General features: G+C 41.0%; 6 protein-coding genes across 20 annotated transcripts in view; 4 read left to right on the top strand and 2 right to left on the bottom strand.

The window, feature by feature from the left end:
• Positions 1-44,835: 44,835 nt before the first annotated feature.
• On the bottom strand, positions 44,836-71,393 carry sec23a (Sec23 homolog A, coat complex II component). The gene is made up of 20 exons (XM_060934386.1): positions 71,283-71,393; positions 68,612-68,854; positions 66,961-67,018; positions 66,777-66,863; positions 65,731-65,967; positions 63,752-63,831; positions 63,380-63,524; positions 61,358-61,516; positions 61,082-61,197; positions 59,190-59,313; positions 59,020-59,100; positions 58,817-58,906; positions 51,966-52,072; positions 51,455-51,608; positions 51,260-51,337; positions 51,004-51,165; positions 50,112-50,198; positions 49,704-49,859; positions 49,251-49,316; positions 44,836-45,543 (listed from the first exon to the last, which is right to left on the bottom strand). The coding sequence occupies exons 2-20, from the start codon at positions 68,830-68,832 to the stop codon at positions 45,454-45,456; spliced, it is 2,298 nt and encodes a 765-aa protein (XP_060790369.1). The 5' UTR covers positions 68,833-68,854; positions 71,283-71,393; the 3' UTR covers positions 44,836-45,453.
• LOC132893924 (adenosine receptor A3) lies at positions 53,360-54,698 on the top strand. Its single transcript, XM_060933097.1, has 2 exons — positions 53,360-54,053; positions 54,541-54,698. Exons 1-2 carry the CDS (start codon positions 53,360-53,362, stop codon positions 54,696-54,698), a joined length of 852 nt encoding a protein of 283 aa, XP_060789080.1.
• Positions 71,394-72,508: 1,115 nt separating the features above from the next.
• Positions 72,509-94,392, bottom strand: srp54 (signal recognition particle 54). 2 transcript variants are annotated; one of them, XM_060934383.1, is made up of 17 exons: positions 94,312-94,392; positions 93,683-93,808; positions 93,464-93,566; positions 89,599-89,690; positions 89,438-89,522; positions 86,511-86,615; positions 85,360-85,426; positions 85,206-85,263; positions 84,964-85,114; positions 84,693-84,841; positions 82,088-82,188; positions 81,912-81,998; positions 77,324-77,397; positions 77,118-77,226; positions 73,773-73,943; positions 73,550-73,645; positions 72,509-73,332 (listed from the first exon to the last, which is right to left on the bottom strand). In XM_060934383.1, the coding sequence occupies exons 3-17, from the start codon at positions 93,539-93,541 to the stop codon at positions 73,241-73,243; spliced, it is 1,515 nt and encodes a 504-aa protein (XP_060790366.1). In that variant the 5' UTR covers positions 93,542-93,566; positions 93,683-93,808; positions 94,312-94,392; the 3' UTR covers positions 72,509-73,240. The 2 variants fall into 2 exon arrangements, with proteins under 2 accessions (XP_060790366.1, XP_060790367.1); XM_060934384.1 differs by having other exon boundaries at positions 93,683-93,813; positions 94,312-94,366.
• Positions 94,393-94,837: 445 nt separating this feature from the next.
• On the top strand, positions 94,838-106,116 carry zgc:109986 (uncharacterized protein LOC553566 homolog). The gene is made up of 8 exons (XM_060933096.1): positions 94,838-95,103; positions 97,732-97,853; positions 97,938-98,076; positions 98,171-98,292; positions 102,537-102,647; positions 102,723-102,829; positions 103,099-103,198; positions 105,297-106,116. The coding sequence occupies exons 1-8, from the start codon at positions 95,007-95,009 to the stop codon at positions 105,411-105,413; spliced, it is 915 nt and encodes a 304-aa protein (XP_060789079.1). The 5' UTR covers positions 94,838-95,006; the 3' UTR covers positions 105,414-106,116.
• A 2,630-nt stretch (positions 106,117-108,746) lies between these two features.
• Positions 108,747-134,962, top strand: baz1a (bromodomain adjacent to zinc finger domain, 1A). Of its 14 annotated transcripts, none has more exons than XM_060934371.1 (28): positions 108,747-108,887; positions 109,202-109,364; positions 112,021-112,299; positions 114,330-114,488; positions 114,593-114,694; positions 118,136-118,223; positions 118,345-118,479; positions 118,690-118,762; positions 118,892-119,058; positions 119,200-119,295; positions 119,392-119,530; positions 119,647-119,793; positions 120,039-120,134; positions 121,907-122,131; positions 123,112-123,277; positions 123,366-123,473; positions 123,560-123,618; positions 124,384-124,920; positions 125,049-125,215; positions 127,099-127,241; positions 127,378-127,526; positions 127,697-127,777; positions 129,728-129,975; positions 130,057-130,259; positions 130,387-130,724; positions 131,347-131,522; positions 133,661-133,748; positions 134,126-134,962. In XM_060934371.1, exons 2-28 carry the CDS (start codon positions 109,252-109,254, stop codon positions 134,296-134,298), a joined length of 4,455 nt encoding a protein of 1,484 aa, XP_060790354.1. In that variant the 5' UTR covers positions 108,747-108,887; positions 109,202-109,251; the 3' UTR covers positions 134,299-134,962. The 14 variants fall into 14 exon arrangements, with proteins under 14 accessions (XP_060790354.1, XP_060790355.1, XP_060790352.1 ...); XM_060934372.1 differs by having other exon boundaries at positions 109,197-109,364; XM_060934369.1 differs by having other exon boundaries at positions 108,747-108,899.
• Positions 134,963-144,155: 9,193 nt separating this feature from the next.
• Positions 144,156-144,179, top strand: part of cfl2 (cofilin 2 (muscle)) — a 4,755-nt gene continuing 4,731 nt past the window's right edge. The window contains exon 1 of the mRNA XM_060933095.1: positions 144,156-144,179. This exon is cut by the window's right edge and continues 176 nt beyond it. The gene's annotated coding sequence lies outside the window, so the exon portion shown is untranslated.

The raw sequence follows: 144,179 nt of genomic DNA, 5'->3' as shown, positions 1-144,179 counted from the left end.
AACCATACATCAAAAGTGAATGTCATGTTCAATTATTTGTTTATTTTTAGTAATCATTTTATCATGGTCAGGGTCCAGATCTGAAGTCTGTCCCAGAAACACAGGACAGGAGGAGGGAAAACACTCTGGATGGGACACATATATTCACATCTAGGGGCAATTTATTATTGCCAGTCAAGTTATCAGCATGTTTTGAGAGGTGGGAGGAAAACAGATAACCTGGAGGGACCTCACACAAACAGTCCCTGTGTTCTTCATACATGCACAACATAAAATCATTGATCTTGAGCAATGAGACAGCAACACTACCTGCTGTGCATCCATGCCAACCAACAATTGATATACATTGCACGGCCAAAGGTTTGTAGACACCTGATCAACACACTCATATGTGGGCCTTCTCTAAACTGTTGCCACAAAGTTGGAAGCACGCAACTGTTTAGAATGTCTTTGTATGCTGTGCACAAAGTGAGGTCCATGCAGACATGGTTTCCCACGGTTGGAGTGGAAGAACTCGAGAGACCGGACCTCAAACCCACTGATCACTTTTGGGATGAACCGTAATGTCTCCTCACCAGACATCAGTGCCTTACCTCAGTAATGCTCTTGTGGCAGAATGGTCAAATGCCTACAAACACATTCCAAAATCTAGTGGATTCCTAGAAGCATGGAGGTTATTATAACAACAAAGAGGGATGACATATGGAATGGGATGTTTAAAAAGCACATGCGGTGTGATGGTCAGATTTGGACATACAGTGGTGCTTGAAAGTTTATGAACCCTTTAGAATTTTCTATATTTCTGCATAAATATGACCTAAAACATCATCAGATTTTCACACAAGTCCTAAAAGGAGATAAAGAAAACCCAGTTAAACAAATGAGACAAAAATATTATACTTGGTCATTTATTTATTGAGGAAAATGATCCAATATTACATATCTGTGAGTGGCAAAAGTATGTGAACCTTTGCTTTCAGTATCTGGTGTGACCCCCTTGTGCAGCAATAACTGCAACTAAACGTTTCCGGTAACTGTTGATCAGTCCTGCACACCAGCTTGGAGGAATTTTAGCCCATTCCTCCATAAAGAACAGCTTCAACTCTGGGATGTTGCTGGGTTTCCTCACATGAACTGCTTGCATGCCATGATACACTTCCACAAACATGTGTTGTGAAGATCAGACTTTGATCGATCCCTGTTCTTTAAATAAAACAGGGTGCCCACTCACACCTGATTGTCATCCCAACTGATTGAAAACACCTGAGTCTAATTTCACCTTCAAATTAACTGCTAATCCTGGAGGTTCACATACTTTTGCCACTCACAGATATGTAATATTGGATCATTTTCCTCAATAAATAAATGACCGAGTATAATATTTTTGTCTCATTTGTTTAACTGGGTTCTCTTTATCTACTTTTAGGACTTGTGTGAAAATCTGATGCTGTTTTAGGTCATATTTATGCAGAAATATAGAAAATTATAAAGGGTTCACAAACTTTCAAGCACCACTGTATACTGTAAATAACACATTTCTTCACTCTTAAATAATGAAAGATATTGATAGTGTCCAAAACTCATTTTGTGTCATGTTACGAATCATTTAGAAGCCAAGAAGCCTTTATTCCTCACATGTATACTCAAGCACAGACTTAAGCACACAGTGAAATTTAACCTCTGCATTTAACCCATCTGAAGCAGTGAACACACACAAGCGAGCAATGAGCACACACACATATCCAGAGCAATGGGCAGCTATGCTACAGTGCCCGGGAGCAGTTGTGGGTTAGGTGCCCTTGCTCAAGGACACTTCAGCCCAACCTCAGGTCATGGCTGCCCCATGTAAACCTCACTGCATGTCTTTGAACTGTGGGGGAAACCGGAGCACCCGGAGGAAACCCATGCAGATACAGGAAAAACATACAAACTCCACACAGAAAGGCCCCCGTCGGCTGCTGGGCTCAAATCCAGAACCTTCTTGCTGTGAGGCGACAGTGCTAACCACAACACCACCATGCCGCCCTATGGATAAAACTGCCTTGGAGAGAAATAATTATTGTTCCTAAAATCCTTTCTTGATAATCTCAAGTTTGCACAAGATAAAGGTTAAGTTTTAATTGTACTCAACCTGACACTTATTGTTAGAATTATAGCTAAATTTGTTGGCCTTCAGGCAATCAGACACTAATTTTAGCCAGTGTAGTCAACAAGAGCAATGATTCACTATCATTTCAGGACTAATGAAGTCCAACAGATTCTTAAATGCCATGTCTTGTTCACTTAACGTTTCAGAGTTTAATGCACATGTAAAACCCAATACAAATTCTAGTAAATTAAATTAATGCAGAAATCTGTCTAAATAAGTGAGGGACATGTGGAGGCTAGTGATTTAGAAATGCATTTGAATTCACTATGCAGCACTATCCTACCAATGACTGATGTTTCTGTCTGCGAGAAAGAGTGAGGAGATTAAACAGAATGACACTACAGGAATCTGTGAACATCCCCATCTGTGAAACCTAGCAGCTTGCTTCTTATTTCATTTCCTTGAGAGCCAGGACTTTCAGTTTGTGATAGCAGAAAACAAAATGTGATTTACAAATTGATGCAAAACTTTACATGATTTGCCATGCTGAAGAACATTCCATGGAGGTTCATGAAATATTTTAGTCAGATAAGTTGATGTTCATAAAACCTGAGAGGCCGAACATTTTGCAATACTATGACAGTAAAGCGCATAATTTGAACCAAACACTTTGTACAGATCCATGTAAATTTTCAATTATGTTTTCTTATATTTAGCCATTTTTAATACATTAAATACAAAACTGTTAAAAAGGGCATAAAAGGTTTTTGTACTAGTTTTCATTTCATTTAAGACTGTCACCAAGTTATGGAACTGCAAGTTGCAAATTGACCTATTACTGTGTTCAAAAACAGGACAACATTTGATTGCATTGATCATTGATGTATTGATGTCAGTATTTGTCAGTATGATGTCACATTTTATATATATATATATATATATATATATATATATATATATATATATATATATATATATATATATATAAAATGTGTGTGTGTGTGTACGCAATCGGTTGGTACAGTGGAGCAGTGACCAACCAGGGCCTCCAGCGCCTTTCTGTGGGGAGTTTACATGTTCTCCCCGTGCCTGCCTGGGTTTCCACCCAGAATCCAAAGACATGCAGATTAGGTCAACTACCTATTCTAAATTGCCATAGGTGTGAATGTGAGTGTGAATGGTTGTTTGGCTCTCTGTGTTAGCCTTATGACAGATTGGTGACCTGTCCAAGGTGTACTCCACCTCTCACCTAAAGTCAGTTGGGATTGGCTCCAGTTTCCCCCATGACCCTGCCGGATAAGTGCTATTGTTGGATTTCAGTCACGTGACTTTTCTTAGCGGTTTTACCGGAAGTGAAATAGCTGGTGGTCTAAATGGCTGCCGTAGTGCAAACAACTAGCGATAACTTATCAGAGTATGCTCGTAATCTAGAAGCCACTGCTGGCTTTAGATTATTCAGAAGATTGCTATGTGCAATGGAATCGATCCCTACAGTCTGGGAAAGAAGGATTTGTCATACAATCTCGAAAGCTACCCTTCAGTCAAGTTCCCTGACATCTCGAACTATCTGGTGTTGCAGACATCCTTCTACACTGCAAAACAGGTGGAAGAGTATGGAGGCTTACAATGTTTTTGTATGTCGATGGGTAAAGGACCTCGGTATCAAGTCGCTGCCGAATGAATCCTGTATTGTTTTTGCCCATGTAAGTATGTTTTTTTAAAGCTTTTCGTTTGCATCTTTACAACAAAGCACTGCAAGTTGAAGTGTAAACAAACAACAGTTCGCTTGATTCTCACTTGTGCTCGCTCTTATCTCTCAGGTAAAATCATTCACAAAGATCATCAGAAACCCCTTTAAAGACCTGGATTTTAGTTCAACAAGACGGAAAAGTGATCACGGCACATTGTAACTGTATGGCTGGGTAAGAATTTTGTTGCGACCTTCATGTATATGGACTTTGTGAGGAGTAAACAAAGAAACAGCTGGAGATTTCAGCTCTTCGTAACTAAAAAAAGTACCATAAAATAATGACACATAGCAAGAAAAGTACTTGGAAAACACTAAGGACATAGCTGAGAGGGATATACAAACCTTTCACAAAGTGATCACTACAAACTCGAGCATGCTTCGACTCGGCTCCCTTCAATTTCAGTGAGAGGTTCAAAAGCCACCTTTCTCGACGTCTTTTTGTGAAATCCTGTTCATTCACCCTTTTTTATTAGTTCACAGGGAACCTTGAAGAAACTTTTCAATTTCACGGTTTGATTGATTCGAACAACCTAAAACAACGCAAGCATAAGGCATTTTTCATGCGAGCAATGCACCTTCTCCATACAAACGCTTTGTCAGCTGAGCTTTGGTTGACCACCAGCTAAAGTTTTGAATAACTAATGAGGTAGATGTGACATCACATGAAACCCAGCAATAGATAATGGATGGATGGATGGATGGATGGATATATATCGGCCACTGGATACAATTAATCAAGGATAAAAATGCAAACAATTGATGCCAATTTCACAAGACTAAGACTAAGAAGATCAAAGACTGGATGTTGGATAATTATTTCCTATTTATGACACAAGGCTTTTACTTAATACAAAGGCTGCTAGTAGCAAGTTAATTATATAATAAATCTCAACTGCCTTTCAGTTTCTATTAAAGTGTACCTTTTGAAACATTGGTGTGACTATTGACTATTCTTTCATTAGACTCTCAGGTAGCTAACAGTAATAAGGCAAGCTTTTTTTCCATCAAAAAACATAGCTAAACTAGTATGTACGTATATATCATTGTTACATGACAGAAAAACTCAAAACATATAAATTAGGTTGTTCCTGGCTCAACTCTTCATCCATTATGTGCTTTCATTAAAAGGCCCAGGATCTTTATCAGTACCTAAAATGATAAAGATTACAGCAGGGACAAAGATTATTGTCAGTGATTGGGATCCTCAAGTCTATGATGAATACCTACTTGTTTAATCAAGCATTTTGTTCAAACTGAATAGTCAGAGAGAATTGTGGTAAATTGGGATGTTGTTGCTGTTGACCTGGCTCTGTAATGCAGTAACAGTGCTCTGCAGGATAGCTGATGTCTCAAGGAGCCATTGAATGTGTGCCACCATCTGGAAATCTGTTATTTCCCTCTGTCAAGCTGCAAGCGATTTTCTATTGCCTGATATGATGCTAGTGCAAGATTCTGATGTAATGCTGCTACTGTTTTCCCTCTTGCTTTATAGACCTGCCTGTTATAACACTAGTGTCTGATCCTGATACTCTGTCCCAGCTTTGATTTCATTTCGCTACCTCTTACACATCTACTTTAGCTCACACCTCCAACAAATTCTTAAGTTAAACCCTTGTTGAAATCCTTATTCAGAATGTTTTCATACCTAACATCTTATACATGTTCAGCACCATATCTTTGTCAAAAATTGGGCCTCTTCACCTTGAAAGAAATAAATCAGCCCGAAATTCATTATGAACAGAATATTTCAGTCTGGCTCTTCTACATGAAGCTTCTTCCTCATGCACCCTCAGGAGTTTTTTTTCCTTACCATCCTTTGCTTCCACAGTATGGGTATAGATTCCAATTTCTATGACTCTATTTTGTGAAAATGTCTGTAAAATTTAATATAGAATTTGAAATTGGGATTTTTTTGTTTTACATTTTCTGAATGCATCAATGTAATAATAGTCAAAGCTACAGGAGAGATAACCCTATACATTTTACAGTTTACCACTGACAGTGCTGCAGGCAACTGGATTATTAGCATTGTGATCATTAGTGCCTCGAGGAAAATCCAATCCAAAATACAGTGGTGCTTGAAAGTTTGTGAACCCTTTAGAATTTTCTATATTTCTCCATAAATATGACCTAAAACGTCATCAGATTTTCACACAAGTCCTAAAAGTAGATAAAGAGAACCCAGTTAAACAAATGAGACAAAAATATTATACTTGGTCATTTATTTATTGAGGAAAATGATCCAATATTACATATCTGTGAGTGGCAAAAGTATGTGAACCTTTGATTTCAGTATCTGGTGTGACCCCCTTGTGCAGCAATAACTGCAACTAAACGTTTCCAGTAACTGTTGATCAGTCCTGCACACTGGCCTGGAGGAATTTTAGCCCATTCCTCCGTACAGAACAGCTTCAACTCTGGGATGTTGGTGGGTTTCCTCACATGAACTGCTCGCTTCAGGTCCTTCCACAACATTTCCATTGGATTAAGGTCAGGACTTTGACTTGGCCATTCCAAAACATTAACTTTATTCTTCTTTAACCATTCTTTGTTAGAACGACTTGTGTGCTTAGGGTCGTTGTCTTGCTGCATGACCCACCTTCTCTTGAGATTCAGTTCATGAACAGATGGCCTGACATTTTCCTTTAGAATTCGCTGGTATAATTCAGAATTCATTGTTCCATCAATGATGGCAAGTCGTCCTGGTCCAGATGCAGCAAAACAGGCCCAAACCATGATACTACCACCACCATGTTTCACAGACGGGATAAGGTTCTTATGCTGGAATGCAGTGTTTTCCTTTCTCCAAACATAACGCTTCTCATTTAAACCAAAAAGGTCTATTTTGGTCTCATCCATCCCAAAATATTTTTCCAATAGCCTTCTGGCTTGTCCACATGATCTTTAGCAAACTGCAGACGAGCAGCAATGTTCTTTTTGGAGAGCAGTGGCTTTCTCCTTGCAACCCTGCCATGCACACCATTGTTGTTCAGTGTTCTCCTGATGGTGGACTCAGGAACATTAGCATTAGCCAATGTGAGAGAGGCCTTCAGTTGCTTAGAAGTTACCCTGGGGTCCTTTGTGACCTCGCCAACTATTACATGCCTTGCTCTTGGGATGATCTTTGTTGGTCAACCAATCCTGAGGAGGGTAACAATGGTCTTGAATTTCCTCCATTTGTATACAATCTGTCTGACTGTGGATTGGTGGAGTCCAAACTCTTTAGAGATGGTTTTGTAACCTTTTCCAGCCTGATGAGCATCAACAACACTTTTTCTGAGGTCCTCAGAAATCTCCTTTGTTCGTGCCATGATACACTTCTACAAACATGTGTTGTGAAGATCAGACTTTGATAGATCTCTGTTCTTTAAATAAAACAGGGTGCCCACTCACACCTGATTGTCATCCCATTGATTGAAAACACCTGACTCTAATTTCACCTTCAAATTAACTGCTAATCCTAGAGGTTCACATACTTTTGCCACTCACAGATATGTAATATTGGATCATTTTCCTCAATAAACAAATGACCAAGTATAATATTTTTGTCTCATTTGTTTAACTGGGTTCTCTTTATCTACTGTTAGGACTTGTGTGAAAATCTGATGATGTTTTAGGTCATATTTATGCAGAAATATAGAAAATTCTAAAGGGTTCACAAACTTTCAAGCACTACTGTATATGCTTTTGTGGTTTTCACCAGTTCCCTGTTCTACTGCCTTGGAAAAAAAACACACACACACACACACACACACCAAATGCTCACTATTACTATTCAGATGTTTATTTATTAATACATTTTTCATTTGATCCAATATGTCCTATTTGTGCCTTTTTAAACTAACAACAAGAATCAGATGTCAGGAATCACATATCCTGTGTGATTAACAAACATAACCATTTTGTTTGCAGTCATATCCACCCACAAGGATCAGGAATCATCATCTTTCACTGCTGTTTCTTGTTAATGCGTTGCATTTGTTTATACCTAAAGCGTAATATTTTGATTAATTATCAAATTTTTAAGCCTTTACTCCTCAGGACATTTCTCATTGTTCTAACTACATATGTTTTGCCATCATCTTTCTGAATACAAATCTTCTTTAGGCATGGGAAATTCAGCCATGCTATCTGGGAATAACTGTACACACATGGGGCACTTTATTAGGAACACCCATACACCCATTCATGCAGTTATCTAATCAGCGAATTGTGTGGCAGCAGTGCAATGCATAAACCCATACAGATGTGGGCCAGCAACTTCGGGTAATGTTCACCTTAAATATCAGAATGAAGAAAAATTGTGATCTCTGTGACTTTAACCATGGCATTCTTGTTGGTTTAAGTATTTCAGAAACTGCTGATCTCCTGGGAATTTCACACACAACAGCCTGTGGTGCGAAAAACAAGAACCTACTGTGTATGGAGGGTTTCCAGGCTGAATGACCAGATGGTCCTGAGCTAACAGGAAATCAACTCAAGTAACTCAAATAAGTACTCTTTACACCTGTGGTGAGCAGTTGTGGTGGTACAGGTAGTTTGAGTATTTCAAAAACTGCTGATCTCCTTGGATTTTCATACAGAACAGTCTCTAGAATTACTCAGAATGATCCAATGAATAAAAAATATTCAGTGATTGCAGTTCTGCAGATGGAACCGCCTTGTTGATGAGAGAGGTCAATAGAGAGCGGACTGTTTTGAGCTGACAGAAAGGCTACAGTAACTCAGATAACTACTCTGTACAATTGTGGTGAGCAGAAAAGCATCTCAGAATACACAACGCACTGAACCTTTAGGTGGATGGGCTACAACAGCAGAAGACCATGTGGGGTTCCACTCCTGTCAGCCAAGAACAGAAAGCTGAGGCTGGTGTTAGCATGCATGATCTTCCATCTTAAACTTGAAAATAATAAATACACATTATATTTGCTACATTTTTATATAAGGATGGTAATGTATTGAAATTGAATGAAGGACAGTCATTCAGACAGAGATGATTAAAAATTCTTAACCTAAATCAAGGGCAATGTAAAATATTCTAGAGAGAAACACTAGATTAGATTAGATTAGATTAGATTAGATTAGATTAGATTAGATTAGATTAGATTAGATTAGATTAGATTAGATTAGATTAGATAAAACTTTATTGATCCCTTTGGGAGGGTTCCCTCAGGAAAATTAAGATTCCAGCAGCATCATTACAGATAAAAAAGAAAATAAATAGAGAAAACTTCTAGATAAATTAAAATAAATTAAGTATTTACATATACAAATATAAAAAGAATAAGATATGGGGAAGAGAGGGGGGAAGGGGGCAGCAGGAGAGATATTGCACTTTATATTGCACATTGTCTGGTATTGCTTATTGTTAGGCTAGGCTACTGCTCCTTCCCGTCTACTGCTCCTATACTAATATACCACTATATCAAACATAGATAAGGAAATGTATGTTTCATGCAGCTAAATATATCACTAAATATATCTTCAGTACTGCGTGCCAATGCTAATTTTGTTTTTTGAAATGGAGTAAAATTAGGATCAGGGCTGGGGTTAAAAATTGCTGGTATTAAAAATGTTTATTACAACTTCATTTGAATGAAATCCAAATAATAATTCTAAAAATAATATTGCTAGGGCGGCATAGTGGTTAGCACTGTTGCCTCACAGCAAGAAGGTTCTGGGTTCGAGCCCAGTGGCTGATGGGGGCCTTTCTGTGTGGAGTGTGCATGTTGTCTGTGGGGGGTTCCTTTGGGTGCTCTGGTTTCCCCCAAAGACATGCAGGTTAGGTTAATTGGTGGCTCTAAAGTGAGTGTGAATGGTTGTTTGTTTCTATGTGATAACCCTATGATGACTTGTCCAGGGTGTACCCTGCCTCTTGCCCATAGTCAGCTGGGATAGGCTCCAGCTTGCCTGTGACCCTGCACAGGATAAGTGGTTATGGACAATATACTGTGTGTGTATGAAAAAATAAATGTCATGTGTTCATTTTCAGCATCTTGTGACACTGATTTTAATGGCCAAGGTTGTTTAAAAATTCAAGATTTTTGGTTTGTTTCTTTAGCTGCAAGAAAGACAATCTGGACATTGGCCTTAATAATGATCCTGTGGTGAAACAGTTTGGAAAGCAGGTCTGGTAATTAAGAGGACCTAGTGCTAGGAGAACAATGTCACAGGGTCCAAGACACAAGCAGGAGAGTTTTATACATCATTAACTCTTAATCTGAGGATAGCATATAGAGATGAGGCTTCATTGTTTGTGGTACAGTAAATCTTAAGTATAGAGCAAGCAATGACATTTTCTGATTTAAAAGAATTTACTAATTGAAACATTGGAGCTAATGTTGTAATAATAAGAGATTTTGACTGACATTTCAATAACTGTTTTGCATCTAACTGAGTAAGAATGCACACAATTGCAAATATTCGTCAGTAAGCCTTGCACAGTTAATTATGTATTTGTGAACAAAAAGTAATGCACATAAATGTAAACATATGTGACACATCAATAATTGAAACACTGCATTCTTGGCTGATTCTGATTTCTTGTGTGGGTATTAATTTCCATTCCTTTAAATGCTTAAAGCTAGACGGCCTTTCGATTTCATAAAATCAGTGAAATTGAGTTCCCTCTGAAATTTGGTCATTGTGATATATGTTTATTTCTGTAATATCTCCGCAAAAAAAACCCAGGCCATTCTGTGGCTGGGAAGTTATTTAATTTGAGGGGATTGCATAGCAAATAATGTCCATGAAATTGCTCATTTCATACAATCAAGCAGACAGAGGAAGTCCGGTGTGCGCATGCGCAGGTTTATCTGCCTCTTCTTCTTTTCCTTCTTCTTTTGGGTTTTACGGCAGCTGGCATCCAGTGTTGCATTACTGCCATCTACAGGTTTACCTTGACTGACAGTTACATCATTCTGTCGCTAAACGAACAGCTGATCACACTGAGGTGCTCGCTGACTGCCAATATTTATTAGTTTGGTCCTGCGTTTCCTTTCTTTCTCAACATAACGTCTTTTCTTCTCACTTTCCATTACTGTAGTCAGTCTTTCACGTTTCATTCGCATCCTCCATTTTCCTCTCCTATTTCAAATTTGTATCCCACAATGCCTTGCGCGAATGGGGAAAGCCCACCACGTGATGCATGACATAGTATCTTGAATTGGGTCATGGTGAAGCAGGAAAAAATAGCAGAGAATTTAGGGCCACATGGCCCTAAATTCATTAACCGTTCTATGAAAAAAAACTAATAAAATTGGAAGTCTGTGATTCAAATTCAGTAGTTTTCAGTCCACTAAACAAAAATAACTAGGTGTCAGGGAAAATTCTTTTTATGACCTAAACTTGAAAAATCTGAAAGGCAGTCTACCATTTAGGGGAATGAACACAATTCCTGATTAATCCTTTTTCTTTGCTTAGAGACAGCTCTGTGCCTGATGTGCAGGATTCACTGTGACAGGCAATCCCAACACAGTTGTGTACCCACACACATCTCTCTCTCTCTCTCTCTCTCTCTCTCTCTCTGTGTTGATGGTGGTGATGGTGGTGTTGTTGTTTTATCAGTTTGGATGCTGGTATAAAGTCAGAATAAGATAAGATAAGATAAGATAAGATAAGATAAGATAAGATAAAACTTTATTAATCCCGAGGGAAATTCTTGTGCCAGAAGTCGCCCTATAATAAAACAGTGTAAGTTAAAATACAACACTAAAAGCTGGAGGGGGGGGAGAATGTCCCCTTCCTTCAATTAATTCCCCCTCCTGGAGTGCTTATGTTTCGCCCAGTCTAAGCAATCAGAGACAGTGACTGAAACATGGATAAACAGTGCAAAGCAGCATAAATCAATTCATAATTAACACACACACACACACACACACACACACACACACACACACACACACACACAGCAGAACACATGAGTGATGGTGGTATTGACCAGCAACAATGCTTAATGCAAACTGATCATAAATATAGAGGAACTCAAGCATTATATGCTCAAGCAATACTAGAGGACATTGCAATTACTTATAAAATTTGCTAGTTAGCTCATATTCTCTCAGCTCCCAACACACTCCTGTGAGACACATAGAAAAGTGCTTTATTTCTATACTAATACAATACCAAAACTACTCTCTCTCTCAGCTTATGTTTTTAAAAAAGTATTATTAGATTATTTTTCCCTAAAGCACACACAACATCTTGCAAGCTATATAGTAATAAACTATTTGCAGTGAAAATGCTAAACCTATAACCATACATTAATATATTGAAAAACAACCAGTTTGCTATATAATGGCTAGCTCGCTAACTAAAGAAATACATCAACAATCTATGAACACAATAAAAAAGTTTGTTCATATACATTGGTAAACATAACCTTCCAGAGGAACAAGAGTAGTTTTGTCCAAACTTTCACAGAACGGTGTCTAGTATGGTAAACGGAATCATGGCATTTCCTACTTGTAGAAGGTTACATTTTCTTTTACGCTTGGCCAAAATAAATTTCAAATGATTAGTAACTGTTCTGCTGTATAATCAAAACAATTTATGCTACTATGTGAACAAATATTTTATTAATAGCCTGTGGCCACATTTTGTGCCTGCACAGACTAGCAAAGAGCAGTAATGAAACACAAATGTTATTCTGTTTCTTCAAAAAAGTAGTTTAAACAGAGTCTGAGCCTGAAGGATCATAGCCCATGCATAAATCTCTGTAAAGCCCACAGCCTCAGCCTGACTCTGTACAAGTGTTTGCTCTTTTGTCTGTCATAATTAAGAGTTGGAGGCAAAAGGTATTTCAACAGCAATTGGTAGGGCTGCCAATGTGATAGGTGGCACAGCAAGGTGCTTGGGGAATGTGTCTCTTGGGAAAGGAAGTCGTTTTTGCCAGTTTGATATTTTCAGTTAGGGGTGTGCTAACAATGTACTTGAAATGGAGGAAACACTAAAACAGGAAATGTCCAGTGAGGGAAGAGGATAGATGTTGCTCCAGCCTGTCCTGGTCCTCATCTATCTCTACAGTTGTACATTCTACAAAATTTGTTGTACTAAATTCTGAGTCCCCAGAGAGATGCCATCCATGGTGTTGTGGTGCACTGTGATAGCTGGGGGGGAAAATTGATATAAAAAATATATAGTATTTTGGGAATCCAGATGATCACAGTCATGCTCAGTCACAGTCCTCATTTGATGATTCATTCTCAAGGCAGAAACACACAGACAACTCCATATGGTGTACATGTTGTCCAAAATGTGTGCTCGATGAGATGAAGAAATGGAAGATGGTTGTGTGATACAATTATTTATTGCAGATACTGCATCATGTATCATTTCATTACCTATGCGTAAGAAGTTACTCAACTGATGCTCACCACCTCTGGTGGATAGAAGAGGTGAAATACTGTAGAAGAGCCTTTCCCCAGATGCAACTGTCTCTGAAGAGCTGCAGTAGTAGTGAAAGAGGCCCTGTGTTCCATGAATTTGATGATGTTTGTAAAGAAGTTTGGAATTTTTCTTCAGAAAAACCAGGCTGTCACTCTCCTCAGATAAGCATAGAAAATGTTTGTACACTCCAGTCTAAGGTGTCACAAGATTAACCTCAACCAGGCAGTCTAGAAGTCCTGATATTTCCTCCTGAAGATTTCTCAGGAGATGTCAAAGACTGTTTGTTTATTTATAAGAATGTAGGAAGAAAGCTTCAAACACATACACATTGCAAGTCCCAAATAGGTAACAGTTAGAGAAAGCTGATTACAATAAATACATCCATCCATTATCTATAGCTGCTTATCCTGTTCTACAGGGTCGCAGGCAAGCTGGAGTCTATCCCAGCTGACTATGGCTACGTTTACATTAGACCGTATCTGTCTCGTTTTCTTCGCGGATGCACTGTCCGTTTACATTAAACCACCTGGAAAAGCCGGGAAACAGGAATCCGCCAGCGTCCACGTATTCAATCTAGATCGTATCTGGTCCGGTGGTGTGTAAACATTGAGATACGCGAATACGCTGTGCTGAGCTCTAGCTGGCGTCGTCATTGGACAACGTCACTGTGACATCCACCTTCCTGATTCGCTGGCGTTGGTCATGTGACGCGACTGCTGAAAAACGGTGCGGACTTCCGCCTTGTATCACCTTTCATTAAAGAGTATAAAAGTATGAAAATACTGCAAATACTGATGCAAATACTGCCCATTGTGTAGTTATGATTGTCTTTAGGCTTGCCATCCTTCCACTTGCAAGTAGTAAGTGATATGCGCTGGGATCACACACACAGCGGCTCAGTCCCGAATCGTGGCTTGTGCACTTCACTCGCGCGCTGTGTGAGCTGCGCAGGGCCGGAGTGCGCACCCTCCAGAGGGCACTCACTGTTCAGGGCGGAGTGATTTGGAGTGCAGGATGCCTGCGGAGCCGAGCGTATCCGTGTATTGGTGTTGCTGTGTGCACGGCTAACGGTTTTAGTGTAAACGCAAATCGTTTTAAGAACGTTAATCTGATGATCCGCTGATTCGACGTAATGTAAACGTAGCCTATGGGCAAGAGGCGGGGTACACCCTGGACAAGTCGCCAGGTTATCGCAGGGCTGACACACAAACACAACCATTCACGCTCACATTCACATCTACGGTCAATTTAGAGCTACCAATTAGCCTAACCTGCATGTCTTTGGACTGTGGGGGAAACCGGAGCACCCAGAGGAAACCCACACAGACATGAGGAGAACATGCAAACTCCACACAGAAAGGCCCTCACCGGCCGCTGGGCTCGAACCCAGGACCTTCTTGCTGTGGGGCGACAGTGCTAATCACTACACCACTGTGCCTCCCACAATAAATACAGTACTGTATATTAGAAAATTAAAGCTTATTTACTGGCTTTGGATCAGTTATATCTGTATATAGCATTGTTTAATACAATCTTCTTTCCTTCTGCAGTCGATGAGATGTGAGTACCACCTACCTGTCTGCATGCAAACATTCTAATTAGCTTTATGGAGGCTGTTTACAATGACATAGTTGCTCCCAAGCTGCAAATGAAGCCATTAACAGATATGTTTTCAGATGGTTTAACCAGATACAGCCTGAGCAAGAGTTTGGAAAAACATTTGCTGTCACTTAGGGCTCTGGCATTACTGTTCAGCTCATAACCTAATGATTACAGCAGTGATGAATAAAAGGGGCATTTTACAGCTTATTTGTATTGTCGACCTTTAGAAAGTAGTTGTTGTTTTTTTGCCTGATTTTTCCCCAGTGCTGTGATGGTTATACTTTTGCTTAATAAATCATAATTTTTGACAATTTGGTTTTATTGACTTGAATTTGAGCCACTTTTGAACCATCTGTGCAACATTTGGGCCAGATACCATTTGGACCTGCACCAGGGACAGATGTAACAATATTTGCTGTTAATCTAAGCCACATGAATTCTGTTCTGGTGCAGATCCATAAAACTGATCAGTTCTAGTATTATGCACAAAGACACCGGTTCTGCTCTGATAAGCGGCTTTGGAGTGGATGCAGCACTACATGTGGCCTTATTCTTGTGTAATGAACATTTTTTGTTTGGGTAACAACCCTTTGGATTCCTTGCACCTGTAATCATACAATATATAGAGGATATTACATGATGGCGTGAAGATAAGAAGTTTAGCTTCGAGTGGTGAATATATTTCATGAGTGAATGAAGCAACCGAGTAATATATTTTTCAACATGAGAAGATAAACTTCATATCTTCGCACCAACATGTAATGTTCTTTATATTATATGGACACATTCCCCCCCCCCCCCCCCCCCCCCCCAAAAAAAAAAAAAAAACACAAGTTAATCAAAAGAATTTTAATTTTAAACCAGTTCACCATTTTGACAACGCATGTCTAGTCAGCGGGAAAACACTGGGAGTGACGTCTTCAGCGTGAAATATTGGGAAATATGTCACTCAAATCCGTGAAAAAAATACGAGTTTTTCAACACGAGAAGATAAACTTCATATTGTCAAGCCAATGTGTGATTTTCTTTTTATTATATAGACACATTCACAAACAAAAAGTACTCAAATTTATCCAAAAAATAATTTCTCCAATATCCTCATGAGTGACATATTGAAAAATATGTCAGTCAATGTTCCGGATGTAGTTTGTATGAAAAATGAGTGATGTACTTCCCAGTAAAACACTTGTGCCCATAAAATACAAATCAATCTCAGACATCTCTGTTCACTAATGGCCCTTTTCCACTACCCTTTTTCAGCTCACTTCAGCCCGACACGGCTCGCATTTCGACTATCTAAGAACAGCATGACTCAGCTCGCTTCAGCCCTGCTCAGCCCCCAAAACTCGCACGGTTTTGGAGTGGGGCTGAAGCGAGCCAAACCGAGCTGAGTGAGGCTGGGGGCGTGAGCAGACACTCCCCTGTGCACTGATTGGTGAGGAGGAGTGTCCTCGCATGCCCACACACGCCCCGCGAGCACGCTGGGATCTGTAAACACCGTAAACCCGGAAGAAGGAGAATTACGAATTACGAGAGTTATGAAGACTTATACGCCTCGCCTCATCTATACGCTCTTGCCAGTACCTGTTGGCGTTGTCGGTGACAACAAGCCACAGAACCAAGACCAGCAACACTAACGACTCCATGTCCTCCATGTTTATTGTTTACTCTCCGGGTTGTGAAACTACCGCTTAAAAGGTCACTGATGTCACTGTTTGCGCCGCATAACGACATCACCTGACGTCCACCCACTTTCGCTAACTCCACCCAATGTGTCCACCCACTTCCAGCCAGCACGGTTCAGCGCGGTTGTAGTCGAAATGCAACTCCAACAGCCCCGCTCAGCTCGACTCAGCACGGCACGGCTCAGCCCAACTCAGCCGCGTTGGTAGTGGAAAAGCGGCATAAGACATACTCACTACAACCCTGAAGATGAAAAAACATCCATCCATCCATTATCTGTAGCCACTTATCCTGTGCAGGGTCACAGGCAAGCTGGAGCCTATCCCAGCTGACTATGGGTGAGAGGCGGGGTACACCCTGGACAAGTCACCAGATCATCACAGGGCTGACACACAGATACAAACAACCATTCACACTCACATTCACACCTACGGTCAATTTAGAGCCACCAATTAGCCTAACCTGCATGTCTTTGGATTGTGGGGGAAACCAGAGCACCCGGAGGAAACCCACGCAGACACGGGGAGAACATGCAAACTCCTCACAGAAAGGCCCAGAGGTGGACAAAGTACCCAACTTCATTATTTAAGTCAAAGTACAGATCCCACTGGTCAAACGTTACTCCGATACAAGTGAGAGTTGTCCAGTCAAATTTTACTTAAGTTAAAGTACTGAAGTACTTGCTTTTAGAAATACTTAAGTCTTCAAAGTACATTTTCTGTCAGTGCATCGTTGTATTATTGCCACAACACTTACAATACCGAATACATCTGAAGCAACCTACTGGATTTACAAAATGAATGCATGCTGTGCATCATGGTGGTTTAATGTTAAGCTAGCTAGTCAGTGAAGCTCCACCTGACATGCTAGCAAATGCTTTTCAAACTCAAAATCATATTAGGTAGCTAACGTTACTAGAAAAGAAAGATTTCTACATTCTGTTTATTTGGCAAGATTATGCGAAAACATTTCTGAAAGGACTTCAGATAAGTTAACGTTATTCATGTTGGCGTAACTCCATTTTTACATGATAACTAATAGTGTCCAAGTTAACTAGCTATGTGTTAACGTTAGCCATGGACAAGACAATGGCAACTTAGTGGGTAAATCCATAGAAAGTCATTTTACTAACCACACTGCATAGTTATTGCAACATTATCCCCATGGACGTCATTAGGTCCATTTTAGGGGGGCTTAAGCCCCCCTAAAATGTTCCCCAGCCCCCTATAATTTTCAGTGTTTTGTGTATGTATCATGGGCGTCGGCAGCACGGTGGTGTAGTGGTTAGCGCTGTCGCCTAACAACAAGAAGGTCCGGGTTCGAGCCCTGTGGCCGGCGAGGGCCTTTCTGTGTGGAGTTTGCATGTTCTCCCCGTGTCCGCGTGGGTTTCCTCCAGGTGCTCCGGTTTCCCCCACAGTCCAAAGACATGCAGGTTAGGTTAACTGGTGACTCTAAATTGAGCGTAGGTGTGAATGTGAGTGTGAATGGTTGTCTGTGTCTATGTGTCAGCCCTGTGATGACCTGGCGACTTGTCCAGGGTGTACCCCGCCTTTTGCCCATAGTCAGCTGGGATAGGCTCCAGCTTGCCTGCGACCCTGTAGAACAGGATAAAGCGGCTAGAGATAATGAGATGAGATGTGATGGGTGTCGCCACCATTGAATGTGGCGGGGGGGGTGTCCCCTTCACATTTCATAATTCTTCGTTTGGACCCCCCCACATTTAACATAAAATATTAGTTCACCCAGCGCCGTTTCTATTGCTTCGTGAAAGAATCCATTCCACTTGATTGATAAGAGAATACACATACCACTGAAAATCCACTCTGGGTTTTCCGGGCGTTACCTACAACAACTCACTGTGCGTGAGTGAATCTCAGCACGCACAGAGACATTCTGGTGCAGCTGCTCGAAAGTGGAGGAGGTGACGTCAGCCCCATTGCCACCTCACAATGACTAGCTTTTGCTAAAACCTTATTCTTTTGTTATCTGCCCTCAAAATTAACCCTAGGCCATGTTAAATTAATGTTCAACTAAACAATGAAATAAGCTTAGCCTAATGGGGTATTCTTGGTTGATGATGAATTGTTTGCAGTATTTGCTCCCTCCCCAGACACAATGGACATAAGGACATTCTTTACAAAGAAGTGGAAAGTCAGTCTGAATTTCCCCACAGAACAGGGGGTTTTTTTTTGTCCCAATGGAAATGTTAGTACAGTTAGCTGGCTAGTCAATGTTAGGAGATGTATCAGCTAGCTTAATGTTAGCTATCATTTAATTCAAACCCAGTAGGCTGACCTTACTGTAATGCCAAGAATGAGGTCAAGTCTGCTCTGATGATATTTATTGATTCCTTGTTTTTGTCTGGTCTTTGCCAGTTTTCTGGAAAGTAACATGGGAAATCAGTGTATGGGGAAGGAATAGTAGAAAGGAAAGCAATGGAGAGAGATGGATGTTATTCCAGGTGGATTGTGAAGGAAAGGGGGATAAAAGTTATGAAGTGGTAGAAATTGTGGTGGCACCAATATAAGAAGGAGTTATATCTATAAATCTACTTGTTATACTGATCTGTAAATGTTACTGTAGTACACCATTGCATGTAGGTTGACAAAACTGCACTTGTTCATTGTGTGAAGTTCTCTTTTATGTGTCATTGCTTGACACAGTGTAATTTTGTGTTATGAAGACTGCATGATGCCATGTCATTTTTGTTATGAGTATCACTAAATCGGAAAAAAAGTAAAATGCACCCACTAAAGTCACTGTTGGTGCTGAACAAAATTGCACCTGTTCATTCCCATATGAAAAGGATATAGTAAAATCCTAAACAACTTTTACATGTTTTATATGGACAGAACGTATATGAATTTACCACTGTCTTAAAAGAAAATCCTTGTATGCCATGTATGATTTACTCCTGAAAGTGGCCCCTTTTGGTGTTTCCTCATACATAGTTATTTGCTGAAACGAGTGTAAATTAAGTAAAAATTTTGTATTGCATTAACAGATAACGTGTATGGCAAATTACTTTCTTTTCATATAATGTTTATAGGTCTTTTAGTGTCAAATGTATGTCTTTTATATTAGAAGTCATAGAAATATACAGGTTGTTGTCTGAATTGTGAATGCATCATAAAGGTATAATATGTTGGCTTTCTATGTTTTTTATATGTTAACCTACTATTATTAGGTAAAACTAGTATAATTAAAGCACAAATTGTGCATGGCATTAACAGAAAATGTGTATGACAAAATATTTTCTTTGTATGCTTCATATAATGTTTATAGTTCTTAATTCTATTTTTAGATTCAAATATATATGTCTTTTATATTAAAATTAATACAAATAAAATATGTTTTGGTTTGAATTGTAGATGTATCATAAAGGTGTTATATATTGGCTTTCTAACTTTTTTATATGTCAACTTTCTATTAATATAAAGAAAAACTGATTATTTATAAAACTTTTATAGGTTAGTCTAGGTTTTTTATATGAAAATCAATTTCCCTCAATGTAAGTAAAACACACCTTTTTGCAATGAATTGTTGAAGGTTTATCTATGTTTTTTATATTTCAACCAAATATTGTTAATGTAAGAAAAACACAGAATTTTTCCATGAAATAACCAGTTTATTCAACAGAACAATATATAAAAAAGAAAAGGAGCAGACTTGGGTTGGATTACGGTAATAATGAACAAAATAAAAAATAAATGCTTAGAAAAACCCTTTAAACATAAAAAACATACATAAACATAAAAAATATCCAAAATTCTGCCATACTAAGTAACATAAACCATGCCCTCCCTCCACATTTAAAGTGTAAGTTCACTATTTTTTTACATAAAGCCCTGTTTTTAGGTAGTCTGGGATGAAATAAGGTGGTTCTGAACAAAATTTGAACATTTGCTGCTGAGCCGAGCCCTTACATCAGTTCCAATGGGCACTCGAACAATCACTCCTAAAATGGCATTAAACTTTCGTTCACAAAGACATGAAACTTACCTTTGTGGTCAGTGGTGGACAGCCATAAAATGACTCAAAAATCACTGCAAAATATAATTTCTAATAGTGTTTGTCAGACATATTCTTCTGTTTAATAGTAGACATCCGGCCAGTACACAGAAACCTAAACAGAAGAATATGTCTGGCAAATACTGATATAAATCATATTAATAAAAACTCATTGCTGTAAATGATGAAATTAATGACTTGTTAATTGTGTAATTGAGTTGTAATTGAGATGATACAGTAGTACATGCATTAAGGGAAAATGTGCATAAAGATTCACATCACTTCAATAAAGTGACATCACCTCACTTGTTTTTTTTTTTTTTTGGAAAACCAAAAATGTGTATGGCGGCTTTCTTTAAGTTGGTGGTATATATCCACCTATGCAAGCTCTCTCCTCTTAACTTACTCCTATGGCCCTTTTCCACTACCCTTTTTCAGCTCACTTCAGCTCGCTTCAGCTCACTTCAGCCCGACACGGCTCGCGTTTCGACTACCAAAAACCAGCACGACTCAGCTCGTTTCAGCCCTGCTTAGCCCCTAAAACTCGCACCGTTTTGGAGTGGGGCTGAAGCGAGCCAAACCGTGCCGAGTGAGGATGGGGGCGTGAGCAGACACTCCCCTGTGCACTGATTGGTGAGGAGGCGTGTCCTCACATGCCCACACACGCCCCGCGAGCGCGCTGGGATCTGTAAACACCGCAAACCCGGAAGAAGAAGAATTACGAATTACGAGAATTTCTGAAGCCTTATGCGCCTCGCCTCATCTATACGCTCTTGCCAGTATCTGTTGGCATTGTCGGTGACAACAAGCCACAGCACCAAGACCAGCAACACTAACGACTCCATGTCCTCCATGTTTATTGTTTACTATCCGGGTCGTGAGACTACTGCTTAAAAGATCACTGAATCAGTGACATACAGAGCATCGTGCACGAGTTCGCGGAGCGCAAGGCTCGTCGTATGCCCTTCAAATAATGCGCGCAGTAGGCTATTGATGTTTTATTATGAGCCATGTACAGTATGTCGCCTAATGTTTTTTTGTTTCTGAGTTACATGTTCGTTTGAAGGACTTAATGTACAAAATAACATAGTTGCACCCCGTAGTGTTGAAATTGGTAAACACAGTGCATTCAGTGAGGTTTGCACCGCCCTCCTTTTATTTCTGACTCTTCCTGTCAGCGTTGCAACCTCTGAGCGCTCATTCGTATGCCCTTCAAATAATGTGCGCAGTATAGGCTATTGATGTTTTATTATGAGCCATGTACAGTATCCTAATGTTTTTTGTTTCTGAGTTACATGTTCGTTTGAAGGACTTGATGTACTAAATAACATAGTTGCACCCGGTAGTGTTGAAATTGGTAAACACCGCAGTTGCGGACATTTTGTAGCCTAAAATGATGTTATGATAAGCTTTAATAAAGGGCCCGGTCATTTGCCCCGCCCCCGGCCCGGCTCTGACTTGTTCCGCCACTGTCACTGATGTCACTGTTTGCGCTGCTTAACGACATCACGTGACGTCCACCCACTTTCGCTAACTCCACCCAATGTGTCCACCCACTTCCAGCCAGCACGGTTCAGCACGGTTGTAGTCGAAATGCAACTCCAACAGCCCCGCTCAGCTCGACTCAGCTCAACTCAGCACGGCACGGCTCAGCCGCGTTTGTAGTGGAAAAGCGGCACTAGTTACACACACACACACACAGACAGTGATAGGCCAATTCATAGAAATCAGTTTAAGTAGAACTGCGTCATTTCATTTGTTCCCCTATGTTTATTTGGTAAGGATGAACTTTATCTGACATTTGTGAGGATATCCTATGAGGGACTGGTGTCATATACAGATTTAGCAGTTTGCAAAGTTTTATATGTTTCATGTTACCAAAAAAAATGTATATGTTTTCACTGTCATGTAAAATCTTTTAGAATTCAAAGTTTTATATGTTTCATGTTACACATATTTACCAAAAAATGTATATCTGTTTTCACTGCCATGTAAAATCTTTTAGAATTCAAAGTTTTATATGTTTCATGTTACACATATTTACCAAAAAATGTATATCTGTTTTCACTGCCATGTAAAATCTTTTAGAATTCATGTAAAATGTGTAAAAGTTATGTATGATTTTACTACATCCTTTCCATATGGGTTGTGTGAAGTTATTTTTTATGTCACTGTTGCTTGACACAGTGTGATTTTGTGTTATGAAGTTTGCACGATGCCATGTCATGCCTGTTCATTGTATGAAATTATGAATATTCTTATTTTTAAACATACAGTTGAGTGTCACTATTGCTTGGCACAGTGGCATGTTGTGTTACATCTAAAACTAAATAAAAAAGGAAACACAAAATAAAAAGTAAAATGCACCCATAAAATCATTCTTGGTGATAAACTGTGTCACATTCATCTCATTATCTTAGGCAGAGCAGTGGGTTTAAAAACAGGCTGATGAACATATGGACTAGTTGTTGAATGAGGACTTATTGTTGAGTCTCTAAAATAGTCATTAATTAAGTGACTTTTGTAGGTAAAATTAGGTGTTTAACAACCTGTTAAAAATATACCAGAATGCAGGAAATGGCATCTAATTAATTAAAAAATTTCTGGGGGAGGACCCCCAGACCCCCTGCCAATGTGTCCCCCCCACACATTAAACATGCTTCTGACACCCCTGGTCAGAAGTCACCATATCAGCACTGATGTGCAGGCTATCAAAAAACCACCGAATTAAAAAGAAAAAAAGACAACATGCACAGTAGGCTATCCACCTCCAGCTGAATGATATAAGAGTGAAAATAAAGTAATCCCCATATTTATATGCCTTAATCAAGCTTGGATAAAAGCAAATGGCAAGTGATGGCCCACTCAGCTGCTCCTGTCTGATCAACGCCTTTAGTGCACCTCTGTTTCTGTTGAATTAACCGTCTTGCATGGCATAAACTAGCCCCTTATTTCATATTCAGTTCTGGCCAACTTGACTTGTATTCCCTGTCTAGGCTTAGCCTATAGTCTAAACTAGTCTCATTGGATGTTAAAGATAGGCCAGCTTACATACAGTAGGCCTACACAACAAAATATTTAATGAATTAATGATTATTTTATAATAATTTAATTTAATGAGAACAGTCATAGGCTACTGTAGGCCTCCTGTACATTGCCATGTCAGATAATCGGCCAGTGCATTTATTTTGGTGGTAGGCTAACCCCATTCCCAACGTCATCTAGCAATCTTGGAAGATATGATATTAATTTAACTTCAGGGTTTCATCATGTTAATTTTGTTTTTGAACTCCTTGAAGGGTGAGGCAGGAGAGGCTGAGGAGGAAAATGAGCATCAGGCAAGTTCAAGTCAGAGAGAGGAAGTGAATCCAGATTCAGAGGAGGTCGAGCAAATAGATCTAGAGAGAGAAGAAACTGAAACAGAGACAGAAGGTGAGCAAGGAGGCCAAGAGGAAGAAAAGGATCAAGAAGCTGCAGCATCTTCTCTTTAGTGATTTAGGTGATAAAGACACAGGGCCCAGACAGGTAAAGCTGAATAGCTATCCACAAGACATCTTTGGTAAACAGAAGAGGGCATTTCACCACAGCTGGTTTGCTAAGTACACATGGTTAGAGTATTCAGTCAACCTGAATGCTGCTTTCTGCTTCCCATGCAGAGTGTTTGGCAAAAACATCAAGCATGATGCTTTGGTCAGTTGTGGTTGCAGAAATTGGAAAAAAGCTTTGTCTGTCTTTAATAAGCATGACATGACACAGTCCCATAAGGACAGCGTTGTTGCATGGAAAGGATATCAGGCAACTAGCCAACAGGGAGATGATGTACAGATGATGGTGTCTGCAAATGCACATGAGATAGCAGAGAGAAGGGACTATCTGAAGCGAATTGTTGCAGTTACCTCAATGTTAGGGGCTCAGGGACTACTCTTCCAAGTAAGACCTTAGGTTTTTTTTTTTTTCGTGTTTTAGCCCATCTTGTAAAGTAGCTCTAGCTAGCACTTAAATAATGAAAGCTGTTTTTGAGATAGGACAGAAATGGTGAGCAAATTTTCTTTCTAAACTTCACTATCAGTTTAAGCTTATTTATTTGTTTGATATCTGCTCTGAAAACTAAGTGTCCCCCAAAGGGTTAAGGTATACTGTATTCTCATTTGGCAGAATAAATGTTTGAGAAACATTCATATTTGTCTGTATTGTCAGATTTCACTAGGATTTTGAACTAAGCTAGTTGTAACTAAACTAATTAAATAAAGCACCACACCATTATGTTGTCTCCTGTTCAGTGCATCAGACTGAAATAAATAGCTTTATTTGGAATATAACCTAATTAATTTTTACCAAATGCATTGATGGAGATATTTGCAAACATCTTTCTTCATAAACATAGCCCCAGCCTCTAATGAACTGATTTAGACTTATTTTGTTAATATAAAGAAGATATCCTGAAGACTTAGGAGAGAAATAGCAGGGTAGAAAAAGAAAGTAATCCAGATAACAGATTCTGATAAATGTTCTTCAAATAATGAATAATTGACGAAGCCTACGTAGGAGCAATAAAAAAAAATTTCGGCGCACGCATTACTGAACACACTCCTGGGGCTAAGCCCCCCTATCTCTCAATCCTAGAGATGTCCATGATTATCCCTAGCTTTAAAAGCACAGACAACTGCATTGCAAGCTTTCTCTTGGAATAAAACATTTACATCCCTCAATATGCTTCTGCAGGTTGGACGGCGGGTTTTTATAGGCCGTGATGTGGTTCATTTTAGGCAAACAAACATTTAAAATGAAACAAATCTTTAATCCTTTCAGAAAACTGAAACATGGGTTCTAGGTATGGCCATGGGTGCATGAATTCCCCAGAAGAACCGCCTCCTTCCATTCTGCCATCAACTGATCTTGTTCAAATAATGCTACTGGGAAATCATTGAACTTGATTTTATATAGTCTATGGACGTGATGTGACCCTAGTGATTACTGATAGTCTGTCTCAGCGTCGCCTGCAAAAAAAACCAATCACATTTTAGAAAAGAAAAGAAAAAACCTCCACTTTCAAGGCTGCTTCATAGTAACAAGTAATGAAGACCTTGATAGAAATGTAGTGGAGTAAAAAGTACAATATTTGTCTTTCAAATATAGTGAAGTTAAAGTCATAAGTTTCCAGAAAAAATAATACTCAAGTAAAGTACAGATACTCAAAAAGTGTACTTAAGTACAGTACTCAAGTAAATGCACTTCATTACTGTCCACCTCTGGAAAGGCCCCTGTTAGCCACTAGAGTCAAACTCAGAACCTTCTTGCTGTGAGGTTACAGTGCTAACCACTACACCACCATGCCACCTCAGATGAGAAAACAAAGAGGATGAAAGTAAATGAATCACTCCTGCACTTCAAGCACATTTACAGTGCCTTGCAGAAGTATTCATACCCCTTGAACTTTTTCACATTTTTCCACCTTACAACCACGAACTTAAAAGTTTTTTATTGAGATTTTATGTGATAGACCAACACAGAGTAGCACATAATTGTGAAGTGAAATGAAAATGATAAATGGTCTTCAAAATTTTAAACAAATAAAAATCTGAAGTGCATTAGTATTCAGCCCCCCCGCGTCAATACTTTGTAGATCCACCTTTTGCTGCAATTACAGCTGCAAGTCTTTTGTGGCATGTCTCTACCAGCTTTGCACATCTAGACACTGAAATTTTTGCCCATTCTTCTTTGCAAAATAGCTCAAGCTCAGCCAGATTGGATGGAAAGCGTCTGTGAACAGCAATTTTCAAGTCTTGCCACAGATGTTCAATGGGATTTAGGTCTGGACTTTGACTGGGCCATTCTAACACATGAATATTCTTTCATCTAAACCATTCCATTGTAGCTCTGGCTGTATGTTTAGGGTCATTGTCTTGCTGGAAGGTGAATCTCCTTCCCAGTCTCAAGTCTTTTGCAGCCTCCAACAGGTTTTCTTCCAGGATTGCCCTGTATTTAGCTCCATCCATCTTCCCATCAACTCTGACCAGCTTCCCTGTCCCTGCTGAAGAAAAGCATCCCCATAGCATGATGCTGCCACCACCATGTTTCACAGTGGGGATGGTGTGTGCAGGGTGATGAGCAGTGTTAGTTTTCCGCCACACATAGCGCTTTGCATTTAGGCCAAAAAGTTCAACTTTGGTCTCATCTGACCAAAGCACCTTCTTCCACATGTTTGCTGTGTCCCCTACATGGCTTCTTATGCCTGTCTTTCAACAATGGCTTTCTTCTTGCCACTCTTCCAAAAAGGCCAGATTTGTGGAGTGTACGACTTATAGTTGTCCTGTGCACAGATTCTCCCACCTGAGCTGTGGATTTCTGCAGCTCCTCCAGAGTGATCATGGGCCTCTTGGCTGCTTCTCTGACCAGTGCTGTCCTTGCTCGCTCTGTCAGTTTAGGTGGCCGGCCATGTCTTGGTAGGTTTGCAGTTGTGCCATACTTTTTCCATTTTTGAATGGTGAATTGAACAGTGCTTTTTGAGATGTTCAAAGCTTGGGATATTTTTTTATAACCTAACCCTGCTTTAAACTTCTCCAGAACTTTATCCCTGACCTGTCTGGTGAGTTCTTTGGTCTTCATGATGCTGTTTGTTCTTCAGTGTTCTCTAACAAACCACTGAGGCCTTCACAGAACAAGTGTATTTATGCTGAGAGTAAATTACAAACAGTAGGACTCTATTAACTAATTAGATGACTTCTAAAGACAATTGATTGCACTGGATTGTATTTAGAGGTATCCGAGTACAGGGGGCTGAATACTAATGCACACCACATTTTTCAGATTTTTATTTGTTTAAAATTTTGAAGACCATTTATCATTTTCATTTTACTTCATAATTATGTGCTACTCTGTGTTGGTCTATCACATAAAATCTCAATAAAAAAACTTTTAAGTTTGTGGTTGTAAGGTGGAAAAATGTGAAAAAGTTCAAGGGGTATGAATACTTTTGCAAGGCACTGTATCATTTTTACACTTCTGTCCTATGAAGTTCCTGTATTAAACCACCTAGAAGGCCATATTTAGAAACAAGACAAACAGCTTTATCACATTTACACGTGCATTCAGTGTAGTGAAATTATTTTCTTAGCATACCACAGCTTGTTAAGAAGCTGGGGTGAGAGTGCAGTGTCAGCTGTGGTATGGTGTCTCTGAAGCAGAGATACTTAAGAGCCTTGCTCAAGAGCCCAACAGTGTCAGCTTGGCTTACAACCTTACCTAATCAGTAAACCACTGAGCCACTATTGCCCTCTGTGTAAGACAATATAAGAAATTTTTATTGTCATGATGCAGTACTTGCACACAACAAAATTTGGTGTAACTCTCTGATGAGCAGTAACATATCAAAATGAAAAATTTACATTGCATACACAGGCATGAGTAGTACAATAATAAATTACAATAAATATATAAAATGGCCATGCGTGAATTGGGATAGTGATGGTCTGTGGAGGAGAGGGGGGTTTGGTCAGTCCTGTTACTTATTCAGGTGACATTGGGCATACCTAACAACCTGTGTTTTCTCTCTCTCTCTCTCTCTCTCCCCCCAAATCTGTCCATCTGAGTTACATGTCGGTCCTGGGATCAAGATGCTGACCTCTTCTGCTCCTCGGACCTGCCTGATCCATCCTGGTGCCCTGTGTCTGGTTGGAGTCTCATCGCATTGCTCCTGTGGAGAGTGGCCCCATGTGGACAGTTGGGGGTCGTGCCTGGGGAACGCTCAGACTCTTGCAGTGGTGCTTTTGCGGCTGGGGACTGTAGTTGACTTGCTGACTTTAGGGCTGCAGTTGACTTGCTGACTTTGGCACTGTGGTTGTCGTGAACGGTTTTGCGCTCGGGTTTCCGTCGGTGGGGGATTTATAGCATCAACGAAGCTGACTTTATGTTAAGACCATTAATGTTATAGTCACGTTGTCTGTTGTTGCCCAAATGAGGATGGGTTCCCTTTTGAGTCTGGTTCCTCTTGAGGTTTCTTCCTCATGTCGTCTGAGGGAGTTTTTCCTTGCCACCATCGCCACAGGCTTGCTCATTGGGGATAGAGTAGGGATAAAATTAGCTCATGTTTTAAGTCATTCAAATTCTGTAAAGCTGCTTTGCGACAATGTTTATTGTTAAAAGCGCTATACAAATAAACTTGACTTGACTTAACACGTGTACCATAATGGGATTAATGGAGGCCATGGAGGCCACACCCTGTACCATTTGCCAGATGGTAGAGGGTTAAACAGGCAGTATCCAGGGTGTACTGTGTCTCTGCAGATGCTCCTAAACTACTTCTTCTTCACTCAGCTAGCATAGATAATGTTCAGGTTTGGGAGATCGGTCTTGATTTCCAATCCTGATGCACTGTGTCTGCTGGTGAGGAAGTCCATGACCCACAAGCAGACGGATGTACCCAGACCTAAATTGCTCAGTTTGTTCATATGGTGTTCAATGTGAAGTTGAAGTCCACAAATACCATCCTTACATAAGTGTTTTGCTGTTATAGGTGTGTCAGAGCCACGTGGAGTGCAAATCAGACTGCATCAACCCATAATTCAACTTGCCTTCTGGGCAAACTGGTGCTGGTCTACCAGCAGTAACATATTAAAATGAATAATTTACATTTTGTACACAGGCGTGAGTAGTGCAATAATAAATGACAATAAATATGTAAATTGGCTATGCATGAATGTGCATAGTGATAGTCTGTGAAGGAGTGAGGGTTTTGTCAGCCCTTTAACAAAGGGGATGGAGGCTATGGAGTCTTCACCCTCAACATGATACCTCGAGATGTCATAACCTTGAGGTGTAAAACTGCCAGGCTAAGCAAGAGCTTCTTCCCACAGGCCATCAGACTCCTCAATTTCCTTTAAAAATAGAATATATATATTTACACACATGCGTGCACACACCTTATCTCAAGCCATTTTAATGAACATTCAACTGTTTACATTTCTTGAGCACTTTATTAATACACATCAGTGTCAATATTTACATTATTTATTATCACATTGTACAGTAATTCCAGTACTGGAATAACAGGTGCAATATTTATTTATTGTCTCAGTTTGTCTATTTATGTCTTATGTGCAATATTTGATAGGGCTTAGTTTGTCTATTTATGTCTGTTATATCTTTCACTGCATGGTGGAGCTGGGAGAGATGCAATTTCGTTCTGCTGTGCACTACTTGCTGTATGGTCTGAATGACAATAAAGTTCACTTTGACTTTGACCCTGTACCTGGGCAGATCTTGAGAAATGATGATTGTGATGATTTGTGACAGCACCAATCTTTTGAAGCACTTCATGACTATGGGTGTTAAAGCAACTGGGTGCTAGACATTAAGGCACTTCACTGGTGACTTTTTGGGGACTGGGATGATGGTGGATGATTTTTAAAGCATGTTGGGGCAGCACCTTGTTATCGTGAGAGGGTACCTCTGTAGCAGGTTACCTCTGCATGCTGCTTGGCACAAATTTCAATGCCTGCCCAGGCACTCCATCTTTCAGTAGGGTGGATCTCACCTGGTGGTGCTGTAGAACCAGTGTCTGCTACATGGTGGTGCATGTTGAGTGTCAAATCAGACAAAGAACTGGTTCAGGGCATCAGGTAGGTAGGTGTCTTCACTGGGCTGCAGTGTAGCTCTTGTAGTTCATCAGTGCCTTCAATCAATTCTACATGATGTGCGGGTTGTTGTTCTTAAACTGTTCTTCAATGTGCTGCTTGTACTTGTGCTTTGCATCCATGATACCAATCCTGAGGTTGCTTCAAGATTTTCTGTAGGCCTGTTTGCCTCCTGACCTAAAAGCTGCATCTTGTTTCTTGAGCAGTGCCACCACATTGTTGTTTATCCATGGCTTCTAGTTGGAAAATACTTTTATTGTCTCTTTTATAGCATAAGTTTATGTATTCCAGGGCTGATGTGGCATAGTCCCAGAGTTCAGCTCCCTGTGCAAACACATCCCAGTCAGTGCAATCAAAACAGTCTTGCAGCATTGAGGTGGCATTCTCAGTCAAAACCTGTACTGATTTGACAGCTGGCCTTGTCCTGAAGATCAGTGGTTTGTATGCTGGGTTTAGTTTTAATGACAAATGGTCTGGCAGACCCAGGTGTGCAGATGGTGTGGCTTGAAATGCCCCTGGGATATTTGTGTAGACTCTGTAAAGAGAATTACTCTCTCATTGGAAAGTACATGTTTTATATGAAATTTAGGCATGACTGATTTAAGGTCTGTATGGTTAAAATTCTCCAACACACAAGCAACACTGTCAGCTGATTGGTAATGATGTCATGTAGCTTGTCTAGCACCAGCCTAGCATTAGCTTGTGGGTACATACTATACTCCCATAATTATTCTATCTATTGTCAACACCCTGGAGGCCAATTAGCCTGTCAACTGTCAATCTCTTATGAGGCTGTCTGTGTCTTATCTTGAGCACACACTTCTACCACCGGTTTGCGAGGCCTGTTGCAGCTTCCCCAGACAAACAAGCGTTCACACCTATGGACAATTTAGAGGAGCCAGTTAACCTAACTGCATGTCTTTGGACTGTGGGGGAAACCGGAGCACCCGGAGGAAACCCACACAGACACGGGAAGAACATGCACACTCCACACAGAAAGGCCCCAGTTGGCCACTGGGCTCAAACCCAGAACCTTCTTTCTGTGAGGTGACAGTGCTAACCACTGCACCACCGTGCCACCCACCATAATTATTACTGTCGTGAATTCCCTCTGAAGAAATTAGGAAAACAGTCTGGACCTGGGGAGTCCACGGAGCATTGTTTGTCTACAATGTCTGTAGATGTTCACCAACTGTTTTAGACATGTAGACACACATCCATCCTCCTTTGCTCTTCCCAGAATCCCCAGACCTGTCCACTCTGTAGACAGAACAACTGGCTAACTCAATAGCAGTTTCAAAGCCATATCAGCTGTAACTTACCTGAAAATCTCCAATCAAGTTAAAATTGGTTAAAAACAGATCTCAGGTCTTTGCATGCATTATTGTTATGGAGATTGAAGAATCATATTTAGTAGCATATGGAAACATGAGTTTGTTTGTGTAGATGTGCTTGCTAGTATAGATTACACACTCATCTCATTATCTCTAACTGCTTTATCCTGTTCTACAGGGTCGCAGGCAAGCTGGAGCCTATCCCAGCTGACTACGGGCGAAAGGCGGGGTACACCCTGGACAAGTCACCAGGTCATCACAGGGCTGACACATAGACATAGACAACCATTCACACTCACATTCACACCTACGGTCAATTTAGAGTCACCAGTTAACCTAACCTGCATGTCTTTGGACTGTGGGGGAAACCGGAGCACCCGGAGGAAACCCACGCGGACACGGGGAAAACATGCAAACTCCACACAGAAAGGCCCTCGTCGGCCACGGGGCTCGAACCCGGACCTTCTTGCTGTGAGGCGACAGCGCTAACCACTACACCACCGTGCCGTCCAGACTACACGCTCATATGTACATAATGGACTAAATGCTGCCATGCACAATATAAAACGCAAATGTTAGCCTTGTACAATAACTGTAATATCAGGCATAGTATTCAAAGGCTTTAAAAATGCAGTCTCTTCTGTGGTCTGATCACATTGTTTGAACAGATCTCTTTAGTTAGAAAGCTGATACTCCCACATCTCAGCATAATATATTTTCAAAACAATAATTTCAATTATGAAGGACACATTTCTGTGTGTCATCACAAAGGAATACTGCAAAACAATGTGCTTGAATATGACTAGAAAGTTTTGCAGCTACTGTAAGTGATTTTTGGTGGCTTAGAATTGTGGTCCAGCAGAGAAAATAAAGAACTGCTGCTGAATATTCAGCACTGCAGGGAAATGCAGCTTTGACACTGTCAGTGCACTGTCCATCACAGTCTCATTAATAATGCTCTTGGAAACAGAAGCAATATGCTTTGCTTTTTATAACAAAGTCCACATTGTGGAACAGAAGGGTGTCCCTTGTATTTTCAAGCTGATGTCGGATTCTATCCTTAAACCCTCTGCATAGTGATCAAGGAATTTATGATCTAACCCTTCTTACTTCTTGCCTTTATTTTAAGGCAGTGGGAATTGATCTGACTTAACTATTGCATAGGTGTTCATGCACAAAAACACAACACACGGTTTTTCAGGGCTTTCTCAGACAAGTGCATTTGTTTATACACCAGCTTTTTTGTTCGTTATAAGATAAGATATATATGTTATTTACCAGCTGAGAGGTCCGTATCATGAAATACCGTGACCGAGGTCTTGAAAGTACTAACCGAGACCCTCTGGGCCGAGGTCAGTATTCAAGGCCGAGGTCACGGTATTTCACCATACGGACCGACCTTAAGCTAGTAAATAATATATTTATTTTTTTCTTTACCAAATTCTAACAGAAAACGAGAGTGCCCGAAAGGGAAAACCGAGGCGAGCCGCCATTTTGAATCCTCATTCACGGCTGTAATGCAAATTGCTTCCTCCTCAGTATACAAGTGCACTTCCATGGCAGGAAAAAAAACTACATTTTGCCACCTATGTAGTCCCTTATTTATACAAAATTAAGTCATTCAGGATTCAGCCATGTTTTTGCTCGGCGTTAGCAAGTTAGAGGTTTTTAGCTTTCTCCTGAAATGTTTTCTTTTATTTTGTCTTCCTCAGGGTAGTAAAACTCGCTTTTGCTGTGAACACTGTCGTTATCACTATCCATGCTGGAAAATTAATGCTATTTTGAATCCTCACTCACGGCTGTAATGCAAATGGCTTCCTCCTCAGTATACAAGTGCACTTCCATGGCAGGAAAAAAACTACATTTTGCCGCCTATGTAGTCCCCTATTTATACCAAATTGAGTCATTCAGGATTCAGCCATGTTTTTGCTCGGCATTAGCAGCAGTTACAGTTTCGTTTATTTCTTCTTCCTCAGGGTAGTAAAACTCACTTTCACTGTGAAGACTGTTGTTATCACAATCCATGATGTAAAATTAATGCTATTCTCCTGAGAAATGCGAAAATAAATGTTGACAAAAATTGCTACTATGTTTGATGTTGTGAACGAGCGAGTTGCCAGAGGTCCGTATCCGGGGTCCGTAACTGGGGTCTGTACCGTAGGATACGGACCCGCTCGCCAGCCAATGAGAGCACAGGATTTGATGGAAACCGGACCACGGAAAAAATAAATATTTGTTATTTACCAGCTGGGAGGTCCGTATCGTGAAATACCGTAACCGAGGTCTTGAAAGTACTGACCGAGGCCCTCTGGGCTGAGGTCAGTATTCAAGGCCGAGGTCACAGTATTTCACCATACGGACCGACCTTAAGCTGGTAAATAATATATTTATTTTTTTCTTTACCAAATTCTAACAGAAAATGAGAGCACCTGAAAAGGAAAACCGAGCTGAGGTTAAAGTGAGTTTTACTACCCTGAGAAAGAAGAAATAAAAGAAAACATTTCAGGAGAAAGCTAAAAACCTCTAACTTGCTAACGCCAAGCAAAAACATGGCTGAATCCTGAATGACTCAATTTGGTATAAATAGTGGACTACATAGGCAGCAAAATGTAGGTTTTTTCCTGCCATGGAAGTGCACTTGTATACCGAGGAGGAAGCAATTTGCATTACAGCCGTGAGTGAGGATTCAAAATGGTGGCTCGCCTCAGTTTTCTCTTTCGGGCGCTCTCGTTTTCTGTTAGAATTTGGTAAAGAAAAAAATAAATATATTATTTACCAGCTTAAGGTCGGTCTGTATGGTGAAATACCGTGACCTCGGCCTTGAATACTGACCTCGGCCCAGAGGGCCTCGCTCAGTACTTTCAAGACCTCGGTCACGGTATTTCATGATGCGGACCTCCCAGCTGGTAAATAACATATATTTATTGTTCCTCATAAGGGGAAATTCAGGTGCTGCAGCAGCTCAAATACAGAGTAAAACATAGATAAATGTAGACTAAGTTAAAAAAAAATAAAATAGAATAGAATAAAGATATAACTAAATAAGGACAATTAATTGCTCACAAAAGACAGCAACAAACAACAAAAATTGGTATTAGCATTACATCCATTAGTGGTGTGCATAAAGTAGTGGTGTAGAGCCATGTATCTGGATGTTATACCCATAAAGCACAGTGCCTTAGAAACATAACCATGAGGCTGATATGTACCATGTAGCAGGTATTATCTCAAATATTTTGAAGCATTCTCATTTTGCTGGAAGTAAGGAATGAACCCTCTCAAAGCATGACAGTAGAAAAGAACCTGAAATATGTGGTTGCCATGGGAACCATAACTGCGCCTATTCATCACAGCAGCTGATTGAAATTGGATCTGTATAAATACTCATAATTCAGTAGAGGACACAATTTAAAGGAATACTTTAGAAAAAATAAAATAAAAAAGCTAATATGACTGAAAATCTATAAGCGCTATAATGACAGATATTTGGCCCTCCGAACATGACACCAGGCTAACACCTAACTGGTCTATTTAAAGTAGAATGATGTTAATATATTCCTTTCATTGTGCAATTACAATCGTACTGGTGACCGTAAGTGACTACCAGGATGGAATGCATAGTTAATACATTCATAACAAGCATTAAAAAAAATGCATTATAATGCTGCTGATTTTAAAACACAGCTCATATTTGCCATATCTTGTGTTGTGATGTATTCCAGTAAACCTCTCTTTCAAAGAAATCTGCACTCTTTGGTCATCCGAATTAAATTATAACCTCATTTCATTATCTCTAGCCGCTTTATCCTGTTCTACAGGGTCGCAGGCAAGCTGGAGCCTATCCCAGCTGACTACGGGCGAAAGGCGGGGTACACCCTGGACAAGTCGCCAGGTCATCACAGGGCTGACACATAGACACAGACAACCATTCACACTCACACCTACGGTCAATTTAGAGTCACCAGTTAACCTAACCTGCATGTCTTTGGACTGTGGGGGAAACCGGAGCATACCCACGTGGACACGGGGAAAACATGCAAACTCCGCACAGAAAGGCCCTCGCCGGCCACGGGGCTCGAACCTGGACCTTCTTGCTGTGAGGCGACAGCGCTAACCACTACACCACCGTGCCGCCCTAAATTATAACCTGAAAAATAAAACATGTATTATACCTGGTGATTAATTGCTAAGTTTAATACAATATCTTTAATAAGGGAAATAGTCACATTTTGTGGCTTGGGCAGGATATTGTTTGTGCCAAAACCCACCTTCACTGGGAATAAACATATTTATCATATCAACATGTTGACAATAACATATTTAGTGTTTCTAGTCATTCAAGCTTTGAGTAAGCACATTTATAAGTATCTGGTGATGATTTCTTGATGATCTTTCTTTCCTCATCCATAATTTACATTTATTTGTCATTAAACCTAGGTAACCCTACTATGTACAATAAGGGGAAATAAGTATGCAGACAATTGTTTTTGCTATTTAATAGACTTCCAGTGGATATATCCACTTCAAATACACAAACACCGTGGGTGGCACGGTCGCCTCACAGCAAGAAGGTTCTGGGTTTGAACCCAGCGGCTGGCAAGGGCCTTTCTGTATGGAGTTTGCATGTTCTCCCCGTGTCTGCGTGGGTTTCCTCCGGGTGCTCCAGTTTCCCCCCACAGTCCAAAGACATGCAGGTTAGGTTAATATGGGACGGCCTTGGGCTGAGGTGCCCTTGAGCGAGGCACCTAACTCCCAACTGCTCCCCAGGCGCTGTTAGCATGGCTGCCCACTGCTCTGGGTATGTGTGTGCTCATTGTGCATGTGTGTGTTCACTGCTTCAGATGGGTTAAATGCAGAGAGGAAATTTCACAAGTGTGTGATGAATAAAGTTGTGCTTTCTTTCTTCTTTCACACACACAAAATCTATTTTATAACTATGAACAAGAAGTGTAAATACACACACACACACACACACACACACATTTTATATATATATATATATATATATATATATATATATATATATATATATATAATATAGGCATTTCAAAAAATTTGAATAATGTGAAAAAATTATTTTTTACGTAATTTAATTCAAAAGGTAAACTTTCATATACTCTGTATTCATTACATGTAATGTGAAATATTTCTTTGTGAAATATTGCCTTTTTCTGTTTTAATTTTGATGTTTATTGCTTATAGCTCATGAAAATCAGAAATCCAATATCTCAAATTATTTTAATATTTTATTCTGAGTTTGAGTAAGACAGTATAAATACCCTATATGTCTCGGTCTAGTTCAATACATGCAACCACAATCATGGGGAAGACTGCTGACTTGACAGTTGTCCAGAAAATCATCGACACCTGCCACAAGGAGGGTAAGCCACAGAAGGTCATTGCTGAAAAGGCTGGCTGGAAAAGGTACACAAGCAACAGGGATGACCACAGCCTTGAGAGGATTATCAAGAAAAGTTGATTCAAGAACTTGTGAGAGCTACACAAGGAGCAGACTGAGACTGGTGTCATCAAGAGCCGCCACCCACAGACGCCTTCAGAAAAGGGTCTACAACTATCGCATTCCTAATATCAAGCCACTCCTGAACCAGAGACAACGTCAGAAGCGTCTTACCTGAGCTAAGGAGAGAAAGAACTGGACTGTTGCTCAGTGGTCCAAAGTCCTCTTTTCAGATGAAAGTAAATTTTGCATTTCATTTGGAAATCAAGGTCCTAGAGTCTGGAGAAAGAGTGGAGAGGCACAGAATCCAAAGTGTTTGAAGTCCAGTGTGAAGTTTCTGCAGTCTGTGATGATTTGGGGTGACATGTCATCTGTTGGTGTTGGTCCACTGTGTTTTATCAAGACCAAAGTCAATGCAGCCATCTACCAGGAGAGTTTAGAGCACTTCATGCTTCCATCTGCTGACAAGCTTTATGTAGACGCTGATTTCCTTTTCCAGCAGGACTTAGCACCTGCCCACAGTGCCAAAACTACTACCAAATGGTTTGCTGACCGTGATATTACTGTGCTTGATTGGCCAGCCAACTTGCCCAACCTGAATCCCATAGAGAATCTATGATGTATTGTCAAGAGGAAGATGAGAAACACCCGACCCAGAAATACAGACAAGCTGAAGGGCGCTTTTAAAAGCAACATCAGTTTCAAGCTGATCGCCTCCATGCCACACCATGTTGATGCAGTAATTCGTGGTAAAGGAGCCCCAACCAAGTACTGAGTACATAAATGAACATACTTTTCAGAAGTCAGACATTTCTGTATTGTAAATACTTTTTTGATTGATCTTAGGAAAATTCTAATAATTTGAGATACTGGATTTCTGATTTTCATTAGCTATAAGCCATAATCATCAAAATGAAAACAAAAAAAGGCTTGAAATATTTCACTTTACATGTACTGAATATAGACTACAACCCCGATTCCAAAAAAGTTGGGACAAAGTACAAATTGTAAATAAAAACAGAATGCAATAATTTACAAATCTCAAAAACTGATATTGTATTCACAATAGAACATAGACAACATACCAAATGTCGAAAGTGAGACATTTTGAAATTTCATGCCAAATATTGGCTCATTTGAAATTTCATGACAGCAACACATCTCAAAAAAGTTGAGACAGAGGCAATAAGAGGCTGGAAAAGTTAAAGGTACAAAAAAGGAACAGCTGGAGGACCAAATTGCAACTCATTAGGTCAATTGGCAATAGGTCATTAACATGACTGGGTATAAAAAGAGCATCTTGGAGTGGCAGCGGCTCTCAGAAGTAAAGATGGGAAGAGGCTCACCAATCCCCCTAATTCTGCGCCGACAAATAGTGGAGCAATATCAGAAAGGAGTTCGACAGTGTAAAATTGCAAACAGTTTGAACATATTATCATCTACAGTGCATAATATCATCAAAAGATTCAGAGAATCTGGAAGAATCTCTGTGCGTAAGGGTCGAGGCCGGAAAACCATACTGGGTGCCCGTGATCTTTGGGCCCTTAGACGTCACTGCATCACATACAGGCATGCTTCTGTATTGGAAATCACAAAATGGGCTCAGGAATATTTCCAGAGAACGTTATCTGTGAACACAATTCACCGTGCCATACGCCGTTGCCAGCTAAAACTCTATAGTTCAAAGAAGAAGCCGTATCTAAACGTGATCCAGAAGCGCAGACGTCTTCTCTGGGCCAAGGCTTGTTTAAAATGGACTGTGGCAAAGTGGAAAACTGTTCTGTGGTCAGACAAATAAAAATTTGACGTTCTTTATGGAAATCAGGGACGCCGTGTCATTCGGACTAAAGAGGAGAAGGACGACCCGAGTTGTTATCAGCGCTCAGTTCAGAAGCCTGCATCTCTGATGGTATGGGGTTGCATTAGTGTGTGTGGCATGGGTTAACATTCCTATCCCTAAACTTGAACAACTTGTCTCCTCAGTCCCCAGACGTTTACAGACTGTTGTAAAGAGAAAAGGGGATGTCTCACAGTGGTAAACATGGCCTTGTCCCAACTTTTTTGAGATGTGTTGTTGTCATGAAATTTAAAATCACCTAATTTTTCTCTTTAAATGACACATTTTCTCAGTTTAAACATTTGATATGTCATCTATGTTCTATTCTGAATAAAATATGGAATTTTGAAGCTTCCACATCATTGCATTCCATTTTTATTTACAATTTGTACTTTTTCCCAACTTTTTTGGAATCGGGGTTGTATATGAAACTTTACCTTTTTAAATTAAACTATGACAAAACCCTTTTTCACAATATTCTAATTTTTGAGATACAATAGTGTGTGTGATATATACACACACAGTGGTGCTTGAAAGTTTGTGAACCATTTAGAATTTTCTATATTTCTGTATAAATATGACCTAAACTATTATCAGATTTTCACACAAGTCCTAAAAGTAGATAAAAAGAACCCAGTTAAACAAATGAGACAAAAATAATATACTTGGTCATTTATTTATTGAGGAAAATGATCCAATATTACATATCTGTGAGTAGCAAAAGTATGTGAACATTTGCTTTCAGTATCTGGTGTGACCCCTTGTGCAGCAATAACTGCAATTACTGCAAAAACTAAACGTTTCCGGTAACTGTTGATCAGTCCTGCACACCGGCTTGGAGGAATTTTAGCTCATTCCTCCATACAGAACAGCTTCAACTCTGGGATGTTGGTGGGTTTTCTCATATGAACTGCTTGCTACAGGTTCCTTCCACAACATTTTGATTGGATTAAGGTCAGGACTTTGACTTGGCCATTCCAAAACATTTTAACTTTATTCTTCTTTAACCATTCTTTGGTAGAACGACTTGTGTGCTTAGGGTCGTTGTCTTGCTGCATGGCCCACCTTCTCTTGAAATTCAGTTCATGGACAGATGTCCTGACATTTTCCTTTAGAATTCGCTGGTATAATTCAGAATTCATTGTTCCATCAATGATAGCAAGCCTTCCTGGCCCAGATGCAGTAAAACAGGCCCAAACCATGATACTACCACCACCATGTTTCACAGACGGGATAAGGTTCTTATGCTGGAATGCAGTGTTTTCCTTTCTCCAAACATAACGCTTCTCATTTACACCAAAATGTTCTATTTTGGTCTCATCCATCCACAAAACATTTTTCTAATAGCCTTCTGGCTTGTCCACATGATCTTTAGCAAACTGCAGACAAGCAGCAATGTTCTTTTTGGAGAGCAGTGACTTTTTCCTTGCAACCCGTGTTCAGTGTTCTCCCGATGATGGACTCATGAACATTAACATTAGCCAATGTGAGAGAGGCCTTCAGTTGCTTAGAAGTTACCCTGGGGTCCTTTGTGAACTCGCCGACTATTACACGCCTTGCTCTTGGAGTGATCTTTGTTGGTCGACCACTCCTGGGGAGGGTAACAATGGTCTTGAATTTCCTCCATTTGTACACAATCTGTCTGACTGTGGATTGGTGGAGTCCAAACGCTTTAGAGATGGTTTTGTAACCTTTTCCAGCCTGATAAGCATCAACAACACTTTTTCTGAGGTCCTCAGAAATTTCCTTTGTTCATGCACTTCCACAAACATGTGTTGTGAAGATCAGACGTGGATAGATACCTGTTCTTTAAATAAAACAGGGTGCCCACTCACACCTGATTGTCATCCCATTGATTGAAAACACCTGGCTCTAATTTCACCTTCAAATTAACTGCTAATCCTCAAGGTTCACATACTTTTGCCACTCACAGATATGTAATATTGGATCATTTTCCTCAATAAATAAATGACCGAGTACAATATTTTTGTCTCATTTGTTCAACTGGGTTCTCTTTATCTACTTTTAGGGCTTGTGTGAAAACCTGTTGATGTTTTAGGTCACATTTATGCAGAAATATAGAAAATTCTAAAGGGTTCACAAACTTTCAAGCACCACTTTATTTGTGAACATTTACTGACACAAGCATATGCTGACAGTTCATAAGTAGAAATGGCTCAACCTAGGATTACAGATAACCTGATATTATTTGGGTGGTGGATCATTCCCAGTTGCATAGCAACAGATGGACTGTAATTGTACTTGCAATTGTATCATTACAAAGTGACCTATGTAACTGGTGCTGATAAAAAAAAAAGAACACCGACTTAAAATTGGAGCTTATGTACTTATAAGAAAATTTCACCCCTAACAGATAAGAAAAGTCTTCCTCACATTCAAAGACAAAGTGTCTTATGACAGTAACCGCTTCAAGTAACAGAAAGAGAACTGTATATCTCCTGCACAACTTCAGAGGTCTTTTTTAATTTTATAATTTCCACTGAGTTGATATATAGATCCATTTGTATGTTATTCCAGCTCTGCTCTTATGATTATAGTGAAACATTTACATTCACCAATAGATAAATCAAATGAACAAATGTGCATACATTGTCAGTGAGTGCATTCTAGTGGTTGGAGTATTTGTGGATGTAATGTCATGTCCGCTTGCTGCACTGTTCCTGCAGGTTTGAATTATGTGGCACATCCTATCTCGTCAAAAAATGGCCCTCATCTTAGTAATTAGATTTGTTTTTCAGGGCAGTAAGAGCCATACTTTTGTTGGGTGCTGTGTTCAGCAGTGAAGCTGAATTGAATACTCATAGCAACATACGGTAGTGTATCTTAAAAATGTGTGTGTGTCACATACATTTCATCAGCACTCAAATCTTTACCTGATGTTTCTGTCGCCACAGCAACATACTGCTCGTCTCACTGATTTATTCATTCCTGATGTTCTGCCTAAGCCAAGGAAGAAGAGGAGAGACAAAAATAGAAATAGAAAAAATAATTGACTCTTCTTAGCACCAAGGCAAATGTTCAAATAGACTAGTTTAAGTCAAACCAAGGTCTTATACCTGAATATTTCAATAAACAAATCACAAAGACCCTGTAAACAAAAGCCAAAATTCTCTCAGGCTTTGTGTAATAAAACAAGCTTGAAAGTTTTGTATTTAAGACATATAACATTTGCAATATTTCTTCAATCAACTTTTGTTCAGAAGTGAGTTTTTTGTTGATTTACATTGTTACTGAGATACAAATAATTCAAGACTGAAAAGACTCAGAGATTTTGAAACACATAACTGATGTCAGATTCCATTTGTAAACTGTTTCTAGAAAATACTGACACATCCATGTTCTCCAAATTCCTGACATGATTTTATTACAACTTGATATCATGCTAAGGGTGTCTAGTACTTGGAAGAAGAAGAAGAAAAAGTCGTCCCCCCCCCCACCCCCAGCCATGTAACTTTGCTGTTCCATCTGTTCTGTTTCTTCTCCTTGCCTGTTGATCTGATGTTCCTGTTAGATTTTGGATAGCCTGGGTAGACACAAGCTGTCAAGGCTTTTCTGAAGTGTTTTTCTTTCCCTCATGTTCCCAGGCTCAGTGATGGACAACACATTATTAGCCATATGGTGCAGTGTTCTTAGTGTTCTAGCTTTGATTCCTAGTTGGAACATAAGACTATTGGATTGGAAGATAACAGAATAACCAATTCTTAAGTGCTGTTACAGATTTAGGCATAGGTGACATGGGCACCCCCAGGGTGATATCTTACTGGGTGTGGCACAAAAAAAAATATCCAAATTTTGAGATTTGCGTGATTGGTTTTCTATCACTCATTTGCAAGTCGCATCAATGACATCATGCCACTGTGTGGGTCAATTAACCTGTCAGAGTGGTGCCCTGGTTCTAATTTGTGAGCCACTCAGACAGGCTGCAACCTGGTGTCCCACTCAGTACGAGATATGGAGCAAGGAGGACAGCAGTAGGGTAACTTATGACCTGACTTCAGGTCTCCCCACTGGAAGCCTGTGGGAGTGGGGGAATCTATTAAATATAGTGCACATAGCACTAGTGCAGAGTAAAATCGGTCACACTACAAAGTTCTACCTAATAAACCACAATTCATTCATAATTCTGTGACTATATGGTTTCAGACATAGCGTTGCATGATTTATGGTTTGTGCAAAATCATAAAGGATAATATAAAACCAGTCTGTACATGGGCAGCACCAGGGAGGGAAATGTGAAAGTAAATTTAGATATCACTGCATTCTTTTCTTATTTGCAATTTCCATACCATCCCAACTTTTTCTGACTTGGGGTTGTACAACCAAGCTACATGACCTTGGTCTATCTACCGTTACAGGAGGCAACTGGATCCATGTTCTACTCACTGGAAGGCCCCAAACAGCCTGCCAAATACATCTCCCACACTTTTATCATGAACCCAGGTGCACCCTAGCTTCGTTTCCTCAGCCTGATGCTCTTCATACTTTTCACCCATGACTCCTGAGTGTGACAAGTTTCTGAATTCCCAAATTTACCCATGACAAGTTCTTGGGTATTCCATATCAGTAAGGACTACAAAAACACAGCAGAAAACGTATTTCCTGAGGCTGAGGAAATTTGGCATGTTACTGGTGATTCTCAAGAGCTTCTACTGGTGTACAATGGATCCTAACCTGATGCATTGCATATGGTTTGGTAGCTGCACTGCAAAGGACAGGAAATCATTAGAGCAAGTGATCAGGATAGCCCAGAGAAATCACAGAGACAGATATTCTGCCCTTGCAGGACATTTACGCCAGCAGAGACTACAGATGGGCAAGTGTCACCCGAGACCTTGCCCACTCATTCTTCACACTTTTTTTTTTTTTAATCTGATAAATGGTACAGGTGCATTACAGATTCAGGAACAGCATGTACTGCTCCACCAGGCTGTAAGAATCATTAACAGCAGCCACCCACCAAACACATTTACCTTCATCTTCCCCTCATACACTGAATGTATAAAATGCACTCTTCACTTGTGAGCATTTATTGGACCATACCATGTCCACCTTAATATACAATTTGCCTGCATTACACAATACCTCAAGAAAAATACCTTTAGTTAACATTGACTACACTTTATATATAATGACCACTTGTTTATACCAGTAGTTTTTACATTCATATTTCTTCTTACACACTGTCCAGGGGTGGAATATATTAGGCAACAAGTGAAGTCAGTTTTCAAAGTCAATGTGTTGGAAGTGGGGAAAAATGGGCAAGCAGAAGAACCTGAGTGACTTTGAAGGCCAAATTGTGATGGCTAGATGATTGGATCAGAGCATCTCCAAAAAGGTAAGTCTTGTGGGGTGCTCCTGGTATGCAGTCATTAGTACCTACTAAAAGTGGTCCAAGGAAGGACAAGTGGTGACAGGATTATGAGCAGCCAAAGCTTACTGAATCACGTGAGGAACAAAGGCCCCACAGGAGAGCTACTGTAGCACAAATTTCACACAAAGCACTTTTATATATTTTCTAGACCTAGGTGACATTGTTGAGGCCACAAACTTCTGAACTCTGATTTATGCCTAAAAACCACTAGAAGCACGTACTGCTATGTGCAGGATGATAACAGTTGCAGGTAGTATAGCTTCAACTGCTTTTCCTTAAAACCAAGATGTTTGATCATATTAATCCAGCTTCAAAGTAGCACTATGTTAGTAGTGTATTTTATAATATCCAAGTGGTCTAAAACGTCAAATGTGCAGTCTTAACTAGGGTGCAGAACACTTTAAAAAGTTTAAAATAAAAGCAAACCACAATGGAATTATAATTTACATGCTTTTACCATTCACAGGACAAGAAATACTGTAAATAACAGCTGATAAACCCAAGGAACTGAGAAAAAAATTAGGTGGGGATACATGCATTAGGAAACTTGAACTTGGGATCAATAGAACAATATGCTATTATTTCTGTTTTCGGCTAGCAAGGGAAAAAATGTTCCTGCTGTGCTACATAGTTTTATTAATTAAGACTGAAGAGCAGGTCTGACATTAGGACAGTTTTATTAGAAACATCAGTAAAGAATTCTACAATACTATGAATAACAAGCATAAATAGCAGATCATCACAAAAAGGTTTTCATACTGCACAAGCCAGCATGTTTATAGATAGAACCTTTCATTTCTTCAGGATATGGAGACTGATGGGAACAAAGATTACAGGACACACTCAAAAAAAATTTTTAGCTAGTGACTTGAGGCAACACTCTTGTACAACAGGCTACAAGAAAACTGCTTGTGTTTCTAGGCGTTTTTTTGAAAAGGAGATGCATCTACTATAAGTCCACTGCAAGGGAATGGAGTTTAATCATTCATAACTGGACAGAGATCCTGTTCTCGTATATCAGGGCTTGTTTACACCAAGCCTGGCAATCCACCTCAATTTGTAGTATGAAGTGTTATCAACACCAACCACAGTGGATCCAAATGATCTGTTAATTTCCAAGCCTGTCATTCATTAAGTTGGGTGTGTTGGGAGCAAGAAGAACTTCATTTACACAGTCTTTGGGTTCACAACATAAAACAGATTAGAGGTCCGACAGATGTTACTTTGCTGATGCAGAAATGTTGATTGGTGCTCGTGTGTGCGCGTGAGAGAAATCTCTTAGGCAGCGCTGGATACTGCCAGCTTCTTCAGGTGATCCATAAACACCTGCAAACTCACATCGTCTGTTAGGATAGGTGCACCAGACTCCTGCAGATAGAAAGGTAAATATTTATGTATAAAGAACCACAGAAAGTCACTGGAATAATGAACAAATTAATCTAATTCTGCATATGTCAGTGCATCCATGTACAGTGGTGCTTGAAAGTTTGTGAATCCTTTAGAATTTTATATGTTTCTGCTAGCCTGGCAAGCCAGACTAAATGTGAATATTTTTGGCCGCTAGGCGGGTGGGTCTAGTTTACTAGGCTATATTTCTGCATAAATATGACCTAAAACATCAGATTTTCACACAAGTCCTAAAAGTAGATAAAGGAGAACCCAGTTAAACAAATGAGACAAAACTATTATACTTTGTCATTTAGTTATTGAGGAAAATGATCCAATATTGCATACCTGTGAGTGGCAAAAGTACAACCCTGATTCCAAAAAAGTTGGGACAAAGTACAAATTGTAAATAAAAACGGAATGCAATAATTTACAAATCTCAAACACTGATATTGTACTCACAATAGAACAGACAACATATTAAATGTCGAAAGTAAGACATTTTGAAATTTCATGCCAAATATTATCTCATTTGAAATTTCATGACAGCAAGACTTCTCAAAAAAGTTGGGACAGGGGCAATAAGAGGCTGGAAAAGTTAAAAGTACAAAAAAGGAACAGCTGGGGGACCAAATTGCAACTCATTAGGTCAATTGGCAATAGGTCATTAACATGACTGGGTATAAAAAGAGCATCTTGGAGTGGCAGCAGCTCTCAGAAGTAAAGATGGGAAGAGGATCACCAATCCCCCTAATTCTGCACCGACAAATAGTGGAGCAATATCAGAAAGGAGTTCGACAGTGTAAAATTGCAAAGAGTTTGAAGATATCGTCATCATCTACAGTGCATAATATCATCAAAAGATTCAGAGAATCTGGAAGAATCTCTGTGCGTAAGGGGCAAGGCCGGAAAACCATACTGGGTGCCCGTGATCTTCGAGCCCTTAGACGGCACTGCATCACATACAGGCATGCTTCTGTATTGGAAATCACAAAATGGGCTCAGGAATATTTCCAGAGAACATTATCTGTGAACACAATTCACCGTGCCATCCACCGTTGCCAGCTAAAACTCTATAGTTCAAAGAAGCCGCCGTATCTAAACATGATCCAGAAGCGCAGACGTCTTCTCTGGGCCAAGGCTCATTTAAAATGGACTGTGGCAAAGTGGAAAACTGTTCTGTGGTCAGACGAATCAAAATTTGAAGTTCTTTATGGAAATCAGGGACACCGTGTCATTCGGACTAAAGAGGACAAGGACGACCCAAGCTGTTATCAGCGCTCAGTTCAGAAGCCTGCATCTCTGATGGAATGGGATTGCATTAGTGCGTGTGGCATGGGCAGCTTACACATCTGGAAAGACGACACCAATGCTGAAAGGTATATCCAGGTTCTAGAGCAACATACGCGCCCATCCAGACGACGTCTCTTTCAGGGAAGACCTTGGATTTTCCAACATGACAATGCCAAACCACATACTGCATCAATTACAGCATAATGGCTGCGTAGAAGAAGGGTCCGGGTACTGAACTGGCCAGCCTGCAGTCCAGATCTTTCACCCATAGAAAATATTTGGCGCATCATAAAACGGAAGATACGACAAAAAAGACCCAAGATAGTTGAGCAACTAGAATCCTACGTTAGACAAGAATTGGTTAACATTCCTACCCCTAAACTTGAGCAACTTGTCTCCTCAGTCCCCAGACGTTTACAGACTGTTGTAAAGAGAAAAGGGGATGTCTCACAGTGGTAAACATGGCCTTGTCCCAACTTTGAGATGTGCTGTCATGAAATTTAAAATCACCTAATTTTTCTCTTTAAATTATACATTTTCTCAGTTTAAACATTTGATATGTCATCTATGCTCTATTCTAAATAAAATATGGAATTTTGAAACTTCCACATCATTGCATTCCGTTTTTATTTACAATTTGTACTTTATCCCAACTTTTTTGGAATTGGGGTTGTATGTGAACCTCTAGGATTAGCAGTTAATTTGAAGGTGAAATTAGAGTCAGGTGTTTTCAATCAATGGGATGACAATCAGGTGTGAGTGGGCACCCGGTTTTATTTAAAGAACAGGCATCTGTCAAAGTCTGATCTTCACAACACATGTTTGTGGAAGTGTATCATGGCACGAACAAAGGAGATTTCTGAGGACCTCAGAAAAAGCATTACTGATGCTCATCAGGCTGGAAAAGGTTATAAAACCATCTCTAAAGAGTTTGGACTCCACCAATCCACAGTCACAGAGATTGTGTACAAATGGAGGAAATTCAAGACCATTGTTACCCTCCCCAGGAGTGGTCGACCAACAAAGATCACTCCAAGAGCAAGGTGTGTAATAGTCGGTGAGTTCATAAAGGATCCCAGGGTAACTTCTAAGCAACTGAAGGCCTCTCTCACACTGGCTAATGTTAATGTTCATGAGTCCACCATCAGGAGAACACTGAACAACAATGGTGTGCATGGCAGGGTTGCAAGGAGAAAGTCACTGCTCTCCAAAAAGAACATTGCTGCTTGTCTGCAGTTTGCTAAAGATCATGTGGACAAGCCAGAAGGCTATTAGAAAAATATTTTGTGGACGGATGAGACCAAAATAGAACATTTTGGTGTAAATGAGAAGCGTTATGTTTGGAGAAAGGAAAACACTGCATTCCAGCATAAGAACCTTATCCCGTCTGTGAAACATGGTGGTGGTAGTATCATGGCTTGGGCCTGTTTTACTGCATCTGGGCCAGGACAGCTTGCCATCATTGATGGAACAATGAATTCTGAATTATACCAGCAAATTCTAAAGGAAAATGTCAGGACATCTGTCCATGAACTGAATCTCAAGAGAAGGTGGGCCATGCAGCAAGACAACGACCCTAAGCACACAAGTCGTTCTACCAAAGAATGGTTAAAGAAGAATAAAGTTAATGTTTTGGAATGGCCAAGTCAGAGTCCTGACCTTAATCCAATCAAAATGTCGTGGAAGGACCTGAAGCGAGCAGTTCATGTGAGGAAACCCACCAACATCCCAGAGTTGAAGCTGTTCTGTACAGAGGAATGGGCTAAAATTCCTCCAAGCCAGTGTGCAGGACTGATCAACAGTTACCGGAAACGTTTAGTTGCAGTTATTGCTGCACGGGGGGGGGGGGGGGGGGGGGGTCACACCAGATACTGAAAGCAAAGGTTCACATACTTTTACCACTCACAGATATGTAATATTGGATCATTTTCCTCAATAAATAAATGACCAAGTATAATATTTTTCCTCACATTTGTTTAACTGGGTTCTTTTTATCTACTTTTAGGACTTGTGTGAAAATCTGATATTTTAGGTCATATTTATACAGAAATATAGAAAATTCTAAAGAGTTCACAAACTTTCAAGCACCACTGTATATTAATTTAGTTACATTGCCAATTTAACATTTTTACAGGCTTTATATACAGATTAAGAGCAATCACTTTATACTGAAATACAATAAATTGACCAAAAAGAAAAATTTATTGCTGATGGAATAATTGGTGACATTCAGATGTTATACACGTGTATTTTGTTCCTTTGGAAACAATATTAACCTTATTGCAAAATGTTTCACAAATATATGCATGCTATGACTTTAATAATGTACATCAGCTCTGACCCCATATTGGAAGACAAGCGTTTAGTATACCGATTATGATCACTAATGCACTTACCTGGCCCCAGGCATACATGTTGTTATGGGTCTGAGAGGGGTTAACTTTGGACAGCAAGAACCGAGCCTGGGGGAGGGGAACGACAAAAAACAAAACGAAATCAGTGCCATGATTTCAATCTGAGCCATGGGATGCATCAAAGCAGGGACAGTGCTGCAGAACAGTGTGCATGCCAGTGATTGAGCCATTACACTCGATACTAATTTCAGGGAAAACTAATTTTATGATGTTCTTTAAAATTGCAACCTATCGAAACTCGCAGAGGACCAGTCCTTTCGAGCCATCATCTATATTTACTTCATGCTTGGGCTTCATTTGTATAGGAGAAATTGGCCTTTTAATTTTTATACAGTTGCATGTATTAGTTCCAACTTCTACCTAGTAGCAGGAAGCACTAAATTAAGTATTCATGCAATCAGAAGAACCAAGTTCTCTCAGGCGATGCAGGTTTACCTGGCTGCCCCCATGCTCAGTGTCAATGTAACGAGGCATGGGGAAACGTGTGTGCAGGATCTCCTGCGCATCGTCTATTGGAGCTTGTAGGAGGTGCCGGAAGTTTTCATACTCTGGCATATCCTGGTAACCAGCTTTCCTCCACTGAGCCACCGTCTGCAGGGGAAAGAGACAACACTGCTATATGTAGCACTTTTAAGGCACATGTGTAATGAAGCTCTTCTTGTGATCATAACATATTTATAAGGAATTTAGGTTTCCCTAGCAGTGCGAGTCAGATATCTTCTGTTCTGAAGCACCACACATGCAGGAATAAATAAATTCTTTACTCACAATCAAAACTAGTACATAGCCAAAAATGTCAGTATAACCAGCAAAGACTAAAGTCAACAGAAATGATGTGCTTACCTCTCCGTGGTAAATGAGGATCTGGAAGAATGTGTCCATCAGGAGGATTCGGTCTGGCAGAATGCTGCTGCTGTCCAACAGGACCGGCTACATTTGAGGAAAATTTTCATTTACACTTTAATGGTTTTTATATCATACAGGTCATAGGACAGATACAAGTTACTTGGCTCATGTCCTTTTTAAAATGTGCCGAGTGAGTCAATACACTTAAATTCTATTTGTCTGACCGCATCATTTTACATATATTTAAAAAAAAATAAAAAAAAGGCTACCACCTACGCTCTCTCCTCAGTCCAGGCTGGACAGATGCCAAACACAAAGCACACAGTATTATATGAAATGTTTTAAAACCTGGTGCACCACTTGGGATCCCTCAACCTGACATTACAGAGGTTTTTTTTGCCACTAGCTCAAACTGAAAATTACACACTTTGCCAGGAACAGGAACCAGGGATAGCAATTATTCCTGCTTACACGCATACATACGCTTGAACAGAAGCTCCAACTAAGGTTTCAAAATAGATAGTCTCTTGGATACACACGGTCAGTGCTTTTAAAAAAAAAAAAATGAAAAGAAAATAAATCATCTTTGGCAATGGAAAACAGAGTTTACTAATTAAACACACGTACAGCTTGCTAGGATGTGATAAGACACCAGGCAATAATCTGCTGGGTCATGGGAATTAAGGTTTATGATCATTATGACTGCATTTCAGAGGCACTACGGAGTCTCTCATAAAAGAATATGTAATGGATTATAGTGGATACCAATATAAAAATAAGGATAATGAATAAGCCACAAATATACTCTCCCTTATTAAGATAATAAATATATGAGTAAATTACACCCTACACGTAAAAGCTACAAGTCAACAAATAACTATGTAGATACCTCTGGGGGGCCATTGAAGGAGTATGCATACAGAATTGGCTGAATCATGATGAGTGACTGGGTCAGATCCTGCCTCATAAAATGGTGTCTGTAGTAGGAGCTCTCATCAGGACTGTTGTTGAATACTTGTAGGAATGGAGACCTCCTCAGATGGAACATAAACTGTTAAAACAAAAAAGTCAGAATGAAACTTCAGCTGTCCAGAGGCCAGTTCTGGGCTATAAATCACAGTGAGGGTCAGAGGTTTCATTCTCACCTGAGGATACAGAGAGAAGGTCTCAGAGAAACGGAATGAGTTAGGGTCATCTTTGTGGTAATCTCCAAATTTCTGACACTGAAATAAAAACAGTAATGGAGGGTTTCACAAATCACTGGGGAGAAAAAAAAAATTGAGTAAAACCTAAAAGGGTTTCTGATTCACAGGCAATCTAATCCGACAGTCTCTTCTCACCAGACGGATAAGTTGCCGATCCAGCCAGCGCAGGACATCTGGTCCCTCTTCTGATTCAGCTCTATAGACAGCCAAGCGGGCCATGAGGATGGCAGAAGCCTCCTGATCAAATGACGCAGCAATGTTCTGGATCTGCGTCTGAGCATCCGCCCAGCTGAAGACGAGGACAAATTGGCACACTTATCAGTCTAAGCCACATCGATTCACCTACTACTGTCTGAATTTTAAATAAGTGTTGAGACAAACAAGAAGGTCAAATGATTAAGAAAATGGCTCTTAAAGGAAAAACTTATGGGCCCTTTGACCCAAGGAATTTTTAGAGGCACAATATCCCATGCTAAAAGTAGAGGGTTGAATACCACAAATACTAAAATTGTACACATTGTGAGAGCACAGCCAATTAATAATAAAAATTGCAAACAAAGCACCAGTGGTATAACATTAGTCAGCTTAATCTGCAACTTAACTGTTGAAATAACTAAAGTGAATTAATACAAAAAGAACAACTAACTTCCTGGCAACCGTGGTGACTCTGATACGTCTCTGTCCACTGGAGTGCTGGTACTGGGTCACATATTGTATGGCACCTCGACCTCCCTGGGGGATTGGAGCATTGTGCTGCAAAACAAGAAAAAAAAAAAAACTTTCAACAAACAATCCCTTCAGCAACATGACCTTGGCACCAGGTGCACACCTATATAGCCTATACATCTCTCTCTCTCTCTCTCTCTCTCTCTCTCTCTCTCTCTCAAGATGTCTACACTGCAGTCTGCCCACAGCATAATAGTAGCTAAAATGTTCTAAATAATCACTTTAACCAGTCCAAATATATATATAAAAAAATAATAACCCCCAAATTGATCCTACACGATTGAGAACAGTGATTTTTAGATTTCAAAGGCCCAAAGCAGCTCTAATTTCTGATCACCGAGCCACAAACTAATGATAAAAGCAATGTTTTAGACCAAATAGATGGAAAACTGCCAGTGTCTAAATTATACTAGTGTACAGCTACCACAACACTGCCAAATGCAGTTTCAGTTTGCCGTTGATGATTAGCCAACAGCCAGCAACTGAATCTTGTAATTATATTTGACAGGACCAAAATGTTTTTTGTAACCACAAATGACGACAACAGTTTCAAATCACTGTGTGATCATTCAGACAAGGAAAAACAAAGTAGCACACCAGCAGTCAAATTATTACAAATGCCACTGACAATCTGGGGAAAAAGAATAATCCACACAATCGTAAGTCACCATGTAACTAAAGAGAGACAAACAGAATATAATTGGAAAGAAGACTTCAGCTTGGAGAATTCTGGAGAGCAATAATTAACGATTAATTCTTAAACCGCTTTAGAGTCATGCTTCTGACCAATTACCCTAACACTTGTGCACAGAAAGGCTCATTAACTTGTCAGTCAGTAGATACAGGAGTAAGAGGATATTAAATCTAGAGCTTCTTGTTGACAGAACAACCTAGCTCCAGTCACTTGCCGCAGCCTGTGTCCACTGAAGCTGCTCTCTTTAAATGTAGAAAACTTGTTGCTGTTCACAAAGTTTTGCTACTTTATGTGGCTTTGTGTGCAATGTTAGAAGACAGGTAGCGAATACGAAGGCTAAGCTGACGCTCCCCACAGAGATTAGTGTGCTGAGAACATTAATGACTGCATTGGATCATCCAATCATGAGGCACAGCATGAAGTCCACACCTGCATAACAGCCATCACTCTCTGGAGCTTTGACGCAGTGTGGGATAACCTGATCATAAAACATGATTCTTTGAAGAAGTCGAACACAGTGGTGCAACTGAGCTGCAAGCAATCAGGTTGGTCATCGTAAATGCCTGTCGTCAGACACCGATGTGAATGCAGCAGGAAGGGGTTATTTCTAGTTTAGCAGGATGCAGTGGATAGAGGTGGCATACACAGTTTTGATGATTAGTTCCAGTTTGTGCTCTGTGTGTGGGAACGCTGTACTGCTTCTCCTGCTGCTGTCTGACAGGAGCCTGCAGACGGAGACATGGACCCTGACGCTCAGTTTCAGCCTGAGTGATCTGGCACTTGGCCTCTCCACCATCCCTTTTGGAGCCCATAACAGCCTGTTCCGGCCACAGGGATATGCCAGCTCAAGTATGCTATGCCAAGGCAGCGCCTTTCTTTTCCTGCTGTTCCAGTTGGCCTCAGTCCACTCGCTCACCTGGGCCACCATTGACAAGTTCATGGAGATCTGCTTCGCTCTTAAATATGCACAAATCTTCAATGCCTGCAGAACAAGAGTGATTCTTGCAATCATTTGGATCTATTCACTGCTGAACGCATCTCTGCCGTTGCTGGGCTTTGGAAGCTATAGCTACAGCAGCAGCAGGTTTCTCTGCGCTCCCAGTTTTGAGCCTGCCAACACTGGCTTCAATATGCTCTTCATAGTAGTGGGAATCATTGTGCCCATTCTAGCAATGTGCTCCATGTATGCATATATAGTGTACATAGCCAGGAATCAAGTACGACGAGGGACATTTGTTTGCAATGAACACCACTGTTTTTATGTGCCTGCCAATAATTATTTCAAGAGCTCCATTGTCATGGTGACAACCACAGGTAAGAAGTATGAGAACTGAGAAGATTACTCTAAAATGTTTACTGGGAGTTTATTCATTGCCAGAACAATTGCAGGGTCCTCTCATGCTCAATTACTGCTACTTTACCCACATTCATTTAGCCTGAACAACTGAGGACAAATCTTTTAAAACCATCATTAGTATATCTTTTGCAAAGAGAAAATGTTTCCTCTCATTCACTACTCCAAGTCATTAAAAGATGTTAAGTCCGAAATTAAGATATATTCACCACATAAGTGGATGGCGAGTCAATTGCTCCTTAACATTTAATTCCCATTCTAAGGCAGCAATACCTATAAATAAATGTATAGTCAAAGGCTAACAAGAGCCTAAATACTTTTTATAAAAAAAAAAAGCACCACCACACCCCACAGGCAAGTGAGCATACCAGTAACATGCAATCCTACTGGTTGAAAAACTGTCCTGGTCTTGATTTACTGAATGACATGATCTGTGTATGTCAACAGTGTGTCTACTCATTTGCTGGCTGCCATACATCACCATCAGCTTCTATGAGACCCTGACAGGAAGAGAGAGCCCTCAACCCGCCTCCGCTGTAGCCACCTGGCTAGCGCTCTTCACCTCCACACTCAACCCGTGGATTAATTCCATGTCCCAGACGTAAGCAATGGAGTCACTTAAGCCCGGGCCGGTAACAGATCATCTTATTTTGTGTGAAAAGCAACTATGGTAAATGCTTAAATTGGGTGGGGGTGGTTTGATGCAGACTTAAATGGAGATTAACTTTCTTTTTTAAAATTTGATTTCCACAGTGTTTACAAAAAGTGTGTAGCTGTAATAACAGTAAATTGATAAAGCATAGTTTTTTTTTTATTTACATTAACTTGATCAATTTTACTTTAAACAAAATCATTAGAATACTAACAAAAAGATTACAAATTACTTTTTTTAACTTTAGTTTGCATCTCTTCAACTTTAATTCACTTTCAGGAAAGGAAAGCAAGTGTTAAGTCATTGTTCATGTCTCAGTTTCCACATAACTGAAGTGCTCTCACACACACTACGGTTTCACTGCATGCACTTTTGTGCAAAATACACAACACCTTCCACTGACTGTTCAGTGTGCTCAGGTTGGCCAGCCTGGTGCTCTCTATTAAAGATACTGTTTAAATACCATAACCTGAGCTTAGAGAAGCAGCTAAAGCATGATATTTTGTTAGACATGATATTTACCCACTGAAATGGCACACAGTGCTCTGTCTGTACAACCAGCACAGCTCAATAGCTGCTTTTCTAGAACATATCTATGCCATGTACAGTAAATGTGATAATGTAGGACATCATACCACCAAACATTTACAAATTCAATTATCTTTGCTTGGGGATGCTACTGTTTTGCTATTAATTGCATGAAATTTGAAAGAATTATTTATTTTTAAACCAGCAGTAAAGAGATTTTACCATCATGGGAGTGCTGTTGCTGTAGTAGCTTGGTTTCCTGTAACTGGGTACAGGTTTAGAGTTATTTACTGCCAAATAACACTACATAAAACCCTAGATGTTACACAAATGTGCTGAGATAACATTCTGTGAAGAGAAGACAATTTACTGAGCGTGAAAGTACATATTGGTGGTTAATCATAACCCTTTTTTTTTTTTTTTTTTAGGAGGTACAGAGTTGCCCTGCGCAGGAGTGCAAGTAGATTTTGGCAACGCACACACAAGAACTCCCTCTCTAGAAGTACAGAAATGTGCAGAAAGGGTTGCAACCGTCCCTCGTCAGCATCCAGTGCACCTCAAAACACTACAAGCACAGACTGACCCTGTGAACGAGCCCGAAGAGAGCAGAGTACGTTTTTCTTACCTCTGGCTGCTGTGCAGATGAAAGAAATGACACTGTGCTACAGAAAGTTAATAAAATTAACACCTTTTCATGGGAACCACAGTAACTAACTGGGCTTTGGAGACCGATGACAAGCACAAACATGCAACTTTAATGAGCTGTAAAGTGAACAGTTCCTCTTATAGAGAAAAATGTGGGACATGAAATGTGTTTCTCAAACAGTTTTTGTCAAGAATACTGAATGAAGAACTTAATTTTACTGTTTGTTTTTTTTAAAGAAACAAAGATATTCAAATGAACTGACAAGTAAAACTAACTGGTGCTCTTCAGTTAAGACATTTTACCAACTGCATGAAATGACTATGTGGATTAGCACAATTTTCATAGAGTATTTCCAAAGAATTGTGTCACATCATTGTACAGGAAGAATAAGAGTTTAAAAAAAAGGAAAAAGATTGTTTTTGTGGTCATGGAGGTCTGCTACATGAATTACTAGATATACTATATTGCTAAATAAATAATTGATTCCTTTTCAGAGAGCAGCTTGAGCAAATATTCTTGTTTCTTGATGGGACCTGCCCTCTAGCGGAGGAGCTTAACATAACATGTAATGACTAAAATGACTCCGACTACCAGGCTATTTTCAGGGTAGTTTCACGACCTTTACATTTAAGCTTTTGGTCATTATGAAGCTGAGCCATGCATACTGTACCTAACCTCCCAAATAGTCTAGGCTATCCAGATCTTCCATCATTTGATGCGATAATACTTGCACATTTATATTAACTTAAAGATTGCGTCTTATGAAATTGTAGTTTTACATGCATCTCACCATAAAATATCTGGCAGGAGAAATCTCTTTTCATAACTGTGTAGGGGAAAACGGTCTGGAATCTAGCTACACAAGAACCATGATAGTGGGATACTCTATGACTTAGTAATTTGAAAAAACGTGTGCAATTAGTGCCTGATGGAATATAATTTTTTTTTGCTGCGGATTCAAAACTGGATTACTCAACTCATTTTGTCACATAAACAGCTAGTACTGTCTGAAAGGGTATGTTCTGCTGTTTATTTTGATACATATGTTACGAAGCAATAAGGACTTCACGATATTCAACCGAGAAGTAGGAGTGTGAAAATCTCATATCATCTCTAGCCGCTTTATCCTGTTCTACAGGGTCGCAGGCAAGCTGGAGCCTATCCCAGCTGACTACGGGCGAGAGGTGGGGTACACCCTGGACAAGTCGCCAGGTCATCACAGGGCTGACACATAGACACAGACAACCATTCACACTCACATTCACACCTACGGTCAATTTAGAGTCACCAGTTAACCTAACCTGCATGTCTTTGGACTGTGGGGGAAACCGGAGCACCCGGAGGAAACCCACGCGGACAACATGCAAACTCTGCACAGAAAGGCCCTCGCCGGCCACGGGGCTCGAACCCAGACCTTCTTGCTGTGAGGCGACAGCGCTAACCACTACACCACCGTGCCGCCCCAGGAGTGTGAAAATGGGTGAAGAAAATCGTACAGGGATGGCAACAGGAAAATTTTATTTTAGCTGAAACTCCGAACGGGGGGTTCAGGGGGGCAGAGCCCCCCTGAAGCTTTAGCATTTTTAGCCTCTTCTACCTATTTTCTAGCCATTTTACATGTATATTGTGTGAAAAATACATGATAAAAATAAGTAAGTATCTAAAGTTTAATAGAAAAAAAAGACAACTTACTCTGACTGCCCCAGGCATATTTACGAAGTGCAATAACATCCGAGTGTTCCTTGACCTTAGAAGCATGGTCAATTAATGCCACACAGCCACGGGATCCGTAGTTGATCACATCATTACAATAAATGCAAAATGCTTTGCCAGGCAAATCGCACTTCTTGATAAACTGTTCAAGCGTCTCGCTGATCTCCTCGATCTTTTTTCCAAGTTTCACTTTCGTAGTAACTGTCCGCTGTAGCCAATCCCAACGAAATTTGTTCTTGACATTGTCAATTTCAGCCACCGATGCTTCTTGATCTCGTGATAACTTCATATTTCCGCGGAAAACAATGCTCTCAAAACCTCGTGCAAGACATTTAGCTAAAGGCAAAATGGCGGCCAGTGAAATGAAACATGCTTTCGCATTGGTTGAATCCTTCACTTCGCAACCAATCACAGACTCGTTTGCTTATTTTCATTGTTACACTCGATATAGAAGCTTCCGTTGTTCGCGAGACATGTGGTTTCGATACGATTTGACACTAATCTCGGTAGCAGCAATAAAAGTTAGGTACCTAACCCCCCCCTAAAACTTTTCTCTACGGATTTAGACGTTCCACAAAAATGATAAAATTGAAATTCAAAACGGCGGATTTCCGCCGTTCGGCGGAAAATTGCCATCCCTGATAGTAAAAAGAAATTACTTTGCAGAAGTTTGATGTCTTCATAATACGATTACTTCAGTATGTACAAATGTGACTAGCATCATTGCAAAGCTCTGGTTCTGCTCCCTCTTATGATATGGGTTTCATATCTATGCAATGATGACTTCATAAGAAATTCAAACAAGAGTATGGGGTGTGGACATGGACAGAGCTGTGGACATGGACAGAGCTGTAGATAGATTGCAATTATGATTTAAAGTTAATGTAAATTCAAAATTATTCTTTCCACCAACATTTCACTGCATAGACAATGAACTAGCATTGTTTGAATCAAATCGTGCCGTTTCACGTGATGTGCAATTTGCGTCAGTCAGGTTTGAACTCTCTCATACAATCTCATTTAAAAACAAACTCCGAGGCATCCAATTTGCAGGTGTAGCTCTGGCTCCAGCCTGTCAGGAGTCCCCCATCATTTCTAAGTGGGTCAGCTTAGTGGAAACAACAATTTACATAATGTTGGAATAATGGTCTAGTGATAGGAGTGAGACCAAACACCATACATACCTGATTGACAACTTCAAAGTAAATTGCCAGTGTGGTGTTGGGGTCCAGACCACAGATCTTCCACTGGCAGGTACCGCCTGTTCCTATTTCCTGAAATAAGTGAGCAGAGCATAGGTCAGAGGTGCTTCAGTAACATAAGATACGTCACCAGTGATTCTGGTGACATCACTGGTACTTTTGATCAAGCCAGCATCCAAACTCACATTTTCTGACACGCAAGGTCCCTTGGCATTCAGGGAGACACATGGTCCAATTGCTCCAGATATCTTAATCTCTCTTGACGTCTGAAATATAAAATCATGGTTAGGCATGCTGACTACTTTTATAAGACATGAAAAAACTGATACGAAAGCATGTGAAGCTAAAACTCTACCTTAATCTCGAGAGTTCCTGCAAAGGCCATTTTAAAAGATCCTTGCACGTCCTTATTGAAAACCCTCTGGAAGGTTTGCTTGAACAGGGATGTGTTGAAGGAATCTGCCATCACCATATAACCCCTGCAACAAAAGAGTGATTCTTACATTTGAATTAAAAATAAAACACTTAGCTTCACAAAGCATTTCATGTGTGAAAACAGATTTTTAGAGATGAGACATTAACATGCATACCACTCAACTATTCATAATGTTGACAAACGTGACATACAGTACCAGTCAAACTTTGGATCCTCATTTTTTTTTTTAAATATCTTTATTAAAACACGCATCTTAAAAGTAATGATGGACGGCCATTTCTCTTTACTTAGTTGATCAGTTCTTGACATATGGATTACTGCAGCTGTGGAATAGGGCTCATATCATCTCTAGCCGCTTTATCCTGTTCTACAGGGTCACAGGCAAGCTGGAGCCTATCCCAGCTGACTATGGGTGAAAGGCAGGGTACACCCTGGACAAGTCGCCAGGTCATCACAGGGCTGAAACATATGGCCCTTTTCCACTACCCTTTTTCAGCTCACTTCAGCCCGACACGGCTCGCGTGTCGACTATCTCAAAACAGCACGACTCAGCTCGCTTCAGCCCTGCTTAGCACCCAAAACTCGCACGGTTTTGGAGTGGGGCTGAAGCAAGCCAAACCGAGCTGAGTGAGGCTGGGGGCGTGATCAGACACTCCCCTGTGCACTGATTGGTGAGGAGTGTCCTCACATGCCCACACACGCCCCGCAAGCACGCTGGGATCTGTAAACACCGTAAACCCGGAAGAAGAAGAATTACAAGAATTTCTGAAGCCTTATGCGCCTCGCCTCATCTATACGCTCTTGCCAGTATCTGTTGGCGTTGTCGGTGACAACAAGCCACAGCACCAAGACCAGCAACACTAACGACTCCATGTCCTCCATGTTTATTGTTTACTCTCCGGGTCGTGAGACTACCGCTTAAAGGATCACTGATGTCACTGTTTGCGCCGCTTAACGACATCACGTGACGTCCACCCCCTTTCGCTAACTCTACCCAATGTGTCCACCCACTTCCAGCCAGCACGGTTCAGCGCGGTGGTAGTCGAAATGCAACTCCAATAGCCCCGCTCAGCCCGACTCAGCCCAACTCAGCACGGCACGGCTCAGCCCGACTCAGCCGCATTTGTAGTGGAAAAGCGGCAATAGACACAGACAACCATTCACACTCCCATTCACACCTACGGTCAATTTAGAGTCACCAGTTAACCTAACCTGCATGTCTTTGGACTGTGGGGGAAACCAGAGCACCCGGAGGAAACCCACGCGGACACGGGGAGAACATGCAAACTCCGCACAGAAAGGCCCTCGCCGGCCACGGGGCTCGAACCCGGACCTTCTTGCTGTGAGGCGACAGCGCTAACCACGACGCCACCCGCTGGAATAGGGCTATTTACTATATTTTTATTTAACATTTGGTGATCTCAAATGTATTAAGGCAGCAACAAAACTGCACTAACTTTTGACGAGGCACACCTTTTAATTAAAAAGCATTCCAGGTGACTACCTCATGAAGCTGGTTAAGACAATACCAACAGTGTGCAAAGCGTCAAGATAAGAACCTAAAATATATTTTTCCGAACAAATTTTACCACATAATTCCATACATGTTCCATGTGTTACTTCATAGTTCTACAATGTAGAAAACACTCAAAATACAGAAAAACCTATGAATAAGTAGTTGTGTCTAAACTTTTGACTGGTGCTATATAAAAAAATTGGAAAATTTAAAACCTCTATAAATGTACATTATTGTACTGTCCATTATAACAGGTGGATGAATCCAATCATCAAGTTAAATGGTGCATGCTCACCCTGTGTAGTTGGTGCAACACTTCATCTCTGCCAGGCCTGTCTGGTCCAGGGCACAGGCATAAATATCAATGATGTGACCATTGGCTGCAGCTCGGTGCGCCAAGGCTTCATAGTGCTAAAAGGATATAATGGTATGTTAGTCTCTCAATTCTAAATCATCCACCAGAGAATCAACATTTTATTTATACAATAAAATCTTCATTTATCATAAACTTCTCTCAAAAAAAAAAAAACCCTACAGATATCCATCTCAAATGTTGATTCAGGTAACTCACTTTAGTGGCTTTTTTCATGAATTTTGCATTGTCTTTCTCAATGTCGTGCCAGGAGCGAATGGGTGTCTTCAGCTCATCTCCAACCACCATGCCCGGGCCCTGAGTGGCTGGTCCACCAATAAAGGTCATTATTCGAGCCCCTGTGTTGGGGAAAGTGCACTATAAAGAGAGAGGAGGAAAGGAAAAATGTAACTCCTACTAATATCAAAAATAATCAATGACGACAAATTATACTTAAATTATATTATTTCTTGCTAATCAGGCTAATTGTCAAACACCATATTCTTGAGCAAGGTTCTTAATCCTCTCTTTTCCAGGGGGCCGTATCATGGCTGACCCTGTACTCTGACCCCAGCTTCCTAACAAGCTGGGATATGCAAAGAAAATATCACTATACTATAATGAACGTGTTACAAATAAAGGCTTCTCTGTAATTAAGTACAAATCTTTTGAACACATCAGTTGCTTCCCTCAGATCATTAAATTACTTTAAAAAAAAAAAATGTATACTTTAAATATGATCTGACAGAAGCAGCTGATGTGTTCAAAACGTGTATAATTAATACATAGATTTATGTTAGATATTTAAAAAGATAAAAGAAAAACCCACGCACACTGACAATTTAACAACACTAATTATTGCCTAGCCCTAGATGATCTAGGGTGGGTTTCCCAAAAGCCTCGTAATGCTAAGAACATCTTAACTAGCAGAGGGAGCGCTCATTATGCTGTTCGCTCTACCATTTAACGATGAACTTTGTGCTATGATGCTTTTGTGAAACTCAGGCCCTGTCCACACGGCAACGGATTCAGGTGACTCCGATACAACTGCTTATCGTTTAGGCCTGGCGTCCACACGGCACCGGCGTTTTGGGTGCCCAAAACGCAATCTTTTTGAGAACGGGTTCCAGAGTGGAAAGATCTGGCAACGTTGCCGTTGTGAAGCCGTCTGGATGAGTAGAACGGATTTGTTTACGATGACATCACAACCACATGACTGTGAGTGCTTCACGCCGGGTAGAAGTGTAACGAACTCGATGCGAGTTGTCAACAAATCCTATAACTTGGTTCATGAAACGCGCTTACAAAATATTTTCACTGTGAATATTTATTGTGTAATGGTGCAAAGTGAGAGAGAGAGAGACTCTGCCCTTAGGGCAGAGTCAATCCCGCCAGCAAAAATAGGGAAAAAAAAAAAAAGGAGCGATCTCACCTCTTCAGATGTGGGTTTAAGTCCTACAATACATTCCTCAAAAAGGGCGTAGAAGAAATTAATCCATCAACGTGTATCATTCAATTTATTCCGGACCATTAAAGACGCCGCCTTCCACGTAGAATCATACGTCATCCTCGTCGCCATATTGGATAGGTCAAAGCGGAGAATAAAGATTCATGTGCTGCGTTTAACTGTACCAACAGGTTTACCGTCCAAACGAGATCATATGGGATTACCTTTCACAGGTGAGAAACAACAACTTAATCCATCAACGTGTAGCATTCAATTTATCCCAGACCATTAAAGACGCCGCCTTCCGCGTAGAATCATGCGTCATCCTCGCCGCCATATTGGATAGGTCAAAGCGGAGAATAAAGATTAGCTGCGTTTAACTGTACCAACAGGTTTGCCGTCCAAACGAGATCACATGGGATTACCTTTCACAGGTGAGACTGGAAAAATACTTTTTGTATTTGGTCATTATAATGTAATTTTACAAACAGATTTTCCTGACTTTGTGGCTAATATGAAGTCTCACGCATAATAGTTTATGCGCATGCGTCCTTACTTCTTCTATTGTTCTGGTGTCTCCGAAGGGACCGTCTTACAGCGCCCCTAGAGGTGTGGCATGTGTATTGCATCGTTTTCAGCAAGCGTTGCCATATGGACCTGATATTTTACTGATTGTTGCCCATTTGGACGCGATATATTTTTAAATAACATCTCGTTGCCGTTGTCGTGTGGATGTAGCCTCAGGCCTGATCAGTGCTAACAGCTGCTATTACACTCTACAGAATGCCACTTACCTCTAACAGTCCAACAGCAATAGACAGTGCTACGCCTAATGACCTGAGGGGCCGTTTACCCTGGGTGACAGGCCAGGGGTCTTTCTGCAGCTCTCCCAGGAGATCAGTCAAGTTCATATCAATTTTCTGCACTGGCTGCAGGAATCTGAGCACAAGACAATGTAATTTTATAGCATGCTATAAACCAATAAATCTTCAGCTCCAATACAGTGACTGCTAGAGTTAGCTACAGACTTGTGGATTCATAAGATTCTAGTTTAGGCTTCATCTACTACAACACATTCCATGCTCTGACAAGCCCAGAAATTATTCTTTGGTTTATGTGACAGCTGGATAAAAATATCCACCCCATTACATGAAAAATTTAGATACCTGTTAGGAGGAGGAACTTGGGGTTGTTGCGGTCCACGACCTGGTTGAGCCACAGTTTGTTTGCTCAGACCAAGCATCTCCTGCAAAACATGATTCAGAACACTGAGAACTGTTCTACTAGAGACCTCAAAACCCTAAAACAAACTGTTTGAATGGTCTCTGCTGTTGATTTAAAAATAATTTTTTCCAAGGGTTTTATTCTCCTAGTCCCCAAGACAGTGGTGCTTGAAAGTTTGTGAACCCTTTAGAATTTTCTTGATTTCTGCATAAATATGACCTAAAACATCATCAGATTTTCACACAAGTCCTAAAAGTAGATAAAGAGAACCCAGTTAAACAAATGAGACAAAAATATTATACTTGGTCATTTATTTCTTGAGGGAAATGATCCAATATTACATATCTGTGAGTAGCAAAAGTATGTGAACCTTTGCTTTCAATATCTGGTGTGACCCCCTTGTGCAGCAATAACTGCAACTAAACGTTTCCGGTAACTGTTGATCAGTCCTGTACACCAGCTTGGAGGAGTTTTAGCCCATTCCTCCGTACAGAACAGCTTCAACTCTAGGATGTTGGTGGGTTTCCTCACATGAACTACTCGCTTCAGGTCCTTCCACAACATTTCGATTGAATTAAGGTCAGGACTTTGACTTGGCCATTCCAAAACATTAACTTTATTCTTCTTTAACCATTCTTTGGTAGAACGACTTGTGTGCTTAGGGTCGTTGTCTTGCTGCATGACCCACCTTCTCTTGAGATTCAGTTCATGGACAGATGTCCTGACATTTTCCTCTAGAATTCGCTGGTATAATTCAGAATTCATTGTTCCATCAATGATGGCAAGCCGTCCTGGCCCAGATGCAGCAAAATAGGCCCAAACCATGATACTACAACCGCCATGTTTCACAGATGGGATAAGGTTCTTATGCTGGAACGCAGTGGTTTCCTTTCTCCAAACATAACGCTTCTCATTTGAGCCAAAAAGTTCTATTTTGGTCTCATCCGTCCACAAAACATTTTTCCAATAGCCTTCTGGCTTGTCCACGTGGATTTCAGCAAACTGCAGATGAGCAGCAATGTTCTTTTTGGAGAGCAGTGACTTTCTCCTTGCAACCCTGCCATGCACACCATTGTTGTTCAGTGTTCTCCTGATGGTGGACTCATGAACATTAACATTCACCAATGTGAGAGGGGCCTTCAGTTGCTTAGAAATTACCCTGGGGTCCTTTGTGACCTTGCTGACTATTACACACCTTGCTCTTGGAGTGATCTTTGTTGGTCGACCACTCCTGGGGAGGGTAACAATGGTCTTGAATTTCCTCCATTTGTGTACAATCTGTCTGACTGTGGATTGGTGGAGTCCAAACTCTTTAGAGGTGGTTTTGTAACCTTTTCCAGCCTGATGAGCATCAACAACGCTTCTTCTGAGGTCCTCAGAAATCTCCTTTGTTCGTGTCATGATACACTTCCACAAACACGTGTTGTGAAGCTCAAATTTTGATAGATCCCTGTTCTTTAAATAAAACAGGATGCCCACTCACACCTGATTTCAATCAATGGGATGACAACCACCTGACCAATTTCACCTTCAAACTAATTGCTAATCCTAGAGATTCACATACTTCCGCCACTCATATGTAATACTGGATCATTTCTCTCAATAAATAAATGACCAAGTATAATATTTTTGTCTCATTTATTTAACTGGGTTCTCTTTATCTACTTTTAGGACTTGTGTGAAAATCTGATCATGTTTTAGGTCATATTTATGCAGAAATCTAGAAAATTCTAAAGGGTTCACAAACTTTCAAGCACCACTGTATATCTGAAACAGGTATTCAAACGTACATTTATTGGTTTAGATACATGAATGTACACTAAATGTCCTCTATAATTAAGGATAAATCGATACAAAGTGTATTTAGTACAAGATCACTATCTGACAAGCATATCTTTATATAAACAGAAGCAGCATTTACCTGTAGCTGCTTGGCACTGAGGTCTTTGGTTCCTCTGAAAACATAGCTTTTGGAGATGCCCTCACAGCCCAGCTCATGCACCTGTACCATCCGGCCAAATGTGATGAGTCCCACCAAAGCTGTGGGGGGCAGCAGGCTCAGAGACATCTGCAGAGATTCCTTCAGAGCCTGCAGGTCCTCATCTTCCATACATGTGTCTACCACATACAGAAAGTTCAGGGGCATCTGAGGACCTCTCTGTGGAAGCCAAAGCAGTAAACATTTGTAAGCATTCTGTTTAAATGCTTTTATAAATTTATGCCTTACATCTTTACTTGCACACTTGAATCCTAAATGTTAAATGGCTCATACTGGGTGTCTTAAACCAAAAGAAAGAGCAAGTCTGATTTTTTTTAATGCATGAAAACATTACACAAAACTATTCTCTCCTGTTTTAAGGGTCGGCTTCAGACGCAAGACATCAACCCATTCTGGGAGTTTCTCATTCACACACTGTCAGAATATAACTTTGTGCTTACGTATACGGATTTTTAAATCTCATTTCTACAAGAGAAGTGCAAGTCTACAAAGACAACTCCCCATTCTAATAAAAGGCTCTCTCCTCCACTGTTAATAAAGGTGTGCACCTGCCAGTGATGCAGATGACGTCTGTTGCCACAGGGCCGTGACAACAGGAATAACACCTACTGAAGTTGCTCTTTAAATAGCAATGACATCATGACTCACGTCAATCTGAAAACATTTACAAAACAAGCAGTGCTCAACAGTCGTCAACCTAAAACTTTTGATAGGCATGGCATGTCAAAAATGTAATGTAGCATCCAAAACCTCAGATGAACATAGTTGCCAGACATTGTTCACCTTATACTGTACGATTTATCCACAATGAAAATAACTCTGGGTGACTACAAAATCATGAAAAAAAAATAATAAATTCACTGATGGGGTGTGTCGTTATCAGACACGCTAGCATAGTTAAAGGTGTGGTTGTTTAATATAAATAAATGCATATATGCATTAGCTGTAAGCCAACAGGACAAATTTACCTGGACTACATATTCAATGGTGGAGAACTGTGGAAGCAGCTCAGCTGGCTGATTCACCTCTGATATTCCAGCATAGGTTGGGGGAAACTAAAACAGGATTTACATTACAAACATCAATTTAATAACAGTAGCCTCTAAAAATTAAATGTTTGCTCCAATCACTGTTCATTATCAAAGCCCTTACCTGGTTTCTCTGGTAACAGAAATTGCAAGCCCACAGTTTTGCTCTGTAATCCACTTGGCTAAAAGAGAGCAAATACAATTTAAAAAAAAAAAAACATAAGCTAACATTAACAGAGTAGTAAATGTATTGTTTTGACTTTCAGAGAGCAACAAACTAATTACAGGCAGTACTTTTGAGAGGCATAAAGGTAACTTGTGGTAGGTATCCCACTATGGGAACCTCACACATGCCTGAAGAGAGAAACTCCCAAGTTACCTTAAAAATGTCACTGTGAAAACTTAAAGGAACAGTCCACCGTACTTCCACAATGAAATATGCTCTTATCTGAATTGAGACGAGCTGCTCCGTACCCCTCCAAGCTTTGCGCGACCTCCCAGTCAGTCAGACGCGCTGTCACTCCTGTTAGCAATGTAGCTAGGCTCAGTATGGCCAATGGTATTTTTTTGGGGCTGTAGTTAGATGCGACCAAACTCTTCCGCGTTTTTCCTGTTTACATAGGTTTATATGACCAGTGATATGAAACAAGTTCAGTTAAAAAAATTGAAACGTGGCGATTTTCTATGCTATGGAAAGTCCGCACTATAATGACAGGCGTACTAACACCTTCTGCGCGCTTCGGCAGCGCATTGATATCTGAGCTCCGTATCAATGCGCTGCCGAAGCGCGCAGAAGGTGTTAGTCGCCTGTCATTATAGTGCGGACTTTCCATAGCATAGAAAATCGCTACGTTTCAATTTTTTTAACTGAACTTGTTTCATATCACTGGTCATATAAACCTATGTAAACAGGAAAAACGCGGAAGAGTTTGGTCGCATCTAACTACAGCCCCAAAAAATACCATTGGCCATACTGAGCCTAGCTACATTGCTAACAGGAGTGACAGCGCGTCTGACTGACTGGGAGGTCGCGCAAAGCTCGGAGAGGTACGGAGCAGCTCGTCTCAATTCAGATAAGAGCATATTTCATTATGGAAGTACGGTGGACTGTTCCTTTAAGCCTGAATATTTCACAAGCTGAAGCCATCAAAACACACACTGAACAACACCACGGCAACATTGTGGGACAACATAATTTAGCATTCGATGGGGTGTGAGGACATCGAACTAATCGTTCATGGTACAAAGACATGACATGGCTTATTCTTCTTGCCGAACATGTGTGGGCTGATGACACACACACATCCATTTTTTTTATGATTGGACATTAGCAACTTGTCTTCCAATTAATTTTCTCAACCAGTGCTGACACTAACAACTTTGTTTCAGGACAGAGAAAGCAGAATCTGTATCTTTTGTCTTTTAGATGTCTTCTCCAATTGCACAGATTTCAAAAAAGTATCATACATAATTGTCTTACAATGCATTATGTAGCACAGAACTGCCTGTATCATTATGTATCACAGACAATGTATCGTAAAGTTTGTGTTACTCCAGTACTTGATGGCGCATGACAGCAGAGACAGGGTTGCCCTTACAAAGCTGTAACTGGTCTTGCCCTTTAGGCAAACAGGGTGTGCTTGTGGCACTTTTGTTTTCTCATATCAGGACACCTTATAAATGTTTAAAGAGAACAGGCAGCTGGTGGACAGATTTCCATATGCGAATCCATTACAATAAGCAGGTAAGACAACGAGGACACACTCCTCACTCACCATAGCGGATTGAGTACAGCTCGGCAGGTGGCACGGCTACAAAGCACTGGCTCATACTGTATAGGCGGGAGATCCGGACGCTCTTTCAGTGGGGTAAAGAGAGAGGCCACAGGCACCACCATACGCGTGGCTTCCAGTCGACTGGAGGGCCAAACGTTCCAGCTGAAACGCACTCCATCGCGGTCTTCATTCTGCTGAATGAACTCAGGGAAGGTCGTCATTGCACTCTCTGGGAACTACGTGCTATAAGAAAAAAAAAAGTGCACCAAAGAATAAATTGAATTGAAGCAGCAACGATGATACAAAGTTAAAAATGCCATTTGATTACAGAACACTGAAGCATGACAGCAGCTGTTCACATATGTGAAGCCCATGAACCTTATCTGTGTGACAAAGGTGTGCTGAAAAGGAGGAGGTTTATCTCAGATGACATAACATCCGCTTAGGGACAACCGAGCAGAACTTTCAACTCTGATGCAATGCTCATGTGTTGGATGATTGTTGTTTTATCTAAAGGTGATTCACACATTTCAAAACATGGAAAGGTTACACTACTAATGTAACATTTATATACAAAAAACAAACGACTTATATACACTACCTTTCAAAAGTTTGGGGTCACTTTGAAATTTCCTTATTTTTGAAAGAAAAGCACTGTTCTTTTCAATGAAGATCACTTTAAACTAATCAGAAACACACTCTATAGAGATCTTGCAGTCACGTGACCGGAAAGTACACAACCGCCATCTTGTCGGTCAAAAACACCGCTGAATACTGCTGCACTCGTGTACAGAATGGATCAATTTCAACCGACGGACTACACGGCTCATTTTTCTAATGAACAGATAACTAGATATATGTCTAAAATAAATGATCTACAGATTTGTGACCCTTATGGCTTACCGGACGGAGTTTTCACAACCGGATTTTGAACTGCCAGCGGAATACCCGGACGTGTACAATTACCTCATTAACTTTCCCTCGCTGTTCAGTGGTGAAGCACTGCGTGCTTATAAATCTCTGGACAGTTATCTTTACAGAAATTCAGGATTTGTCAGTGACTCAGATGTGGCATCTTGTAAACAAGAATCCTCATTGGACGGGTAAGTCACTTAAGTATTGAGTATAGCACTGACCAGCTGATTATAGAATAGAATAAGGTAATTCCAGCTGTAATTCCAAATCGTCCGTCTTGTTTACATGGAGCTGGCGTTGGAGAGGTAGAAGCTTGGCAGTGGAGATTTGAGTAACTGTTTTCTGAGCTTAGTCAACAGGCCGGCTCTGCAGCCTCGCTTTTGCTTCCGATAACAATCCACGGAGACCCTGGTGGTCTCGCTATCTCGTCCGGAATGTTGTGCATGCGATGGAAATCGCTACAAACCGTCATTTTCTGCTGGAAACCAATGTCCAGTAAGTCCATACGGTTGTAGTGGATATTGAAGTCCGGTACAGACGAACAACACGCAAAAATACACACCAAAAACGTGCACAGGTAGAGAGAGCTTGTAGCCGCAGCCGTTGTAGTAGAATTGTATATAGTAGGGTTTTCCAGAAGAAAAGGTAGAAGTAAAAGCAGAAGTAGAACCAGAAGTAGAAGGCGGAAATATGGCATTTGACCGACAAGATGGCGTCTGTCACAATCTGGATCGGCTGTGACGTCACATGCAAGGGCTCCATACATTGCTAATGTGGTAAATGACTATTCTAGCTGCAAATGTCTGGTTTTTGGTGCAATATCTCCATAGGTGTATAGAGGCCCATTTCCAGCAACTCTCACTCCAGTGTTCTAATGGTACAATGTGTTTGCTCATTGTCTCAGAAGGCTAATGGATGATTAGAAAACCCTTGTACAATCATGTTAGCACAGCTGAAAACAGTTGAGCTCTTTAGAGAAGCTATAAAACTGACCTTCCTTTGAGCAGATTGAGTTTCTGGAGCATCACATTTGTGGGGTCGATTAAATGCTCAAAATGGCCAGAAAAATGTCTTGACTATATTTTCTATTCATTTTACAACTTATGGTGGGAAATAAGTGTGACTTTTCATGGAAAACACAAAATTGTCTGGGTGACCCCAAACTTTTGAACGGTAGTGTATGTGGCTCAATCTTGTAAGCCAGAAAAAAATACACAAATACCATCTAAAATCAGTCAGTCAGTCAGTCAGTATTAGCAGACTTGTCTTTCACTGGAATTATTAACAGACTTGTACAAGTAGCTAACGGAACCAGGTGTGTGTTATAAACCGGGCCATTCATTAGAAATGCCAACGCTGCTAGTTAGCTACACTAGCTACACAACTGAGGTACACTAGCTACACAGCTAAGCACGACACAAACATCTCATTTGGCTAGTTATCTGAAAACAAGTCGATATTTAATAAGTAACAAAATAAATATATTTAGTTAAAAGCAAAAAAACACCCAAAACTACCGTCAGCTACATTGCCACATCACCATGTCCCTCGGTTAATGAGCCATTTTCTCCAGCGAAGGAACCGAATTTGGGTCAGAAGGTTCCCTTAAACAGAATCGATACTCGTTCATTTTAGCGAACAGATAAATAACCAAAGTTCTTTTACTAAAAAAAAGTCTAATACCTCACAATCCTATTCAGTCAACACCCATATATAACGTCAAAGTAATATTTATTTCATTAAATAGTGAACATACCTAAAAGCAGCTAGTCTGAGGCGTTCAGCCGGGCTGTTCTGTGGTGACGTAGAAAACATGGCGGAAGTGGCGCTGCCACGTCATTACAAAGCCGCAGGGGGAGGAGCTACTGCTGCCCGCCCCCACTTCAGCCCGGGTTAACCCTTTCACTCCCAGCGCCATTACAACCACTTACATATTACACCACCCCAGAGCTGCTGTCCCGCAAAGTATTCATTCATTCACTCTTCTTCAGTAATCGCTTTACCCTGTTCAGGTTGGTACTGGATCCCCCAGTGGGATATCTTTAAAGCATTACAGGGCACCATGCACACATTCACATCCAGGGCAATTTTGAAGAGCTACTCCATCTACCAGTCTGTTTAGGGAGTAGGAGTAAACCATGGCTGACAGTGTGGTGTAGTGGTTAGCACTGTCACCTCACAGCAAGAAGATCCTCGGTTTGAGCCTCACCTTTCTGTATGGAATTTGCATGTTCTCCTCTTGGGTTTCCCCCATAGCTCAAAGACATGCAGATTAGGTAAAACAGATTAGGGACGGTTGCGTCAGGAAGAGCATCTGGTGATGCAAGAAGGTCCAGGTTCGAGCCCTGTGGTCAGCGATGGCCTTTCTGTGCAGAGTTTGCATGTTCTCCCCGCGTCCATGTGGGTTTCCTACGGGTGCTCCGGTTTCTCCCACAGTCCAAAGACATGCAGGTTAGGTTAACTGGTGACTCTAAATTGACCGTAGGTGTGAATGTGAATGGTTGTCTGTGTCAGCCCTGTGATGACCTGGCGACTTGTCCAGGGTGTACCCTGCCTTTCGCCTGTAGTCAGCTTGCCTGCAACCCTGTAGAACAGGATAAAGCGGCTAGAGATAATGAGATAGGAGATCCACTGTGGCAACCCCGAACATTTGGGAGCAGGAGAAAACCAGAAAACCTATAGAGACACCACAGAAACTCCACACAGCATAACTAGGATCAAATCCAGGTGGTAATCCTACCTACAAATATCAAACAGCATCACTGAAGGGGGGAAAAATCTAGCAGTTGAGGCATCACAGCATTCCTTCTAATAAAACTGAACCTGTTTAACTCCTAAAATAAGGAGATTTTACTTTTCATGTAGTTTCCTTAACATGTCAGTGGTTCATTATAAATTTCTCACTAAAGTATTTTTCTAAATGTCCACCTCCGAGGACAGTAACTCAAACCTAATTGAGAGATGTACAGTAAATAACATGTATTAAAATGTTGCTATATAAATTTATTATATTATGACAAAATATTGCCACATACTTGTCTGACACTACAGGTCTTATGTCTCACATACAAAGCCAAAGTTCTTTGAAGGCAAGTCCAGGAAAAAATGACTCCGACAAATCATGATCTCTTATTTTTCCCCTCACTGTAAACATCTTAATCACAAAAGGGGGAAAAAAAAATCACAAAGTCTATTTTCCTCTGAGTTTGATTCATAAATGACAGCAGCAATTACAAGCAATGTTTTAAAAGGATGAACATGTCTGACTGTTGTGTGGTATATAAGTAGCCAGATGTGACTCCTTTAAACATTTCAACTTCTGTTGCAGTCTTTTATATATATTTAAAAAAAAAAAAAAACAGACATTTATAGTTGACTTAAAATTTAGACCGCATTCATTATAACTCGGCAAAACAAATGAAAAAATAATCTATGGATTACGGGATGTTGGCTTTAAATGTAGTTCAAGGTTTTAAAACTACTCAGCTCTCATTTATCAAACTTTATAGTGAAAAACAGTCTTATTAGTGAATGCTTTCTCCAGAAAATTTCAGCTTCATAAATACTCAAGTCTCTGAATATTTTACATGGTTTAATAAATGACTTATCTGAGGCAAAAAAAGAAAAAGAAAAAAGAAAATCCTGCTCCACTCAAGTTCAGCTTCTTTAAAATCCATCAGGATGATTTCCATCTTTTATTTAAGGCGGAAGTATTCACATATTGTTGAATCCCATCATTCCCTTCATGTTGCCAGCAGCCCCTTGCTGAAACTGCCTCATCATCGACTGTAGACCAGCCATGCCACCTACATCAACACAAAACCGTGCATCACTCAAAAGCCTTTTTACAAGCATCATAAATAACTAATTGGTGAGAAAATAAATACAGTAAATTAATAAATAATAAATTTCACCAAAATGCTAAAGCAGGTTTTTCTGAGACAAAATGTCCTCAATTAGGTGCAAGGCCAATCAAACCTTTATCTCTTGTTAGAAATGATAGATTAATGATTAGTTGCATACCCATGTGGTGCAGCACTCTGGGATCCATCATCTTTGCCATCTGCTGGTTCAATTTGGCCATCTGAGATGGATTAACATTCTTGGACATATCTCCTCCTGTAAACCAAATGTTACACCATATCACAAATTTGTCCATTTGCAAAAGTCCATATCTCTGTGAACAAATTGTTCCCAAAGTCATCTGTGTGAACATAAGAAGTCATGGACATCATATGAAACATACCTTTAAATAAACCTTTAATTCCACCCATTTTCTTGACCATCTGGGCAAATTTTGTGTACTGGGTAAGCAGTTCCTGCACATCTCTGCTTGCGACACCTGCACCCCGCGCCACCCTCTGAACCCGGTTCGGCTGCTTACTGAACAACTTGGCACCATCTTTGTTGTCCAGTTCTGCAACAAAAACAATTTTTGAAATATCTTTTATACCACTGAAACATTGAATTCTCAAATCAGATTGATCAAAAACTTGATTGGCTTTCTCTAACAGCAGGCTCTGACAATAGTGCTGACTGTAATCACAGGTTAATATTAATGCACTCATTCTACCATGTAATGGGTCCTGTAATGACCACTCATTTACAGTGACCTGTATGGTGAATGCTTCACAAAATCTAAACCTAACCAGAATGTCAAGGACATAGCAGTTCATCTGGCCTGCCATCAAAACCACCATGAGTACCAAAACATTAAACAGAATTGAAATGCGACAACGTGAGAGAGGACCAACCTACACGACAAATTGTTTTGAACAGGAAAATCAACAAAGGACTAAATTTTGTTCCCCAAGGGAAGATCAACCCAAAATATCGATCAGAACTGAATTTGCATGATAAATGAGACAGGAGATACAATTCAAGTCAGAAGAAAATTTGCTAAGTTGGCTTAATTATTAATTTGTTCGCAAAAAGTTGACAATACAATGACCAAGTTTTGTACAGAAGGTCTAGTTCTTTCAAATAAAACAATCAGAACTGAAAATCCATCGAGAACTGACGGAGGAGACACAATTTAACTGAAAATAAACAAAGTTGTAAACAAATTGTTTACAACAGGAAAATCAACAAATGACCAAGTTTTGTTCCCGGAGGGAAGATCTACCCAAAATATCGATCAGAACTGGAATCAGATGAGAGCTGCGAGAGGAGATACAATTCTAGTGAGAAGTCTGAAAACTCGTTAAAGTGACCTAATTACAAGTTCGTTCGCAAAGATGAGACAATACAATGACCAAGTGTTGTGCAGAAGCACTAGTTCTTTCAAACAAAACAATCAGACCTGAAATCCACTGAAAATTGAGGGAGATACGATTTAACTGAAAATAAACAAAAGTTATAAACAAGTTGTTTACAACAAGAAAATCAACAACCAACCAAGTTTTGTTCCTCAAGGGAAGATCTACCCAAAACATCGATCAGAACTGGAGTCGGATGAGAAATGACAGGGGAGATAAAATTCTAGTGAGAGGCCTGAAAATTGTTAATTTGGCCTAATTACTAACTCATTAGCAAAACAATTTGACAAAAGCAACTACCAAGTTTTGTGCAAAGTGAGGACTTCTTTCAAACAAAACAATCGGAACAGAAATCCATGGAGAACTGACAGAGGAGACACAATTTAACTGAATTGTCGATGACAGACGACGGATGCCATGCAATGGCAATAGCTCATCAGCCTTATGGCCAGATGAGCTTATAATAAACTAATTAAAATACTTACTGATAAATAAAAACACAACTGATATGGTGATTGTTTATCTAAGGGTGTGTTTATGTATAATTTTTGGAAGGAGCCTCCAGTGTCAAGTTTAAAGGATATGGGACATGGATTTTTACCTGGGCATAATTATGTATAAAGGACATAAGAAATGCCATCTAAATCACTGCAGGGCGTCAAAAATGTGAAAATCATCACATTATTCAAGTTTTTCTATACATCAGCGTAAAACAAGGATTCGTTAATGAGCTAGGTGGTCACGTGACCCGTGACGTCACAAAAACTTTCCAAGGAGCCAGTGCTTGGGAATCTAATGTAAACAGGTTACCGAAATGGACACCATCGACGGTGATATTCCCGATGTTTCACAGAGATGTGAAGTTAGACCCCATCAATTCGAACCGATAGCTGGAAATTCACATGAACATAGATCTTGTCTTTACTCTGACGGGTCAGATGATTCTGAGAGTGAGAGTTCATTCAGCCCTCATGAAACTGAAAGCGGTCGGCTCGATAACACTTCCTGGTAAGTTAAAAACAATTCTGCTCAAAGGCTAATGATCTGTTGAAAGAAGTATTATTTTTGTATCATACATTGAAAGTTCATCATAGCTCTAGCTAAAGTCCGTTGCAAGCTAGTTTTTTTTTTTTGCTGATATTTTTCGAGATTGATTGAGATACAATGCTTCCAGAGTCCGAGATGAAAACATTCAAAATGGCGAAACGAGTCAGAATTATGATAATCAATAATTGATACACCCAAAATTATAATACTAATCCTTACCTCGGCTTTCAGTCGCTTAGCGCAGAGGTCTTCGGGGGGGGTCGCGAAATCGCACCGGATCACTCATATCAACAAAAATATTCCTGCCCTGTCCCCTGGCCTCCGTGCAGGGATGCAAACAGCGCGCCTTTCGGCGGATGCCGCCTTTTTCACGGCTGAATCGCGCAGATCCGATTTTAAGAAAAAAAAAAATAGCGATGTTGGTTCATGGAGCATGAGGCATGAAGTGTAAGGATGAGAGAGAGGCGGTTTGGGTCGGGAAGCTGCGCGCATTTGTGCAGCCTGGCGCAGGTGTGCGCGGCTTCCCAATTTAAACTGTTTTTTTTTCTCATCCTTATGCTTCCTGTTTCATGAATTAATATCGCTCAGTACCTGAGTATTATTGTTGAAAGAATCCTCAGTGAAATGGCCCGAATACAGTTTGTGGGAAACAGTAGGTGCAAAGTTTTTTTCAACAGGTGTTCTGTAAAGTTGTCCTACCAAGCCTACTGCGCATGCGCAGGTGAGCCCACACTTTCCTCAGCTTCGGGTCCTTGAGGAATGCAAAAAACCTTACTCCAGGGCATTTCCCATTGGAATTATTGCAAGCATAAGCAGCACAATACACCATGATGTCCAATGTACTTTAAAGACGACAAAAAAATTTTCTTGTCATCCACTTCTCCATTCATCTACCCGCTTGTGCTGTGCCCGAAAGTTTTTGTGACGTATGATCACGTGACAGCGGCTCTTCCGGTTGCAAAAAATGCATATCGGAAGTCGAGCAGAAAATGCCATATAATCATCACGAATATAACGATTTTGCTGAATTTAATAGATGATTTTGTATTTGTTGATGCAATTAATTCATATTTTTAATGGAAAGAAACGGATATAGCGTGCTTTTATGTTTCATGTCCCATATCCTTTAAGTGTTCCACCACAGAAGAGTCTTCAGGGCAATTCGTTTCCTACACCACCACCACACACCCCAAGTGTTTTATTTCTTATGTTCCTACTTGGTTTTAGTTATTGTGTAAATTCTACAATCCAATAGATTTGCAGGGTCAAAAAAAAATAAAAAATACCTTGGTCATTCATACTGTCCATTATGGTCATGAGTTTCTTTAACCTGGCCATAGACTCCTGTTCATTGCCTTTACTCATGAAGTCTGTTCCAAAGCCGGGGATCATACCCTAAGTGTAACAATAAAACAGTGATGTGTTCAGCTTCAGAAAAATCAAGTGAGGTACAATTCAATGTGCGACTGTATGCATGTTGTATTCACTGTACCATGATTTGCCCAAAAGGTCCCATTTTCATGATGTTCTGGAACTGCTCATACATGTCCCTGAGTGTGAACTGACCTATGAAGAGAGTGAACGGTAATCACAGATTAGCACTGCAACAAGCAACTGCTACATGACATGTCTGATTTCATACAGGTGAATCTATCTGCAATGCATTTCTCGCCATGAATACATATACACCATGATCAAAAGTTTGTGGACACCTGACCATCATACGCATGTGTGCTTTTTCAACATCCCATTCCAGATTAAGTTCCCTCTTTGCTGTTATAATAACTCCACTCAACAGCATTAGTGAGGTCAGGCACTGATGATGGGTGAAGACCCGAATACACTTCCACAGACGCGGCTTCAGACAATGCAGACGTGTGCATGGGTGTCTCCAAAGCATACTTGATTTTCCATTGCATGTGTACATGTCTCTGAATGCTACGCCTTTATTGAATACCCACCTCACCTATTAAGACAAACAAGAATGCAAAAGGCATGTGTGGCAGTTTGCAACTCTAAAGAAGAGCTTCTTTAATCGCGATGTTGGAAGAATTAGACAAGAGGAAGAAAAACCTTTCTAAAATCATTTTAAAACATGCTTCTTTGCATTTCGCACTTCAACTACTCTTTTACCGACTGGACGGTGTATACACAGTCAGTTTCACACATGTACAGTCAACATGCACAATACAATGTTTCTTTATTTACACGTCTAAGCATAAGTACAACACTAAAATATAATATAACTAAGAAAGGAAAAAAGTGATATCAAACTAAGTTAAAACCAGAACTATTAACTTTGTAGAGAAAAAAAAAAAAGTATGTGTGTAAATGTAATTTGGAAAGAGGTGCAGGAAGCCCAGAATAACTTGAAAGCTAATCTATCTAGGGCTTCCTCGGCTGAGGGGTGAGCATTGATTTTTTTTGTTTTTTTAATATTTCCGATACGTATACAGACACAAAAGGGAAGCGGGGGGGGGGGGGGGGGGGGGGGGACCATGAGACTAGACAAAAGAAGCCAGCAGCAGGATGAGATAGTCGTATGAATTGAATTGGCTTGTCAGTAGGTAGGAAAAAAAAAAAAAGTGATAATTTTTTTCTTGAATGCTCTTTTGGGTAGCTGTTTGTCAGCGAGATCTAGAGAGTTCCAAACTTTAACTCCTATGAACCTGATATTTAAAAAGTACCGAAATTTGTACGTACTTTTGGTAAATAATAAGATTGCTTAGCGGCAAGTCTTGTTTGATAATCATGTCTTGTTGATAATGAAATGAAAAAGGAGTCAAAGACAACAGGAAGTTCGTTTGAGTAATATTGTTGCATGAAAAGAGCTGTGTGAAAGAAAGATAAGTCTGAGTTTAAGTTGAAATTTTTTCAAGATTGGAGATGAGTGAGCATCAAAAGCTGAAAAATTAATGATGCAAACGGCCCTTTTTTGTAGCGTTATAAAGGGTTGAAGTGTTGTTTTATAAGTAGTTCCCCAGACTAAAATGCCATACGTTAAATAAGGAGAAATCAATGAGTAATAAAGCTGGGTGAGAATTTTACAACCCCGATTCCAAAAAAGTTGGGACAAAGTACAAATTGTAAATATAAACGGAATGCAATAATTTACAAATCTCAAAAACTGATATTGTATTCACAATAGAGCATAGACAACATATTAAATGTCGAAAGTGAGACATTTTGAAATTTCATGCCAAATATTGGCTCATTTGAAATTTCATGACAGCAACACATCTCAAAAAAGTTGGGACAGGGGCAATAAGAGGCTGGAAAAGTTAAAGTTACAAAAAAGGAACAGCTGGAGGACCAAATCGCAACTCATTAGGTCAATTGGCAATAAGTCATTAACATGACTGGGTATAAAAAGAGCATCTTGGAGTGGCAGCAGCTCTCAGAAGTAAAGATGGGAAGAGGATCACCAATCCCCCTAATTCTGCGCCGACAAATAGTGGAGCAATATCAGAAAGGAGTTCGACAGTGTAAAATTGCAAAGGGTTTGAACATATCATCATCTACAGTGCATAATATCATCAAAAGATTCAGAGAATCTGGAAGAATCTCTGTGCGTAAGGGTCAAGGCCGGAAAACCATACTGGGTGCCCGTGATCTTCGGGCCCTTAGACGGCACTGCATCACATACAGGCATGCTTCTGTATTGGAAATCACAAAATGGGCTCAGGAATATTTCCAGAGAACATTATCTGTGAACACAATTCACCGTGCCATCCGCCGTTGCCAGCTAAAATTCTATAGTTCAAAGAAGAAGCCGTATCCAAACATGATCCAGAAGCGCAGACGTCTTCTCTGGGCCAAGGCTCGTTTAAAATGGACTGTGGCAAAGTGGAAAACTGTTCTGTGGTCAGACGAATCAAAATTTGAAGTTCTTTATGGAAATCAGGGACGCCGTGTCATTCGGACTAAAGAGGAGAAGGACGACCCAAGTTATCAGCGCTCAGTTCAGAAGCCTGCATCTCTGATGGTATGGGGTTGCATTAGTGCGTGTGGCATGGGCAGCTTACACATCTGGAAAGACACCATCAATGCTGAAAGGTATATCCAGGTTCTAGAGCAACATATGCTCCCATCCAGACGACGTCTCTTTCAGGGAAGACCTTGCATTTTCCAACATGACAACAATAATAATAATAATAAAAATAAATTTATATAGCGCCTTTCAAGAAACCCAAGGACGCTTTACAATTATAGACAAAGAAAAAAAATAATAATAATAAATAATAATAATAAAAAAAGTAAAAACTCCACCGAGTAGGGGTCAGGATGTAATTCCCGTGGTGTAGCAGGCACAGTCCCACCAAAAGGCGCACGAAAACGAGTCCCACTTCTCCAGCACCGCCGCCGTCAACAACATCGCTTGAACACCACGCCATGGATCCACAAAGCGAGCAGAGAAGCTCCGCCACGCAGAGCACTGGTGTGTCCCAAACCGCCTGCACAGCCGCCGCGACACCACCGAGCAACATCGCTCGGAACATCACGCCAAGCACTAAAGCACAGAGTGCTGGACAACCACGATGTAAAATGAGCAACAGGCTCACTGCAGTCCACAGCTGAGAGCACAGGCATCACCCACGGCGAACCAAGGCCTGGAGGGAACCGACGCACAAAACTGGGTCTGGAGCTACACCACCACCAGCGGACAAAAACACTCAAACATCAAACTACACAAACACACAGAAAAAAATTAATTAAAAATGAAAATAGAAAAATAAAATAAAAATAAAAAAAAGCTCTGGTGAGAAGCGGCAGCCAGAACGCGCACGACGTACTCTCAACCGGAAACGGAAAACCGAAAAACGGCATTACGATGCCAAACCACATACTGCATCAATTACAGCATCATGGCTGCGTAGAAGAAGGGTCCGGATACTGAACTGGCCAGCCTGCAGTCCAGATCTTTCACCCATAGAAAACATTTGGCACATCATAAAACGGAAGATACGACAAAAAAGACCTAAGACAGTTGAGCAACTAGAATCCTACATTAGACAAGAATGGGTTAACATTTCTATCCCTAAACTTGAGCAACTTGTCTCCTCAGTCCCCAGACGTTTACAGACTGCTGTAAAGAGAAAAGGGGATGTCTCACAGTGGTAAACATGGCCTTGTCCCAACTTTTTTTTAGATGTGTTGTCATGAAATTTAAAATCACCTAATTTTTCTCTTTAAATGATACATTTTCTCAGTTTAAACATTTGATATGTCATCTATGCTCTATTCTGAATAAAATATGGAATTTTGAAACTTCCACATCATTGCATTCCGTTTTTATTTACAATTTGTACTTTGTCCCAACTTTTTTGGAATCGGGATTGTAGAGTTTACATAATGACGAATTTTGGATAGAATGCCAATACTGCGCACAGTCTGCAGGGATACAAATTCTGGGTGCTGCGTGGACTGTCCGCATGACAAAATTCATGTCATGAGTACTGTGCACAGATGACATCTGCTGAATTTTACTTGGGCCTTAAGAAGGTCCTGGGGCGCAGTCTCAAAGGTGTTCAGTGGGGTTGAGATCAGGGCTCTGTGCAGGTCACTGGAGTGCTTCCAGACCAACCTTGGCAAACCATATCTTCATGGACTTCACTTTGTGCACACGGGCAGTGATGATCGAGCATAATGGGCCTCTTAACGCCACTGAAGAGATCTGCACTTGTAATGCTACAGCATACGAAGTCATCTTATACAACTGTGCACTTCCAACTTTGTAGCAACTGCTTGGTGAAGACCCACTTACAAATGTGATGATCAGGTGTCCACATATTTTTAGCCATATAATGTGGATTAAAAATGTACATCTCCCCCTCTCTCAGACTCATCTGATGTAAACCTGACCTCCAGTCTAATGCTAAACCTGCACTACAGGGACTTCTGCTTATAAGAGCACCGGTCCAGTGTTACTACTCAGACCAATCACAGCACTCCTAACTTCAGCCTCACTGTATCCTGTGCACATTTACATAAACGACATTTTGCAAACGCCCTTATCCAGAGCAACTTGTGCTGAACTACAGCTCCCAGTGTCCTATACATCACAAACATTTTAATCTTACCATGCTTAAGCTTGTCAATTAGTTCCTCATTATCATCAAGCTTGAGTTCATTCACTTTATCGATAAGTCCCTCGATGTCTCCCATGCCTGTAAAGTCAAGAGCCAAACAACTTAAAAATATTTTACAAAAACAGTCAAATTAAACATGCAGGATGAAGAGGAACTTAAAAACATACCAAGCAGTTTGCTGATGAAGGGCTGAGTTTTAAAGGGCTCAAAATCATCAATGTGCTCGCCTGTGCCGATGAAAATGATCGGACTCTTTGTGGCAGCAACTCTGTTCAAATGCATTTTATACCAAACATTAGAATCAAGTTTATTGCCAAATATGTTCTCGCATACAAAATTTGCTTTGGTGGTTGGTGCTTAGCAATTAAGATAAATACATTTTTTTTTAAAAGTTACATAAACAGAATTTAAAAAAAAATAAGAATCTAAAATATACACATTTGAAAATTGAACATATTTAAGGGGTATGCGCATGGGTTGAAGTCCAAGCTGTACAGCATGTCCCGGAACGTGCACAATTAGGTCACAGGATGAAGAAGAAGAATCATGTCATGACATGAATGTATGAGAAAAGAATATACGTGCAGTGGGTTAAATAAATAGCCAAGCTGTATAGTGTGTGCTGGAATGTGTAATAAAAGTTCACAGGATGAAGATGACCATGAAATGTGCAAAAATCGCAGTTCAGAAAGTTAGTACGTTAAATGTGACAGATTCAAGTGTGGGGTTAGAGTCAGTGGGGGTCTCTGACTTTATTGAGGAGGCCAGCTGCAGTGGGGGAAAAAGTTGGCCTTATGGCATGAGGTTTTGGTTCTAATGGACCACAACCTCCTACCAGAGGGGAGTGATTCAAAAAAAGTTTGTGTTCAGGGTGAGAGGGGTTGGCCACAATCCTTTCTGCTCTCCTCAGGGTCCTGGACTCGTACAGGTCCTGAACAGATGGAAGGCTGCAGCCAATCGTCCCATCAGCAGAGCGAATGATGCACTGCAATCTGCCCTTGGCAGTGGCAGCAGCGTACCAGACAGTGATGAAGGAGGTGAGGACAGACTCAGTGATGGTGGTGTAAAAGTGCACAATCATTGTCTTTGGCAGACTGAACTTCAACTGCTACAGGAAGTACAGCCTCTGCTGTCCTTTCATAGTTACTGGGAAGTCAAACAGGGTGATGGGGGAGCGTGTGGCAGAGCTCCTCCTGAAGTCTACAATCATCATCTCCACTGTCTTTACAGCACTGAGCTCCAAGTTGTTCTGCCTGCACCAAGACACCAGATGGTCTATCTCCCACCTGTAGCCAGACTCATCCTCATCATAGAGGAGTCCAAGGAGGGTGGTGTCGTCTGCAAACTTTAGGAGCTTGACAGACTGATGACTGGAGGTGCAGCTGTTGGTGTACAGGGAGAAGAGTAGAGGAGAAAGGACGCAGCCTCGGGGGGGGAAGTCCAGTGCTGATGGTTTGGGAGTCAGAGACACGTTTCCCCAGCTTCATGTTCTGCTACCTGTCAGACAGGAAGTCTGTGATCCACTTGCAGGTGGAGTCAGGCATGCTCAACTGGGACAGCTTGTCCTGGAGAAGAGCCAGGATGGTGGTGTTGAAGACAGAACTGAAATCCACAAACAGGATCCTAGCATAGGTTCCTGAGGAATTCAAGCGCTAGAGAATGAAATGAAGAGCCATGCTGACAGCATTGTACAGATCTATTGGGTCTGTAGGTGAACTGCATGGGTCCAAGAGTGGGTCAGTGATGGCTTTCAGGTGGTAAAGCACAAGGTGCTTGAAGGATTTCATAACCGCAGAAGTCAGGGCGATGGGTCTGTAGTCATTTAACCCTGCAATCCTTGGCTTTTTGAGGACAGGTATAATAGTGGAGGCCTTGAACTAGGCTGGCACATGGCATGTCTCCAGTGAGGCGGTGAAAACATCTGAACACCAGAGACAGCTGATCAGCACAGTGCTTCAGGGTAAATGGTGAGACTGAGTCGGGACCTGCTGCTTTGCGGGGGTTCAGTTTCTTAAAGAGCTTGTTGATGTCCTTCTCCAGAATGTAAACACTGACCAGAACAAATGACGCGAACTCACTGGGGAGTGGAAGGTTTACAATTAATGAAAACAATTCCAGGTCAAGAGAGCATTGCTGCAGGATCACAGACATCACTGCACCAGCCACTGTTTACATAAAAACAGATTCCGTCGCCCTTTGTTTTGCTGTGTTAAGGTCCACTCTGAAAAGCCGGAAGCTGGCTATATCTGGTACAAAGTCCAGTATGAATCCACATAGCCACATCTCCGTGAAGCATAAAATGGAAGCTGTAGAAAAGTGCCCATTTCGCCCCATCATCAGCTGGAGTTCATCCAGTTTATTGTACAATGAGTGCATGCGGGAAAGAAACATCGCAGATAGCAGAGTGCAAAGTCCGCGCCGACGGAGGCACACGAGCACACCAGCGTCTCCTCCAGTTCTCACAGAGTTAGCAAAGGTGAGGGCACCTTTCACCAGAATGTCCAATAATTCCACAGATGACACACACACACACACACACAAAAAGCTGGTAATAAGTTCACTGGAGTTGTTCCTCTGATGTTCATGAGTTCTTCTCTGGTGAAATATTTGAGTATCGCAGCAGACACTCAAATCCAAGTTTACAAACAAAATGTGCACTAACACACCAAGGCAGCCATTTGCTGCACCATTTTAACTCAAGAGACTTAAGATTTTGAGAAATAAAGTCATGAAAATGTGTGTTCTGACCATCAAGAGTAGACATGTACTTACGCACTGAGAGCGCCACCACCTTTAGCATGGCCATCCAGCTTGGTTACGATGACAGACGCCACATCTACCTTGTCTTTGAAGGCCTTAGCCTGAGCCTCACAAGCCTGACCAATGGACGCATCCATCACGTACACGATATTGTCAGGTTGCTGTGGAAATCACAACAGCATGAAAGAGACAGCAATCTTAAATTTTTTGCAGCCTGCTTTATTTATTACTACCAACAAATCATGACTTGTTTTAACACAAACAGATTGCATCATACACTTACCACAGCATTTGAAACCTGTAGCATTTCTTCAAACAGCGAATCTTCTTGCTTATGTCGACCGCTAGTGTCAACAATAATTATTTCAAAGTTTTCTGACTTGAATTTTTCAACTCCCTCAGAAGCTATTATGACCGGATCCATTTCTGTGTAACTGTTGATTGACAGAAATTTAAAAAGCAAAACATTCAGGTTCTTGTTCTGAGTCATGTGTTTTATTATAACTACAGTGGAAAAAACATTACCTTCCATAAAATGGAATTCTGGCTTTTGTTGCATTTTGTTTCAGCTGATCAAAGGCACCTTATGGGGGAAAAATATATATATATTTTTTACTTTATTTTCAATCCGCAGTCAATTCTTCTCTGCAATCAAAGTGAAAAAGAAACAAGGAAATACCTGCTCTAAAAGTGTCAGCACAGATCAAGCATGTTTTCCATCCTTTTCTTTGGTAGTAATACGCCAACTAAGGAAATAGTATGAAGAATCACAATTACAAACAAACCAAGGACCATCTCATCTCATTATCTCTAGCCGCTTTATCCTGTTCTACAGGGTCGCAGGCAAGCTGGAGCCTATCCCAGCTGACTACGGGCAAAAGGCGGGGTACACCCTGGACAAGTCGCCAGGTCATCACAGGGCTGACACATAGACACAGACAACCATTCACACTCACATTCACACCTACGGTCAATTTAGAGTCACCAGTTAACCTAACTGCATGTCTTTGGACTGTGGGGGAAACCGGAGCACCCGGAGAAAACCCACGCGGACACGGGGAGAACATGCAAACTCTGCACAGAAAGGCCCTCGCCGGCCACGGGGCTCGAACCCGGACCTTCTTGCTGTGAGGCGACAGCACTAACCACTACACCACCGTGCCGCCCTAACCAAGGACCAATCAGGTTTATTTCTATGTTTTCTTGCTTAAAATCATCATAAGAATAGCCATACTTTGAAGAAATTGTATTAGATTAGTATTAAACCAGTCAAAGGTTTGGACACCTTTAATTCAATGGGTGTTTTTTTTAATTAATAAAAATAAAGACACTTCATGTCTAAACAGTATAATTTTTCTTTACTTAGTTGAGCGGTTCTTGACATATGGATTACTACAGTTGTGGAATAGGACCATTTACTGTAATTTTATAATTCACTATTTGACGTCAAATGAATCAAGGTGGCAAAAAATTGCACTAATTAACTTTTGACGAGGCACCTGTTAATTGAAAATCATTCCAGGTGACTCCCTCATGAAGCTGGTTAAGATAATGTCAATAGTGTCTAAAGCCTCATCAAGGTAAACGCTGACTACTTTGTTTCATATTTTAGATTCTTCTCTGTTTAACACTTTTGTTTAACACATAATTCCATGTTATTTCATAGTTTTGATGTCTTCAGTATTGTTCTACAATGTAGAAAATGGTCAAAATACAAAAAAAAAAAAAACTATGAATGAGTAGGTGTGTCCAAACTTTTGACTGGTATCACATAACAGAATTTTACTTCACCACAAGGATGTATTTAGAGGCATAACAATACTGGTTCACCTTAGTACATGTTGTGGTTTTTCCACTACCCTGAAGGCCAACAAACATGATGATGTTGTTCTTTCCTTTTGTAGGTGTCCATGATTTTACACCAGGATCCACCAGCTATAAGAAAAACATGAAATCATTAAATCTGCCCTTTTGAAAACTGTTTCTCTCTCATTAAAAATCATAAATGTCCTAAAATTGTAACAAGAGTGCTCTGAGAGCACAATATCCCCACTGGCAACTATGCCATAACTCTGGTAAAATGGGACCGAATTGAACAAAATTGCAATATGCGGATTATCGACACAAAGAATCCTGTCAAGTTGTGTGAAATTCCTCCAAAAACTGCGAGAGGGGTTGATTTCAGAAGGTGAGCACCCTTCCTGGAACGGACAGACAGACATCGCCATGACATAATCCCGCTCCGGGCCTTTCGGCCAGCGGGGAGGAAAAATTGTGAGGGAAGTTGATTTCGGAAAGCAAGCACACCTTGATGAAATTGCCAAAGTACAAGTTTGTTAACCTCCTAGGGCTTAGCGGTCACATGCGTGGACAGCACTTTTTAGAAATTCGGAACAAGAATCCACATATGTGGACATACTTTTTCTCTAAAAGTACATCTTATCAAAAGATGGTGCTTAGTTTTTATTCTAATCAGGTTCTAATAAGCCCAAATAGCAAAGAGAAATAAAAAATGCATGTAAAAAAACAGCTTGGGCCTTAGGAGGTTAATAATCAAGGGCATAACTCTGGTGAAATTTGCCCAAATTAAACAAAACTTCTATGTGTATAACTGTCATATAACAAAGCCTTTTGCCAAGTTTGGTGAAATTCCTCCACAAATTGTGAGGAGTTGATTTCAGAAGAACGTACACCCTCATGAAATTGTCAAAGTACAAGTTATTTAATCAAGGGTCAAAACTCTGGTAAAATTTTCACAAACGACATTAAATCGCAATATGCATATTACCATCATATAACGAGGCCTTTTGCCTCGAGAAATTCGTCCAAAAATTGTGAGAGGAGTTGATGTCAGAAGGCGAGCACACCTTCATGAAATTGTGAAAGTACAAGGTTGTTAATCAAGGGCCACAACTCTGGTAAAACGCGACCGAATTGAACAAAACAACAAGATGCATAGTACTGACGTGCAACAAGGCCTTTTGCCAAGTTTCGTGAAATTCCTCCCCAAATTGTGCGAGGAGATGATTTCACAAGGAAAACACACTCATGAAATTGTCAAATTATAATTTTGTTAATCAAGGGCTGTAACTCTGGTAAAGTGTGACCGAATTTAACGAAATTGCAATATGCATATTACCGACATATAACAAAGAATCCTGTCAAGTTTCGTGAAATTCCTCCAAAAATTGTGAGAGGAGTTGATTTCAGAAGGTGAGCCCCCTTCCTGGGATGGACAGACGGACATTACCATGACATAATCCCCCTTCGGGCCCTTCGGCCAGCAGGAGATAAAAACTACTGCAGTGCAAAAGCTGATGAAATGCAAAGCTGTCTCTTGACAGAGTAATCCAGACTTTTATCACGACAAGCTTACACAACAGTGCTTTTGGATACTATAACAGCAGCTATGACAGTAAAGCCGGGTGTAATTCAAATCACAGGTGTATATGAACATGCTCATTCTAATGCAGTATCATTTAGTAACAACGCATTCACAGGATATGGAGGATGTGCCATATAATCTAAGACTCGTACTAAATTAATGAGAAAAGTGTTTCTCATTAACAAGGTACAATGTATAATAAATGAAAATGAGACATTTCTTTAACATTTATGGAAGGAGTCTCCAGCGTCCGAGCTTTCTAATGCCGCTTTTCCACTACAAACGCGGCTGAGTCGGGCTGAGCCGTGCCGTGCTGAGTCGAGCTGAGCGGGGCTGTTGGAGTTGCATTTCGACTACAACCGCGCTGAACCGTGCTGGCTGGAAGTGGGTGGACACATTGGGTGGAGTTAGCGAAAGTGGGTGGACGTCACGTGATGTCGTTAAGCAGCGCAAACAGTGACATCAGTGACCTTTTAAGCGGTAGTCTCACGACCCGGAGAGTAAACAATAAACATGGAGGACATGGAGTCGTTAGTGTTGCTGGTCTTGGTGCTGTGGCTTGTTGTCACCGACAACGCGGACAGATACTGGCAAGAGCGTATAGATGAGGCGAGGCGCATAAGGCTTCAGAAATTCTCGTAATTCGCAATTATTATTCTTCCGGGTTTGCGGTGTTTACAGATCCCAGCGCGCTCGCGGGGCATGTGTGGGCATGTGAGGACACTCCTCCTCACCAATCAGTGCACAGGGGAGTGTCTGCTCACGCCCCCAGCCTCACTCGGCTCGGTTTGGCTCGCTTCAGCCCCACTCCAAAACGGTGCGAGTTTTAGGGGCTAAGCAGGGCTGAAGCGAACGGAGTCGTGCTGGTTTTTGGTAGTCGAAACGCGAGCCGTGTCGGGCTGAAGTGAGCTGAAGCGAGCTGAAAAAGGGTAGTGGAAAAGGGCCATAACAGTTAGTAGGTTTTCTGCCACTGGAGAGTCTTCAGGACAGAGAACAGTGATTTCCAGTTTCTCTGCAACAAGCTGTGTTTTTCTTGTCTTGTTAATTTCAAGAGATAAAGAAGAGAGGCTGGTGAGGAAACACCTATTCATAGCTAACCAACTTGTCTTGTGGATGTTCCAAAATTAAATTAATCTAAAATGATTAGAACTACAAAGTGTTGTTTATTAAATTAAAAATGATAACTGTTGCCAAATGGCTGTGGTATAAAAGGAGTAAAACCCTTCAGGATGTGTTGTTATAATTAACTTCGTGGTGGTAAGTAGCCCTTTGCATTACACCACCCTGTTGATTATTTTTCTATAACAGCACATCCCAAAGAGTTTTTTTTTTTTTAAATTACATTATGCCACTGTACACTAAGAGCACAAACCTTGACAAGCTCCTTGAAAACAGCATGCTGGATCATTCGTCTCTTATTCAGCCCGGAGGCCATTTCCTCGAGGTCAATGGCTGCCCTGAAAATGGTTCAATATCATTACATGCAACTTATTCATTACAGAAACAGACATCACATGATCCACCTGTACTTACTTGACATTTTCTCTGAGTTGCTTCACCAGTTTGATGTTCACATCCGCTTCTAGCAGGGCAGCACAGACCTCTTTTAACATAGCATTTAAAACCTGGGGAAGAGTTAACAAAAATTAATAAATACAATGCTCTGAACAAGTCAAAAACAGCCTCTCAATGGGAAACATTTAATGCTGGTTTAAACATGATATATTTGTCTTTCGTGATGGTCACCATGTCAGATTAGGTAATTATAGTGGCATACATTCTTGCCATGCCTGTGTTGGGAAAATGGCAACACTACAAGTTTGAACTCAGTCATTATTCAGGTTTTTGTGTGTCATCAGTGAGGAGGATCAAGAAATTGTTGATCATGGCTACAGAAGGAAGTTGTTGTTAAAGTAGCGAGACAATACAAAAAAATTTCTAACATGCTAGACTTCTCTTCTGAGTGTGACATCACAGTACAAGGCTAGTCCGTCATTCCTGATGCTCATGTTCAGGCTTGACACTGGAAATCTGTCAGCCACAACAAAATGTCAAAATCAGGCTTAGGACAAAGTGGGGCGTTAAGCTCTGTGGGGTATTTGGCTGCACTAAACTGAAAATGCATGGAATTTATCCCCAGCATGTCAGACATTATATTGTAGATTACTCAAGAGCCAATCGGAATACGTGAGAACTCGTCTCGTCTTCTTCCGCTTATCCGGGGACGGGTCGCGGAGGCAGCAGTCTGACCATGGACGCCCAAACTTCCCTTTCCCCAGACACCTCGGCCAGCTCCTTGGGAAGAACACCGAGGCGTTCCCAGGCCAGCCGAGAGACATAGTCCCTCCAGCGTGTCCTGGGTCTTCCTCGGGGGGGACATGCCTGGAACACCTCCCCAGGGAGGTGTCCAGGAGGCATCCGAAAGAGATGCCCGAGCCACCTCAGCTGATTCCTTTCGATGTGGAGGAGCAACGGCTCTACTCCGAGCTCCTTTCGAGTGACTGTGCTTCTCACCCTATCTCCAAGGGAGCGCCCAGCCACCCTGCGAAGGAAACTCATTTCGGCCGCTTGTATCTGCAATCTTGTTCTTTTGGTCATTACCCAAAGCTCATGACCATAGGTGAGAGTCGGAACGTAGATCAACTGGTAAATCAAGAGCTTCGCCTTTTGGTTCAGCTCCTTCTTCACCACGACGGACCGGTAAAGTGACCGCATCACCGCGGAGGCCGCACCGATCCGCCTGTCGATCTCACGCTCTATCCTTCCCTCACTCGTGAACAAGATCCCAAGATACTTAAATTCCTCCACTTGAGGCAGGACTTCACCAACCTGGAGAGGGCAAGCCACCCTTTTCCGGTCGAGAACCATGGCCTCGGACTTGGAGGTGCTGATTCTCATCCCAGCCGCTTCACACTCGACTGCAAACCGCCCCAGTGCATGCTGAAGGTCCTGGTTTGAAGAAGCCAACAGGACATCATCATCTGCAAAAAGCAGAAATGAAATCCTGTGGTTCCCAAACAGGATTCCTTCTGGCCCCTGGCTGCGCCTAGAAATTCTGTCCATAAAGATTATGAACAGAACTGGTGACAAAGGGCAGCCCTGCCGGAGTCCAACATGCACTGGGAACAGGTCTGACTTACTGCTGGCAATGCGAACCAGACTCCTACTCCGTTCGTACAGGGACCGGACAGCCCTTGGCAAAGAGCCCCGAATCCCATACTCCCGCAGCACCCCCCACAGAATACCACGGGGGACACGGTCGAATGCCTTCTCCAGATCCACAAAGCACATGTGGACTGGTTGGGCAAACTCCCATGAACCCTCAAGCACCCTATGAAGGGTATAGAGCTGGTCCAGTGTTCCGTGACCAGGACGAAAATCGCATTGCTCCTCCTGGATCCGAGGTTCGACTATTGGCTGAATTCTCCTCTCCAGTACCCTGGAGTAAACCTTCCCTGGGAGGTGTGAGAACTGTGGTCAGTAAAACGAAAGAGAAATTGAAAGTTGGACTCTTCTGCTGGAGGCTTATTGCTCCACACATGTGGGGAACAGGCTCTACTGTTTAAAAAAAAAAAAGTTGACTTGTTGGAAAACCGTTGTACTTTTATCATTGGATTTGATGCCAGACAATTTGTAATTGTGTGCTGGTTTGTTCTATAACACCATTAAAGTTACATTCTTTTTACCATACAATAAAAAAAAAAACACAAGTGTGGGGCCTAATGCCCCCTTTTGCCCTAATTCATGTAGTCTGATTCCAGTATAAGAAGAGACACTGTGTTGTCATATACAGAGGTGCCAACCTTTAGTGATCCCATATCATAATGATCCAATGCGAACGGAGAGTGCGGATTACATTATTTGCTTAATAACTTTATGTATTAGAAAAAAGTAGGAAGTATCATCTTTATTTTTCTGTATCAAAAATTATAGTAACAATATTATTGACATGTCACATTACAAATGATTGCAACAATTTTATATCTAAAATCATTATACAGCCATCATTCCCCCCCCCAAAAAAAAAAAAAATTAAAAAACCCATCACTTTACAATTGAAAAAAAATACATATTTTAAACTTGGTCATATACTTGTAGAAAATTGTTCTACAAGACATTCAACACCTACCAATTGTAACCAATGAAAGTACGTAGTATCAGTATGGATAAAGTAATTCTAATTTAACAATGCATTTACACAAACTATATAAAAGAAGGGAAAGCACATCCATACTAAAAAACAATTACTGAGGTTACTTTTCCAGATCAATTATTACAAACGAATTAAAGAAAGCAATGACTGCCAGATTAATTTTTTGCCAGTTTTTTTTTTTTACATTAGTATTTTACTCACAGCAGACATATAATAAAATAGTAAATTGCTGAATTATTTAAATGATTACTCAGGGTATTTGCCTATTTGGAGGGTGTAAAATATGGTTCAAATTGATGAGATCTCCCACCCCGGACACTTCTAATTGATCCTAATAATTGCTAATTAATCACTGAAAAAATTGAATAATAAACTGACCTTTTTTCACGATCTCTGAATCAGAAAACATGTTCTTGAAAAGTTGTCCAGCGTGGTCTACAACGGCAATGGGCAGATTATGTTCCACAATGAAGTTCGTGAACATAACCTCTGCCTTTGTCACCTTGGCATCCAGGTCACTGTTGGACTTCACGAAAACATCCGATATTCTCTTATTGCTCCCAAGAGTTTCAGCGTTACCCTTGTGTCCTTCGGTATTAACATGCCGTCGTATGTTGCACATACCCCCATGGGATATATGTCTACTCGACATGTCGAGCAGAAAGCGTGGTTCTTAAAAGGGATGATGAAATTAAATTTATCAGTGTACTCCTTACGGAACTTTTAGTTAACTGTTTTTGTTGGTCTACCGGCTTTAGGTTTACTATCCTTTTCGCTCGACATAATTATACTTCAAAAATTAAAACTGAAAAAGAAATCCCATGACTTCATAAACAAGCAGCATGGCGTCCAGACTCGTGCTAGACATGCAAGATTGAATTCCATTGGTCAATGGTTATTGTGGATTTGTTTTTCGACCAATAATTGTAAATTATACTACTCTGGAAAAGAAAAAAAAAAAAAGCGGACACGCCACCTGCGGAACGGTCAACTATGATGTACCCATGTAAGAAACACTCAATATCGGAACAATTAGAGCCAAAATCGTAATTGCAGAATTTACTTTGAAAATCATAATGATTACGGCGAAATCGTAATGATTGGCACCTCTGCATATACACAATGGCATAGCTCTTTTCTTCATGTACCATTACGAATCTTTTTAAGAATCTCAAGGATTCTGTTACGAATCTAAGAGAAATTCTGTGTGTGCAGAAACATGGCTGTGGTGGGTATGTGGGGTACCTCTTCGTTGATGATTGTGGCATTACTGAGGGAGCGTAGCGCCGCTGTGATCTTCCTCCCCAAGTCTGCTAACACCATGTTTGCAGTTTAAATAGGTAGCAGCCTATGACAGGACAACATGATGTATTAGTCACATGCACTGGTTCAGTGGTTGTAATTAATATTATAACCAAGTTTATGTAGTAATTATGAAACGGAGGTAATGTTTTATCCCCATACGTGTTAGAAGAGCTCTTCAGTAAGGTGGGGGACCCCCACAGGTTAACAACACAGGGTTTATTCTCTTTCAGGCGATATGGGCATCAGGGACCCAGTCAAGAAGACGGAGAGATGGTGGTTTCCAGTCTGTCCTCAAACAAACAATTTTTAAATCATAGCATTAACAAATACAATTATCTTTTATGAGAGAAAACTACGGAACCCCTAAAGTCTCAAAAGGTGTTTTTTGTTTGTGGGTGGTTGTTGTTGTTTTAATCTTGTGCGCACAAGGTAAACATGTTCCCAGAAGATTTAAATAAATAAATAAACCTTTCGGTAAAAACCCCACTCGACTTACTACCACATTTGTTTTTCTAAGTGTAAGTGGCTTTAAACCGTGTCGAAAGCGGCAGATGTCATGTCGACTCTTAGTTTTATTTAATACACAAATCACTCAGCTAATCCACAAACAACAAACTAACGCTAACCAGCTGTTGTTGTTGTTCTTTTTTTTACCGCTAGTTTAATCGCCGCAATAATCAAAAACACAAACTAATACAACCTCTTATAAATAAACCATCAATAAATAAAACTAATGACGTGTTTATAAACCATATTCATATAAATTATTTGGTCTTAATTCTTCCTACCTTCGATACAGCTGCCTCATGGAAAGCAGATAAACGTCAGCTTACCAACAAAACTCCCATAAAACCTTTCTACTTCCGGGTCACCCACCTAAAGTCGTCATTTCCGTACTGATCTGGGACCGGACTTTCGACCAAGCTCGAGATCTCATACAAGAATCAGCAGCGTTAAAGGCTGATCCAGGATCAGCATAAAATAACAGTGACGGTTTAGTGGAGTAAACACCTACTTATCTCGTAGTTATTAATATTTATACACAGTATTCCACTGATATATTCATTTTGGGGTTTTTTTCTTTCTGCCTCTTTTGTTCGTTTATTTATTTAGAAATTGTTTCGCTTGTTAAAACTATGGAAATGATGTTGGGAATAGTCAGCACGCGCCGCGCATGTTTTTAAGGTGGCCCTAACACAGGATGGCTTTATTACCAGTTTAATATTCACAAGTTTATACTATATAATTACTCATCATAAGAACTCGTTCTAGGATATTTATATTGCTAAATGTAGTTTACTGTAAGACCAATGTGTTCACAAGGCTAAATTGCAGGTCAATAAGCACCTTAAAAATAAAACCAACCAAAACAAGCCCAGCCATGGCTCCTCCCTGTTGTGAAGTACCTCGTTTTACATGTGTTTCTCAAAGTGCTCCTTTGGGTTTGGATTTCACCACCGAGATCAGATCATCGTGATTGGAAATGAATTTCAGCGACGCTAAGAATAATATTCTACAAATATTGAGCAGAACAGACTCTCAGGGTCTTGCAAAACTGATCAGTTGGATGAAGCATTCAGGTGATTCATTTATGTTCCAACTAAGAATATATGATTAAATTCAATATGTTTATCAAACGAATTAACTGAGTGTTGAATTATCAGATGTATAATTTTGGGTTTAAGTTTTTAATTTACCTTTAGTCAAGTCAAGATTATTTGTATAGCGCTTTTAGAAGAAGAAGAAACCTTTATTTGTCACATGCACACTTCAAGCACAGTGAAATTCACCCTCTGCATTTAACCCATCTGAAGCAGTGAACACACTCAGAGCAGTGGGCGGGCAGCCACACTACAGCGCCCAGGGAGCAGTCAGGGGTCAGGTACCTTGCTCAAGGGCACCTCAGCCCAAGGCTGCCCCACGTCAACCTAACTACATGTCTTTGGACTGTGGGGGAAACCGGAGCACCCGGAGGAAACCCACGCAGACACGGGGAGAACATGCAAACTCCACACAGAAAGGCCCTCGCCGGCTGCGAACCCGGAACCTTCTTGCTGTGAGGCGACTGTGCTAACCACTACACCACCGTGCCACCCGTTTATTGTTTATTTTAATTGTTGCAAAGCAGCTTTACAGAATTTGAATGAGCTAATCTTATCCCTAATCTATCCCCAATGAGCAAGCCTGTGGCAACAGTGGCAAGGAAAAACACACTCATTCGACATGAGGAAGAAACCTAGAGAGGAACCAGACTCAAAAGGGAACCCATCCTCATTTGGGCAACAACAGACAACATGACTATAACATTAACGGTTTTAACATGAAGTCAGTTTCGTTGATGTTATAAACTCTTCATTTGGGCGGCACAGTGGTGTAGTGATTAGCACGGTCGCCTCACAGCAAGAAGGTTCCGGGTTCGAACCCAGTGGCCAGCGAGGGCCTGTCTGTGTGGAGTTTGCATGTTCTCCCCCGTGTCTGCGTGGGTTTCCTCCGGGTGCTCCGGTTTCCCCCACAATCCAAAGACATGTAGTTAGGTTGACGTGGGGCAGCCTTGGGCCGAGGTGCCCTTGAGCAAGGTACCTGACCGCTGCCTGGGCGCTCTGGTGTGGCTGCCCACTGCTCTGAGTGTGTGCATGTGTTCACTGCTTCAGATGGGTTAAATGCAGAGGATGGATTTCACTGTGCTTTAAGTGTGCATTTCTTCTTGATGGAAACTTGAGTGCAAAACTGTTCATGACAACTGCAGTCCTAAAGTTAGCAAGTCAACTGTAGTCCTCAGCCATAAAAGCATTACTGTAAGCGTCCAGAGCATCTTCCAACTGTCCATATGGATGTTGTCAGTCCCCCACTCGCTTGCTCAGTTGAGTTTGTTGACGGTGTAGTGGCTGCTGCTTTATGTCCCAGGGCTCCCTCATGCCTGTGTTACCTTCCGGCTCTCCCATTTTAGTTATGCTGTCATGGTTAGTTTTGCCAGAGTCCCTGCTTGTACTCAGCGCAATATGTATACTGTTCCTACTTATTCAGGTGACATTGGGCATACCTAACAACCTGTGTGTTCTCCCCCCCCCCCAATCTGTCCCTCTGAGTTACATGTCAATCCTGAGATTGAGGTGCTGACCTCTTCTGCTCCTCGGACCTGCCTGATACATCCTGATGCCCTATGTCTGGTTGGAGTCTCATCACATTGCTCCTGTTGAGGATGGCCCCATATGGACAGTTGAAAGACACACTTGGAAGACACTCTGAACACTTAGAGTAATGCTTTTGTGGCTGAGGACTACAGTTGACTTGCTAACTTTAGGACTGCAGTTGTCATGAACAGTTTTGCACTCCAGTTTCCATTAATGAAGAGTTTATAACGTCAACGAAACTGACTTCATGTTAAAACTGTTAATGTTATAGTCATGTTGTCTGTTGTTGGCCAGGTGAGGATTGGTTCCCTTTTGGGTCTGGTTCCTCTCGAGGTTTCTTCCTCGTGTCGTCTGGGGGAGTTTTTCCTTGCCACTGTCGCTACGGGCTTGTTCATTGGGGATAGAGTAGGGATAAAATTGGCTCATGTCTTGAGTCATTCAGATTCTGTAAAGCTGCTTTGGGACAATGTCTATTGTTAAAAGCGCTCTACAAACAAACTTGACTTGACATATGGGGCCGTCCTCCACAGGAGCAATGTGATGAGACTCCAACCAGACATAGGGCATCAGGATGGATCAGGCAGGTCCGAGGAGCAGAAGAGGTCAGCACCTCGATCTCAGGATTGACGTGTAACTCAGAGGGACAGATTGGGGGGGGGCAAGAGAGAGAACATGCAGGTTGTTAGGTATGCCCAATGTCACCTGAATAAGTAGGAACAGTATACATTTTGCGCTGAGTACAAGCAGGGACTCTGGCAAAAACTAACTATGACAGCATAACTAAAAGGGGAGAGCCAGAAGGTAACACAGGCATGAGGGAGCCCCGGGACATAAAGCAGCCAGCCAGTACACCGTCAACAAACTCGAGTGAGCAAGCGAGTGGGGGACTGACCGCATCCATACATCCCAGTTTACCAAAACACTCTGTCTGAGGACCCTCCAGGACCTTTAGTTACTGATATCACCATATTTGGTAGAATCCTTGGGATTTTTTGGCATTCATTAAAGTTGCATGTATTTCGGATGTTTGTAGCCAGTTATTTTTTATTTGGTTATATTCTTTGTGTAATCTTTCAGATGAGCTTGATAATTACTTGGTTGACAATCAGAGAGTTATACTCCAAAGTATTGCAGATGATCTGAGGTATTGTCTTCCCTTGGAGGCTATGTTTCCTTCAGAGACCATGGCCATTCAGAAGGTTTGTAATTTCCTTGTTGTGTTTTAGGTTATCATTATTTTAGCCTCATACTTGGCACCTCCTAAAGTTCACTTTGCCCTGCAGACTCAGGAAAACACCAAACCTACTGTACATGTGGATGCATTTTTGTATGATGAGGAAACTGTAGATCATCTCTGTGAAGAGGGCAAGATGAGCCGCAACTTCTGTCTCAGTTGCGGATCACATAGAACAGCTCCTATGGGTAATTTTAGCCACTTCTTAGCTGGACGAGATTTGTTTGTTTGTTTTTAAAGTCCATGCAAGTTTCTAAATGTTGTACTTGTGATGTCCTGCAGAATTCATCTCGCATTCCTTCGCAATCTCGGAGCTCCAGTTCCTGTTTCTTCATGTTCTCCCAGACCTGGCAGGAAAGGTGGTAGTGGATGTGGGTTCCAGGCTCGGAGCAGTGCTCTATGGGGTAAGGTACTTTTTGAACAAATGGTCCTGAGTGTCACAATATTTTATTGAATCAGTGCAGAGAGGCAATAGTCACTATTTGCTCAGTGGTTAGCAGTAAATATTAATTTAAATTCCAAAAATGCCAAAGAGACTTGGGAATCTTTCACAAGGCCCTTAACTTTCAACCGCTCTGCTATATGTTTGGAGTGTGTCCAGTCTCAATATAAATGTAAGTCACTTTCGTTTCTGCAAAGTGAATAAAGGTAAATTATTAAGTCATAGATACAAGCAGTTGACTGACTGGGTATAATTGTTGACTAATTCAGGGTTTCTCAAACTTCTTTGCTCTGGGGCTCAGTAATGTTAGGCCTGCAAGGCCCTGCATAGGCCTACGCCTCTGTGCGCCCCCCTGAACCCCCCCCCCACACACACACACACACATCGTGTGCGCCTCCACAGATAGATTATTATCTATCTAATAATATATCTATCTATATAATATATTTATATTATATATCTAATAATAATAATAATATTATTATTATTATTATTATTATTATTATTGCTTAGGCCTAAACTATTATTAAACAAGGGAAACTAACAGAAGTGTTTTGGCTTTGAGATTATTGCCAAATTACATAAATATACTGATATGTAGGCCCAATAATTTGATTATTATTATTATTATTATTAATAACCTATTATTACCATTTGCATAAGAAGCATTAAACCAAGATATTTTTTTTTACTTTTGTTTTAGATTTTTTTTTTAACTACACCTTTGAACTTGAAGCACTGCCAAACAGTGCTTCAATAACATACACACACTTATAAAAAGGTCTACCATAAACATGGGACCTCAAACCGAGAAACCTAAAGACCCACTGTAGCCCTAATACTGACTGATTACACAGTCCCAGTATGAAGAAGGGAGAACTGAACGTAGGCTACGTGCTGACTTTTAACCTCAAATGACAGGCCCAGTCACCCACAGAGATTTGGTAAAAGAAAAGTCAGCATTCTAATGCGAAGGATGTGCCTGGTTTCTCGCCACTAACAGGTCGAAATGAGGAAGACAGGGTGACAAGGCCACTCGGAGCATGTTTTCTGAGTTGAGCCTGTTTCGGTATTTGACAGCCAGAATTCAGACAGAGAAAGTCAACCAAATCTCGACTGCAGACCAGCATCGCACGAAAGCTCCAGAAGTTTATCCTGCACCACAGGTGGCAGAGCGCTTGTTTCTGGGTTGGTGAACGGATCTCTTACCCATTGCTTTTCCATGAGATGGGATTTTGAGGGGAAGTATGAATCAAAATAACGCAGTGTTTCGGTAAGGTGTTGCGCGATCACTGCCGGCACCTGCCCCAAATCCACACCTTCATCAGCCAGAGACGACAGACAGTCAAACATGTCAAACGCACCTCTGTTAACTCTGTTGGTCCAGACTGAGAGCTTCTTTTTGAAAGCCATGATTTTATCATTGGCTTGAAAAATGTCACACGCTTGGCCTTGGATCGACAGGTTTAGCATATTGAAATGGTCCAGGATGTCAGAAAGATAAGCTACCTTTATAAGCCAAGACTGATCTCGCAGGTGATCGGCAAGATTGGATTGTTTATTTGTCAAGAATGCCTCAACCTCATGCCTCAACTCCTACACTCTGTTCACCACTTTACCCCGTGACAGCCAGCGAACCTCAGAGTGCAAGAGCAGATGAACATGATCTGCACCATCTCATCACACAGAGCTGTAAACAGACGGGAATTTGTCGGATTGGCCTTAATGAAGTTCACTATATTGACCACTTGATTTAAAACTTCATGAAGCTCTGTGGACAGGCGTTTAGAGGCAAGTACCTCTCGAAGAATAACACAGTGCGTTGCCTGCACTGATGGTGAAACGGCTTTTACCTGAGCAACAACTCCGTTGTGCCTGCCGGTCATAGCCGCTGCCCCATCTGTGCAGACACCGACGCAATGCCCCCATATCAACCCATGCCCAGAGATGTACCCATCAAGCATACGGAATATTTCTCCAGCGGTTGTGGTCCCTGGAAGCACCTTACAAAACAAAAAATCCTCATGAAACTGGCCCTCATGAGCATATCTGATGTAGACCAGAAGCATAGCCAAGACAGAGAGATCCGTGGTCTCATCCAATTGAATGGCAAACCAGTCAGATGACTTCGCCCTTTCTAAAATTTGCATTTCGATGTCTGCCGCCATATTGTCAATTCGACGACAGACCGTGTCATTTGACAGATGAATCTCTTTTACTTTGGCTGCAGCAGCCGGACCCAACAGCTCACTACAAGCAGTAACAATTGAAGGCATAATTTGCTTCTCCCCATTTGTGAAGGGTGCCTGACATTTGGAAATGTGGTGTGAAATCATGTATGATGCCTTTGTTAGCTTTTCATTCTCGGTCAAATTACTTTTCAATACTTTAGTTTGGGTGGCCAATTCATCACGTTTTCTTCTGAAAAAATCCTCTGATTTGAGATGCGAATGTTTAGTTTCCAAATGCCGGCGTAATTTGGATGGCTTCATAGCTTCGTTGCTTAGCATGGTTTGGCAGATAACACAGATAGTTGTCCCCCGAAACCAGTCACTTGAAATAAAGCCGAATTGTATGTATGAAGGGTCGTAATTGCGAGTGAATGGGCGATATTTTTTTGCCTCTGGCTCATGTTGTGTATTTGTACTGTCAGATGGGCGCTTTCCAAAGAAAGAGTCAAGAGTAGCTTGCTTTGAACATGCCATGATATTGCTCTCATAAAGCATGTGTGCGTGAATGACTGGACTTGGGACAGAATGAATGAATAAGTGCAAGTGTACAACCTCGTGCAGGCGGGAACACTTAACATTCTAGAATGTCCAAGCATGAGTATATTCAAACAGCGGTACAAACACATGGTATTCACTAGGTACAGGGAGGAAGAAGGGTGGGACGAGCACTAGGGTTTTTTGCACATATTTTTATTTACTTTGCTTATTTTGTTTATTTTCTATTTTGTTGGTACAGGCAAATATGTTTAATTACTTGTGTTCTATACACACACACACACACACACACACACACAGGAAGTAAATAGTATTATTAATTAATTGGAAAGGGGGTAGGATTAAATAAGCTAATGCTTCTTCCTACTCCTTTTCAAACATAAGTTAATATTGTTTCCATTGTTTTTAATTGAATTAAGTGTTTTTATTTGTTCGTTTGTTTTTTCCTCTTCTGTTTTGTACTGCTTTGACATGTTTGAAATAAAGCCTTCATTCATTCAGAAGGGAGGGGGGGGGGGACTTACGCTACGTGGCACACAGTGACAAAAGCACTGAGAGCAGAGCCAGCCAATCGCTCTTCTACATAATCTGATTAGATTAGATAAAACTTTATTGATCTCTTTGGGCGGGTTCCCTCAGGGAAATTAAGAGAAAAGTAAAAAAAGGTGGAAAAAAAAAGAGGTTTAAAGAGCTAAAAACTACAGAGCTACTGGAGAGGCAGCCGTCTCACACAGCGCCCACATAGAATTTGACAGTGACCAGTAGTTTGAAATTATAATACTGACTACTAGTGCAGAGGCAGGCTTGCAGACCAATGGTAATCTTCTTACGGACCGGTACCGGTCCACGGCCCATAGATTGAGAAACACCGGACTAATTCATTGTGACTGTTTTACTGTCCACTTGAAATAATTTGGAAGTCTTTCTTTTAAAGCCTGTCCACTCGCCAGCCATCTTGGCAATGCTCCTGGCCAGATATTTCAGTCATACAAAGCTATCTACTTGAATGAAATTTAGAAGAAGAAGCCATTATTTGTTACATATACATTACAGCACAGTGAAATTGTTTTCTTCGCATGTCCCAGGTTATTGGGGATTTGTGGTCAGAGTACAGGGTCTGGAGATTCGAATGCAGATTTGAAAACGCTGTTGAAAATTTGACCAAAATCAGTATTTTTTTTAGGTTACAGTGGATACTGCTTATGAGCATTCCTTCATTACAAATGGAGCAAAGCGTCCTAGATCTGTTCATATGTCACTGTAAGAATCTGATAGGCCAGAATTTATTGCCAGAGTCTTTATCAACAAGGCAACTGACTCTTTTGCCTGAGGAGTGGGACTTTGATAATACAGGCATAATACACCCTGCACCATTTATATTTTATACAATTGCCTGTCTATACTTATGCCATCTCTGGTTTTAGATAAACAATTTCACTTGCTTCTCTGATGTCTAAACCATAAACCACTTTCTCAGTAGGGCTACCTCTACAGTGCAGCAGCGCAACTCATTGGGGTAGAAATATGTGAAGAGTTTGTCAAGCTTCAGAAAATGACCATGGAGAAGTACGGCTTCAGTGACCGAATTCAGGTACCAGAATCAAATTGTAGTTTTGTCAGTGCTACAGTTGATATGTCCTGATTATTATTTCTGTGCTTTCCACAGGTGATTCATGCAGATATATGCTCTCAGGCAATGCTGTTGCAAAATGCAGATGTGTTAATAATGAACAATGTGTTTGAGTACTTCATGGAGCCCAAAGACCAAGTCAGGTAAGTCACATTGTTATTAAAGCTCTGGGCAGGCCTGTTTATGATGTTTTAACAAATATGGTATGTACAGTAAATAAATACAACAGTACAATTTTCAAGGGCTGTTTGCATGATAAGCAAGGGATAATTGTAAATGCTAAACACAAGATGAACCTGGACAAAGGACCTGATTTTGTGCCTATTCAGAATGCACATATGTTTATCTTGGTACTATTTTTAAGACTGTCTATAGAATGACAGTATGTCTTTTTTTTTTTTCTTTTCTGCAGAGCATGGCAGTTCATTAGCCAAAATTTCCGAAAGAAAGGTGCATTGTTGGTTACTGTTCCAAGCATTCAAGAAGCTCTCATGTCACTGCAAGAAACAAATGTGAGTAACATGGCACATTGCCATATTTATTGTCAACATTCTCCATAAACACCACTAGAAATTGTATTTTTTCCTATGTGACCTACAGTCCAGTAAAGATAAATAAATATATATATATTTTTTTCTTTACATGTTGCACATGTAAAGATATGAGCTTTATTTTCAAGTGGTGTTTTGAACAAATATTTGGTGCATTCATAATTCACTGTTAATAACATATAGCTATGAAAATCAACTCAAATTACAGATCAAAAGCTGCAGTGTCCTTAAATCCTTTAAAGGTTTTGTGGTGCTTTGAAAGTTTGTGAACCATTTAGAATTTTCTATATTTCTGCATAAATATGACCTAAAACAACATCAGATTTTCACACAAGTCCTAAAAGTAGATAAAGAGAACCCAGTTAAACAAATGAGACAAAAATATTATACTTGATCATTTATTTATTGAGGAAAATGATCCAATATTACATATCAGTGAGTGGCAAAAGTATGTATCTGGTGTGACCCCCTTGTGCAGCAATAACTGCAACGAAACGTTTCCAGTAACTGTTGATCAGTCCTGTACACCGGCTTGGAGGAATTTTAGCCCATTCCTCCATACAGAACAGTTTCAACTCTGGGATGTTGGTGGGTTTCCTCACATGAACTGCTCGCTTCAGGTCCTTCCACAACATTTTGATTGGATTAAGGTCAGGACTTTGACTTGGCCATTCCAAAACATTAACTTTATTCTTCTTTAACCATTCTTTGGTAGAACGACTTGTGTGCTTAGGGACGTTGTATTGCTGCATGAGTCACCTTCTCTTGAGATTCAGTTCATGGACAGATGTCCTGACATTTTCCTTTAGAATTTGCTGGTATAATTCAGAATTCATTGTTCTATCAATGATGGCAAGCTGTCCTGGCCCAGATGCAGCAAAACAGGCCCAAACCATAATACTACCACCACCATGTTTCATAGATGGGATAAGGTTCTTATGCTGGAATGTAGTGGTTTCCTTTCTCCAAACATGACACTTCTCATTTAAACCAAAAAGTTCTATTTTGGTCTCATCCGTCCACAAAACATTTTTCCAATAGCCTTCTGGCTTGTCCATGTGATCTTTAGCAAACTGTAGACAAGTAGCAATGTTCTTTTTGGAGAGCAGTGGCCTTCTCCTTGCAACCCTGCCATGCACACCATTGTTGTTCAGTGTTCTCCTGATGGTGGACTCATGAAAATTAACATTCGCCAATGTGAGAGAGGCCTTCAGTTGCTTAGAAGTTACCCTGGGGTCCTTTGTGACCTCACTGACTATTACACACCTTGCTCTTGGAGTGACCTTTGTTGGTCGACCACTCCTGGGGAGGGTAGCAATGGTCTTGAATTTCCTCCATTTGTACACAATCTGTCTGACTGTGGATTGATGGAGTCCAAACTCTTTAGAGATGGTTTTGTAACCTTTTCCAGCCTGATGAGCATCAACAATGCTTTTTCTGAGGTCCTCAGAAATCTCCTTTGTTCATGCCATGATACACTTCCACAAACACGTGTTGTAAAGATCAGACTTTGATAGATCCCTGTTCTTTAAATAAAACAGGGTGCTCACTCACACCTGATTGTCATCCCATTGATTGAAAACACCTGACTCTAATTTCACCTTCAAATTAACTGCTAATCCTAGAGGTTCACATACTTTTGCCACTAACAGATATGTAATATTGGATCATTTTCCTCAATCAATAAATGACCAAGTATAATATTTTTGTCTCATTTATTTAACTGGGTTCACTTTATCTACTTTAGGACTTGTGTGAAAATCTGATGTTGTTTTAGGTCATATTTATGCAGAAATATAGAAAATTCGAAAGGGTTCACAAACTTTCAAGCACCACTGTACCTATGGCCCAACAAAACCTTTAAAGGATTTAAGGACACTGCAGCTTTTGGCTTTTTATTTGTAATTTGAGTTGCATTTTGTAGCTATATGTTATTAACAGTGAATTATGAATGCACCAAAAATTTGATCAAAACACCTAAATATTATAACTGAAGATACACTTTTTGACTGAATCCTAATAAAACGAAGGTGAATGACATTTTCCTTTTCTGTTTCAGGGAGCACCAGCAATTGGCCACTGGGTGCAAGAAGTACCTCTTGATTACTGTTCTTATCTACAAAATGATACAGACCCAGATTCCCTCAAGCAAATCCATCTCTACACAGTACTTTGACCTAAACACACAGAACAACAACTGAATAAAACTTCTCTATAGGAGTATATTTTTGGTCAATGGATTTTTACCAAGGACTATTCATAGTAGATTTACATGTAATGAAATCAGTTTTAAAAAGATCTGTACACGGTAATCTAGCTGATGAGCTTTGCACAGATAATGGTGGCAGTGCAGGGGTTAGCGGTGCTGCCTCATAACTCCACAATCCCAGGTTTGGGCCCGAGTTAAGGTTATAGTCCGTGTAAATTTTCTGTGCATGTTCTCTTGTTTCCTCCCGATTCCCAAAAATGCAAGTAAATTGATTGGCTACACAAAATTGCCCTAGTCAATTCAAGTCAGAGCATTTGTTGTCATACACACAGATAAAAACAAGATTCCCTGTACGATGAACTCGTAGGTGTGAAAGAATTAATTCATGAATGAATGAACAGATAATGGAGAAACATAAACTTATCTTTTTTCTTAACTAGCAGATTTTGGAAGGAAAGCAGTTGTCTACTTTGAGCAAATTGTGACATTTATTCATGCAGCATTTATTCTTTTGTCTTCAATAAACACTTTATTGAAGTCAGGGTCATGGTGGATCTTGAGCATATCCCAGGAACACTGGGAATGGGATATGAATACATCCTGGATGAGGTGCCAGTCCATTCCAGAGATCCAAGCACGCACACATTCACACCCGGTGGCAATCTACTATAGTCATGACCAGGGGTGTTCAAATTGATCCATAAAGGGCCGTGTGGCTGCAGGTTTTCATTCCAGCCATGCAGCAGCACACCTGACTTGGCTCATTCAATCAACTGAACTGTCTTCACACAGTCAAATACTTGCAGCCACACCCACCCTTGATTAAAGGGTGGGTGTGTCAGTTGATTGAATAAGCCAAATCAGGGTGCTGCTGCATGGCTGGAATGAAAACCTGCAGCCACACGGCCCTTTATGGATCAATTTGAACACCCCTGGTCAAGACTGTCTACTGCACCACCATGCTGTCCATCAGGATTACTCACTGTACTCATTTTGTACCAAAATTTGGTACATGTTTTGGATTTACTGACCATAGTACATACACTGTACATCAATAAGTTTGTGGACACCTGATCAGCACACCCATATATTTTTGAACATCCCATTCTGTATTTAGCCCCCCTTTGCTGTTATAATAACTTCCAATCTTCTGGGAAGACTTTCAACTAGATTATGGAGCATGGTTGTGAGCAATTGCCCATTCAGCAACAAGAACATTAATGAGGTCAGGCACAAATGCTGGGTGAGGAGACCTGGGATGCAGTCTGTGTTTCGGTTCCCCTAAAAGGTCTTCAGTTGGGTAGAGATCAGAGATCTTTGCAGGCCATATATATTCTTCCACTCCAACTTTGGCCACCCATGTCTTCGTGGACTTCACTTTGTGTAGAGGGGCACTGTCAGGCTAGAACAGGTTAGTTCCAGTGAAGCAAATTGTAATGCGAAAGCAAACATAGACATTCTATACAACTGTATGCTTCCAAGAGCGGCACGGTGGTGTAGTGGTTAGCACTGTCGCCTCACAGCAAGAAGGTCCTGGGTTCAAGCCCAGCGGCCGACGAGGGCCTTTCTCTGTGGAGTTTGCATGTTCTTCCCGTGTCTGCGTGGGTTTTCTCCGGGTGCTCTGGTTTCCCCCCCAGTCCAAAGACATGCAGGTTAGGCTAACTGGTGGCTCTAAATTGACCGTAGGTGTGATTGTGAGTGTGAATGGTTGTTTGTCTCTATGTGTCAGCCCTGCGATGACCTGGCGACTTGTCCAGGGTACACCCTGCCCCTCTCGCCCATAGTCAGCTGGGCTAGGCTCCAACTTGTCTGAACAGGATAAGGGACATGCCACTGAATGGGTGCCATTTGCTTGTTGTACCACTCCCAAATTAAACTTAATTTGTTATATCTTTTCAACACTGATTATAATAACACACATATTTAACTATTCAAAATGTGTATTGGTCAACCTCAGGCTACGTTACAAGGTTTGGAAGTCAAAGATGGCTGCATTTTTTCAGTCCTGTTACCAAAACTCTGAAAGTAACAGGACTGAGTTTTTAGCCTAGGATTAGCTAATACATGGAATTAAGCCACATGGCATCATCGGTAATAGCATGACCACACTTAGCACATTCTAGTGATTTACCAAAAATCTGTATTTTTTAAATAAACAAATATCATCTAAGAAATAATTTAAGTAACAGGACAGTATGTTGACATTGACCTTATCAGTCAAAGTTAAAAAATCATCAAATATACAGAAAAGTAAATGGGAGAACTAACTTTTGGTCTTCCCATGGCCTTCAGAAGACACAACTGATGTAACTTCCTGTTGAGCATGTGATTTATGGAATGTTCCAAATTTGTCAGCTGGGGTAATATGTTTGGGTAACAGGACTGAGTGAAAACCCAGGGACACGACTAAAATGTGTATTTTAACTAAGATATTGTGGATTTCTTATGAAAAAAAAATTTAAACCATGGACAGGATATGGAGTCACACAACAGTGCAAAAGAAATACTGTTTCTGAAGGATTTTAATTATAATATTTCATAGTTAAGTATAAAGTTAGAGTGCGGGGACAGGTAACACATGCTACTTTTCAGTGTTTTAGGTAGTTTTTATTAATCCTTACAATTATATATCTTAAATTTGAAATCAGATCAATGTGCAGGACATTTTGCATAATAAGGAAATGTATTTTAAAGTACATTTTTATGTGGATTTATACATATAATTTTCTAGGGACGGAAATGGCACCGATTCGGTGGAATGGCTCAGAAGTGGCTACAGATGATGGATGGATAGATGTTTCCAACTTTGGACCAACGGTTTAGGAAAGAAACACATGGGTGTGCATGATGGTCAGGTGTCTACATACTATTGGTAACATAACGTATTAGTCACTTTTTTTTTTCTTACTTCTTATTTTTCCAATTCTTATTTACTGGTTCATTAACGTCAATAAAGATGTTGATCACTGACACTTGTTTTGATTTGAAGAAATATTGTATAGACAAAGCTCATAATACTCATCGTTTTTTAAAAAAAAACTTGTTTCATGACATAAAATATGCTGAACAAATGAAATATTTAACTTATTAATTGACTCCAAAGAGACGCTAAAATCAGGCTAACATGTTAGCTACTGTATGACTTTCCAGTCAAGCTGATGTTAATTGCGACGCTGTTGAAGCTGTCCCGGTACACAAAGGATGAAGCACTAATCCCGGCGTCTCGGCATTGGTGGTGGATGTATGAGTGGCAGCAGGTCTAACCAGTAGGATGTCAGAAATCTCAAGTCCCGCCTACAGCGCTTCCTAGTCGGTAATCGAAGTAGAGAGAATCTAAACTTGTCGTCAAGACGCGCATCCTGCTCGGAAAAGTCGGGCAAATTAGGAGGTTTACTTTTGTTTTCTGGAGAGGATACTTTTCCCTGTTGTGTTCCATAACTGGTAAATGTGTTCGTGAGTATTTTTGGTTTTCTCTAAATGACTTCATGTTAGTAATTAGTCAGAGAGAGAGAGAGAGAGAGAGTGGGCTGGCTGGCTGGCTGTAACGTCACTACTTAGGGAAGCGTGTGTCATTAACAAAGGCTACGTTTCCTTTCGAAATGTATTGATTTTAACGCCTTTTTAAGTAGTTTTAATCGTATTCAGATTTGGGCACTTTGTGGGAGGATGTAAACGAGTTTTCCTTCTTGCGTGCGAGTTCAGAATTAAATCTTTCTTTCTTTCTGTTTCCCTCCTTTTTTTTTTTGAAAGTGTAGACACCCAGCAGCGGCATCAACAGCAAAGACGCCGAGAAAGATAAAGAAAGATGCCCCTTCTCCACAAAAAGCCCTTCGTCAGACAGAAACCCCCTGCTGATCTCAAGCCAGACGAAGAAGTTTTTCTTTGTAAAGTCACCCATGAAATCTTCAGGACGTACGAGTGAGTGATCTATTACTTCACTGTAACACTGTTTGAACTTGTTGTGATGTTAGCAAGTTATGCTAGCTAATGGCATCAAACTGTTCTGAAGTCGGCGGCGACCTCGAAAGTTTTTCTTTCGACTTAATAAGTCGTGTTTCGTTGTTACTCCTTCGACAAGTCGTTTTGTTTTAACTGGTCCGTCTTTTGTGTCTTGAAATAAACCCATGATTTGTTTGGAGACTCTCTGATTCGAAGTGGTGTTGTGAAGTGACAGGTGTAAATAGTCTGGATAAATGTACTAGCTTAGCCGAGCTCGCTAGCAGGAGCTCGGGGTTACTCATCCGAGGCTAGTGTGCTGTTAGCTAGCTCGGTGTGAAAACAGCTTCGGAATGGAAGAAAGTTGTTTATAAGTGAAGAGGCCGGTTGAATTCTGACAGTAATTCATGCTTTAGTATAGTTTGCCAGTGTAGTTCGAGAAGAAGTGTGTCGTTTTGTTGGGATTCAGGTCCTGTTCGTTTTGGACGGCTCACAGGATGTTGAGCGAGAAACGTGGTAGCTGCTATTGTTGGGAAAACGGAACCTCTGTGTGTGTGTGTGAGAGAGAGAGAGAGACTTTTCCCACTGCTTTCTCCAGTTTATAGTTACTATTAGTTATTACCTTTTTGTTTTTAATGTAAACAAGTTTAAAAAATGCTGTTTAGAATCAGTTATTACACAACTAGTCTAACTGCCTCGTTAACTAACGGTACTACTACTACTTATACACTGGACCTCGGTAATTAGTTTGTTTCTCCTACATTCCTTGGCTGTTATATATCATGTACATCTACCACATAGATACAATCCCTGTCTGTACCCTGGACCATGTCATACCACCTTCACCCTGTGCATCAGGGTCATACACAGTGGTCTGTCACAGGACCACAACCTCCACCTTCTGATTCAGTATCAGAATCCTGTTTATTGGCCAATAACACACACACAAGGAATTTGGTTCCGGCGGTTGGTGTGTCTTTAGCGATACAGAAGGTGGGTGGGAAAGAGTGAATATATGTAACGTAAGAAAAATGTGTATATGTAACGTACAACATGGACGATCTAGACAGTACACACGACGAGTCGGCCTAGTGGTTAGTGTGTCCGCCTCTCAATCGCGAGTTCTACTCACGGTCGGGTCATACCAAAGACCATCATAAAAATGGTACCTACTGCCGGCTGCAATACAGATGCGAGTGGGGAGTCAAACTCTTGCGGTTACCAGAGGACTAGCTTCCCACTGTAACCCTAGCTATGTATTAATAGGCGAGAGGCCGAGGGCTATGGAAACGGAGATCGGCGTCGCTCTATGCTCCACATGGCGTGGGAAGGACTTTGACTTTGATAGACGGTACACAGTATGCAATCTGTCCAGTATAACCATCCATCCATTATCTGTCGCCGCTTATCCTGTACAGGGTCGCAGGAGCCTATCCCAGCTGATTATGGGCAAGAGGCTGGGTACACCCTGGACAAGTCGTCAGGTCATCGCAGGGCTGACACTTAGAAACAAACAACCATTCACGTTCACATTCGCACCTATGGTCAATTTAGAGCCACCTGCATGTCTTTGGACTGGGGGAACCGGAGTACCCGGAGGAAAGCCACGCGGACCCCGTGCAAACTCCACACAGAAAGGCCCTCGTCGGCCACTGGGCTCGAACCCAGGACCTTCTTGCTGTGAAGCGACAGTGCTAACTACTACACCACCATGCCGCCAGTATAACTATTACATACATAGTGTACAATACCCATATTATACATATGTTTAAAATATCTGTATTATACAATATCTATCTATAATATAAGGCCCTTTGGTTACAAGATGAGCACAGGTTCCTAACCCTAGTCCTGGGCTTACCCTCATTCTGCATATTTTAGTCTTGTCCTTGCTCCCAGTATACCCAATTAAGCAGTCTAATCAAGTTGGCAGGGACTAAAATGAGAACGATATAGTTCAAGAACCTGTGGACTAGAGAATTAATAATACAACTTGTGGATAGGCTTTAGTGTCCAATTGTTATAACTAAGAAAATGGTTAGTAAGTGCATACAGTGGTCCTGATACACTTGTACTAGCAATACACACGGCCATGTTAGTGCTGCTGAGAATGGTCCACCACCTAAATAATACCTGATCAGGAATGTTCTTAGATTGATCCGTTTCTGCTGTTGGACGTGGAAGCAGGTGGGCTAACACTTATAAATTGTATACTCGCATAGAACACCTACATGCCAGCTGGCAGGCCCAGCAAAGTATTTTATCAGATCAAAGCAAGTGTTTAAAAAAATACTGTCCTGGAGCTCATCAGTGGGGTGGGGGTAAAAACCGGCTGGTTGGGCGACACTTTAAATAAACTTGTTTTAATGTGGCTTTTATAGCCGATCATCTGTTGTGGCAATCTAAAAGCAGCATGTCCACAAGAAAGAAGAGTTTTCACAGACATTCATAGAGTTAAATGTAATTTTCTTCTCTGGTGTGATTAGTGAAACTAATATATTCCTTAAAGGGTATATTATCAAAGTATATTTCATAGTTTAGCACTGGTGTATGAATCATTGACCTTGTGTTTTATTAACCTGTATGGTTTTCATGGTAGTTGCTAACATTATATCTTGGTGAAATGCTGTTCCTTCAGTGAATTCTTTGAAAGGACCATCCTCTGTAACAGTCTGGTGTGGAGTTGTGCAGTGACGGGCAAACCTGGTCTAACCTACCAGGAGGCCTTGGAAAGTGAGAAGAAGGCCAAGCTTAACCTGCAGAGCTTTCCCAAAGCTTTACTCCTGCCTCTCTTACACCTGACTGCCCTCACCCAGCGCACACGGCTGCATGAGATATGCGATGACGTTTGTGCTTTCATCAAAGAGCGTTTCTTTCCTGGGGAGATAGTTGATGTCATAAGTCGCTCTGGTGCAAGGTAACGTACTAAAAGCTTATTTATAATTACTGTACAAGCTGTCCTACAGTGACATGTAATCCTATGCCTTAAGATCCAGCCCACAAGTGTGCACAACAGTGAATTGAGATGTATGTGGACATTTGCTTTGAATTTTAGTTTGTGTAACCTGTCAGTTTCTCATAGTTGACCTTCACGTCTTATCACATTAGTTATCAGATGTTTGCTTTGCTTATTTGGCAGTTAACAAGGAATTAGTGCATCTTGACTTTTTATTATTATACAACAGTGTGACAATGTTGTCTGGAAATAAGCTCATCGTGGAGTCGATTAGTGTTACCACAGCCAATTTTTTTCCAAATTAAATATAAATTGGACCTTTTAAGTGCTGTAATATTATGGCTGATTTTCAAGTTGATGTTTATGTACATTTTAAATTAAAAAAAGGTAACACTTTCTGAAGTTTCTTTCTTTGTGGAAAATAAATCAAAGATGGTGTAGAGCAGTAAAAAGTGATGACATAAACCCTCTTTTAGAATTAGTATCAGAAGGCTCTTTGTTCTGCGAGAGGATCTGAGACAGCCATCACAAGAACAACTTGCCATTTGGGGATAGCAGAAGTGTGTGGGTGGAGCCAGGAGTGGCATTCTTGGCTCCACCCACACACACATCTATCTCGTGCAAGAAAGTGTCCCAAATGTCACAGTTGTGGCCTGCATCACGGCAACGTGAGCCTCTTTTCCCATGCCGTGCTGAGTGGTTTTGGACAAGAAACTATTCTGACTTAATTTCCACAGTATGAATGGTTAAGCCTGGAACACTTTCAAACGGCACTCAGCATGGGGTTTTTTGACGTGGTTAGCTAATTGTACTAAACATGCCAATGATGCAGGTGGCTTGATGAAGGCATTAACCCGTTCTCTTTTGGTGCGTAGTCAAAATGGAGACACTTAACATCTGGGTCAAAAGTAAAATACAAGAGTAATTAAAAAAAGGAAGGGAGCTGTAACAGTGTTTTGGTAGAACAGAAACGCAGTTCTTGTGTAAATAATTTGGTTTGACTATGAATGATGACCATTTAGGTTCCAAGTATTCAGATTAATATAGATCAGTAATACAAAAGAGACTTTGTTTGTTCCATTGGTGGAAATCATGGTCATCTATCATCAGAGTTTGACTGAGCTCTTGTAGATATTGGCCTGTTTGTCTGGGCCCTTGAACTGAATGGGTTCAATTCAAACATCTCAGAAATGCATAAAGAATATCAGTATGGACCTAATGTGTGTTGGTGGAAAGTTCAGTGGCTCCAATAAATAGACAAAATATCACTCTGAATTTAAAGCATATACGCAGAGCCATGGCCTCACTTTCGTTTATAAATGCCTTGAGACCTCAAGAATGGCACAGGAAGAGTTTTAAGTGTTAACAATAAATCTAATATAGTAATTTTTACAATTAAAGTGATTTATATAGGTAGAGGTCTGAGTGAACGACGTTGACGTCCGTCACGTCACAGCAGGAAGTCTATCGGTCTCATCGCCATTTCCGCTATACTAAAACACAGAGCTGACTGCAACTCCGACCCTCCATTTTGAGCTAATTTATCGCCATGCCACGTAGATGTGCCAGCAACATGACAGAAGGTGGATTTATGTTGCATTCATGGCCCAAGAATGTTCAAACTGCAAAGATTTGGACGCATTTTGCAAGAAGTTCATGGGCACATTGGGCGCCTACGAAGTGGTTTCTCCTCTGCTCTGCGCATTTTACTGAAGACTCGTACGAGACCTCTGATCTGTTGCTTATGAAATAAGTCCGTTGTTTTATCTGGAGATGAGAGGAGCTTTTTGTACATGTGGAGATTCTGGGGATGGCTGTCCATGTTGAGAGGCCAGCCTGGATTCCCCCAATGATTTATTTTATTTTTGGGGGGTGTTGGGCTACGTGCTTGAAACCTTACAAATATACTAATATCTTTTGATTCCATGAGTCTGTACAGCTTTCATTATTCTTGTGCTATGTGTAGCTTCATATTTATTCATGTTCCACAGGCAGCACTGCCGTATTTTAGAAGTCATTCCACCTCATTCAAACGGGACAGTTAACTGTCATGTCAAACACCGTATAGAGGGAGACGCCATCGTCATCAGTGACAGTGATGATGAGATTACAGTCACTTCACCCATGTCTCCCAAAACAACACCCAGTGGGTAAGTGCCTCCTGGTGCATTTTTTTTTTTTTTTCTCAGTTATACAACAATGCCTTTTTTTTTTTTCCTTTCCTTTATTGGAATTTTCGTCCTGTTTCCTAAAGCAGGAAGCGGAAAGCCATCAACCCATCCATGTTTAAGTATAAGGTTCAACTCGTTAGTCCAGAGGGTCGTGAGCCCATGCTTGTGAGATCTTCTCAGATTGTGTAAGTTTATACATTTTTAATGTACTGTCATTATGGGAGAGAACTCTCCATATGCATTAGGTTTAAAAGTTCAGTTTTATCAGAAGTTTAACTATGTCAGAAGTAATCATATTGATTAGTATTGGCATGACTTTTTTTTTTTTAAGTTATTTAATTATAGAAAGTTTTATATATAAATAAATAAAACAGTTACTAATAAAACCCCCCTATTGTCATTCTCCAGCTTCCTGATGTAAAATCCCTAGATTTAAATATTTAGTTCATCTATATAGAGGATTTCGACGTGACGTCACAGGTCACGTGACGCCCCGGTGTCCGCCATTTTGAAGGTCAAGCTAGCTAATGTCAACAACATAGTAGCTGGTATGTTACTGTAGCAATGTTTGCGTTCAGTCATTTGGATGACTGTTAAAACCTTTCAGTCTCAAGTTTTTCCTTTACTGTATTTACTAGTTTATTGAGCTGGCAGGCTGGGAGCGAGCGCGCTAGCTCGGGCAGGCTGGGAGCGAGCGCGCTAGCTCGGGCAGGCTGGGAGCGAGCGCGCTAGCTCGGGCAGGCTGGGAGCGAGCGCGCTAGCTCGGGCAGGCTGGGAGCGAGCGCGCTAGCTCAGTAAACTAGTAAATCCAGTAAAGGAAAAACTTGAGACTGAAAGGTTTTAACAGTCATCCAAATGACTGAACGTAAACATTGCTACAGTAACATACCAGCTACTATGTTGTTGACATTAGCTAGTGCTAACAGCTAGCTGCTAGTGCACTGCTACAACTACACCGACCCTAATAATACAGTTCTTGGTCATTGCCTGGTAACAGCAAATTTATAACGGGCCATGTCTCAACAGACTAAAAAGTTATTTCAATGACATTTAATAACATTTTGTTTATCCTGAGGACCGAAAGTAAATGAAAATGTGAACAAACCTTAGCTGTAATAAGATGGCGACCACCGGCTCCAGGGACGACCCGCTGATGTAGGCATGTTACCCAGCCTGGTTTTTAACGACATAGGTATACAGATCATGTGGGCCGAAGTCAGGTAAAGACGAGGGCTTCGTGTACTTCCGTACGTCAGTGAACAATCCTGGTGGAAGCAGGTAAACGTCGTTCTCTAAGCCTGCTAACCTCAATTTTTGCAAATACCTCTCCCTCTGCTCGCCCTGTAAATGCCCTACGTCGCTGGATAGTGAAGGTGTTTTCTGCATCTCGCTCCTTTTTCTTTTATGTTTTTTCCCTGGTATTTCCCACACGCCTGACTGCAGGTCAGGAAGATCACCCGCGCTGCAAAGCCAGAAAAAGATAGCCTGGTAATGTGTACGGATCACGTACACCAGCATCATTGATTTTCTGGTGATATCGCTTCTTACTCGCGTCATCTAGGCCGGATAAAATACTCGACAATGAGACTTCGTCATGATCAACAGTGTATTGCTACCGGTAGTCGCCATATTTGTGACCGTCAAAATGGCGGCATAAATATTGTCGCTATGGAAACAATGACGTAGGCCGAAATCCTCTATACATTAATAAATGGATCTATCATAAGTCAGTTTAAAATGTGCTGCTCGATATGATTATGAACCAAACCCAAGTTTCTTGTGCATCAAGTTCACAGGTTCTTTACAAGTGCATAATGTAGTGAATGCTTTTGCTTATTGACTAGGAATTTAAATTAGTCTGGCATTGTTTGCCTCCGTTAACAGATTGCTTTGTTTTGTGTGTCCTTTGTCCTCATTTACTCTATAAATGCTACTTTTTATATACGTTGTGTGTCATACAGTCATGTGAAGAAAAATTAAGTACATCCCATGGAAACTGTAGACTTTTCTCAACATATTTAAACAAGCAAATATTTCACCCTTTTTTGATACAGTGCCTACAGATAAAGGTGATTTTATATTTGTGTGTATTTATTTATATATTTGAATAAAACAAGGAAAAATAGCTCCTTCAATCATTTATTCAACAAAAATATCAATAGAAGCTAATATTGCCCCTTTAACAGAAATAACTTCTTGTAGGCGTTTTGCTTAACTGTCCACCAGTCTTTTACATCGGCTTGGTTAATTTTTTTTTTTTTTTTTTTTTTTTGACCGCTCTTCCATGCAAAATTCATTCAGTTGCAAGATGTTTGATGGTTTTCTTGCATGTACAGCCCTTTTCAAATCTCCCCGCAACATTTCAATGGGGTTCAAATCGGACCTTTGACTAGACCATTCCATAACCCTCCATTTCTTCTTTTTGAGTCATTCCTTGATGGATTTGTTCGTGTGCTTAGGATCATTATCTTTGTTGAAAGGTCTACCTCCAGTTCAACTTTTGAACAGATGGCCTCACGTTATCTTCAAGCACTCTTTGATATGATTCAGAATTCATAGTTGAATCAGTAACTGCAAGCTGCCCAGTTCCCGAGGCAGTGAAGCGACCCCGAACAATAACATTTCCACCACATTGCTTCACAGTTGGTATGAGGTGGTTCTCCTGAAAAGCTGTCTTTGGTCTCCGCCGAAAGCGTGCTCTTGCTGTGGTCAAACAACTCTAACTTTGATTTGTCTGTCCAGAGCACGTTATTCCAAAGGGTCTGGTCTTTGCCTGTATGTTCATTGGCGAACGTAGTCTTGCTTGAATGTTCCTTTTGGTCAGCAAAGGCTTTTGCCTGGCATGTGTCCCATGTAGATCAAATTTGTCTAATCCCTTTCTGATTGGATCCGCAGGTAACTTTTGCAACTGTTGGTGTGAAAGTGCATACGTCTACAGTGATGAAATTTTGGGGTTCTTGGAGACTTTAGCATCAAACAGTCTGCTCTTGGGCTGAATTTGCTGGGGTGGCCAGTCCTGTACAAATTGGCAGTTGTTTGAAATCTAAACCATTTGTAGGTGATTTTCCTTACAGTGGAATGACTTTTTATTTCTTATAACTTGGTGATATTAAATCCCTTGCCTGATTCATAGGCATCCACAGACAGCTTTTTAGATCTCGACATAACATCACACACTTCAATGGCAAAGAGAACACCAAACCCTAGATGTCCAGTTTAAATAAGACCAATTTCACTTGCATGTCCACCTTCAGGAGGTTCGAATCAATGGCACAGAATCTGCAACACCTGATTCCAATTTTATGTACTTGAAAGCGTGATAAATGTAAGGGTGTACTTACTTTTTCCAGAGTGTCCTTAATTTTTCTTTATTTAAATTGTGAAAATTACTGCCAATGTCTATTTTGTGTCATTTGTTGGAGTATCGCCTTTATCTCTTGGTACTGTGTCAAAAAGAGTGAATGTTTGCTTGTTTAAATATGTTGAGGAAAGTCTACAATTTCCATGGGATGTATTTTTCTTTACGCAACTAGTACAAGTAAAACTCGTCTTGGTAATTAATTGTATTTCAGTTTATTTTAATGAATAGCAAAGCTTTTTGTTTGTTTATTGGCTCTCTACTGTAGTCGAAAGAAGAACGTGTTCACTCGAGACAGACTGAAATTGCTCCTGAAACAGCATTGTGAATCTGTGAAGGGGATCATCAGACTCAAAGTATGGTGTAGTAAATTTCTCCTGGCTTCATTTGGCCCTAGTCTGTTAAGAATGGTATGAAACATTTTGTGCTGCTTTGAAAGAACGTTTGTTTGTATTTTCTTCCCCCTCCCAATTGTAGCCATCAACAGTTGTAACGTACAAACTGTCAGAACAAAGTTTCTCCCACTTCTTCCCGGATGAAGCCCCAGTATTCGCCTTTAGTCCTCCTGGAAAGAGCGGAGGTCGCCCCCCCAGTGATGCGTCTCCAGGGCAGGTGGGTGTAGCTGTGGCTTCGTTCTGCAGATTCCCCCCTCCTTCCCCCCCAATTGACCTATTGTGGTGTTTTTCTTTACACGTGAGGTTGAAAATAGGAGTATCAATTTGAAGGAACTCTTAAGGCCTCAGTTTGAAAAGTGTTGAGAATCCACTGGAGGAACCCAGGAAAATTCCAGGTTCTTTTAATGAAGTTAACTTTTACTTTCAGGGTGCAAATGCAATGCGAGCTGCAGAAGAAAAATTGAAACTCTTGCAACAGAAGGAAGAAATGATTGCAATGGGTAAGCTATTATAATAAATATGCCCAGGATTTTTTTTTTTTTAATAATTATATTATTTAAGTTGTCAGTTATGCAAACTAGTTAAAGTTAAAACACATTCTAAATATTTGCATGTTTTCAATTGTTAAGCACACGAAAAGGCAAAAATGAAGCGAGAGAGAGATGATTTGTTGGAAGCTAAAAGGAAGGAAAAGGAGGACAAAGAAAGAAGGAAAGAGGAGATCAAGCGAATGATCGAGGAAGAAAAGCAGAAAAGGAAAGAAGAGAAAGAACGAATGAAAGTTGAGAAAGAGCGGGTTGGTTGAAAACCAGACGTTTGAACACCACTTCTGTTTTAACTTCTTTATCCTTTGTGGAAGATGAAAGTATGAAGGATTTGTGTGATGTTTTGTTGTTGTATGCTGTAATGGCAATTGTATCTCATTCACGTTTCTCAGGAGCGAGAAAAGTTAAAGGAGGAGAAGAAGAAATATGCTGAACGGCTGAAGTTGTGGAGTAAACCCCGAGAGGACATGGAGTGTGATGACCTCAAGGTAGGAGCCCCTTTTTGCATCAGTAATTTCATGTGAGCATGTCTTTGTGGGAAAGTCATATGTAAACATGCTCTTTTCTTCGACCTGCATGTATAGGAGCTTCCAACACCAGTGCCAGTGAAGACACGTTTGCCTCCAGAGCTGTTTGGAGATGCATTGATGGTGCTGGAGTTTCTGAAGGCATTTGGAGAGCTCTTTGACCTGAAGGATGAGTTTCCTGATGGCATCACTTTAGGTGTGAGAGGAACATTGACATGCGAAGGCAGCATGTCATGAACATGATCAAATTGTTTATCATTATCTGAACTAAAGCTCATTATCTGAAGTGTCCATTTTGTTGTAATTTGACAGAGGTTTTAGAGGAGGCTCTTGTGGGCTGTGATCCTGAGGGGCCACTATGCGAGCTGCTGTTCTTTTTCCTGTCGGCCATTTTCCAGGCCCAGGATGAGGAGCAGGAGGAGGTGGCTAAAGAGCAAGTGGCTGAGGCTGATGCGAAAGGTTAGGGAACATTTTAACTCTGCTCTGGAACTAAATAATTGTAGATTTATTTTTTTTTCCATAGATATCTAAATATCTTCAGTTATTTAGGCCAGTGAGGTTTTTCTGTAATGACCACTGGAACCAGCAAACAGATACTATAAGAGCTGCAATTTACCTTACAATTCAGGGGAAAAGAGAGTGCTGCACCTCATCTAATGTCTTGAAGAGAGAAATAATATAACTTTTGGTTTGGGTGGTTTTAGATCTGAGTGAGGCACTGGACGATGATGCCGACCCCACACAGTCTGCAGTCAGTGCTGTGGCCTCGCTGGCTGCTGCCTGGCCTCAGCTCCATCAAGGTGAGTAAAACTGCTACTTGCATTCAGTACTATAATAAATTTCCATTTTGAAATTGTGACCTTTTTTTTGCATTTCAAGCAGCATGGTTTAAATAAATCAGTGTGGTGAGAGCAACTTGTCCAGGTTTTTAATCATTCCTATATTATATTATTTACCAGCTGGGAGGTCCGTATCATGAAATACCGTGACCGAGGTCTTGAAAGTACTGACCGAGGCCCTCTGGGCCGAGGTCAGCATTCAAGGCCAAGGTCACGGTATTTCACCACACGGACCGACCTTAAGCTAGTAAATAATATTTTATTTTTTTCTTTACCAAATTCTAACAGAAAACGAGAGCGCCCAAAAGGGAAAACCAAGCCGAGCCGCCATTTTGAATCCTCGTTCACGGCTGTAATGCAAATGGCTTCCTCCTCGGTATACAAGTGCACTTCCATGGCAGGAAAAAACATTTTGCTGCCTATGTAGTCCCCTATTTATACAAAATTGAGTCATTCAGGATTCAGCCAATTTTTTGCTCGGCATTAACAAGTTATTGGTTTTTAACTTTCTCCTGAAATGTTGTTTTATTTCTTCTTCCTCAGGGTAGTAAAACTCGCTTTCGCAGTGAACACTGTTATCGCTGTCCATGATGTAAAATTAATATTATTATGCTGAGAAATGCTGGCAAAAATTTATAAGATTTTTTGATAAAAATCTTAGAGAAAAAAAAAAGATAAATGTTGACAAAAATTGCTACTATGTTTGTTGTGAACGAGCGAGTTGCCAGAGGTCCGTACCGTAGGATACGGACCTGCTCGCCAGCCAATCAGAGCGCAGGATTTGATGGAAACCGGACCGACCCCCCACCCCCACCCCACCCCCCAAAAAAAAGTAGTTATTTTCTTACCTCCATACTTTTGCGTACATGATCAAGCATACTGTTTGAAGCCTGTCTCCAGGTTGTTAGAAGGGGCTTTGCAAGCATTCTTGCATATCTAATGAACCTCACTGACGTTCATGAACTGAAAATGCAGGAGCCATGCTAAGTAAGAAATGTAGCTCTCTTGAGCACTTGAAAGGTGCTTTCACACGCAGCATTATTTCATAACGGTTCCAAGATCGTTGGACCAGTATAACGGGCCTGTGACAATCTGAATTATTTGCTTTGATCCCAGTTGCAGGAACATGACCAAACCTTGTGTTGTGGGCAGCATTTATTTTATTTATTTATTTATTTATTTATTTATTTTATTTTTGTATCTGCAAAACTGAACCAACAAAGCAATTAAACCCTAGTTGGGTGGGTTTCGTTTGTTTGCTTTAAATTAAAAGTTAACCTTTTATTTTTTTTTAAATCAAAGCCTCTGTGCTTGAATGATCTGCCAAGAAATGACAAGTTTGTTTACATTTTTTCGTAGCCTTATTTTTTACCAATGAAAAGAGCTTTGCTTTTCCACCAAACAGCAAATTGGTATCAGTTACCTGAAGTACCTCATTCGGATTCAGCAAGTGGACTCATAGGAATGAACACTCTGTAAGAGAGTACAGCAGAGGTTCTTAACCTTTCAGCCCGTATCCTCAGATGACTAGAAAAGAACTTTATTATTTGGTAAAATTTACCTGCGTTTTTACTGGCCATTGTACATATTTTATGTATGCCTTTGCTGCATATAAAAGGTACCAATTTGGATTTAAACTGTGGCCTTGAGTAAGAATTTTAGATTAAGCTATTTTAACAAACTGTCTGATTTTCAGTTTGATTCACCCCCTTTCCAAATCTTTCTTTCCAAAGGCTGCAGTCTGAAACAACTGGATCTGGACAGCTGTACTCTATCAGAGATCCTGAGGCTGCACATCTTGGCCTCAGGGGCAGAGTGTAACTACACCAATGCCAAGTTCCGCTACCAGAAACAAGGGGGCTTTGGCTCGACCGATGACCCATGTGTGGAGCTGCGCCTGTCTACCCCCAGCTTGCTCAAGAAGCTGTCCTGCACTGCTGTTTATGACCTGCTGCCTGGTACATGCACACCCTAGTATTTCTGCCCAGCAGGCTGTAGACAGAGTCTCAGGGTTTTGTTTTAATCATTGTTTGTGATTAACTTGGCGTTATGCAGTTAGGTGGGACACACTTCTCAAAATGGAAAAATGTATTTACATTTATGGCATTTGGCAGAGAGTCTTATGATGTACAAAGTATAATTCTTAGTCTTTTATTTACTTGAGTTGCTACATCTAAAGTTTCATACACCTAATAAAATCCGTAGCTATATACAGTTTCCTGTTCATCCCACAGTAGAATGGGCACCACTACAGGATCATCAGAGACCAGTATTTGAGTGAAGGACCATTCTCAGTACAGCAATGAAACTGGCATAGTAGTGGCATGTTGGGAGATGTTTCACTGGTTCAGGTGTAGAGCAGAATTAAGGTCACTGCTGGGATAATATAAATGTTCATGGGCTAAAATTGTCCAGCCAACAGCAGTCTTATGGTCATAAACTATTAAGACATAAGGCTATTAACATTTAACTATTAGGTGTGTTTTAATAAAGTGGCCAGTAAGTGTAGACTGTTATACCAGTGCCCCACATGCACTACCTCATCACTGCTGAGGATGGCACACCTCCCTAATATCAGTTCGGAAGAGTCCTGCAGAGGTCCGTTAACACTGATGGAGTGACAGCGTGTGGCTGGTAAATTGTATTAAACTAAATTGCCGGGGGAAAAAAAAATCTATTGATTTAGTCAAGAAGTGAGCAAGCAATAATGGTGATTGTTGCTTGTAGAGAACTGGGAGAGGCATTTCCTGAAATGCTTGAGTAGGTTTTGATCTTGAATTAAGTCATGCATTTCTGATAACCATCTGTAGCTGTTATAGTTGCAATTATAATACAAGCTTAGGAGTTCCACTCCCTTTTCAGGTTTTAGTACTTTTTGCATGTAGTTTGAGTGGACTATTTTTCATGTCTGCTAATCTCAGTAATGTGATGATGATAGGAGAGAAACTGAAGCTCCTACATGCTCTTTGTGGGAAGCTGCTGACTCTGATAGCCACTCGAGACTTCATTGAGGATTGTGCTGATGAGCAACGAGCTGCCAAGATGGAGCTCCGTGAACTCAAAGCTGAACAGCACCGCAGAGAGAGGGAAGAAGCTGCTAACAGGTACTGCCAAGTGTTGCCACACACGTCACAACGAATTTGTACTAGGTAGAAACCTTTGTGAAACTTTTTTTTTTTTTTTTACTGACAGAGTTCGTAAAAGAAAGGAGGAAAAACTGAGGGAGCAGGAACAAAAACTTAAAGAGAAACATGAAAAACTTAAAGAAGAGGAACTGAGAAATGGCACACATGCAGCAGGGTAAGAACCTTGATCAAGTCATCAACAAGGACCACAAGTTGAAGGAACATGTTAAAGAACAGCTGATTAATGCTTATTCTTTGCAGAGATGAGATGGACACTAGTAAGGAGAGTCAGGAAGGTCATGACCAGACAGAGGATGAAGGTGAGCATATACAGTACAGTATAGCAAATCTATAAAAAAAGGTATAGACACTAAGCTTTGGCCCACACTTTTTGCACTATTCATGTTGTGTATATATTAGGGCGGCACGGTGGTGTAGTGGTTAGCGCTGTCGCCTCACAGCAAGAAGGTCCGGGTTCGAGCCCCGTGGCCGGCGAGGGCCTTTCTGTGCGGAGTTTGCATGTTCTCCCCGTGTCCGCGTGGGTTTCCTCCGGGTGCTCCGGTTTCCCCCACAGTCCAAAGACATGCAGGTTAGGTTAACTGGTGACTCTAAATTGACCGTAGGTGTGAATGTGAGTGTGAATGGTTGTCTGTGTCTATGTGTCAGCCCTGTGATGACCTGGCGACTTGTCCAGGGTGTACCCCGCCTTTCACCCGTAGTCAGCTGGGATAGGCTCCAGCTTGCCTGCGACCCTGTAGAACAGGATAAAGCGGCTAGAGATGATGAGATGAGATGTTGTATGTTGACACTCGAGCACCTTGCACTGTAATGCTACTGGTGAATTTGTCTATCAGGTATTGTGTATGTTGTCTCTTCTGACCCCGGATAAGGCATAAGATATGCAATTAGAACATTGCTCAGTTGACTTGGAAATACGCCACGATTATTATTTACTTGCACATAGTCAGCTTTTTGTCTGTTTTTTCCATGGCTGGAATACGTGGAACAGTTGTATTAATAGAATTTGGATGTTTTAAGCAGTTTTTGATAATTAAACAGCTTGCATTATACACTTTACACCCTAGCTAATGGCAGCACTCCAAAAGGGAAGCAGGTGAGTGAGGAAGAGTTGAAGAATGGTCCCAGCCCAGAGGAGCTTCAACAACAGCAACTAAAGGAGAAGGAGCTATTAGAGCGCATCCACAAAGCTGCAGCATGCACGTATATCCTGCCACTGGGCCGTGACCGCCTTTACCGCCGTTACTGGCTCTTCCCCTCGGCTGGAGCCCTTTTTGTAGAGGATGACTCTTTTGGCCTGACTGAGGACATGCTGGAGCCTCGTCCTGTCCCTGAACCTAAAATGGAAGATCTCTCTGCTCAGAGTCCTGTGAAGACTGAAGAGCTGGCAGAAGAGCACAGGCCATACCAGAGCACTTTAGTCCCAGTGAACCGACCTAATCAGTGGGCCTTTTATAGCACATCTGCTGAGCTGGAGCAGCTGATTGAGGCACTGAATCCACGAGGATACCGGGAGAGCACGCTCAAAGAGATTCTCATGCAGGAGAAGGATCGCATCAATCAGCTGCTCAGTAGTACTGCTTCAGAGCGCTACCACCACTCGGGTATGTTCAAAAAAACAAAGTACATGATCAAGCCTCTCAGAACGAAGAGTGTTCTTGAATATTCTTTACAACATGATGTACTAGGCCTAAGCAATTAAATGTCAGTCATTTCTTTTGTTGTAATTTAGCAGATAAAGCACCATCAGAGACCAAAGGGAGTACTGTGAAGGTTAAGAATGGTTCCAGTCCCGTGGAAAGCATTGTACCTGCTGAGCGCCACATGGAGAATCGTCTCCGGGATCTGCTGTTGGACATTGAGGACCGTATCTATCAGGGAACTCTGGGTTCAGTAAAGGTGTGCTGGCCTGCAAGATTTCTCTTGGGATTTAATGTTGTTTCCTGCTCTCATTTAAAAAGAAAAAAAATCTGCCTTGACTGGTTTACCCTGAAACGTGGGCATTTATGTCATTACGCACTGTCTGAATGCCGATGTCTGAATATAGCTCCTGTGTTTTAAATACAATGCCTGGCCAAAAAAAACCAAAGTTGTACACTTCAGTATTGCATTGGACAGCCTTTAGCCTTGATTATGACATGCATTCTCCCTGGTATTGTTTCAGCAGCCTTATGCAACATTTATTTCTGTTCAGAGTTGCATTCAGGGTTTTTTCTTTTTCTGCCGGGATCTTGTCTTGACAATGGGAGAATCAAACCATTCTGTAAAGTCTTCTCCAGCACATCCCAAAGACTTTCAATGGCGTTAAGATCAGAACTCTGTGGTGGCCAATAGGCCATTTGCAGGAATTGGTAACGTGTCAATTTTCCCCATAGCAACAAGCCCGTGGTGGGCAAGCTAATTTGACATTCCTTGACAACCATAAGAGTTTGACTGGCGATGCAAAGCAATCCATTTCTATAATGGCTGTTTTTACCTTTTCTACTGGTTTTTTTTTTTTTTTTGACCCGAATTTTCGTGTGTACTTGGAAAAAGTTTATGGTTTTAACTTCTGTCGTAAGTTAAAGCAAATCATTGGCCGTAAAAGTTTTTTGGACTCAAGTTGGTCGCCGCCGAAAGAAATTCACGTGCGAAATGGTGGATTTCTCAGGTATGTTTATAACTTATAATTTCTCCTTTTCTACCTTTTTATCATTTGCTTAATGTGTGATATATAAACATACCTGAGAAATCCGCCATTTCGCACGTGAATTTCTTTCGGCGGCGACCAACTTGAGTCCAAAAAACTTTTACGGCCAATGATTTGCTTTAACTTACGACAGAAGTTAAAACCATAAACTTTTTCCAAGTACACACACGCATTCGGGTAAAAAAAAAAAAGACAGTAGAAAAGGTAAAAACAGCTATTATAGAAATGGATTGCTTCACATCACAAATCAAACTATTATGGTTGTCAAGGAATGTCAAGTTAGCTTGCCTACCACGGGCTTGTTGCTATGGGGAAAATTGACACATGACCAATTCCTGCAAATGGCCTATTCATGATTCCTCATGCTCCCTGAACTACTTTTCTACTTTTGACCAATAATTTTTATGCCTGTGCCATCGGGGGGGGGAATGCAATGATGGACCTAGTCATTCAGTATATTCAGATAGTCAGCTGACTTCATTTTAATGCCATGTCACTGAGCCAGTCCCAATCTGACTTTTTGATGCGTTGTGCGTATGGAAATGCTCTTACTTTCACTATTAAACATAGCTGCAAGTTCTACTGGGTTTTTTTTTTTTTTTTGGAAGATTCAACTTCACCAAACATTCAAGTAATCTCTGATCAGTCAGTCATGATGTGGGTTGTTTTCGTTTTTATTGGACCACATTTCTTCCACAAAGCTTACGATTCATCATTATCCTTTCCAGTTTTAATAATGCACTGAACAGTTCTTACTCCATTTCCAGTAATTTCAGCAATCTTTTTAGTTGTTTGCTTGATGTAGGCCAATAATTTGACCCTTCTGAAATGCAGTAACAGCTTTTCCATGACCACATGATGCATCTTCTGATATGGTTTTTAAAGAAAGAAGCTACTCACTGGATCAGTTGGGGTTAATTTTTTTTTTTTGCCAGTTGATGCATAATCACTGCAGTAATTATCCAATCAAAGGCCATTAAGTATTTGCTAAATTTGCTCCATTTGCTAAATGGAGACTTTCTTGGGGGGGGGCAGTGTATGATTGTGAATGATGTATTCAGTTTTCTATTCTTCTCTCTGCTGTGATTATCAGGTGATGGAAAGAGGTGCATGGAGAGCAGCACTGGAAAGTGGAAACTATGAACTACTGGTTTCTGAGGGCAAGGAGAACTGGGTACTCAATGGTGAGGTGGAGGCCATGGAGATTGAGGAGAATCATATCAGAGTCAAAGACAGGTAACTGTGTCTGGAACATACCTTGGGGTGAAAAAGAACTTCCTGTTCATGGTTAGTGGTAAAATTTTTCAGTTTGTGTTCAGAGGCAATTTGCACCACTGAATAAACTCAATATCCTGTGAATCTCATTACTCAGATTGCAGGAGTTAAAGAGTGAGAGCCAGAGTGCAGCATCCACCAGTGCTAGCACACCTCAGCCTGTAAACAACAATGTGCACTACCTTGCACGGGCCCTTGCTCAGATAGAGCTGGGTATTGAGCGAAGGTTTCTGAAAGCTCCCCTGGGTAAGATGCCTCCTCGTCCTCCAGCTAGTTAGTGTTCCTTCGTTTGTTTCAGTGAATGAATTGGTGCAGGTTTTTCCCTTCAGAATTTCTCTGAAGTTCTTTGTGCTGTTGTGGTCTCCTGGAGCAATAAGTTATACTATTTGTTCCATTATATTTTGTTCTTAAATCAGGTGATGATGAAAACAAGAAAGACCAAAAAACAAAGAAGAAAGAGAAGAAGAAAGATGATGAACAGTCCAGTGAGAAGGATGGTGAGCTGCACATGTTTAGCAAGCATCAGGGATCCCAGACGTCCGCTATTTAGCGGAATTCCACTATTTTTCTAGCCAAAGTGGTGGCGGTTTTTTTTTTAAATCTCTTGTATATCCGTTAAGTAAAATGACCAGCAGAATACGTTCTGATTTGGTTTGCTTGTTTAGCGATGTTTTTGTCAGCTTCGTTTGTTCTCGTTGACATTCGGGAACACTCGGAAGTTAAATTGATGTAAATACCGCGAGACTGTACGCGATATAACGAGAAAACAATATGGCTGCGCCCATTTGCTAGAAAATGTGTTTTAACTCCGTTCGTGCTTTTGTTTCTAATGCGTTGAACTTAATTCAATATGCAGGGCTGTGAAATTTCCGCGGATTCTGTCGCGAAAATTATCATCTTCACAAAACGTCTATTTTTGCATTAAAAATCATTGGGGGGTCTAGTCGGTTTTAATCGCCTTGCACGAGACCGGCGGCTCAATACAGCCGGACTCGCGGAGTTTTATGCCAGCTGAGCATGGAACACGTCTTGACTGCGAATGACGGAGCTAAAAATAGCTATTGCGTGACCTGGCACCGCGTACGTGAATTTTGTACTTAAAGGGTGTAAGATCAGACATAGTTAAGATGCCATCAAAAAGGAAAGCTAAGGAGGTGTTTGAGAGAGATGCAAAGAGGGCTAGAAAAGAACACACAGACAGACTGAAGGAAAAGATGAAAAAGAACAAGTTTGCAAAACTGAAAGAGATGGTGTTAAAGAAAAGAAAATTTAAAAGACTTTCATTAGATGCCGTTTGACAGACTATGAAAATTTTGTAAATAGCTTTAATAGAGGAATGCAAATACTATAGAACTAATAACTAATAGCCTTACTGAAAGATGAATTGAAAGAAATAGCTGGGAGTGATGCAAAGAGGAATAGAAGGAGCCAGAAGTAAAAGAAAAGATGAAAATAGTATATTAGATAAGAAACATTTTTTTTAAACTTTTGCTCTGTAGACAAGTGACATTGTGACAGGTTCTTGGAAAAAGCCAGGACATGATACAAGAATTAAGTGTAATTTGGAAGACAACAGGTATCTCTCACTTAAATATTGAGCATGATTTTTCACAAAGTCATTTTTGAAAGGCCTATCAAAGTTTTCTTTTATTAACATTTCTTTAAATTGTTATTTACACTTTTTTTTTTTTTACTTTTATTTTGATTAAGAGATAAAATACATAGGCACTTATTAGATATTTCAAGGTATTTTACATGGATCTTTCATTTTAAAAGAGAAAACTGTTGATAGGTATTTTATATGGCAAAATGAAGACCAAGACTAGTCAAATATTTACTTGTTGAGATCAATTTTTTACTTGCAGGAAATGCTCAGAATACATCATATAACACCTAAAATGGCTTGGTGTCTGGGGCCCTGTGCGCCCCAGACCCCCGGCTTATGCTGGGGGGCTGTGCCCCCCAGACCCCCCCCTTTTCCTCGGATTTCTTATTTACAATTTCACAGCCCTGAATATGTCGTGGAAAAAAGATATCGTCCATAAAAGAGATAGCGGAACAGTGTCCGGGTTAGAAGAAGTGTATTCTTCAAAGCTACATTTTCATCTAATTTTTATAAATAACAATATTTTTTTGCCACTTATGTAATTGATTACAAAATATGCCATCAAATAGATACACATTGTTACATTCTGTTGCTTTTCTATGTTAAATCTATGTAAAAAATGTGTTCTGTAGCATCTTTAAATGTTAAAATCTCAACAGCTTCAGGGGGCTTGCAGCCCCCTTAACCCCTGCTGATAGTTTCTTACATTCCTCTATTTTTTTCAATTACTGCTGGGATCCCTGCAAGAATGGAGATTTTATGATTTCTCAGTCTTTGGAGATTGATATCTATCCACGTAATGATGTAAATCTTTTTAAAGTGATGTACTCTCGAATTTCAGATGGAAGTGAATGTGGGCGACAGGTGAAGACGGTGCTGGAGCGCTGGAGGGAATCTCTTCTGACCTGCTCCAGCCTCTCGCAGCTTTTCCTGCATCTGTCTACACTGGAGCGCAGTGTGCTCTGGGCCAAGTCTATCCTGAATGCCCGCTGTAAAGTATGCCGCAGGAAGGGAGACAGTGAAAACATGCTGCTGTGTGATGGCTGTGACCGAGGCCATCACATCTTCTGCGTGCGCCCAAAACTGAAGGTAAACTTTTTGTTTCCCCAACATCTATAATGTATTTGAATAGCCAAACAGATTACAAGTATGTTTTGTTTTACTTCCTAGGCTGTTCCCAGTGAAGACTGGTTCTGCCCAGAGTGTCGTCCCAAACAGCGCTCTCACCGCATAAATTCTCGTCAACGCTCCTCCATCGACTCTGAGGAGGAACTGGATGAAGAGGAGTCTGAGGAAGATGATGATGATGACGACGAGTCTGAGGAAGAGGAAGAGTTTGAAGATGAGGAGTCGGAGGTGGAAGAGAAAGAAAGGTTGGTTGATTTGATCGGACAGTGAGTCAACCTGGATGCATGTTTGTTTGTTATTGAAACAAATCCATCATAAATCAATCTCTCATAAACTCTTGTAAAAATTAAAATTTTTGTACTTAATCCCAAGTAGCTCCAAGAAGGCTGCTGTGAAGTTTCCTCTACAGACGACTTCTAAAGGTGGCCGTTTGAGCAGTAAGTCTAGACAAGCTGAATTGAATCATTCCGCACCACAGAGCCAACAGAATGCACCCAAACAGAACAACCCCTCTGTTAAAGGAGGCTCTAAAAGCATGGGGAAGAAAGCCACTCCAGTGTCCAATGGCAGGCCCGCTCCTCGGGCTGGAAGCCGCTCCAGCTCCCGTCTCAGTTTGGAGTCATCGAACACTAATGGCACATCAAATAAATGCAGCCCTCAGCCGAGTCCTGCAACAGCTCACACAGAGTCCAGGAAAAGAGCCAGCACAGGTTAGATAGATTAGATATAACTTCAGTCATCCAGTATAATTTTATTGAGGTTTTGTTTGTTTATCATTACGTATGAAAATATTACTTGAATGTTAAGGCAACTTAAACACTTTTTTTTTTTCTCATCTCATTATCTCTAGCCGCTTTATCCTGTTCTACAGGGTCGCAGGCAAGCTGGAGCCTATCCCAGCTGACTACGGGCGAAAGGCGGGGTACACCCTGGACAAGTCGCCAGGTCATCACAGGGCTGACACATAGACACAGACAACCATTCACACTCACATTCACACCTACGGTCAATTTAGAGTCACCAGTTAACCTAACCTGCATGTCTTTGGACTGTGGGGGAAACCGGAGCACCCGGAGGAAACCCACATGGACACGGGGAGAACATGCAAACTCCACACAGAAAGGCCCTCGCCGGCCACGGGGCTCAAACCCGGACCTTCTTGCTGTGAGGCGACAGCGCTAACCACTACACCACCGTGCCGCCTAAACACTTTTTTTTTTTTTTTTTTTTTTTTTTTAAATGGAAAATGTGCATATTTGTTCTTCACATTTTATGTACTGCTCCTTTTTTGTTCATTTTGTCTGTGCTTCTGGTTTTTGTGTGTTTCACCAGCAGAGGTCTCCCCTAAAAATATGTTGTCCTCGGCCCCAAGCAGTTCTTCCTCTAGTCGCCGCTGCTCCGGGAGAAATCTTGGCGTTCATGAGCTGTCAGTGTGTGAACAACTTACCGTGGATCTAGTTAGACATGAGGATAGCTGGCCCTTCATGAAACTGGTGTCTAAAACTCAGGTGCACCACATATATGCATTTTGACAAGTCTTGTGTGTGTGTGGGGGGGGGGGGGGTTGTTTTGGGGGAAAATGTATTAAAAAAAGTGTCAATCAGGGATCACTCATGATAAACAAACATTGTCTACAAGTGGGGTAGCCCACCTCCTGACTTGGGAACTCAAGCTTTTCCTTTCCTTAATGTAGGTGCCCAGTCTGTGCTGAGTTTCCCAAAAGCGTCGTAGTGCAAAGATCATCGTTAAATGGTCGAGCGAGCAACACAATGAACTAGATAAGATGCTCTTAGTGTTAAGAGGCTTTTGGGAAACCCACCAGCTGAGTTGGATCAGGTGTGTCAGGTAGTAGGTCCCTAGAATAGGTGTAGAGATCCACAGCTCTAGCTGTTCTATATACAGTGCCTTGAAAAAGTATTCATACCCCTTGAACTTTTTCACATTTTTCCACCTTACAACCACGAACTTAAAAGTTTTTTTATTGAGATTTTATGTGAGAGACCAACACAGAGTAGCACATAATTGTGAAGTGAAACGAAAATGATAAATGGTCTTCAAAATTATAAACAAAAATCTGAAAAATGTGGTGTGCATTAGTATTCAGCCCCCTGTACTCTGATACCTCTAAATACAATCCAGTGCAATCAATTGCCTTCAGGAGTCATCTAATTAGTTAAGAGTCCTACTGTGTGTAATTTACTCTCAGCGTAAATACACTTGTTCTGTGAAGGTTAGTGGTTTGTTAGAGAACACTGAAGAACAAACAGCATCATGAAGACCAAAGAACTCATCAGACAGGTCAGGGATAAAGTTCTGGAGAAGTTTAAAGCAGGGTTAGGTTATAAAAAAAATCCCAAGCTCTGAACATCTCAAGAAGCACTGTTCAATCCATCATTCAAAAATGGAAAAGTTATGGCACAACTGCAAACCTACCAAGACATGGCCGTCCACCTAAACTGACAGAGCGAGCAAGGAGAGCACTGGTCAGAGAAGCAGCCAAGAGGCCCATGATCACTCTGGAGGAGCTGCAGAAATCCACAGCTCAGGTGGGAGAATCTGTGCACAGGACAACTATAAGTCGTACACTCCACAAATCTGGTCTTTTTGGAAGAGTGGGAAGAAGAAAGCCATTGTTGAAAGACAGGCATAAGAAGCCATGTAGGGGACACAGCAAACATGTGGAAGAAGGTGCTTTGGTCAGATGAGACCAAAGTTGAACTTTTTGGCCTAAATGCAAAGCGCTATGTGTGGCGGAAAACTAACACTGCTCATCACCCTGCACATACCATCCCCACTGTGAAACATGGTGGTGGCAGCATCATGCTATGGGGATGCTTTTCTTCAGCAGGGACAGGGAAGCTGGTCAGAGTTGATGGGAAGATGGATGGAGCTAAATACAGGGCAATCCTGGAAGAAAACCTGTTGGAGGCTGCAAAAGACTTGAGACTGGGAAGGAGGTTCACCTTCCAGCAAGACAATGACCCTAAACATACAGCCAGAGCTACAATGGAATGGTTTAGATCAAAGAATATTCATGTGTTAGAATGGCCCAGTCAAAGTCCAGACCTAAATCCCATTGAGCATCTGTGGCAAGACTTGAAAATTGCTGTTCACAGACGCTCTCCATCCGATCTGGCTGAGCTTGAGCTATTTTGCAAAGAAGAATGGGCAAAAATTTCAGTGTCTAGATGTGCAAAGCTGGTAGAGACATGCCACAAAAGACTTGCAGCTGTAATTGCAGCAAAAGGTGGCTCTACAAAGTATTGACGCGGGGGGCTAATACACTAATGCACACCACATTTTTCAGATTTTTATTTGTTTAAAATTTTGAAGACCATTTATCATTTTCGTTTCACTTCACAATTGTGTGCTACTCTGTGTTGGTCTATCAAATAAAATCTCAAACTTTTAAGTTTGTGGTTGTAAGGTGGAAAAATGTGAAAAAGTTCAAGGGATATGAATACTTTTTCAAGGCACTGTATTATGAAAGACATTTTTTTTTTCTTTTTTTTCCCTGTTATTTGTGCAAGTCCCCCCCAAGGAATAAAGGTATCTAAAACTGGGGAGTAAAGTTATTGTCACACCACTGTTGAGGTTTCTTGTTTGTTTGCGGTTTCCAACCTAACATACTATATTCTTTCTGCAGGTACCCGATTATTATGATATCATCACAAAACCTATTGCTTTGAGTATCATCAGAGAAAGGGTGAACAACTGTGAATACCAAACTGCATGTAAGTTGCCTTAATCAGGTTTCTGTACATCTCATTAAGTATATTGATTCATGCTACAGATCTGCTAGAACAATTTTATTCTCAAAGTACTTTGGATGATGTTTTTAACAAGGTGCCACCACAAAAAGTTTAGCGTGTGTCTCTGAAGCATCTCATTTAGTTAATGTAATTTTTTAAAATCATTTATGAAGTTTATAGTACTTTTTTTTTTTTTTTTTTTTTTTTTTTTTAAGAAATGCTCTTGCCATGAAATAGACTTGAGTGCTAACATGGCATTTAAAAAATAAAATAAAAATACTCACTCACCCCTACAGATGTGCCATCACAGGTGCAGACAATTCAGTCATTTCTCACTTCTGTATTTACATGTTTTATAGCGGAGTATATAGATGATGTGGAGCTGATGTTTTCCAACTGTCTTGAGTATAACCCCCATAACACCACTGAGGCTAAGGCTGGCATCAGGCTTCAAGCTTTCTTCCACTCTGAGCTACAGAGACTTGGCCTGGCTGAGCGAACAAGTCCTCCACATAAACGATCCAGAATGTAAACCAGACTTCTTTCATTGGAACATCATGCACCCAGCAGCCTTTAGACAAACAAGAGACTCCATGTAAGATTTGGAAGAACTTATGTGATGCAAGAAAGCATTTTGGGTTTACCTAATGTGTTGCAGGACAAACCTGCACTGTGAAAAAATATTTGCACTGTGTTTTTTTTTTTTTTTTTTTAAATGTCTTTCATTTATTGATTTTGGAGCGCAAAAAAAAAACTTTTCTAAATGGTGCATTTGTATTTTATATCTTGACTGCATTTCTAGACTACTGTGTATAGATGTTTAACATATTTCATTTGCCTTGATAAACTAATTGTTGCAGCTTAAAGGAACAAATAGCATTTTCTGTTTTGTGTTGTATATTTGAATAGTAGAATAAACATGTTTCAGTAAGTTCCCTGTAGCTTGGTTATACACTACATAGGGACCAAGACCACCACCTTTTTTCCTGTAATGTTATCCACAATATTTATTTTAATTTGGGGTATACTTTGAAATTTTGCTTTATTTATGAATATTGTTTTGTTTTTAAAGCTTATGTTTGTGTGTTGTTTTTGTAAAGTACTATCAGTATCTGTCTCCAAATAGTAGAAACCTGTGTAAATGGCTGCTTTCCACTCTCAGGTTATTTTCCTAGCTGTTCTGTATATTTTCTAAAAAAAAATAAAAAAAATAAATAAATTTGCCTTTGTCAAGATTTGTTTGCTGAAATTATGTATAGCTTTGAGAATTCAAACGTTTTACATGGTGTTTGAATAGCACTCAGTTTATGCAGGCTTAGTCAAGGACATCAATGTGTGAGGCTGAAATGGTGGCATTGACTATCCAGGATCTCTACACAAAAACTGCCCTTTAAAAGCCTTTATGAATAATTTATGCCATAAATTCAAAACTAACAATGCTCGCCAGACCACAGTGTATTATACGTTTTGGGCATAGCCACATTCACCACCTCTATTTATGATGCAGTACAGTTTAGCCATCGTACAAAAATTCATGTAACATTTTTATGCCACAAATCTAGTAAATGTTTGGTTTTATAGATGCGTTTAGTGTCTTGTGGATGTCCCATGGATTCAGTGTACACAGATTTAAAACTGTACAGTGGTGCTTGAAAATTTGCGAACCCTTTAGAATTTTATACATTTCTGCATAAATATGACCTAAAACATCAGATTTTCACACACGTCCTAAAAATAAAGAGAACCCAGTTAAACAAATGAGACAAATTATACTTGGTCATTTATTTATTGAGAAATGATCCAATATTACATATGTGAGTGGCAAAAGTATGTGAACTTTTGCTTTCAGTATCTGGTGTGACCCCTTTGTGTAGCAATAACTGCAACTAAACTGTTGATCAGTCCTGCACACTGGCTTGGAGGAATTTTAGCCTGTTTCTCTGTACAGAACAGCTTCAACTCTGGAATGTTGGTGGGTTTCCTCACATGAACTGCTCGCTTCAGGTCCTTCCACAACATTTTGATTGGATTAAGGTCAGGACTTTGACTTGGCCATTCCAAAACATTAACTTTATTCTTCTTTAACCATTCTTTGGTAGAACGACTTATGTGCTTAGGGTCGTTGTCTTGCTGCATGACCCACCTTCTCTTGAGATTTGGTTCATGGACAGATGTCCTGACATTTTCCTTTAGAATTCGCTGGTATAATTCAGAATTCATTGTTCCATCAATGATGGCAAGCCATCCTGGCCCAGATGCAGCAAAACGGGCCCAAACCATGATACTACCACCACCATATTTCACAGATGGGATAAGGTTCTTATGCTGGAATGCAGTGTTTTCCTTTCTCCAAACATAACACTTCTTATTTAAACCAAAAAGTTCTATTTTGGTCTCATCTGTCCACAAAACATTTTTCCAATAGCCTTCTGGCTTGTCCACATGATCTTTAGCAAATTGCAGATGAGCAGCTCTTTTTGGAGAGCAGTGGTCTTCTCCTTGCACCCCTGCCATGTACACTATTGTTCAGTGTTCTCCTGATGATAGACTCATGAACATTAACATTAGCCAATGTGAGAGAGGCCTTCAGTTGCTTAGAAGTTACCCTGGGGTCCTTTATGACCTCGCCGACTATTACACGCCTTGCTCTTGGAGTGATCTTTGTTGGTCGACCACTCCTGAGGAGGGTAACAATGGTCTTGAATTTCCTCCATTTGTACATCTGTCTGACTGTGGATTGGTGGAGTCCAAACTCTTTAGACATGGTTTTGTAACCTTTTCCAGCCTGATGAGCATCAACAATGCTTTTTCTGAGGTCCTCAGAAATCTCCTTTGTTCGTGCCATGATACACTTCCATAAACGTGTTGTGAAGCTCAGACGTGGATAGATCCCTGTTCTTTAAATAAAACAGGGTGCCCACTCACACCTGATTGTCATCCCATTGATTGAAAACACCTGACTCTAATTTCACCTTCAAATTAACTGTTAATCCTAGAGGTTCACATACTTTTGCCACTCACAGATACGGATCATTTTCCTCAATAAATAAATAACCAAGTATAATCTTTTTGTCTCATTTGTTTAACTGGGTTTTCTTTATCTCCTTTTAGGACTTGTGTGAAAATCTGATGATGTTTTAGGTCATATTTATGCTGAAATATAGAAAATTCTAAAGGGCTCACAAACTTTCAAGCACCACTGTAACTGGCTTACACTTATAGTATACTCTTGGGTTCCTTGTGACAGATGAAGAGCCTGTTAGTAAGACTGCAGAAGATTTCTTGTCTGAATGGTACTACAGATCCATAATTCCTATTCTGAATTGAATCCTTTTGATCTAGAACATTGATAGTGTCATTGCAGCGATGGCTGTGTGCTTATTTGCACTGCAGTTGGTGTGCTGTAGCTACTGTAGCCACTACTGCAGCTGTGCAATGATGACGATGTGCACATTTGCAGTCTAAACTAGTGTACAGTGGTGGTCACACTCATTTGCACCACAAAGCCGGTTGGTGTACTTGGAAAATGGGCTTGTGACCACTTTAGTTTTCGTTGAGTGACGGCAGGTCATTATCCCAAATGGGTGCCTTTTTGACCCATGTTGCAGGGTTTTTTTAATGCATTTTATTACTTTTTAATCAACTTATGGAAAAGCATATTGGCACTTCTCAGGCACCTATATTTTGTGTTATGTGAAACACAGTTGCTTGCTATCAAATTCAACATGTTTACATGGCATTTGCTGTTTTCTGTGGGTGGTAGAAATGGGCAACTGGACTTGCTTGAAGATTCTTGAAAACGTTTCACCTCTCGTCCGAAAGGCTTCCTCAGTTCTGTCTGACTAATAGGGAGTATCAGATATTTATCCTCTCCTGGATCAGAATCAGAATCAGAATTCTGATGACCAGCTCATCTAAGGTGTCAATTGAGGCATTATGTCGGTGTGGGTCACTGGAGGCTGGGTGTGAACGGCGAGTCCTTAGGGTGATCAAAGGATTGCCCGTTAGGGTGATCAATGGCAATCTGACTCTGCCCATGTTTACATTAGACCGTATCAGCGGATCATCAGATTAACGTTTTTAAAACGATTAGTGTGCACACAGCAACACCAATACACGATTTGCATGCACACAGCAACACCAATACACGGATACGCTCGGCTCCGCAGGCATCCTGCGCTCCAAATCACTCCGCCCTGAACAGCGAGTGCCCTCTGGAGGGTGCGCACTCCGGCCTTGCGCAGCTCACAGAGCACGCGAGTGAAGTGCACAAGCTGTGATTCGGGACAGCCGCTGTATGTGTGATCCCAGCGCATATCACTTACCACTTGCAAGTGGAAGGATGGCAAGCCTAAAGACAATCATAACTACACAATGGGCAGTATTTGCATCAGTATTTGCAGTATTTTCATACTTTTATACTCTTTAATGAAAGGTGATACAAGGCGGAAGTCCGCGCCGTTTTTCGGCAGTCGCGTCACATGACTAACGCCAGCGAATCAGGAAGGTGGCTGTCACAGTGACGTTGTCCAATGACGACGCCAGCTAGAGCTCAGCACAGCGTATCCGCGTATTCTCAATGTTTACACAGCACCAGAGCTGACACAATCTGGATTGAATACGTGGACCCTGGCGGATTCCCGTTTCCCGACGTTTCCAGGCGGTTTAATGTAAACGGACAGTGCATCCGTGAAGAAAACGAGACAGATACGGTCTAATGTAAACTTGGCCTCTCTCTGTCCTCCTGTGAGTCACCGAAAACAGCTGGGTCCTGGCGAACACCCAGCCGTCTGGGAAGAGTGTCCAAGACCGCATTGTAGATTGTTTTCGGTGACTCACAGGAGGACAGAGAGAGTCAGATTGCCATTGATCACCCTAATGGGCAATCCTTTGATCACCCTAATGACTTGCCGTTCACACCCAGCCTCCAGTGACCCACACCGACATGATGCCTCAATGACACCTTAGATGAGCTGGTCATCAGAATTCTGATTCTGATTCTGATCCAGGAGAGGATAAATATCTGATACTCCCTATTAGACAGAACTGAGGAAGCCTTTCGGACGAGAGGTGAAACGTTTTCAAGAATCTTCAAGCAAGTCCAGTTGCCCATTTCTACCACCCACAGTTTACTATGACCTGGATGATTGAGAATCTTCACAGACACCATTTGCTGTTTTGCAAATTAAGTGCAGGGTCTTTTTCCTCTTTCACCTGGAGGACACATCTATGAGATCCAAAGACAATTTAAAATTGCCAGACCACAGCACACTTTTCCACTTTGCGCCAATCCATCTCAAATGAGCTCAGGCCCAGAGAATTCAGTGGCGTTTCTAGATAATGTCGATGATATGTAGCTTCCACTTTGCATGGTAGATGCAGCAACGAACCGTACTTACAGACAGAAGTTTTCCCGAGCCAATGAAGTAATGTCCTTTATACAATCATGTTGGTTTTTAATACAGTGCTGCCTGAGGGATAGAAGGTCACAGGCTTTCAATGTTGGTTTTCGGTCAGGCCCATTATGAGCAGAGATTTCTCTGGATTCTCTGAATCTTTTGCCAATATTACAGATTGTCCTTGATGAAAACCCTGCTCTCTTCTACCAACCATAGATTCCTAAATTCCTTGCAATTGTAAATTGAGAGAGGTTGTTCTTAATATGTTGGACTATTTGCCCACTCAGTTTTTCACAAAGTGATGAACTTTGCCCCATCCTTGCTTATCCTCTTCGGACACAAGGAAAAATGCTCTGGAACCTCATGTGTACAATTGTACACGTCTGAAGGGGTTAAGAATTACTGAGTATTTCCAGTTATCAATTAACTTGTTTACCTGTAGAATATTCCAAACAGGTGTTTTTGAGCATTTCACAACTTTCCCAGTCTTTTGTTGCCCCTGTTCCAACTTTTTAGGAACATATTGCAGTCATCAAATTCGAAATGAGTCGATATTTACACACACAAAAAAGAAGTTTGAACGTTAAAAATATCTTGTCTTTGTATTGTATAGGTTGAAAAAGATTTGCATATAATTACATTGTTCTTTTTTGTGTTTTACACCACATTCCAGTGTTCTGGCAGAATTCTGGTTGCATATTTAACTACTCTTCTTGTCAGAATTGGCAGATTTCAATTAAATTTGTTTCCTGGCACTTAGGAAGGCTGTTCTGAAGGCTTAACGTTAGCCTGCTTTATCCATTCCACAGCCAACTTTGATGTGCTTGGGGTCACTGTCCTGTTGGAAACCCAGCTGTATCCAAGTATCAACTGTCGAGTTGATGGTTTGCAGAAGAATTCTGAGGTAGTCCTCTTTGTTCATTATTCCATTCACTTTGTGCAATGCACCAGTTCCACTGGCAGCAAAACAGCCCCAGAACATGATAACAGTTGGTATCATGTTCTTGTGGTTGAATGCTTTACTTTTGTTCCCCCAAATATACCTCTGGTCATTGTAGCCAAACAACTCAGTCTTTGTATCATCTGACCAAGCTTTCCTCCAAGTTTCCTCCAGAAGGCTTTTTTTGTGTCCATGTGGTCAGCTGCAAGCATTAGTAGAGCTTGAAGTTGTCAATTTTAAAGCAAGGGCTTCTTTCCTGGACAGCAGCCTCTCAGTCCATGGTGATGTAAAACTAGCTTGACTGTACAGTGACACTGGTACTCCAGCAGTTTCCAGTTCATAGCAGGCCTATACCTTGGTAGTTCCTAGGTTATTCCTGACTAGATGGACCAATTTCCTCTCAGCTGAGGGTGACAGTTTGAATCTTCAGCCAGACCTTGGCATTGTGGCTACACCTCCCAATAACTTGTACTTATGTACAATTGCTTGAATTGATTATCTTGGAATCTGCAGTTGTTTAGAAATGGCTCCAAGACATTCCTGACTTGTATAAATCTATGATCCTCTTTCTCAGATCTGCACTGAGCTCCTTGTACTTTCCTTTTGTACTGTGTGCTGGTCAAGACAATGAGTGCTTTCTAACAAACCCTTTTTATTTTGGCACTGAGAAGCTACCGGTTGTTGTCAATAATGATCACTAACAGGAAGTTAAGAGGCCTTGGCAAAATTTAAAAAACAAAACATTTTTTTTTTACTTTCAGCACAACTGAATTAATAATCTAAGTGGGTGTATGTATATTTTTTGATGTTGTATGTATAATTTTGACCCTGTGTTGAGTTCACACATGTAGACCCAGTTATTTTACTGTGCTATTATGATCGTACCTCCGTTTCCAGTGCAGAGCCTGGTACTGTACTGTGCAGTGACAGTCATTTATCTGATTGCAGTGTAGAGCCCAGAGTATATCTAACTGTACAGTGATAGTCATGTGTTCACTGCAGAACCCATTTGTGTGCAGTGACGATCATTTATTAATTTGCACTGCAGAGCCTGGTATTAAATTCTGCAGTGGTATTTCATGGCAAAATCTATTAGTGTACTGTGCAGTGGTTGTCACTTCGCTGCAATGCATAACCCATTATTATCCCCTGGCATATAATGCGGGGGGATATAGCTATTGCTCTGTCCGTCTGACTGTCCGTCTGTAAGCATTTTAGTTTCCGGAGCATAACTCAAAAACTATCAGGAAATTTTTTCACAAAACCTCACAGTTAAGTGACTAGAGGAGTTGTGCCTTTTGACATTTTGGAATTTCTCTGGCAACCAATTCAACTTAGGAAAATCTGGAGGGGGTGTTTCGTGTGGGGGCCAGGGGGGAAATATATCATCTCCTAATGACTCTTATTTTATTATGTAGTGAATGTTACACATTCATTTGCAGTGTAAAAGACCCTGGTTACTTCCCTGAGTGCACTGCAGAACCTGTTATTGTATTGTGTATTGGTCACACATTTGTTTGCAATGCAGACCCCATTACTGTACTATGCACTACTGTGCATCTTCGTTTGCATTACCAGTGCAAAGTGTGTTATTGTACCGTGCAGAACTGTAGAATGTCATTTTCATCACACACTCCCTCATGCCACAGAACTTTATTTTGCAGTGGTGGTCATGCACCTGTTTGCATTGCCTGACTCTACTGTGCAGTGGTGGTCTGCATAGTAGAGTAGAATATAAGTTTACACCACAGAAATGTAGTGTGCAGTGGTGATCATGCACCTGTGTATGCCAAACAACTGACCTGTGCAGTGATGGTCACGAGCCCATTTGCACCACAGAAATACACGCCATGCGCTCATATCCGGTGCAGGACTGTAGTGTGCAGTGACAGTCATGCAGCTGTGCCACAGGATCATAGTGTGCAGTGACAGTCATGCAGGCGTGCCACAGGACTGGAGCATGCAGTGACGGTCTTGCGGCTGTGCCAAAGGACCGTCGTGTGCAGTGACGGTCATGCGGCCTTGCCACAGGACCGTCGCGTGCAGTAACCGTCATGCGGCCGTCCTACAGGACCATCGCGTACAGTAACCGTCATGCGGCTGTGCTACAGGACCGTAGCGTGCAGTGACGATCATGCAGCCATGCCACAGGACCATAGCATGCAGTGATGGTCATGCAGCGATGCCACAGGACCATAGCAAGCAGTGATGGTCATGCAGCTGTGCCACAAGACTCTAGTGTGCCGTGACGGTCATGCAGCTGTGCCACAGGACTGTCGTGTGCAATGACAGTCATGCAGCTGTGCCACAAGACCCTAGTGTGCTGCAACGGTCATGCAGCTGTGCCACAGGACTCTAGTGTGCCATGACGGTCATGCAGCTGTGCCACAGGACTCTAGTGTGCCGTGACTGTCATGCAGCTGTGCCACAGGACTCTAGTGTGACGTGACGGTCATGCAGCTGTGCCACAAGACTCTAGTGTGCCGTGACGGTCATGCAGCTGTGCCACAGGACTCTAGTGTGCCGTGACGGTCATGCAGCTGTGCCACAAGACTCTAGTGTGCCGTGACGGTCATGGAGCAGTGCCACAGGACTCTAGTGTGCCGTGACGGTCATGCAGCTGTGCCACAAGACTCTACTGTGCCTTGACGGTCATGCAGCTGTGCCACAGGACTCTAGTGTGCCGTGACGGTCATGCAGCTGTGCCACAAGACTATAGTCTGCAGTGACGTTCATGCAGCTGTGCCACAGGACTCTCGTGTGCCGTGACGGTCATGCAGCTGTGCCTCAGGACTCTAGTGTGCCGTGACGGTCATGCAGCTGTGCCACAGGAATCTAGTGTGCCATGAGGGTCATGCAGCTGTACCACAGGACTCTAGTGTGCCGTGACGGTCATGCAGCTGTGCAACAGGACTCTAGTGTGCCGTGATGGTCATGCAGCCGTGCCACAGGACTCTAGTGTGCCGTGATGGTCATGCAGCCGTGCCACAGGACTCTAGTGTGCCGTGACGGTCATGCAGCTTTGCCAAAGGACTGTCGTATGCAATGACGGTCATGCAGCTGTGCCACAAGACTCTAGTGTGCCGTGACGGTCATACAGCTGTGCCACAAGACTCTAGTGTGCCTTGACGGTCAGGCAGTTGTGCCACAAGACTCTAGTGTGCCATGACTGTCATGCAGTCACACTAGAGTCTTGTGGCACAGCTGCATGACCGTCACGGCACACTAGAGTCTTTTGGCACAGCTGTATGACCGTCACAGCACACTAGAGTCTTGTGGCACAGCTGCATGACCGTCATTGCAAACGACGGTCTTTTAGCAAAGCTGCAGGACCATCACGGCACACTAGAGTCTTGTGGCACAGCTGCATGACCGTCATGGCCCACTAGAGTCCTGTGGCACAGCTGCATGACCATCACGGCACACTAGAGTCTTGTGGCACAGCTGCATGACCGTCACAGTACACTAGAGTCTTGTGGCACAGCTGCATGACCATCACAGTACACTAGAGTCTTGTGGCACAGCTGCATGACCGTCACGGCACACTAGAGTCTTTTGGCACAGCTGTATGACCGTCACAGCACACTAGAGTCTTGTGGCACAGCTGCATGACCGTCATTGCAAACGACGGTCTTTTAGCAAAGCTGCAGGACCATCACGGCACACTAGAGTCTTGTGGCACAGCTGCATGACCGTCACGGCACACTAGAGTCTTGTGGCACAGCTGCATGACCATCACGGCCCACTAGAGTCTTGTGCCACAGCTGCATGACCGTCACAGTACACTAGAGTCTTGTGGCAAGACTCTAGTGTGCCTTGATGGTCATGCAGCTGTACCACAGGACTCTAGTGTGCCTTGACGGTCATGCAGCTGTGCCACAAGACTCTAGTGTGCCTTGACGGTCATGCAGCTGTGCCACAGGACTCTAGTGGGCCATGATGGTCATGCAGCTGTGCCACAAGATTCTAGTGTGCCGTGACGGTCATGCAGCTGTTCCACAGGACGTTAGTGTGCAGTCGTGGCCACGTGCTTCTTTGCGCTGCAGAATTGCGGTGTTCAGTGGTGGTCACGCG

Source organism: Neoarius graeffei, chromosome 11, assembly GCF_027579695.1.
Source record: "Neoarius graeffei isolate fNeoGra1 chromosome 11, fNeoGra1.pri, whole genome shotgun sequence".
NCBI lineage: Eukaryota > Metazoa > Chordata > Actinopteri > Siluriformes > Ariidae > Neoarius > Neoarius graeffei.
Note: the sequence above shows the minus strand (reverse complement) of the source record. Positions and strands in the feature narration are given on the sequence as shown.

What these genes read in the sequence shown, in the direction of transcription:
- LOC132893924 (XM_060933097.1), top strand. Translation starts at nt 53,360, where the DNA reads ATGCAGTGGATAGAGGTGGCATACACAGTTTTGATGATTAGTTCCAGT. An exon ending in TGTCATGGTGACAACCACAG is followed by an intron (nt 54,054 to 54,540) that starts GTAAGAAGTATG and finishes GTATGTCAACAG; the next exon opens with TGTGTCTACTCATTTGCTGG.
- sec23a (XM_060934386.1), bottom strand. Translation starts at nt 68,832, where the DNA reads ATGACGACCTTCCCTGAGTTCATTCAGCAGAATGAAGACCGCGATGGA. An exon ending in TGTTGCACCAACTACACAGG is followed by an intron (nt 59,314 to 61,081) that starts GTGAGCATGCAC and finishes CTTTTGTTGCAG; the next exon opens with GGGTTATATGGTGATGGCAG. An exon ending in GTCACCACGGTTGCCAGGAA is followed by an intron (nt 51,609 to 51,965) that starts GTTAGTTGTTCT and finishes CCTCGTCTTCAG; the next exon opens with CTGGGCGGATGCTCAGACGC.
- srp54 (XM_060934383.1), bottom strand. Translation starts at nt 93,541, where the DNA reads ATGGTGTTAGCAGACTTGGGGAGGAAGATCACAGCGGCGCTACGCTCC. An exon ending in AAACCACAACATGTACTAAG is followed by an intron (nt 85,427 to 86,510) that starts GTGAACCAGTAT and finishes CTATTTCCTTAG; the next exon opens with TTGGCGTATTACTACCAAAG. An exon ending in TACAGGTTTCAAATGCTGTG is followed by an intron (nt 84,842 to 84,963) that starts GTAAGTGTATGA and finishes TGATTTCCACAG; the next exon opens with CAACCTGACAATATCGTGTA.
- baz1a (XM_060934371.1), top strand. Translation starts at nt 109,252, where the DNA reads ATGCCCCTTCTCCACAAAAAGCCCTTCGTCAGACAGAAACCCCCTGCT. An exon ending in CTGGCCTCAGCTCCATCAAG is followed by an intron (nt 120,135 to 121,906) that starts GTGAGTAAAACT and finishes TTCTTTCCAAAG; the next exon opens with GCTGCAGTCTGAAACAACTG. An exon ending in AACTGGTGTCTAAAACTCAG is followed by an intron (nt 131,523 to 133,660) that starts GTGCACCACATA and finishes TTCTTTCTGCAG; the next exon opens with GTACCCGATTATTATGATAT.
- zgc:109986 (XM_060933096.1), top strand. Translation starts at nt 95,007, where the DNA reads ATGAATTTCAGCGACGCTAAGAATAATATTCTACAAATATTGAGCAGA. An exon ending in CAGTTGGATGAAGCATTCAG is followed by an intron (nt 95,104 to 97,731) that starts GTGATTCATTTA and finishes GTAATCTTTCAG; the next exon opens with ATGAGCTTGATAATTACTTG. An exon ending in GCTTCAGTGACCGAATTCAG is followed by an intron (nt 102,648 to 102,722) that starts GTACCAGAATCA and finishes TGCTTTCCACAG; the next exon opens with GTGATTCATGCAGATATATG.